Consider the following 143,492-nt stretch of genomic DNA (forward strand, 5'->3'; position numbering starts at 1 on the left):
CTGTGAGTGTGCGTGTCTCTCCCTCGCTGTGTGTTTGCGTGTCCCTCCCTCGCTGTGTGTGTGCGTGTCCCTCCCTCGCTGTGTGTGTGCGTGTCTCTCCCTCGCTGTGTGTGTGCGTGTCCCTCCCTCGCTGTGTGTGTGCGAGTCCCTCCCTCGCTGTGTGTGTGCGTGTCCCTCCCTCGCTGTGTGTGTGCGTGTCCCTCCCTCGCTGTGTGTGTGCGTGTCCCTCCCTCGCTGTGTGTGTGCGTGTCCCTCCCTCGCTGTGTGTGTGCGTGTCCCTCCCACGCAGTGTGTGCGTGTCCCTCCCTCGCTGTGTGTGTGTGTGTCCCTCCCTCGCTGTGTGTGTGTGTGTGTCCCTCCCTCGCTGTGTGTGTGTGTGTCCCTCCCTCGCTGTGTGTGTGTGTGTGTCCCTCCCTCGCTGTGTGTCTGTGTGTGTCCCTCCCTCGCTGTGTGTGTGTGTGTGTGTCCCTCCCTGGCTGTGTGTGTGTGTGTCCCTCCCTCCCTGTGTGTGTGCGTGTCCCTCCCTCGCTGTGTGTGCGTGTCTCTCCATCGCAGTGTGTGCGTGTGTGTGTGTGTGTGCGTGTCCCTCCCTCGCTGTGTGTGTGCGTGTCCCTCCCTCGCTGTGTGTGTGTGTGTCCCTCCCTCGCTGTGTGTGTGTGTGTCCATCCCTCCCTGTGTGTGTGTGCGTCTCTCCCTCGCTGTGTGTGTGTGTGTCCCTCCCTCGCGGCGTGTGTGTGTGTCCCTCCCTCGCTGTGTGTGTGCGTGTCCCTCCCTCGCTGTGTGTGTGCGTGTCCCTCCCTCGCTGTGTGTGTGTGTCCCTCCCACGCTGCGTGTTTTTGTCCCTCCCACGCAGTGTGTGTGTGTCCCTCCCTCGCTGTGTGTGTGTGTCCCTCCCTCGCTGTGTGTGTGTGCGTGTCCCTCCCTCGCTGTGTGTGTGTCCCTCTCTCGCTGTGTGTGTGTGTCCCTCCCTCGCTGTGTGTGTGTGTCCCTCCCTCGCTGTGTGTGTCCCTCCCTCGCTGTGTGTGTGTGTCCCTCCCTCCCTGTGTGTGTGCGTGTCCCTCCCTCGCTGTGTGTGCGTGTCTCTCCATCGCAGTGTGTGCGTGTGTGTGTGTGTGTGTGCGTGTCCCTCCCTCGCTGTGTGTGTGCGTGTCCCTCCCTCGCTGTGTGTGTGCGTGTCCCTCCCTCGCTGTGTGTGTGTGTGTCCCTCCCTCGCTGTGTGTGTGTGTGTGTGTCCCTCCCTCGCTGTGTGTGTGTGTGTCCCTCCCTCACTGTATGTGTGCGTGTCCCTCCCTCGCTGTGTGTGCGTGTCTCTCCATCGCAGTGTGTGCGTGTGTGTGTGTGTGTGCGTGTCCCTCCCTCGCTGTGTGTGTGCGTGTCCCTCCCTCGCTGTGTGTGTGCGTGTCCCTCCCTCGCTTCGTGTGTGTGTCCCCCTCCCTCGCTGTGTGTGTGTGTGTCCATCCCTCCCTGTGTGTGTGTGCGTCTCTCCCTCGCTGTGTGTGTGTGTGTCCCTCCCTCGCGGCGTGTGTGTGTGTCCCTCCCTCGCTGTGTGTGTGCGTGTCCCTCCCTCGCTGTGTGTGTGCGTGTCCCTCCCTCGCTGCGTGTGTGTGTCCCTCCCACGCTGCGTGTTTTTGTCCCTCCCACGCTGTGTGTGTGTGTCCCTCCCTCGCTGTGTGTGTGTGTCCCTCCCTCGCTGTGTGTGTGTGCGTGTCCCTCCCTCGTTGTGTGTGTGTCCCTCTCTCGCTGTGTGTGTGTGTCCCTCCCTCGCTGTGTGTGTGTGTCCCTCCGTCGCTGTGTGTGTCCCTCCCTCGCTGTGTGTGTGTGTCCCTCCCTCGCTGTGTGTGCGTGTCCCTCCCTCACTGTGTGTGTGTGTCCCTCCCTCGCTGTGTGTGTGCGTGTCCCTCCCTCGCTGTGTGTGTGCGTGTCCCTCCCTCGCTGTGTGTGTGCGTGTCCCTCCCTCGCTGTGTGTGTGCGTGTCCCTCACTCACTGTGTGTGCGCGTCTCTCCCTCCCTGTGTGTGTGTGTCCCTCCCTCCCTCTGTGTGTGTGTCCCTCCCTCCCTGTGGGTGTGTGTCCCTCCCTCGCTGTGTGTGTGCGTGTCTCTCCCTCGCTGTGTGTGCGCGTGGCTCTCCCACGCTGTGTGTGTGCGTGTCTCTCCCTCGCTGTGTGCGTGCGTGTCTCTCCCTCGCTGTGTGTGTGTGTGTCCCTCCCTCCCTGTGTGTGTGTCCCTCCCTCGCTGTGTGTGTGCGTGTCTCTCCCTCCCTGTGTGTGCGCGTGTCCCTCCCTCCCTGTGTGTGTGTGTCCCTCCCTCGCTGTGTGTGTGCGTGTCTCTCCCTCGCTGTGTGTGTGTGTGTCCCTCCCTCGCTGTGTGCGTGTGTGCGTGTCCCTCCCTCGCTGTGTGTGTGTGTGCGTGTCCCACCCTCGCTGTGTGTGCGTGTCCCTCCCTCGCTGTGTGTGTGTGTGTCCCTCCCTCGCTGTGTGTGTGTGTGTATACCTCCCTCGCTGTGTGTGTGTGTGCGTGTCCCTCCCTCGCTGTGTGTGTGCGTGTCCCTCCCTCGCTGTGTGTGCGTGTCCCTCCCTCGCTGTGTGTGTGCGTGTCCCTCCCTCGTGGCGTGTGTGCGTGTCCCTCCCTCGCTGCGTGTGTGTGTGTCCCTCCCTCGCTGTGTGTGCGTGTCTCTCCATCGCTGTGTGTGTGTTTTCCTCCCTCGCTGTGTGTGTGTGTGTGTGTGCGTGTCCCTCTCTCGCTGTGTGTGTGCGTGTGTGTGCGTGTCCCTCTCTCGCTGTGTGTGTGCGTGTCCCTCCCTCGCTGTGTGCGCGTGTCTCTCCCACACTGTGTGTGTGTCCCTCCCTCGCTGTGTGTGTGTGTGTGTGTGTCCCTTCACTCGCTGTGTGTGTGTGTGTGTCCCTCCCTCTCGGTGTGTGTGTGTGTCCCTCCCTCGCGGTGTGTGTGTGTGTCCCTCCCTCGCTGTGTGTGTGTGTGTCCCTCCCTCGCTGTGTGTGTGGGTGTCCCTCCCTCGCTGTGTGTGTGTGTCCCTCCCTCGCTGTGTGTGTGTGTGTCCCTCCCTCGCTGTGTGTGTGTGTGTCCCTCCCTCGCTGTGTGTGTGTGTGTCCCTCCCTCGCTGTGTGTGTGTGTCCCTCCCTCGCTGTGTGTGTGTGTGTGTATCCCTCCCTCGCTGTGTGTGTGTGTGTCCTTCCCTCGCTGTGTGTGTGTGCGTGTCCCTCCCTCGCTGTGTGTGTGTGTGTGTGTCCCTCCCTCGCTGTGTGTGTGTGCGTGTCCCTCCCTCGCTGTGTGTGTGCGTGTCCCTCCCTCGCTGTGTGTGTGCGTGTCCCTCCCTCGCTGTGTGTGTGCGTGTCCCTTCCTCGCTGTGTCTGTGTGTCCCTCCCTCGCTGTGTGTGTGTCCCTCCCTCGCTGTATGTGTGCGTGTCTCTCCATCACTGTGTGTGTGTGTCTCTCCCACGCTGTGTGTGTGTGTGTCCCTCCCTCGCTGTGTGTGCGTGTCCCTCCCTCGCTGTGTGCGTGTGTGTGTGTGTGTGCGTGTCCCTCCCTCGCTGTGTGTGTGTGTCCCTCCCTCGCTGTGTGTGTGTGTGTGCGTGTCCCTCCCTCGCTGTGTGTGTGTGTGCGTGTCCCTCCCTCGCTGTGTGTGTGCGTGTCCATCCCTCGCTGTGTGTGTGCGTGTCTCTCCCTCGCTGTGTGTGTGCGTGTCCCTCCCTCGCTGTGTGTGTGCGTGTCCCTCCCTCGCTGTGTGTGTGCGTGTCCCTCCCTCGCTGTGTGTGTGCGTGTCCCTCCCTCGCTGTGTGTGTGCGTGTCCCTCCCTCGCTGTGTGTTTGCGTGTCCATCCCTCGCTGTGTGTGTGCGTGTCTCTCCCTCGCTGTGTGTGTGCGTGTCCCTCCCTCGCTGTGTGTGTGTGTGCGTGTCCCTCCCTCGCTGTGTGTGTGCGTGTCTCTCCCTCGCTGTGTGTGTGCGTGTCCCTCCCTCGCTGTGTGTGTGCGTGTCCCTCCCACGCTGTGTGTGTGCGTGTCCCTCCCTCGCTGTGTGTGTGCGTGTCCCTCCCTCGCTGTGTGTGTGCGTGTCCCTCCCTCGCTGTGTGTGTGCGTGTCCCTCCCTCGCTGTGTGTGTGCATGTCCCTCCCTCGCTGTGTGTGTGCGTGTCCCTCCCTCGCTGTAGTGTGCGTGTCCCTCCCTCGCTGTGTGTGTGCGTGTCCCTCCCTCGCTGTGTGTGTGTGTGTGTCCCTCCCTCGCTGTGTGTGTGTCCCTCCCTCGCTGTGTGTGTGTGTCCCTCACTCGCTGTGTGTGTCCCTCCCTCGCTGTGTGTGTGTGTGTGTCCCTCACTGTGTGTGTGTGTGTCCCTCCCTCGCTGTGTGTGTGTGTGTCCCTCCCTCGCTGTGTGTGTGTGTGTGTCCCTCCCTCGCTGTGTGTGTGTGTGTGTCCCTCCCTCGCTGTGTGTGTGTGTGTCCCTCCCTCGCTGTGTGTGTGTGTGTGTCCCTCCCTCGCTGTGTGTGTGTCCCTCCCTCGCGCTGTGTGTGTCCCTCCCTCGCGCTGTGTGTGTGTGTGTCCCTCCCTCGCTGTGTGTGTGTGTGTGTCCCTCCCTCGCTGTGTGTGTGTGTGTGTGTGTCCCTCCCTCGCTGTGTGTGTGTGTGTCCCTCCATCGCTGTGTGTGTGTGTGTGTGTCCCTCCCTCGCTGTGTGTTCGTGTGTCCCTCCCTCGCTGTGAGTGCGTGTGTCCCTCCCTCCCTGTGTGTGTGTGCGTGTCCCTCCCTCGCGGTGTGTATGCGTGTCCCTCCCTCGCTGTGTGTGTTCGTGTCCCTCCCTCGCTGTGTGTGTGCGTGTCCCTTCCTCCCTCGCTCTATGTGTGTCCCTCCCTCACTGTATGTGTGTGTCCCTCCCTCGATGTGTGTGTGTTTCCCTCCCTCGCTGTGTGTGTGTGTCCCTCCCGCGCTGTGTGTGTGTGTCCCTCCCTCGCTGTGTGTGTGTGCGTGTCCCTCGCTGTGTGTGCGTGTCCCTCACTCGCTGTGTGTGTGTGCGTGTCCCTCGCTGTGTGTGCGTGTCCCTCACTCGCTGTGTGTGCGTGTCCCTCACTCGCTGTGTGTACGTGTTCCTCCCTCCCTGTGTGTGCGTGTCCCTCCCTCGCTGTGTGTGTGCGTGTCCCTCCCTCGCTGTGTGTGTGTGTGTCCCTCCCTCGCTGTGTGTGTGTGTGTCCATCCCTCCCTGTGTGTGTGTGCGTCTCTCCCTCGCTGTGTGTGTGTGTGTCCCTCCCTCGCGGCGTGTGTGTGTGTCCCTCCCTCGCTGTGTGTGTGCGTGTCCCTCCCTCGCTGTGTGTGTGCGTGTCCCTCCCTCGCTGTGTGTGTGTGTCCCTCCCACGCTGCGTGTTTTTGTCCCTCCCACGCAGTGTGTGTGTGTCCCTCCCTCGCTGTGTGTGTGTGTCCCTCCCTCGCTGTGTGTGTGTGCGTGTCCCTCCCTCGCTGTGTGTGTGTCCCTCTCTCGCTGTGTGTGTGTGTCCCTCCCTCGCTGTGTGTGTGTGTCCCTCCCTCGCTGTGTGTGTCCCTCCCTCGCTGTGTGTGTGTGTCCCTCCCTCCCTGTGTGTGTGCGTGTCCCTCCCTCGCTGTGTGTGCGTGTCTCTCCATCGCAGTGTGTGCGTGTGTGTGTGTGTGTGTGCGTGCCCCTCCCTCGCTGTGTGTGTGCGTGTCCCTCCCTCGCTGTGTGTGTGCGTGTCCCTCCCTCGCTGTGTGTGTGTGTGTCCCTCCCTCGCTGTGTGTGTGTGTGTGTGTCCCTCCCTCGCTGTGTGTGTGTGTGTCCCTCCCTCACTGTATGTGTGCGTGTCCCTCCCTCGCTGTGTGTGCGTGTCTCTCCATCGCAGTGTGTGCGTGTGTGTGTGTGTGTGCGTGTCCCTCCCTCGCTGTGTGTGTGCGTGTCCCTCCCTCGCTGTGTGTGTGCGTGTCCCTCCCTCGCTTCGTGTGTGTGTCCCCCTCCCTCGCTGTGTGTGTGTGTGTCCATCCCTCCCTGTGTGTGTGTGCGTCTCTCCCTCGCTGTGTGTGTGTGTGTCCCTCCCTCGCGGCGTGTGTGTGTGTCCCTCCCTCGCTGTGTGTGTGCGTGTCCCTCCCTCGCTGTGTGTGTGCGTGTCCCTCCCTCGCTGCGTGTGTGTGTCCCTCCCACGCTGCGTGTTTTTGTCCCTCCCACGCTGTGTGTGTGTGTCCCTCCCTCGCTGTGTGTGTGTGTCCCTCCCTCGCTGTGTGTGTGTGCGTGTCCCTCCCTCGTTGTGTGTGTGTCCCTCTCTCGCTGTGTGTGTGTGTCCCTCCCTCGCTGTGTGTGTGTGTCCCTCCGTCGCTGTGTGTGTCCCTCCCTCGCTGTGTGTGTGTGTCCCTCCCTCGCTGTGTGTGCGTGTCCCTCCCTCACTGTGTGTGTGTGTCCCTCCCTCGCTGTGTGTGTGCGTGTCCCTCCCTCGCTGTGTGTGTGCGTGTCCCTCCCTCGCTGTGTGTGTGCGTGTCCCTCCCTCGCTGTGTGTGTGCGTGTCCCTCACTCACTGTGTGTGCGCGTCTCTCCCTCCCTGTGTGTGTGTGTCCCTCCCTCCCTCTGTGTGTGTGTCCCTCCCTCCCTGTGGGTGTGTGTCCCTCCCTCGCTGTGTGTGTGCGTGTCTCTCCCTCGCTGTGTGTGCGCGTGGCTCTCCCACGCTGTGTGTGTGCGTGTCTCTCCCTCGCTGTGTGCGTGCGTGTCTCTCCCTCGCTGTGTGTGTGTGTGTCCCTCCCTCCCTGTGTGTGTGTCCCTCCCTCGCTGTGTGTGTGCGTGTCTCTCCCTCCCTGTGTGTGCGCGTGTCCCTCCCTCCCTGTGTGTGTGTGTCCCTCCCTCGCTGTGTGTGTGCGTGTCTCTCCCTCGCTGTGTGTGTGTGTGTCCCTCCCTCGCTGTGTGCGTGTGTGCGTGTCCCTCCCTCGCTGTGTGTGTGTGTGCGTGTCCCTCCCTCGCTGTGTGTGCGTGTCCCTCCCTCGCTGTGTGTGTGTGTGTCCCTCCCTCGCTGTGTGTGTGTGTATACCTCCCTCGCTGTGTGTGTGTGTGCGTGTCCCTCCCTCGCTGTGTGTGTGCGTGTCCCTCCCTCGCTGTGTGTGCGTGTCCCTCCCTCGCTGTGTGTGTGCGTGTCCCTCCCTCGTGGCGTGTGTGCGTGTCCCTCCCTCGCTGCGTGTGTGTGTGTCCCTCCCTCGCTGTGTGTGCGTGTCTCTCCATCGCTGTGTGTGTGTTTTCCTCCCTCGCTGTGTGTGTGTGTGTGTGTGCGTGTCCCTCTCTCGCTGTGTGTGTGCGTGTGTGTGCGTGTCCCTCTCTCGCTGTGTGTGTGCGTGTCCCTCCCTCGCTGTGTGCGCGTGTCTCTCCCACACTGTGTGTGTGTCCCTCCCTCGCTGTGTGTGTGTGTGTGTGTGTCCCTTCACTCGCTGTGTGTGTGTGTGTGTCCCTCCCTCTCGGTGTGTGTGTGTGTCCCTCCCTCGCGGTGTGTGTGTGTGTCCCTCCCTCGCTGTGTGTGTGTGTGTCCCTCCCTCGCTGTGTGTGTGGGTGTCCCTCCCTCGCTGTGTGTGTGTGTCCCTCCCTCGCTGTGTGTGTGTGTGTCCCTCCCTCGCTGTGTGTGTGTGTGTCCCTCCCTCGCTGTGTGTGTGTGTGTCCCTCCCTCGCTGTGTGTGTGTGTCCCTCCCTCGCTGTGTGTGTGTGTGTGTATCCCTCCCTCGCTGTGTGTGTGTGTGTCCTTCCCTCGCTGTGTGTGTGTGCGTGTCCCTCCCTCGCTGTGTGTGTGTGTGTGTGTCCCTCCCTCGCTGTGTGTGTGTGCGTGTCCCTCCCTCGCTGTGTGTGTGCGTGTCCCTCCCTCGCTGTGTGTGTGCGTGTCCCTCCCTCGCTGTGTGTGTGCGTGTCCCTTCCTCGCTGTGTCTGTGTGTCCCTCCCTCGCTGTGTGTGTGTCCCTCCCTCGCTGTATGTGTGCGTGTCTCTCCATCACTGTGTGTGTGTGTCTCTCCCACGCTGTGTGTGTGTGTGTCCCTCCCTCGCTGTGTGTGCGTGTCCCTCCCTCGCTGTGTGCGTGTGTGTGTGTGTGTGCGTGTCCCTCCCTCGCTGTGTGTGTGTGTCCCTCCCTCGCTGTGTGTGTGTGTGTGCGTGTCCCTCCCTCGCTGTGTGTGTGTGTGCGTGTCCCTCCCTCGCTGTGTGTGTGCGTGTCCATCCCTCGCTGTGTGTGTGCGTGTCTCTCCCTCGCTGTGTGTGTGCGTGTCCCTCCCTCGCTGTGTGTGTGCGTGTCCCTCCCTCGCTGTGTGTGTGCGTGTCCCTCCCTCGCTGTGTGTGTGCGTGTCCCTCCCTCGCTGTGTGTGTGCGTGTCCCTCCCTCGCTGTGTGTTTGCGTGTCCATCCCTCGCTGTGTGTGTGCGTGTCTCTCCCTCGCTGTGTGTGTGCGTGTCCCTCCCTCGCTGTGTGTGTGTGTGCGTGTCCCTCCCTCGCTGTGTGTGTGCGTGTCTCTCCCTCGCTGTGTGTGTGCGTGTCCCTCCCTCGCTGTGTGTGTGCGTGTCCCTCCCACGCTGTGTGTGTGCGTGTCCCTCCCTCGCTGTGTGTGTGCGTGTCCCTCCCTCGCTGTGTGTGTGCGTGTCCCTCCCTCGCTGTGTGTGTGCGTGTCCCTCCCTCGCTGTGTGTGTGCATGTCCCTCCCTCGCTGTGTGTGTGCGTGTCCCTCCCTCGCTGTAGTGTGCGTGTCCCTCCCTCGCTGTGTGTGTGCGTGTCCCTCCCTCGCTGTGTGTGTGTGTGTGTCCCTCCCTCGCTGTGTGTGTGTCCCTCCCTCGCTGTGTGTGTGTGTCCCTCACTCGCTGTGTGTGTCCCTCCCTCGCTGTGTGTGTGTGTGTGTCCCTCACTGTGTGTGTGTGTGTCCCTCCCTCGCTGTGTGTGTGTGTGTCCCTCCCTCGCTGTGTGTGTGTGTGTGTCCCTCCCTCGCTGTGTGTGTGTGTGTGTCCCTCCCTCGCTGTGTGTGTGTGTGTCCCTCCCTCGCTGTGTGTGTGTGTGTGTCCCTCCCTCGCTGTGTGTGTGTCCCTCCCTCGCGCTGTGTGTGTCCCTCCCTCGCGCTGTGTGTGTGTGTGTCCCTCCCTCGCTGTGTGTGTGTGTGTGTCCCTCCCTCGCTGTGTGTGTGTGTGTGTGTGTCCCTCCCTCGCTGTGTGTGTGTGTGTCCCTCCATCGCTGTGTGTGTGTGTGTGTGTCCCTCCCTCGCTGTGTGTTCGTGTGTCCCTCCCTCGCTGTGAGTGCGTGTGTCCCTCCCTCCCTGTGTGTGTGTGCGTGTCCCTCCCTCGCGGTGTGTATGCGTGTCCCTCCCTCGCTGTGTGTGTTCGTGTCCCTCCCTCGCTGTGTGTGTGCGTGTCCCTTCCTCCCTCGCTCTATGTGTGTCCCTCCCTCACTGTATGTGTGTGTCCCTCCCTCGATGTGTGTGTGTTTCCCTCCCTCGCTGTGTGTGTGTGTCCCTCCCGCGCTGTGTGTGTGTGTCCCTCCCTCGCTGTGTGTGTGTGCGTGTCCCTCGCTGTGTGTGCGTGTCCCTCACTCGCTGTGTGTGTGTGCGTGTCCCTCGCTGTGTGTGCGTGTCCCTCACTCGCTGTGTGTGCGTGTCCCTCACTCGCTGTGTGTACGTGTTCCTCCCTCCCTGTGTGTGCGTGTCCCTCCCTCGCTGTGTGTGCGTGTCCCTCCCTCGCTGTGTGTGTGTGTCCCTCCCTCGCTGTGTGTGTGTGTGTCCCTCCCTCGCTGTGTGTGTGTGCGTGTCCCTCGCTGTGTGTGCGTGTCCCTCACTCGCTGTGTGTGCGTGTCCCTCACTCGCTGTGTACGTGTTCCTCCCTCCCTGTGTGTGCGTGTCCCTCCCTCGCTGTGTGTGCGTGTCCCTCCCTCGCTGTGTGTGCGTGTCCCTCCCTCGCTGTGTGTGTGCGTGTCCCTCCCTCGCTGTGTGCGTGTCCCTCCCTCGCTGTGTGTGTGCGTGTCCCTCCCGCGCTGTGTGTATGTGTGTCCCTCTCTCCCTCGCTGTATGTGTGTCCCTCCCTCGCTGTATGTGTGTGTCGCTCTCTCGATGTGTGTGTGCGTGTCCCTCGCTGAGTGTGTGCGTGTCCCTCCCTCGCTGTGTGTGTGTGTCCCTCCCTCGCTGTGTGTGTGTGTCCCTCCCTCACTGTGTGTGTGTGTCCCTCCCTCGCTGTGTGTGTGCGTGTCCCTCCCTCGCTGTGTGTGTGCGTGTCCCTCCCTCGCTGTGTGTGTGCGTGTCCCTCCCTCGTTGTGTGTGTGTGTCCCTCCCGCGCTGTGTGTGTGTGTCCCTCACTCGCTGTGTGTGCGTGTCCCTCACTCGCTGTGTGTGCGTGTCCCTCACTCGCTGTGTGTGCGTGTCCCTCACTCGCTGTGTGTGCGTGTCCCTCACTCGCTGTGTGTGCGTGTCCCTCCCTCGCTCTGTGTGTGTGTGTCCCTCCCTCGCTGTGTGCGTGTCCCTCACTCGCTGTGTGTGTGTGTTCCTCCCTCCCTGTGTGTGCGTGTCCCTCCCTCGCTGTGTGTGCGTGTCCCTCCCTCGCTGTGTGTGTGTGTCCCTCCCTCGCTGTGTGTGTGTGTGTCTCTCCCTCGCTGTGTGTGTGTCCCTCCCTCGCTGTGTGTGTGTGTGTGTCCCTCCCTCGCTGTGTGTGTGCTTGTACCTCCCTCGCTGTGTGTGTGCGTGTCCCTCCCTCGCTGTGTGTGTGTGTGTCCCTCCCTCGCTGTGTGTGCGTGTCCCTCCCTCGCTGTGTGTGCGTGTCCCTCCCTCGCTGTGTGTGCGTGTCCCTCCCTCGCTGTGTGTGCGTGTCCCTCCCTCGCTGTGTGTGCGTGTCCCTCCCTCGCTGTGTGTGTGCGTGTCCCTCCCTCGCTGTGTGTGTGCGTGTCCCTCCCTCGCTGTGTGTGTGCGTGTCCCTCCCTCGCTGTGTGTGTGCGTGTCCCTCCCTCGCTGTGTGTGTGCGTGTCCCTCCCTCGCTGTGTGTGCGTGTCCCTCCCTCGCTGTGTGTGTGTGTGTGTCCCTCCCTCGCTGTGTGTGTGTGTGTGTCCCTCCCTCGCTGTGTGTGTGTGTGTCCCTCCCTCGCTGTGTGTGTGTGTGTGTGTGTGTCCCTCCCTCGCTCTGTGTGTGTGTGTGTCCCTCCCTCGCTGTGTGTGTGCGTGTGTGTCCCTCCCTCGCTGTGTGTGCGTGTGTCCCTCCCTCCCTGTGTGTGTGCGTGTCCCTCCCTCGCTGTGTGTGCGTGTCTCTCCATCGCAGTGTGTGCGTGTGTGTGTGTGCGTGTCCCTCCCTCGCTGTGTGTGTGCGTGTCCCTCCCTCGCTGTGTGTGTGCGTGTCCCTCCCACGCTGTGTGTTTGTGTCCCTCCCACGCTGTGTGTGTGTGTGTCCCTCCCTCGCTGTGTGTGTGTGTCCCTCCCTCTCTGTGTGTGTGTGTCCCTCCCTCGCTGTGTGTGTGTACGTGTCCCTCCCTCGCTGTGTGTGTGTCCCTCCCTCGCTGTGTGTGTGTGTCCCTCCCTCGCTGTGTGTGTGTGTCCCTCCCTCGCTGTGTGTGTGCGTGTCCCTCCCTCGCTGTGTGTGTGCGTGTCCCTCCCTCGCTGTGTGTGTGCGTGTCCCTCCCTCGCTGTGTGTGTGCGTGTCCCTCCCTCGCTGTGTGTGTGCGTGTCCCTCCCTCACTGTGTGTGCGTGTCCCTCCCTCACTGTGTGTGCGTGTCTCTCCCTCCCTGTGTGTGCGTGTCCCTCCCTCCCTGTGTGTGTGTCCCTCCCTCCCTGTGTGTGTGTGTGTCCCTCCCTCGCTGTGTGTGCGCGTGTCTCTCCCTCGCTGTGTGTGTGCGTGTCTCTCCCTCGCTGTGTGTGCGCGTGTCTCTCCCTCGCTGTGTGCGTGCGTGTGTGTCCCTCCCTCGCTGTGTGCGTGTGTGCGTGTCCCTCCCTCGCTGTGTGTGTGTGTGCGTGTCCCACCCTCGCTGTGTGTGCGTGTCCATCCCTCGCTGTGTGTGTGTGTGTCCCTCCCTCGCTGTGTGTGTGTGTGTACCTCCCTCGCTGTGTGTGTGTGTGCGTGTCCCTCCCTCACTGTGTGTGTGCGTGTCCCTCCCTCGCTGTGTGTGTGCGTGTCCCTCGCTCGCTGTGTGTGTGCGTGTCCCTCCCTCGCTGTTTGTGTGCGTGTCCCACCCTCGCTGTGTGTGTGCGTGTCCCTCCCTCGCTGTGTGTGTGTGCGTGTCCCTCCCTCACTGTGTGTGTGCGTGTCCCTCCCTCACTGTGTGTGTGCGTGTCCCTCCCTCGCGGCGTGTGTGCGTGTCCCTCCCTCGCTGCGTGTGTGCGTGTCCCTCCCTCGCTGTGTGTGCGTGTCTCTCCATCGCTGTGTGTGTGTGTTCCTCCCTCGGTGTGTGTGTGTGTGTGTGTGTGCGTGTCCCTCCCTCGCTGTGTGTGCGTGTCTCTCCCACACTGTGTGTGTGTGTGTGTCAATTCCCTCGCTGTGTGTGTGTGTGTGTCCCTCCCTCGCAGTGTGTGTGTGTGTCCCTCCCTCGCTGTGTGTGTGTGTGTCCCTCCCTCGCTGTGTGTGTGTGTGTCCCTCCCTCGCTGTGTGTGTGTGTGTGTCCCCCTCCATCGCTGTGTGTGTGTGTGTCCCTCCCTCGCTGTGTGTGTGTGTCCCTCCCTCGCTGTGTGTGTGTGTGTCCCTCCCTCGCTGTGTGTGTGTGTGTCCCTCCCTCGCTGTGTGTGTGTGTGTCCCTCCCTCGCTGTGTGTTTGTGTTTGTCTCTCCCACGCTGTGTGTGTGTGTGTGTGTCCCTCCCTCGCTGTGTGGGCGTGTCCCTCCCTCGCTGTGTGTGTGTGTGTGTGCGTGTCCCTCCCTCGCTGTGTGTGTGTGTGTGTCCCTCCCTCGCTGTGTGTGTGTGTGTGTGTGTGTGCGTGTCCCTCCCTCGCTGTGTGTGTGCGTGTCCATCCCTCGCTGTGAGTGTGCGTGTCTCTCCCTCGCTGTGTGTGTGTGTGTGTCCCTCCCTCGCTGTGTGTGTGTGTGTGTGTGTGTCCCTCCCTCGCTCTGTGTGTGTGTGTGTCCCTCCCTCGCTGTGTGTGTGCGTGTGTGTCCCTCCCTCGCTGTGTGTGCGTGTGTCCCTCCCTCCCTGTGTGTGTGCGTGTCCCTCCCTCGCTGTGTGTGCGTGTCTCTCCATCGCAGTGTGTGCGTGTGTGTGTGTGCGTGTCCCTCCCTCGCTGTGTGTGTGCGTGTCCCTCCCTCGCTGTGTGTGTGCGTGTCCCTCCCACGCTGTGTGTTTGTGTCCCTCCCACGCTGTGTGTGTGTGTGTCCCTCCCTCGCTGTGTGTGTGTGTCCCTCCCTCTCTGTGTGTGTGTGTCCCTCCCTCGCTGTGTGTGTGTACGTGTCCCTCCCTCGCTGTGTGTGTGTCCCTCCCTCGCTGTGTGTGTGTGTCCCTCCCTCGCTGTGTGTGTGTGTCCCTCCCTCGCTGTGTGTGTGCGTGTCCCTCCCTCGCTGTGTGTGTGCGTGTCCCTCCCTCGCTGTGTGTGTGCGTGTCCCTCCCTCGCTGTGTGTGTGCGTGTCCCTCCCTCGCTGTGTGTGTGCGTGTCCCTCCCTCACTGTGTGTGCGTGTCCCTCCCTCACTGTGTGTGCGTGTCTCTCCCTCCCTGTGTGTGCGTGTCCCTCCCTCCCTGTGTGTGTGTCCCTCCCTCCCTGTGTGTGTGTGTGTCCCTCCCTCCCTGTGTGTGTGTGTCCCTCCCTCGCTGTGTGTGTGCGTGTCTCTCCCTCGCTGTGTGTGCGCGTGTCTCTCCCTCGCTGTGTGCGTGCGTGTGTGTCCCTCCCTCGCTGTGTGCGTGTGTGCGTGTCCCTCCCTCGCTGTGTGTGTGTGTGCGTGTCCCACCCTCGCTGTGTGTGCGTGTCCATCCCTCGCTGTGTGTGTGTGTGTCCCTCCCTCGCTGTGTGTGTGTGTGTACCTCCCTCGCTGTGTGTGTGTGTGCGTGTCCCTCCCTCACTGTGTGTGTGCGTGTCCCTCCCTCGCTGTGTGTGTGCGTGTCCCTCGCTCGCTGTGTGTGTGCGTGTCCCTCCCTCGCTGTTTGTGTGCGTGTCCCACCCTCGCTGTGTGTGTGCGTGTCCCTCCCTCGCTGTGTGTGTGTGCGTGTCCCTCCCTCACTGTGTGTGTGCGTGTCCCTCCCTCACTGTGTGTGTGCGTGTCCCTCCCTCGCGGCGTGTGTGCGTGTCCCTCCCTCGCTGCGTGTGTGCGTGTCCCTCCCTCGCTGTGTGTGCGTGTCTCTCCATCGCTGTGTGTGTGTGTTCCTCCCTCGGTGTGTGTGTGTGTGTGTGTGTGCGTGTCCCTCCCTCGCTGTGTGTGCGTGTCTCTCCCACACTGTGTGTGTGTGTGTGTCAATTCCCTCGCTGTGTGTGTGTGTGTGTCCCTCCCTCGCGGTGTGTGTGTGTGTCCCTCCCTCGCTGTGTGTGTGTGTGTCCCTCCCTCGCTGTGTGTGTGTGTGTCCCTCCCTCGCTGTGTGTGTGTGTGTGTCCCCCTCCATCGCTGTGTGTGTGTGTGTCCCTCCCTCGCTGTGTGTGTGTGTCCCTCCCTCGCTGTGTGTGTGTGTGTCCCTCCCTCGCTGTGTGTGTGTGTGTCCCTCCCTCGCTGTGTGTGTGTGTGTCCCTCCCTCGCTGTGTGTTTGTGTTTGTCTCTCCCACGCTGTGTGTGTGTGTGTGTGTCCCTCCCTCGCTGTGTGGGCGTGTCCCTCCCTCGCTGTGTGTGTGTGTGTGTGCGTGTCCCTCCCTCGCTGTGTGTGTGTGTGTGTCCCTCCCTCGCTGTGTGTGTGTGTGTGTGTGTGCGTGTCCCTCCCTCGCTGTGTGTGTGCGTGTCCATCCCTCGCTGTGAGTGTGCGTGTCTCTCCCTCGCTGTGTGTTTGCGTGTCCCTCCCTCGCTGTGTGTGTGCGTGTCCCTCCCTCGCTGTGTGTGTGCGTGTCTCTCCCTCGCTGTGTGTGTGCGTGTCCCTCCCTCGCTGTGTGTGTGCGAGTCCCTCCCTCGCTGTGTGTGTGCGTGTCCCTCCCTCGCTGTGTGTGTGCGTGTCCCTCCCTCGCTGTGTGTGTGCGTGTCCCTCCCTCGCTGTGTGTGTGCGTGTCCCTCCCTCGCTGTGTGTGTGCGTGTCCCTCCCACGCAGTGTGTGCGTGTCCCTCCCTCGCTGTGTGTGTGTGTGTCCCTCCCTCGCTGTGTGTGTGTGTGTGTCCCTCCCTCGCTGTGTGTGTGTGTGTCCCTCCCTCGCTGTGTGTGTGTGTGTGTCCCTCCCTCGCTGTGTGTCTGTGTGTGTCCCTCCCTCGCTGTGTGTGTGTGTGTGTGTCCCTCCCTGGCTGTGTGTGTGTGTGTCCCTCCCTCCCTGTGTGTGTGCGTGTCCCTCCCTCGCTGTGTGTGCGTGTCTCTCCATCGCAGTGTGTGCGTGTGTGTGTGTGTGTGCGTGTCCCTCCCTCGCTGTGTGTGTGCGTGTCCCTCCCTCGCTGTGTGTGTGTGTGTCCCTCCCTCGCTGTGTGTGTGTGTGTCCATCCCTCCCTGTGTGTGTGTGCGTCTCTCCCTCGCTGTGTGTGTGTGTGTCCCTCCCTCGCGGCGTGTGTGTGTGTCCCTCCCTCGCTGTGTGTGTGCGTGTCCCTCCCTCGCTGTGTGTGTGCGTGTCCCTCCCTCGCTGTGTGTGTGTGTCCCTCCCACGCTGCGTGTTTTTGTCCCTCCCACGCAGTGTGTGTGTGTCCCTCCCTCGCTGTGTGTGTGTGTCCCTCCCTCGCTGTGTGTGTGTGCGTGTCCCTCCCTCGCTGTGTGTGTGTCCCTCTCTCGCTGTGTGTGTGTGTCCCTCCCTCGCTGTGTGTGTGTGTCCCTCCCTCGCTGTGTGTGTCCCTCCCTCGCTGTGTGTGTGCGTGTCCCTCCCTCGCTGTGTGTGTGCGTGTCCCTCCCTCGCTGTGTGTGCGTGTCTCTCCATCGCAGTGTGTGCGTGTGTGTGTGTGTGTGCGTGTCCCTCCCTCGCTGTGTGTGTGCGTGTCCCTCCCTCGCTGTGTGTGTGCGTGTCCCTCCCTCGCTGTGTGTGTGTGTCCCCCTCCCTCGCTGTGTGTGTGTGTGTCCCTCCCTCGCTGTGTGTGTGTGTGTCCCTCCCTCACTGTATGTGTGCGTGTCCCTCCCTCGCTGTGTGTGCGTGTCTCTCCATCGCAGTGTGTGCGTGTGTGTGTGTGTGTGCGTGTCCCTCCCTCGCTGTGTGTGTGCGTGTCCCTCCCTCGCTGTGTGTGTGCGTGTCCCTCCCTCGCTGTGTGTGTGTGTCCCCCTCCCTCGCTGTGTGTGTGTGTGTCCATCCCTCCCTGTGTGTGTGTGCGTCTCTCCCTCGCTGTGTGTGTGTGTGTCCCTCCCTCGCGGCGTGTGTGTGTGTCCCTCCCTCGCTGTGTGTGTGCGTGTCCCTCCCTCGCTGTGTGTGTGCGTGTCCCTCCCTCGCTGCGTGTGTGTGTCCCTCCCACGCTGCGTGTTTTTGTCCCTCCCACGCTGTGTGTGTGTGTCCCTCCCTCGCTGTGTGTGTGTGTCCCTCCCTCGCTGTGTGTGTGTGCGTGTCCCTCCCTCGTTGTGTGTGTGTCCCTCTCTCGCTGTGTGTGTGTGTCCCTCCCTCGCTGTGTGTGTGTGTCCCTCCGTCGCTGTGTGTGTCCCTCCCTCGCTGTGTGTGTGTGTCCCTCCCTCGCTGTGTGTGCGTGTCCCTCCCTCACTGTGTGTGTGTGTCCCTCCCTCGCTGTGTGTGTGCGTGTCCCTCCCTCGCTGTGTGTGTGCGTGTCCCTCCCTCGCTGTGTGTGTGCGTGTCCCTCCCTCGCTGTGTGTGTGCGTGTCCCTCCCTCACTGTGTGTGCGCGTCTCTCCCTCCCTGTGTGTGTGTGTCCCTCCCTCCCTCTGTGTGTGTGTCCCTCCCTCCCTGTGGGTGTGTGTCCCTCCCTCGCTGTGTGTGTGCGTGTCTCTCCCTCGCTGTGTGTGCGCGTGGCTCTCCCACGCTGTGTGTGTGCGTGTCTCTCCCTCGCTGTGTGCGTGCGTGTCTCTCCCTCGCTGTGTGTGTGTGTGTCCCTCCCTCCCTGTGTGTGTGTCCCTCCCTCGCTGTGTGTGTGCGTGTCTCTCCCTCCCTGTGTGTGCGCGTGTCCCTCCCTCCCTGTGTGTGTGTGTCCCTCCCTCGCTGTGTGTGTGCGTGTCTCTCCCTCGCTGTGTGTGTGTGTGTCCCTCCCTCGCTGTGTGCGTGTGTGCGTGTCCCTCCCTCGCTGTGTGTGTGTGTGCGTGTCCCACCCTCGCTGTGTGTGCGTGTCCCTCCCTCGCTGTGTGTGTGTGTGTCCCTCCCTCGCTGTGTGTGTGTGTGTATACCTCCCTCGCTGTGTGTGTGTGTGCGTGTCCCTCCCTCGCTGTGTGTGTGCGTGTCCCTCCCTCGCTGTGTGTGCGTGTCCCTCCCTCGCTGTGTGTGTGCGTGTCCCTCCCTCGTGGCGTGTGTGCGTGTCCCTCCCTCGCTGCGTGTGTGTGTGTCCCTCCCTCGCTGTGTGTGCGTGTCTCTCCATCGCTGTGTGTGTGTTTTCCTCCCTCGCTGTGTGTGTGTGTGTGTGTGCGTGTCCCTCTCTCGCTGTGTGTGTGCGTGTGTGTGCGTGTCCCTCTCTCGCTGTGTGTGTGCGTGTCCCTCCCTCGCTGTGTGCGCGTGTCTCTCCCACACTGTGTGTGTGTCCCTCCCTCGCTGTGTGTGTGTGTGTGTGTGTCCCTTCACTCGCTGTGTGTGTGTGTGTGTCCCTCCCTCTCGGTGTGTGTGTGTGTCCCTCCCTCGCGGTGTGTGTGTGTGTCCCTCCCTCGCTGTGTGTGTGTGTGTCCCTCCCTCGCTGTGTGTGTGGGTGTCCCTCCCTCGCTGTGTGTGTGTGTCCCTCCCTCGCTGTGTGTGTGTGTGTCCCTCCCTCGCTGTGTGTGTGTGTGTCCCTCCCTCGCTGTGTGTGTGTGTGTCCCTCCCTCGCTGTGTGTGTGTGTGTCCCTCCCTCGCTGTGTGTGTGTGTCCCTCCCTCGCTGTGTGTGTGTGTGTGTATCCCTCCCTCGCTGTGTGTGTGTGTGTCCTTCCCTCGCTGTGTGTGTGTGCGTGTCCCTCCCTCGCTGTGTGTGTGTGTGTGTCCCTCCCTCGCTGTGTGTGTGTGCGTGTCCCTCCCTCGCTGTGTGTGTGCGTGTCCCTCCCTCGCTGTGTGTGTGCGTGTCCCTCCCTCGCTGTGTGTGTGCGTGTCCCTTCCTCGCTGTGTCTGTGTGTCCCTCCCTCGCTGTGTGTGTGTCCCTCCCTCGCTGTATGTGTGCGTGTCTCTCCATCACTGTGTGTGTGTGTCTCTCCCACGCTGTGTGTGTGTGTGTCCCTCCCTCGCTGTGTGTGCGTGTCCCTCCCTCGCTGTGTGCGTGTGTGTGTGTGTGTGCGTGTCCCTCCCTCGCTGTGTGTGTGTGTCCCTCCCTCGCTGTGTGTGTGTGTGTGCGTGTCCCTCCCTCGCTGTGTGTGTGTGTGCGTGTCCCTCCCTCGCTGTGTGTGTGCGTGTCCATCCCTCGCTGTGTGTGTGCGGGTCTCTCCCTCGCTGTGTGTGTGCGTGTCCCTCCCTCGCTGTGTGTGTGTGTGCGTGTCCCTCCCTCGCTGTGTGTGTGCGTGTCTCTCCCTCGCTGTGTGTGTGCGTGTCCCTCCCTCGCTGTGTGTGTGCGTGTCCCTCCCTCGCTGTGTGTGTGCGTGTCCCTCCCTCGCTGTGTGTGTGCGTGTCCCTCCCTCGCTGTGTGTGTGCGTGTCCCTCCCTCGCTGTGTGTTTGCGTGTCCATCCCTCGCTGTGTGTGTGCGTGTCTCTCCCTCGCTGTGTGTGTGCGTGTCCCTCCCTCGCTGTGTGTGTGTGTGCGTGTCCCTCCCTCGCTGTGTGTGTGCGTGTCTCTCCCTCGCTGTGTGTGTGCGTGTCCCTCCCTCGCTGTGTGTGTGCGTGTCCCTCCCACGCTGTGTGTGTGCGTGTCCCTCCCTCGCTGTGTGTGTGCGTGTCCCTCCCTCGCTGTGTGTGTGCGTGTCCCTCCCTCGCTGTGTGTGTGCGTGTCCCTCCCTCGCTGTGTGTGTGCGTGTCCCTCCCTCGCTGTGTGTGTGCGTGTCCCTCCCTCGCTGTAGTGTGCGTGTCCCTCCCTCGCTGTGTGTGTGCGTGTCCCTCCCTCGCTGTGTGTGTGTGTGTGTCCCTCCCTCGCTGTGTGTGTGTCCCTCCCTCGCTGTGTGTGTGTGTCCCTCCCTCGCTGTGTGTGTCCCTCCCTCGCTGTGTGTGTGTGTGTGTCCCTCACTGTGTGTGTGTGTGTCCCTCCCGCGCTGTGTGTGTGTGTGTCCCTCCCTCGCTGTGTGTGTGTGTGTTTCCCTCCCTCGCTGTGTGTGTGTGTGTGTCCCTCCCTCGCTGTGTGTGTGTGTGTCCCTCCCTCGCTGTGTGTGTGTGTGTGTCCCTCCCTCGCTGTGTGTGTGTCCCTCCCTCGCGCTGTGTGTGTCCCTCCCTCGCGCTGTGTGTGTGTGTGTCCCTCCCTCGCTGTGTGTGTGTGTGTGTCCCTCCCTCGCTGTGTGTGTGTGTGTGTGTGTCCCTCCCTCGCTGTGTGTGTGTGTGTCCCTCCATCGCTGTGTGTGTGTGTGTGTGTCCCTCCCTCGCTGTGTGTTCGTGTGTCCCTCCTTCGCTGTGAGTGCGTGTGTCCCTCCCTCCCTGTGTGTGTGTGCGTGTCCCTCCCTCGCGGTGTGTATGCGTGTCCCTCCCTCGCTGTGTGTGTTCGTGTCCCTCCCTCGCTGTGTGTGTGCGTGTCCCTTCCTCCCTCGCTGTATGTGTGTCCCTCCCTCACTGTATGTGTGTGTCCCTCCCTCGATGTGTGTGTGTTTCCCTCCCTCGCTGTGTGTGTGTGTCCCTCCCGCGCTGTGTGTGTGTGTCCCTCCCTCGCTGTGTGTGTGTGCGTGTCCCTCGCTGTGTGTGCGTGTCCCTCACTCGCTGTGTGTGTGTGCGTGTCCCTCGCTGTGTGTGCGTGTCCCTCACTCGCTGTGTGTGCGTGTCCCTCACTCGCTGTGTGTACGTGTTCCTCCCTCCCTGTGTGTGCGTGTCCCTCCCTCGCTGTGTGTGCGTGTCCCTCCCTCGCTGTGTGTGTGTGTCCCTCCCTCGCTGTGTGTGTGTGTGTCCCTCCCTCGCTGTGTGTGTGTGCGTGTCCCTCGCTGTGTGTGCGTGTCCCTCACTCGCTGTGTGTGCGTGTCCCTCACTCGCTGTGTACGTGTTCCTCCCTCCCTGTGTGTGCGTGTCCCTCCCTCGCTGTGTGTGCGTGTCCCTCCCTCGCTGTGTGTGCGTGTCCCTCCCTCGCTGTGTGTGTGCGTGTCCCTCCCTCGCTGTGTGCGTGTCCCTCCCTCGCTGTGTGTGTGCGTGTCCCTCCCGCGCTGTGTGTATGTGTGTCCCTCTCTCCCTCGCTGTATGTGTGTCCCTCCCTCGCTGTATGTGTGTGTCGCTCTCTCGATGTGTGTGTGCGTGTCCCTCGCTGAGTGTGTGCGTGTCCCTCCCTCGCTGTGTGTGTGTGTCCCTCCCTCGCTGTGTGTGTGTGTCCCTCCCTCACTGTGTGTGTGTGTCCCTCCCTCGCTGTGTGTGTGCGTGTCCCTCCCTCGCTGTGTGTGTGCGTGTCCCTCCCTCGCTGTGTGTGTGCGTGTCCCTCCCTCGTTGTGTGTGTGTGTCCCTCCCGCGCTGTGTGTGTGTGTCCCTCACTCGCTGTGTGTGCGTGTCCCTCACTCGCTGTGTGTGCGTGTCCCTCACTCGCTGTGTGTGCGTGTCCCTCACTCGCTGTGTGTGCGTGTCCCTCACTCGCTGTGTGTGCGTGTCCCTCCCTCGCTCTGTGTGTGTGTGTCCCTCCCTCGCTGTGTGCGTGTCCCTCACTCGCTGTGTGTGTGTGTTCCTCCCTCCCTGTGTGTGCGTGTCCCTCCCTCGCTGTGTGTGCGTGTCCCTCCCTCGCTGTGTGTGTGTGTCCCTCCCTCGCTGTGTGTGTGTGTGTCTCTCCCTCGCTGTGTGTGTGTCCCTCCCTCGCTGTGTGTGTGTGTGTGTCCCTCCCTCGCTGTGTGTGTGCTTGTACCTCCCTCGCTGTGTGTGTGCGTGTCCCTCCCTCGCTGTGTGTGTGTGTGTCCCTCCCTCGCTGTGTGTGCGTGTCCCTCCCTCGCTGTGTGTGCGTGTCCCTCCCTCGCTGTGTGTGCGTGTCCCTCCCTCGCTGTGTGTGCGTGTCCCTCCCTCGCTGTGTGTGCGTGTCCCTCCCTCGCTGTGTGTGCGTGTCCCTCCCTCGCTGTGTGTGCGTGTCCCTCACTCGCTGTGTGTGCGTGTCTCTCACTCGCTGTGTGTGCGTGTCCCTCACTCGCTATGTGTGCGTGTCCCTCACTCGCTGTGTGTGCGTGTCCCTCACTCGCTGTGTGTGCGTGTCCCTCCCTCGCTGTGCGTGTGCGTGTCCCTCCCTCGCTGTGTGTGTGTGTGCGTGTCCCTCCCTCGCTGTGTGTGTGCGTGTCCCTCCCTCGCTGTGTGTGTCCCTCCCTCGCTGTGTGTGTGTCCCTCCCTCGCTGTGTGTGTGTGTCCCTCCCTCGCTGTGTGTGTGTGTGTCCCTCCCTCGCTGTGTGTGTGTGTGTGTCCCTCACTGTGTGTGTGTGTGTCCCTCCCTCGCTGTGTGTGTGTGTGTCCCTCCCTCGCTGTGTGTGTGTGTGTGTCCCTCCCTCGCTGTGTGTGTGTCCCTCCCTCGCGCTGTGTGTGTCCCTCCCTCGCGCTGTGTGTGTCCCTCCCTCGCGCTGTGTGTGTGTGTGTCCCTCCCTCGCTGTGTGTGTGTGTGTGTGTCCCTCCCTCGCTGTGTGTGTGTGTGTGTCCCTCCCTCGCTGTGTGTGTGTGTGTCCCTCCATCGCTGTGTGTGTGTGTGTGTCCCTCCCTCGCTGTGTGTGCGTGTGTCCCTCCCTCGCTGTGAGTGCGTGTGTCCCTCCCTCCCTGTGTGTGTGTGCGTGTCCCTCCCTCGCGGTGTGTATCCGTGTCCCTCCCTCGCTGTGTGTGTGCGTGTCCCTCCCTCGCTGTGTGTGTGCGTGTCCCTTCCTCCCTCGCTGTATGTGTGTCCCTCCCTCACTGTATGTGTGTGTCCCTCCCTCGATGTGTGTGTGTTTCCCTCCCTCGCTGTGTGTGTGTGTCCCTCCCGCGCTGTGTGTGTGTGTGTCCCTCCCTCGCTGTGTGTGTGTGCGTGTCCCTCGCTGTGTGTGCGTGTCCCTCACTCGCTGTGTGTGTGTGCGTGTCCCTCGCTGTGTGTGCGTGTCCCTCACTCGCTGTGTGTGCGTGTCCCTCACTCGCTGTGTGTACGTGTTCCTCCCTCCCTGTGTGTGCGTGTCCCTCCCTCGCTGTGTGTGCGTGTCCCTCCCTCGCTGTGTGTGCGTGTCCCTCCCTCGCTGTGTGTGTGTGTCCCTCCCTCGCTGTGTGTGTGTGTGTCCCTCCCTCGCTGTGTGTGTGCGTGTCCCTCGCTGTGTGTGCGTGTCCCTCACTCGCTGTGTGTGCGTGTCCCTCACTCGCTGTGTGTACGTGTTCCTCCCTCCCTGTGTGTGCGTGTCCCTCCCTCGCTATGTGTGCGTGTCCCTCCCTCGCTGTGTGTGTGTCCCTCCCTCGCTGTGTGTGTGTGTCCCTCCCTCGCTGTGTGTGTGCGTGTCCCTCCCTCGCTGTATGTGTGTGTCCCTCTCTCGATGTGTGTGTGCGTGTCCCTCGCTGAGTGTGTGCGTGTCCCTCCCTCGCTGTGTGTGTGTGTCCCTCCCTCGCTGTGTGTGTGTGTCCCTCCCTCACTGTGTGTGTGTGTCCCTCCCTCGCTGTGTGTGTGCGTGTCCCTCCCTCGCTGTGTGTGTGCGTGTCCCTCCCTCGCTGTGTGTGTGCGTGTCCCTCCCTCGCTGTGTGTGTGTGTCCCTCCCGCGCTGTGTGTGTGTGCCCCTCACTCGCTGTGTGTGCGTGTCCCTCACTCCATGTGTGTGCGTGTCCCTCACTCGCTGTGTGTGCGTGTCCCTCACTCGCTGTGTGTGCGTGTCCCTCACTCGCTGTTTGTGCGTGTCCCTCCCTCGCTCTGTGTGTGTGTGTCCCTCCCTCGCTGTGTGCGTGTCCCTCACTCGCTGTGTGTGTGTGTTCCTCCCTCCCTGTGTGTGCGTGTCCCTTCCTCGCTGTGTGTGCGTGTCCCTCCCTCGCTGTGTGTGTGTGTGTCTCTCCCTCGCTGTGTGTGTGTCCCTCCCTCGCTGTGTGTGTGTGTGTGTCCCTCCCTCGCTGTGTGTGTGCTTGTCCCTCCCTCGCTGTGTGTGTGCGTGTCCCTCCCTCGCTGTGTGTGTGTGTGTCCCTCCCTCGCTGTGTGTGTGTGTGTCCCTCCCTCGCTGTGTGTGTGTGTCCCTCCCTCGCTGTGTGTGCGTGTCCCTCCCTCGCTGTGTGTGCGTGTCCCTCACTCGCTGTGTGTGCGTGTCCCTCACTCGCTGTGTGTGCGTGTCCCTCGCTCGCTGTGTGTGCTTGTCCCTCGCTCGCTGTGTGTGCGTGTCACTCCCTCGCTGTGTGTGCGTGTCCCTCCCTCGCTGTGTGTGCGTGTCCCTCCCTCGCTGTGTGTGTGCGTGTCCCTCACTCGCTGTGTGTGCGTGTCCCTCACTCGCTATGTATGCGTGTCCCTCACTCGCTGTGTGTGCGTGTCCCTCACTTGCTGTGTGTGCGTGTCCCTCACTCGCTGTGTGTGTGTCCCTCACTCGCTGTGTGTGTGTCCCTCCCTCGTTGTGTGTGTGTCCCTCCCTCGCTGTGTGTGTGTGTCCCTCCCTCGCTGTGTGTGCGTGTCCCTCCCTCGCTGTGTGTGCGTGTGTCCCTCCCTCACTGTGTGTGTGTCCTCCCTCACTGTGTGCGTGTCCCTCCCTTGCTGAGTGTGTGTGTCCCTCCCTCGCTGTGTGTGTGTCCCTCCCTCGCTGTGTGTGCGTGTCCCTCCCTCGCTGTGTGTGCGTGTCCCTCCCTCGCTGTGTGTGCGTGTCCCTCCCTCGCTGTGCGTGCGTGTGTCCCTCCCTCACTGTGTGTGTGTCCTCCCTCACTGTGTGCGTGTCCCTCCCTCGCTGTGTGTGCGTGTCCCTCCCTCGCTGTGTGTGCGTGTCCCTCCCTCCCTGTGTGTGCGTGTCCCTCCCTGTGTGTGCGTGTCCCTCCCTCCCTGTGTGTGCGTGTCTCTCCCTCGCTGTGTGTGAGCGTGTCCCTCCCTCGCTGTGTGTGCGTGTATGTGTGTGTGTGTGTGTGTGTGTGTGTCCCTTCTTCGCTTTGTGTGTGTGTGTGTGTGTGTGTGTGTGTGTGCGCGCACGCGCACGCGTGTGGTCCCACCCTCGCTGTCTGTATGTGTGCTTGTCCCTTCCTCACTGTGTATGTGTGAGTATCCCCTCTTGCTCTGTGTGTGCATGTCCCTCCCTCACTGTGTGTTTGTTTGTGCGTATGTCTGCGTGTCTCCCTCACTCACTGTGTGTGTGTGTGTGTCTGTCCCCTCCCCCCTTCTGAGCACATGTCGCACCCTCGCTGTGTCTGCGTGTTTCAACCTCGCTGTGTGTGTGTGTGTGTGTGTGTGCCCCTCTTGCTGTGAGTGTGTGTGCCCCTCTTGCAGTGTGTGAGGGTTTCCTCCCCTCGCTCTGTATGTGTGTGGATGTGTATCACTCACTCACTGTGTGTCTGTGTGTCCCTCCCTAGCTGTGTGTGTGAGTGTCCCTCCCTCACTGTGTGTGTGTGTGTCCCTCCCTCACTGTGTGTGTGTGTGTCCCTCCCTCGCTGTGTGTGTGTGTGTCCCCCTCAGTGTGTGTGTGTGTGTCCCTCCCTCGCTGTGTGTGTGTGTGTCCCTCCCTCGCTGTATGTGTGTGTGTGTCCCTCCCTCACTGTGTGTGTGTGTGTCCCTCCCTCGCTGTGTGTGTGTGTGTCCCCCTCACTGTGTGTGTGTGTGTGTGTCCCCCTCACTGTGTGTGTGTGTCCCTCTCTCGCTGTGTGTGTGTGTGTGTGTCCCTCCCTCGCTGTGTGTGTGTGTGTGTCCCTCCCTCGCTGTGTGTGTGTGTGTCCCTCCCTCGCTGTGTGTGTGTGTCCCTCCCTCGCGCTGTGTGTGTGTGTGTCCCTCCCTCGCTGTGTGTGTGTGTCCCTCCCTCGCGCTGTGTGTGTGTGTGTCCCTCCCTCGCTGTGTGTGTGTGTGTGTGTCCCTCCCTCGCTGTGTGTGTGTGTGTCCCTCCCTCGCTGTGTGTGTGTGTGTGTCCCTCCCTCGCTGTGAGTGCGTGTGTCCCTCCCTCGCTGTGTGTGTGTGTGTCCCTCCCTCGCTGTGTGTCAGTGTGTGTGTCCCTCCCTCGCTGTGTGTGTGTGTGTCCCTCCCTCGCTGTGTATGTGTATCCCTCCCTCGCTGTGTGTGTGTGTGTCCCTCCCTCGCTGTGTTTGTGCGTGTCCCTCCCTCGCTGTGTGTGTGTGTCCCTCCCTCGCTGTGTGTGTGCGTGTCCCTCCCTCACTGTGTGTATGTGTGTCCCTCCCTCGCTGTGTGTGTGCGTGTCGCTCCCTCGCTGTGTGTGTGTGTGTCCCTCCCTCGCTGTGTGTGTGCGTGTCCCTCCCTCGCTGTGTGTGTGCGTGTCCCTCCCGCGCTGTGTGTATGTGTGTCCCTCCCTCCCTCGCTGTATGTGGGTCCCTCCCTCGCTGTATGTGTGTGTCCCTCCCTCGATGTGTGTGTGCGTGTCCCTCGCTGTGTGTGTGTGTGTCCCTCCCCCGCTGTGTGTGTGCGTGTCCCTCCCTCGCTGTGTGTGTGCGTGTCCCTCCCTCGCTGTGTGTGTGCGTGTCCCTCCCTCGCTGTGTGTGTGTGTGTGTGTCCCTCCCTCGCTGTGTGTGTGTGTCCCTCCCTCGCTGTGTGTGTGTGTGTCCCTCCCTCGCTGTGTGTGTGTGTGTCCCTCCCTCGCTGTGAGTGCGTGTGTCCCTCCCTCGCTGTGTGTGTGTGTGTGTCCCTCCCTCGCTGTGTGTCAGTGTGTGTGTCCCTCCCTCGCTGTGTGTGTGTGTGTCCCTCCCTCGCTGTGTATGTGTATCCCTCCCTCGCTGTGTGTGTGTGTGTCCCTCCCTCGCTGTGTGTGTGCGTGTCCCTCCCTCGCTGTGTGTGTGTGTCCCTCCCTCGCTGTGTGTGTGCGTGTCCCTCCCGCGCTGTGTGTATGTGTGTCCCTCCCTCCCTCGCTGTATGTGGGTCCCTCCCTCGCTGTATGTGTGTGTCCCTCCCTCGATGTGTGTGTGCGTGTCCCTCGCTGTGTGTGTGTGTGTCCCTCCCCCGCTGTGTGTGTGCGTGTCCCTCCCTCGCTGTGTGTGTGCGTGTCCCTCCCTCGCTGTGTGTGTGCGTGTCCCTCCCTCGCTGTGTGTGTGCGTGTCCCTCCCTCGCTGTGTGTGTGCGTGTCCCTCCCTCGCTGTGTGTGTGCGTGTCCCTCCCTCGCTGTGTGTGTGCGTGTCCCTCCCGCGCTGTGTATGTGTGTTCCTCCCTCGCTATGTGTGTGTGTGTGTCCCTCCCTCGCTGTGTGCGTGTCCCTCCCTCGCTGTGTGTGCGTGTCTCTCCCTCGCTGTGTGTGTGCGTGTCCCTCCCTCGCTGTGTGTGTGTGTGTCCCTCCCTCGCTGTGTGTGTGTGCGTCCCTCCCTTGCTGTGTGTGCGTGTCCCTCCCTCGCTGTGTGTGTGTGCGTGTCCCTCCCTCGCTGTGTGTGTGTGTGTCCCTCCCTCGTTGTGTGTGCGTGTCCCTCCCTCGCTGTGTGTGTGTGTGTCCCTCCCTCGCTGTGTGTGTGCGTGTCCCTCCCTCGCTGTGTGTGTGCGTGTCCCTCCCGCGCTGTGTGTATGTGTGTCCCTCCCTCCCTCGCTGTATGTGGGTCCCTCCCTCGCTGTATGTGTGTGTCCCTCCCTCGATGTGTGTGTGCGTGTCCCTCGCTGTGTGTGTGTGTGTCCCTCCCCCGCTGTGTGTGTGCGTGTCCCTCCCTCGCTGTGTGTGTGCGTGTCCCTCCCTCGCTGTGTGTGTGTGTGTCCCTCCCTCGCTGTGTGTGTGCGTGTCCCTCCCTCGCTGTGTGTGTGCGTGTCCCTCCCTCGCTGTGTGTGTGCGTGTCCCTCCCTCGCTGTGTGTGTGCGTGTCCCTCCCGCGCTGTGTATGTGTGTTCCTCCCTCGCTGTGTGTGTGTGTGTCCCTCCCTCGCTGTGTGGGTGTGTGTCCCTCCCTTGCTGTGTGTGCGTGTCCCTCCCTCGCTGTGTGTGTGTGTGTGTGTGTCCCTCCCTCGCTGTGTGTGTGTGTGTGTCCCTCCCTCGCTGTGTGTGCGTGTCCCTCCCTCGCTGTGTGTGTGTGTGTCCCTCCCTCCGCTGTGTGTGTGTCTCCCTCCCTCGCTGTGTGTGTGTCTCCCTCCCTCGCTGTGTGTGTGTGTGTCCCTCCCTCGCTGTGTGTGTGTGTCCCTCCCTCGCTGTGTGTGTGCGTGTCCCTCCCTCTCTGTGTGTGTGCGTGTCCCTCCCTCGCTGTGTGTGTGCGTGACCCTCCCGCGCTGTGTATGTGTGTCCCTCCCTCGCTGTGTGTGTGCGTGTCCCTCCCTCGCTGTGTGTGTGCGTGTCCCTCCCTCGCTGTGTGTGTGCGTGTCCCTCCCGCGCTGTGTATGTGTGTTCCTCCCTCGCTGTGTGTGTGTGTGTCCCTCCCTCGCTGTGTGGGTGTCCCTCCCTCGCTGTGTGTGCGTGTCCCTCCCTCGCTGTGTGTGTGCGTGTCCCTCCCTCGCTGTGTGTGTGTGTGTCCCTCCCTCGCTGTGTGTGTGTGTGTCCCTCCCTTGCTGTGTGTGCGTGTCCCTCCCTCGCTGTGTGTGTGTGTGTGCGTGTCCCTCCCTCGCTGTGTGTGTGTGTGTCCCTCCCTCGCTGTGTGTGCGTGTCCCTCCCTCGCTGTGTGTGTGTGTGTCCCTCCCTCGCTGTGTGTGTGTCTCCCTCCCTCGCTGTGTGTGTGTGTGTGTCCCTCCCTCGCTGTGTGTGTGTGTCCCTCCCTCGCTGTGTGTGTGCGTGTCCCTCCCTCTCTGTGTGTGTGCGTGTCCCTCCCTCGCTGTGTGTGTGCGTGTCCCTCCCGCGCTGTGTATGTGTGTCCCTCCCTCGCTGTGTGTGTGTGTGTCCCTCCCTCGCTGTGTGCGTGTCCCTCCCTCGCTGTGTGTGTGCGTGTCCCTCCCTCGCTGTGTGTGTGCGTGTCCCTCCCTCGCTGTGTGTGCGTGTCCCTCCCTCGCTGTGTGTGTGCGTATCCATCCCTCGCTGTGTGTGTGTGTGTCCCTCCCTTGCTGTGTGTGCCTGTCCCTCCCTCGCTGTGTGTGCGTGTCCCTCCCTCGCTGTGTGTGTGCGTGTCCCTCCCTCGCTGTGTGTGTGCGTGTCCCTCCCTTGCTGTGTGTGTGCGTGTCCCTCCCTCGCTGTGTGTGTGCGTGTCCCTCCCGCGCTGTGTATGTGTGTCCCTCCCTCGCTGTGTGTGTGTGTGTCCCTCCCTCGCTGTGTGTGCGTGTCCCTCCCTCGCTGTGTGTGTGCGTGTCCGTCCCTCGCTGTGTGTGTGTGTGTCCCTCCCTCGCTGTGTGTGTGTGTGTCCCTCCCTTGCTGTGTGTGCGTGTCCCTCCGTCGCTGTGTGTGCGTGTCCCTCCCTCGCTGTGTGTGTGCGTGTCCGTCCCTCGCTGTGTGTGTGCGTGTCCCTCCCTCGCTGAGTGTGTGTGTGTGCGTGTCCCTCCCTCGCTGTGTGTGTGCGTGTCCCTCCCTCGCTGTGTGTGTGCGTGTCCCTCCCGCGCTGTGTATGTGTGTTCCTCCCTCGCTATGTGTGTGTGTGTGTCCCTCCCTCGCTGTGTGCGTGTCCCTCCCTCGCTGTGTGTGCGTGTCTCTCCCTCGCTGTGTGTGTGCGTGTCCCTCCCTCGCTGTGTGTGTGTGTGTCCCTCCCTCGCTGTGTGTGTGTGCGTCCCTCCCTTGCTGTGTGTGCGTGTCCCTCCCTCGCTGTGTGTGTGTGCGTGTCCCTCCCTCGCTGTGTGTGTGTGTGTCCCTCCCTCGTTGTGTGTGCGTGTCCCTCCCTCGCTGTGTGTGTGTGTGTCCCTCCCTCGCTGTGTGTGTGCGTGTCCCTCCCTCGCTGTGTGTGTGCGTGTCCCTCCCGCGCTGTGTGTATGTGTGTCCCTCCCTCCCTCGCTGTATGTGGGTCCCTCCCTCGCTGTATGTGTGTGTCCCTCCCTCGATGTGTGTGTGCGTGTCCCTCGCTGTGTGTGTGTGTGTCCCTCCCCCGCTGTGTGTGTGCGTGTCCCTCCCTCGCTGTGTGTGTGCGTGTCCCTCCCTCGCTGTGTGTGTGTGTGTCCCTCCCTCGCTGTGTGTGTGCGTGTCCCTCCCTCGCTGTGTGTGTGCGTGTCCCTCCCTCGCTGTGTGTGTGCGTGTCCCTCCCTCGCTGTGTGTGTGCGTGTCCCTCCCGCGCTGTGTATGTGTGTTCCTCCCTCGCTGTGTGTGTGTGTGTCCGGCCCTCGCTGTGTGGGTGTGTGTCCCTCCCTTGCTGTGTGTGCGTGTCCCTCCCTCGCTGTGTGTGTGTGTGTGTGTGTCCCTCCCTCGCTGTGTGTGTGTGTGTGTCCCTCCCTCGCTGTGTGTGCGTGTCCCTCCCTCGCTGTGTGTGTGTGTGTCCCTCCCTCGCTGTGTGTGTGTCTCCCTCCCTCGCTGTGTGTGTGTCTCCCTCCCTCGCTGTGTGTGTGTGTGTCCCTCCCTCGCTGTGTGTGTGTGTCCCTCCCTCGCTGTGTGTGTGCGTGTCCCTCCCTCTCTGTGTGTGTGCGTGTCCCTCCCTCGCTGTGTGTGTGCGTGACCCTCCCGCGCTGTGTATGTGTGTCCCTCCCTCGCTGTGTGTGTGCGTGTCCCTCCCTCGCTGTGTGTGTGCGTGTCCCTCCCTCGCTGTGTGTGTGCGTGTCCCTCCCGCGCTGTGTATGTGTGTTCCTCCCTCGCTGTGTGTGTGTGTGTCCCTCCCTCGCTGTGTGGGTGTCCCTCCCTCGCTGTGTGTGCGTGTCCCTCCCTCGCTGTGTGTGTGCGTGTCCCTCCCTCGCTGTGTGTGTGTGTGTCCCTCCCTCGCTGTGTGTGTGTGTGTCCCTCCCTTGCTGTGTGTGCGTGTCCCTCCCTCGCTGTGTGTGTGTGTGTGCGTGTCCCTCCCTCGCTGTGTGTGTGTGTGTCCCTCCCTCGCTGTGTGTGCGTGTCCCTCCCTCGCTGTGTGTGTGTGTGTCCCTCCCTCGCTGTGTGTGTGTCTCCCTCCCTCGCTGTGTGTGTGTGTGTGTCCCTCCCTCGCTGTGTGTGTGTGTCCCTCCCTCGCTGTGTGTGTGCGTGTCCCTCCCTCTCTGTGTGTGTGCGTGTCCCTCCCTCGCTGTGTGTGTGCGTGTCCCTCCCGCGCTGTGTATGTGTGTCCCTCCCTCGCTGTGTGTGTGTGTGTCCCTCCCTCGCTGTGTGCGTGTCCCTCCCTCGCTGTGTGTGTGCGTGTCCCTCCCTCGCTGTGTGTGTGCGTGTCCCTCCCTCGCTGTGTGTGCGTGTCCCTCCCTCGCTGTGTGTGTGCGTATCCATCCCTCGCTGTGTGTGTGTGTGTCCCTCCCTTGCTGTGTGTGCCTGTCCCTCCCTCGCTGTGTGTGCGTGTCCCTCCCTCGCTGTGTGTGTGCGTGTCCCTCCCTCGCTGTGTGTGTGCGTGTCCCTCCCTTGCTGTGTGTGTGCGTGTCCCTCCCTCGCTGTGTGTGTGCGTGTCCCTCCCGCGCTGTGTATGTGTGTCCCTCCCTCGCTGTGTGTGTGTGTGTCCCTCCCTCGCTGTGTGTGCGTGTCCCTCCCTCGCTGTGTGTGTGCGTGTCCGTCCCTCGCTGTGTGTGTGTGTGTCCCTCCCTCGCTGTGTGTGTGTGTGTCCCTCCCTTGCTGTGTGTGCGTGTCCCTCCGTCGCTGTGTGTGCGTGTCCCTCCCTCGCTGTGTGTGTGCGTGTCCGTCCCTCGCTGTGTGTGTGCGTGTCCCTCCCTCGCTGTGTGTGTGTGTGTGCGTGTCCCTCCCTCGCTGTGTGTGTGTGTGTCCCTCCCTCGCTGTGTGTGTGTGTCCCTCCCTCGCTGTGTGTGTGTGTGTCCCTCCCTCGCTGTGTGTGTGTGTGTGTGTGTCCCTCCCTCGCTGTGTGTGTGTGTGTGTCCCTCCCTCGCTGTGTGTGTGTGTCCCTCCCTCGCTGTGTGTGTGTGTGTCCCTCACTCGCTGTGTGTGTGTGTCCCTCCCTCGCTGTGTGTGTGCGTATCCCTCCCTCGCTGTGTGTGTGCGTGTCCCTCCCTCGCTGTGTGTGTGTGTCCCTCCCTCGCTGTGTGTGTGTGTGTGTCCCTCCCTCGCTGTGTGTGTGTGTCCCTCCCTCGCTGTGTGTGTGCGTGTCCCTCCCTCGCTGTGTGTGTGCGTGTCCCTCCCTCGCTGTGTGTGTGCGTGTCCCTCCCTCGCTGTGTGTGTGTGTGTCCCTCCCTCGCTCTGTGTGTGTGTCCCTCCCTCGCTGTGTGTGTGTCCCTCCCTCGCTGTGTGTGTGCGTGTCCCTCCCTCGCTGTGTGTGTGCGTGTCCCTCCCTCGCTGTGTGTGTGCGTGTCCCTCCCTCGCTGTGTGTGTGCGTGTCCCTCCGTCGCTGTGTGTGTGCGTGTCCCTCCCTCGCTGTGTGTGTGAGTGTCCCTCCCTTGCTGTGTGTTTGTGTGTGTGTCCCTCCCTCGCTGTGTGTGTGTGTGTGTGTGTCCCTCCCTCGCTGTGTGTGTGCGTGTCCCTCCCTCGCTGTGTGTGTGCATGGCCCTCCCTCGCTGTGTGTGTGTGTCCCTCCCTCGCTGTGTGTGTGTGTGTCCCTCCCTCGCTGTGTGTGTGTGTGTGTCCCTCCCTCGCCCTGTGTGTGTGTGTGTCCCTCCCTCGCTGTGTGTGTGTGTCCCTCCCTCGCGCTGTGTGTGTGTGTGTCCCTCCCTCGCTGTGTGTGTGTGTGTGTGTCCCTCCCTCGCTGTGTGTGTGTGTGTCCCTCCCTCGCTGTGTGTGTGCGTGTCCCTCCCTCGCTGTGTGTGTGTCCCTCCCTCGCTGTGAGTGCGTGTGTCCCTCCCTCGCTGTGTGTGTGTGTGTCCCTCCCTCGCTGTGTGTCAGTGTGTGTGTCCCTCCCTCGCTGTGTGTGTGTGTGTCCCTCCCTCGCTGTGTGTGCGTTTCCCTCCCATGCTGTGTGCGCCTGTCCCTCCCATGCTGTGTGTGCATGTCCTTCTCTCCCTTGCTCTGTGTGTGTGTGTGCGTGCATGTCCCTCCTTCGCTGTGTGCGCGAGTTCCCCTCTTGCTCTGAGTATGTGTCCCTCTTGATGTGTATGTGAGTGTTCCTCCCTCGCTGTGTGCATGTGTCGCCCCCTCGCTATGTGTATGTGTGTGTGTCCCTCCCTCGCTCTCTCTGCCTGTGTGGTCCCACCCTCGCTGTCTGTGTGTGTGCATGTCCCTCCTTTGCCCTGCATTTGTGTGTCCCTCTCTCGCTGTGTGCCTGTGTTTGTGTGCTTGCGCATGCGCGTGTCCCTCCCTCGCTGTGTGTGCATGTCCCCTCTTGCTCTGAGTATGTGTTTCCGTTTTACAGTGTATGTGAGCGTCCTTCCCTCGCTGCGTGTGTGTGTGTGTATGCGTGTCACTCCCACACTGAGTTTGTGTGTCCCTCCCTTGCTGTGTGTAGTGTCTATGTGTGCGTGTCCCTCCCTTGCTTTGTGCATGTTTGTGTGTGTGCCTCTTGCTGTGTGTGCGTATGTCAGTCCCTCGCTCTGTGAGTGTGTGTCCGTTCCTTGTGTGTGTGTCCCTCCCTTGCTCTTTGTGCATATCCCCACCATTGTGTGTCCGCATTGCCCCTCGCTGTGAGTGCCTGTCCTCCCTTGCTGTGTATGCGTGTGTCCCTCCCTCGCCATGTCTGTGCGTGTCCCCTCTCAGTGTGTGCGTGCACCCTCTCAATTTCTGTGCACATGCCCTCCCATTCGCCGTGTGTTTGCTTGTCCATCCTTCCCTGTGTGTGTGTCGCTCCCTTGCTGTTTATATGCATGTCCCTCTCTCGCTCTGTGTGTTTGTGTATATCCCTCCCTCACTGTGTGTGTGCATGTCCTTCCCTCGCTGTGTGTCTGCGGGTATCCCCCTCACTGTGTGTGTGTGTGTGTGTGTGTGTGCGTGTGTGCGTGCCCTTCCCTCGCTGTGTGTCTGCGTGTATCCCCCTCACTGTGTGTGTGTGTGTGTGCATGTCCTTCCCTCGCTGTGTGTCTGCGGGTATCTCCCTCACTGTGTGTGTGTGTGTGTGTGTGCATGTCCTTCCCTTGCTGTGTGTCTGCGTGTATCCCCCTCGCTGTGTGTGTGTGCATGTCCTTCCCTCGCTGTGTGTCTGCGTGTATCCCCCTCACTGTGTGTGTGTCTGTGTGCGTGCGTGTCCTTCCCTCGCTGTGTGTCTGCGTGTATCCCCCTCACTGTGTGTGTGTGCATGTCCTTCCCTCGCTGTGTGTCTGCGGGTATCTCCCTCACTGTGTGTGTGTGTGTGTGCGTGTCCTTCCCTCGCTGTGTGTCTGCGTGTATCCCCCTCACTGTGTGTGTGTGTGTGTGTGTGTGTGTGCGTGTCCTTCCCTCGCTGTGTGTCTGCGTGTATCCCCCTCACTGTGTGTGTGTGCGTGTCCTTCCCTCGCTGTGTGTCTGCGTGTATCTCCCTCACTGTGTGTGTGTGTGTGCATGTCCTTCCCTCGTTGTGTGTCTGCGTGTATCCCCCTCACTGTGTGTGTGTGTGCGCGTGTCCTTCCCTCGCTGTGTGTCTGCGTGTATCTCCCTCACTGTGTGTGTGTGTGTGCGCGTGTCCTTCCCTCGCTGTGTGTCTGCGTGTATCTCCCTCACTGTGTGTGTGTGTGTGTGTGCGCGTGTCCTTCCCTCGCTGTGTCTGCGTGTATCTCCCTCACTGTGTGTGTGTGTGTGTGTGTGTGCATGTCCTTCCCTCGCTGTGTGTCTGCAGGTATCTCCCTCACTGTGTGTGTGTGCGTGCCCTTCCCTCGCTGTGTGTCTGCGGGTATCTCCCTCACTGTGTGTGTTTGCGTGTCGCTCCTTTGCTGTGTGTGTGTGTGTGTGTGTGTGTGTGTGTCCAATATTTGCACCATCAGTGGATTGTCCATCATAAATTGACTGTGGTATTCAGGAACGTGTGGTTTAAGTAAGTTCACCACGAGAAATGCAGGGTTTAATGTATAGGTAGAGGGGTGGGTCTGGGTAGGATGCTCTTCAGAGGTTTGGAATGGACTGGTTGGGCCGAATGGCCTGGTTCCACCCGATGGCGATTCTATTCAGGTTATTGTCCAGCCCTGTCAACCATCCCCGTCTCTTACACCTTGCCTTATCCCCAATATTCTCCTTAATACTGTAATCTCCTCCAGACTCTAAAACACTCCTTGGCGAGGTAAGCTTCTCCAGTCCTTGCAAAGATCGATATGTCCGTCACCTCTCCCTGCGTTTAGAACCCTCCCTATAACTATTACCATTTGGTACAGCACTCCCAATCATTGTTCCCTCTTGAAACTCCCATAAACATTTGTATCTCTGAAAACTCATCTGGACTGTCTCAACTTCCCTTTGACAGCTACGTGCTGAGACCTGCTCTATATCAGTGAAGTAATTAAGTCTTGGCAACACTCACTGTTATAACCTCCCTCCAGCCTGACAGCACTGAGGATCTGTAGAAGCTCTTTTCAACCCGACAGCCCTCTCTGTGTCTGTAATCTCCTCCACTCCCCATAATACATTCTCTCTGAGCTCCTCTGTAGTTCACTAATAACTCCCTAACACTGTCTGTATCAGTGTAACCTTCTCCAAAAGCACAACCTTCCCTATCTGTGTAAATCCCTACACCAGTCCCTATCCCTCTCAGCTCCGTCTAACAATACAACCCTCCATGTCTGTGTATTCACCTTCAGTCCCTACTCACCTCCCTATCAGTGTAACCTTCTCCATGCATTTTTGCTTCAGTCTCTTCAACTGTCCCTGTCAGTGTAACCTCTTCCAGACGTGAAAACTCCCCTCTGTTTAACTTCCTCAGGCCACATACCCCTCACTATCTGTAAGCTACTCCTGTCGGAGAAACCTACCTCTGCAAATTGCTCTAACTCTTCAACTCTCCATAAGCTCCTGCAGCTCTTACATCCCTTCCTATCTACAAAACCTCTTCTCGTCCCTAAATACCAACAGTCTGTGGAGACCCGACCACCATCCCTATCAGTGTAATCCTCTCAGGTCTCTGCAGTACTCCTGATCTGTCAAACTCACTCCATGCCTGTGCCTCTCCCAATCCAGTCCCTACAAAACCCACTATCTATTTAACACCCTCCTGTCACTATCACCCCCATGTCAATGTCAGCTCCTCCTGTGTCTCCACCATCTACCCATCTTCATAACCTTGTCCAGCTCTTACACCACTATCTGTTGAAACGTCACCTTCCTCTACAACTTCCTCCTGTTTGTGCTATGCTCCCTTATCTGTGAAACTGTCTCTGACCAAAATTGTTATCCCAGTCTCTGAAAAGAAATCCAGATTCCACAGCCTCCATAATCCCCAGAACAGCCTTCCTATGTCTATAAACATCTTCAGTCACGATTACCCTGCATATCTCTGTTTGTTCTTCCAGTCAATACAAACATCTTTATCTCTGTAATCTGCTCAGCTTCCTGAAACAGTCCCTGTCTGTGATCCAGCCCTGGCCTACAAACATCCTTATCCCTGTAAACTTCTCTATCCCTCCCAACATTCCCAACTCCATGAACTCTTCAGCCCTACAGCTCTCCACATTCCTGTAACCTCCTGTGGGTCTATGGTCCTCCCTCCCTGTGAAACCACCTCCAGTCCCCACATCCCTCCCAATCTGGGTCCATATCAGACCATTGCTGTCTCTGTGAACACATCCACTCCTGACAACTCTTCCCATTTGTGTAACCTCGTTCAGACCCCATACTCTCCGGCTTCCTGAATCCTCTTCCTGCATTGCAACCAAAACCACATGTTTCTGTAATATCCACCAGTGCTTACACCCTCCCCAACTCAGTAACCACTTGCAGCCCTAACAAAACACCTAAACTGTGAAACCCCTCATTTCCCTACAATCCTCCCTCCCTTCCTCCTCAAATGCCTTCATCACCATGAAACCTCACTGAAGCCTCCTTTTGGCACTGCAACCCTCCTAATGTCTGCAAAATCCTCATGTCCTGATATTCCTCTCTATCTCTGTAACCCCCACCACCCTCCAGTGCCATTCTGGGGAACATGGCAGAGGAGAGAAGATTTGTAGAGTCCGGGCCATATTATGGAGGTAGAATTCTGGGAATTACAGATTTGGTCGAATGTCTGTGGTGTGCAGATTATTGGCGATGATTCTAAAGACAGGATTTATGACTACTTGGTAAACCATTGTTAAATTAGCCACAGTCAGTATGGGTTTGTGAGGGGTCAGGTCATGCCTCACAAACCTTCTTGAATTATTTGAAGATATGGCAGAATATGTTGATGGCTCATTCAGAAAAGAAGGATGATTGGGATACAGGGAAATCTGTCTGTCTGGATACACGATTGGATGGTCCAGAGAAGACAGAGGGTGGCAGCAGATGGAGAGTATTGAGCCTGGAGCTCAGTGACCAGTGGTGTTCTGTAACAATCAGCTCTGGGACTCTGCTCTTTGTGATTTTTATAAATGACTTGGATGTGAATGTTGGAGAGTGGGTTAGTAAGTTTGCCAATAACATGAAGGTTGTTGGAGTGGTGGGGAATGTGGAGGGCTGTTGTAGGTTGCAATGGAACATTGACAGGACGCAGAGCTGGGCTGGAAGAGGCAGATGGAGTCCAATCTGAAAAAGTGTGAAGTGATTCATTCTGGAAGGTCGAATTTGAATACAGAATACAGGGTGAAAGGCAGAATACTTGGCAGTGCGGAGGAACAGAGAGATCATGGGGTCCGTGTCCGTAGATCCCTCAAAATCGCCACGCACGTTGGTAGGGTTGTTAAAAAGGCATATGTTGTGTTGGCTTTCCTTAGCAAGGGGATTGACTTTAACAGCTGTGAGGTTTTACTGCATCTTTATAGCGTCTTGGTGAGACCACACTTGGAATATTGTGTTCAGTTCTGGTCCCCTGTTTACAGGAAGGATGTGCAAGTTTTAGAGAGTGTACACAGGAGATGGACCAGAATGCTTCCTGGAATGGAGGGCAGTTCTTACTAAGAAAGTTTGAGGGAGCTAAGGCTTTTCTCATGGGAGTGAAGAAGGGGGTAAGGTGAACTGGTAGAGGTGAACAAGGTGATGGAGAAAGTGAGGTCTGCAGATGCTGGAGATCAGAGCTGAAATTGTGTTGCTGGAACAGCGCAGCAGGTCAGGCAGCATCCAGGGAACAGGAGAATCGACGTTTCGGGCATAAGCCCTTCTTCAGGAATCCTGAAGAAGGTCTTATGCCCGAAATGTCGATTCTCCTGTTCCGTGAACAAGGTGATGCGAGGCACAGAGTGAGTGAATAGTCAGAGACTTTTCCTCCTATGGAATAAATGGCTATTACAAGGCGGCATAATTTTAAGGTGATTGGAGGATGGATAAGAGCATAGAGAATGGTAGGTGGTTGGAATGCACTGCCAATGGTGGTGGTCGTAAAATTAGATACTTTCGAAACATTTAATAGACTCTTGGATAGAAACATGGATAATAGTAAAGTGAAGGGTATGTCGGTTAGTTTGATCTTACAGTTGGATAAAAGGTTGGCATGAAATCATGGCCGAAGGGTCTTGGGCTGAACTGTTCTGTGTTCTATCTTCTGTCTGGTAAACGGGGTAATAAGCTCAGATCATTGCAAAACGATATGGCATTCAGGAGGAACGAGGGAACTGGATACAAAATTGGCCTGATGGAAGGAGACGGAGGGTGATGGGAGACATGTTGTTTTTCTGACTGGAGACATGTGACCAGCGGTGTAGTGGGTCCCCTGTTGTTTGTCATTTGGATAAATGGTTTGGATGGGAATATTGGTTTCCTGGTAAGTAAGGTTTTTGGGTGACACTGAAATTGGTGGTAAAGTGGGCAGTGAAGAAGGTTATCTGTGATACAACAGGATGAACAGTACAGCTGGGATAGGGGGCTGAAGAATAGCAGATGGAGTTTAATTAGATAAGTGTGAAGTGTGTCATTTTGGTGAAACAAACCAGGGTGGGACTTGTACAGTTAATGTTCGGGCACTGGGTAGTGTTGTCAGTCAGTGACCCAGGGGTGTAGGTGCACAGTTTTTTGAATGTGGTGTCACAGGTAGACAGGCTGGTGAAACAGGTGTTTGGGATGGTTACCTTCATTGGGGAGAGCATTGAGAGTAGGAGTTGGGATGTCATGTTGTGGCTGTAAAAGACATTGGTGGGGCCACCATTATAATATTGTTGATCAGTAGGAAGAACTCATTCTAGTTCACAAACCTCCTTTAGGGAAGGACATCAAATATTCAAACCTGGTCTGGCTAACATGTGACTCCAGACCCACAGCAATATGGCTGACTCTGAGCTGCCCGCTGGGTAATTACCAGTGGGGTCAAAGAACGTTGTTCCAGACAGTGACACCCACATCCCATGAATGAATAAAGAAAAATACCTATGTCCCTCCCTACCTCTGCAAACCCCTCCAGCAGCAGCAATCCGTCCTGTCTTTGTAACACCCTGACCACTCTCTGTAACACTCTGACCACCTCCAGCACCTTCACCTCTCCCTGTTCCTATCGTGTCAATGAACCCTGATCGTGGCTCCCCTTCCCACAGCCCTCCTCCTGCGAGCAGACCCATTGCAATCCATTAACATTTACTCCTAAAACACACTCACTTCAGGATTTTAAGTATTCTTTGGTGATCTTCTCAGCCTCATAATCTAGTATGATCTCTTTTGTCCTGAGTGAGGGATCAGTGTGAATTTCTTGCTGAGGTTTTTACCGTTTCAGTTGAATGTCCTTTTGTTGAGCATTTTGCATTGTTCCTTCAAATGTTTTCCACTTTTCATTTACAGGCACATATTTCAGTCTGTTTAGCCTGTTTACCTTGGTCAGTTCTCTCAAACTCATGTCATTGGCTATTTTTGTTTCTAGTTGTAGCTTGTCCTTTCTATGATTCACTTTAAAACTTTATATTTCTTTAAACTGCACTTTATCACAATTTCCCGAAGGATCTCTGCAGGTGACATTACTCATTCACTAAGTTTCATTACACGGTCCCTCTGCAATAGTTACGTCCCTTAGCAGTTGCACAATGTGTTTTTCAAAGAAACACTGAAAAAAAATTAACCAAACTCCTCTTCCAATATCAATGTTGTCCGTGTGATTGTCCCAGATTATACAAATATTGAAGTTTTCCAAAATTATCACAATGCCTTTGTTAAAAAATTCCAATGAGTTCCTGTTTATTGCAGTGATGAGCAATGGAATGCTGTTCGGTGGCTAAAACTGTTCTGCTCCTTGTGTCCTTGGCAAGTAGTCGCCAGAATTTATATTCAGACTGACTCTACTTCATGATCTGAGACCAAATGCTTTCTCTGTGATGCCTTTCTTAGTGTTACCCATTTTGCCTGAGTTTCCGCAAGGTTGCGATCCATTGAATATTTATGTCCACCTTTTGTTCACCCTGTAACCATATCTCTCCGATGTCTAAACCTCTTTTATCTCAGTGTCACAAATCCATCTGCCTTATTGATAAGACTTCATCCATTCAAAGTAAAACATAATTTACTCTTTCCCACAATTTCCTGTCACAAACCTATTCACTGACGTCCAGTTTTACTTAATCGCTGTCCCATCCTGTTCCTTTCTGATTGCCTTCAGCCACATCCCCATACTGTTCCGATGCTTCACCTTTTCCCTTTGGATTTGGAAAGCTCCTTTCACCTGGACCCTGTCCCTGCATCCTCTCTGTCAATTTAAAGCCCTGTCCATAAACCTACTGACATGATTGGCCAGGACACTGCTCCCAGCACGGTTCCAGTGGGACCATCTTATTGGACTTTCTTATACATCAGGGGATGTGGGTGTCTCTGGCTGACCAGCCTTTATTGCCTATCCCTAGCTGCCCATGAGCTGAGTAGCTTGCTTGGCCATTTCAGAGGGCAATTGAGAGGCAAACACTTTGCTATGGGTATGTCATGCAGATCTCGTTGTTGAAAGGACAAGTGGGCGGCACGGTGGCTCAGTGATTAGTACTCCTGCCTCACAGCACCAGGGTCCCAGGGTCGATTCCAGCCGCGGGCGACTGTGTGGAGTTTGCACATTCTCCCCGTGTCTGCGTGAATTGCCTCTGGATGCTCCGGTTTCCTCCCACAGTCCAAAGACGTGCAGGTCAGGCGAATTGGCCATGCTAAATTGCTCATAATGTATTAGGTCGAGGCAGATGGCTCTTTGGAGGGATGGCGTGGGCTGGTTCGGTCGAAAGACCTGTTTCCACACTGTATGGAATCTAATCTAAGGGATTGTGATTTTTGTACATCAGCAATGGTTTAATATTTGTTTATGGATTGTTAATTGCTATTTTTAAAATTATTGATTTTAAATTACACCATATCTTATGATGGGATTCAAACCTGCCTCCCCTGAACATTAGCTGAGGTTTTGGATAAATGCCCTAATGTTACTAGGCCATCACTTCACCTGCTCACTGGTTGCTCATCCCTGAGCACTGACACATGAAGCTAAACCCATTCTTCCAACATGACTGTGCGATCCTGAATTCTTCCAGCACTCCAGTGATATCAGTCAGTCTCTCTCCATGTGGTATCCCTCACTGTGTGGGTCTAATTGCTGCCTCTGTCAGTGTCTCTCGCTCTTGAAAGCTACTCCAGATCCTGAGCTAACAAAATTCTCCACTCCAGAGAGACGCAACAGCACAGGCCTTGGATGGAGTTTGGGATTTTCCAGATATCTGTGGGGCTCATTTCCATTCTCCTTGTGTAACCCTCACTGCATCAGTCTAATTTCCCATTCTGTCTATCTCTCTGTCTCCTGTAGATACTCAGGAAGTTGCTGATTCAATAGACTCCCCAACTGCTGTGTGTCTCATCCATCACCTCATTGAAGATGGTTAGTCAGCCAGAGAGACAAAGGGAAGAGAGATCTGGAGCCTTCAAAAAATCCTGCAGTGAGGTAAGATCACTCATAGTGCACAGAGCAGAAAGCAATGAGAGGGCTCCAAACATTGGCCATCAAGACATGACATAGATACAGTGCTGGATGGGGAGCACAGTATAGACACACCCCATGCTCAATCACCACGTCTACTTTAACTTATGTTGCACTGAGACAGCATCGGGAGTTCATAGTTATCAATCCAGTCCTGTGCTGTCTTAATGAGCATCAGTACAACAGAGGGGAGAGTAGGCCTCCGACGAGAGGTTGGGAATGCTGCCTGGGATCTTTCTGTTCTGTGTTCTCCCTCCAACACTGTACTAAGATTCATTACTCTGCAACACTGTATCTGTGGCATGGCTTGTGCACCAGTGTCTTCAGTCATTTTTAACTCCTATGACAGTAATTGTCCCTGTAACCTGCTCCATCCCCGATAGTCCCTCCACATATTTGAAATGTACTGCATTCCAGACGACCATCCCTTATCGCTGTAAATTGCTTCAGTGTCTACAACATGCCTTATTTCGGTACTGTAATCCTCTTTAACTGGATACAGAGTGATACAGCACGGAAACAGAACCTGTGGTACAACTCCTCAACGCTGCCCATGTTACGTAAACTGAACGAGTCTCATTTGCCTGCGTTTGGCCCTTATCTCTTCAAACCTTCTCCTCTCAATATACCTCCCCAAATGTCTTTTCCATGCTGTAATTGTTCTTGTTTCTTCCATGTGCCTGAGGCAGTCTGTTCTGTCTGTGCACCATCCTCTGTGGATAATGTTCCCCCTCAGCTCCCTCTTTAAATCCTTGCTCTCTCACCTCCTGTTTATACCCTCTAGTTTTGGACTCACCTACCCTTGGTTATTCACCATTCTTAGGGTCACCCCGTGGCCTCCTCTGCCCAAGGGAAATATTTAGGATAATGTTGCAAATGTCTCCAACGTATGTAACAAAGTGCTGGCCAATGTCGGCAAATGTGCCAAATGTCACTTTCCCCACCCTGTCCACCTGGTACGCCACTTCCAAGGAACAATGTGACTTGCACCTCTCTCTCTCTCTCTCTCTCTCTCTCTCTCTCTCTCTCTTTTTCTCTTTCTCTCTCTCTCTCTCTCTCTCTCTCTCTCTCTCTCTCTCTCTCTCTCTCTCTCTCTCTCTCTCTCTCTCTCTCTCTCTCTCTCTTTCTCTCCCTCCCTCCCTCCCTCCCTCCCTCTATATCACTGTTCGACAACCCTGCCCAGAGCCCTTCCATTAACTGTGTTAGTCCTCCATGGTTTGTCTTAACAAAATCCAACACCTGAATTAAACTCCATCTTTCATTCACTGGCCCAGTTGGTCAAGATCCCCTTTGAGAACCGTATTTACTGCCCACGACACCATTAATTTGATCATCAACAAACCTTCGCTCAATCACTCCTATATTTTCAACCAAATTATTTATTTAGATGATGCACATCAGTGGGCCCAGCCCTGATCCTTTCTTCAATAATGGAATAAAACCATATTCTTGTCATAAAGCCATACAGCATGGAAACTGACCCTTCAGCTGATACCCACCATAATCTAAAACTAAACTCTTCCCAGCTGCCTGTTGCTGGCCCATATCACTCCAATCTTCCCTATTCACCTGTTTATCCAAATATCTTTTAAATGTTGTAATTGTACCCACATCAACCACTTTCTCAGGAAGTTCATTCCACACTCAAACCACCCTCTGTGTAGCAAATTGCCCCGTATCTTTTTTTTGAACATTTCTCTCCTCTCACCTTAAAAGTGTGGCCCCTCCTCTTGAGACTCGCCAATCCTGAGGAAAAGGCAACTACCATTAAATCGATCTATATATCTCATTTTTTTCCCATAAACCTTTATAGCATCATGTCTCAACCTCCAGGCTGCAGTGAAAAAAGACTCAGCCGATCCAGCCATTTTTCAGAACTCAAGCCTTCCATACCCAGCAATATCCTGGTAAATCTCTTCTAAACGCCCTGCAGCTTAATAATATCCTCACTGCTAAGTGGGCGACCAGAACTGGACAGAGTATTGCAGAACAGGCCTCACAAATGTCTGTGCAATCTCAACATGACGTCCCAAATTCTCCACTCAATGGCCTGAGCAATAGTCAGGCATGCAAAGCACTGTCTTATCCATCCTTTGATGCAAGCTTCAAGAATTATGTACCTGAACCCGGAGGTCCCTCTGCTCTAAAACACTAACCGAATCCTTAACATTAATTGTATAAACTCTAACCTTGTTTATTTTACCAAGTGCATTACCTCCTATTTACTCCGATTGAATTCCATCTCTAGTTTTTCAGCCCATTCACTCCCTTCATCAAGATCCCTTTGTAATTTCAGAAAACATCCTTCACTGTCCATGATGCCACCCTCCAGCCTGCCAGCCCATCACACATGGCTGTCAGTAGTACACATACCTTTGCTAGGGGCTCCACAATTTCTTCCCGAGCATCCAACAGTGTCCTGTGATACACTTAATCAGGTTCTGGGACTTGCCATAGCTTTGAGTTTTAAAACCTCCAGCACCACCTCTTTTATAACATGCGCTGTTTTCAAGTCATAGAGATATACAGCATAGAAACAGGTCCTTCAGTCCCAACTCGTCTCGGCTCACCAGATGATCTAATTAAATCCATTCCCTTTTCCAGCATTTGGCCCATATACGTCTACACCCTTTTAGATTAGATTACTTAGAGATTAGATTAGATTACATACAGTGTGGAAACAGTCCCTTCGGCCCAACAAGTCCACACCGACCCGCCGAAGCGTAACCCACCCATTCCCATGCATTTACCCCTTTACCTAACACTACGGGCAATTTAGCTTGGCCAATTCACCTGACTTGCACATCTTTAGACTGTGGGAGGAAACCGGAGCACCCGGAGGAAACCCACGCAGACACGGGGAGAACGTGCAAACTTCACACAGTCAGTCGCCTGAGGTGGGAAATGAACCCGGATTTCTGGCGCTGAGGCAGCAGTGCTAACCACTGTGCCACCGTGCCGCCCACCCTTACTGTTCAGATGCCCATCCAGATACCTTTTAAATGTTGTAATTGTATCAGTCTCCATTACTTTCTCTCTCAGCTCATTCCATACACACATCACCATGTGTGTGAAGAAGCTGTAGCTTCAGTCCCTCTAAACCATTCACCTCTAACCTTAAACCTATGCCTTCTAGTTTTGGGCTCCCCAAATTCTGGGAAAAGGCCTTGAATGCTTACCCTATCCATACCCCTCATGTTTATATAAACCTCAGTAAGGTCATCCCTCAGTCTCCGATTCTCCAGTGACAGTAACCCCAGCTTATTCAGCAACAACCCGGGCAATATCTTGTTAATCTTTTCTGAGCCCTTTCAAGTTTCACAACATCCTTCCTGTAGCAGAGAGACTGGATTTGCAGAGTACTCCAATTGTGGTCTAATGTATAACTCTTGTTCCCTGAGTTCCCCAGTCTTTCTCCACAGTAAGTTCTGGAGTGAAAAAATAGTTTAGGGTCTTAGCAAATATCCTGCAATTCCTCACTTCGATGACCTAATTGATCTTTGATGGATACTATTTTGTCCTGAGTTACTTATGCACTCTTAATATACTGATACAATCACTTTTGGATTCCCCTTTCCTTCTCTGCTGAGGCTGTTACATTTAGCCTTTCTCCATTCCTGTTTTCTACTCAAAGTGTATTCCTACAGCCCCTGTATATCCTCAGGGATTCCCTTGATCCAGCTGGCTATACCTGACATGTGCCCCCTTTTCTTTGACCAGACCCTCAATGGACGGCCAGTGTTTCCGAATGCTGTCAGCATTGACCTGCACAAAAACAGGAACATGCTGGCGCTGATCGATCAGTTTATCTCACTTTTAAAATATTCTCACTTGCCAGACTTCCGTTTCCCTGTAAATAATTCCCTTCCCCAATCACATTTTGAAAGTTCCTGGCTAATACGATCAAGATTGGTCAGGCCCCATTTTATAACTTGCACTTGTGGACCAGGCCTGTCCTTTCCCAAAGCTGTTTTCAAACTACTAGAACTGTGGTCACTTTGGGAAAATGTTTTCCCACTCACACCTCAGTTCTTTTCCCTACCTTGTTTCCCAATGGGAGGTCAGGTTTTGCCCCTTTCTCTTTTCAGGCCATTTACATATTGATTGGGAGTTTCTGGAACACAATTACCAAATTCCTCCCTTGCAAACGCTGAACACTGGCAGTCCCAGTCTAGGTTTGGAAAGTTCAAAAACCCTACCATAACGGGCCTATTATTATGGTTAATATGTAAGATGTCTCGACATATTTGTTCCTCAGTCTGTCACAGATTATTCGGGGTCAGCAGTCCGATTGTATCAAAGTGATGACCCATTCTTATTTCTCAGTTCCACTAACATAGCTTCACTGGGTGATCCCACAGGAATATCCTCTCTAAGTACTGCTGTGATAATTCATGCAATCAAAACCAACCACCACCCCACATCCTCTCTTGCCTCCACTTCGATGCTTCCTGTAGCATCTCCACCTTGAAACAATGAGCTGACAGTCTGCCCCTCCCTCAGCTGTGTTTCTGTAATAACTATAATATCCGAGTCCCATGTTCCAATCCATGCCATGAGTTCAGCTTCCTTAGCTGTCTGGCCCCTTGCATTGAAATAAATGCAGTTTAATCATCAGTTTTCCCCCATTCCCTGCTATGTTCTTGCCTGCCTTGTCTGCTGAAATTGCTGTCTTTAACTCGTGTACCAGCCTCAATCTTCTTTCTGGCCTTGCGTTTATTTAAGGTCCAACACCCTGCCAGACTAGGTTATATTCTCTCAAGCAGCTCTAGCAATTCACCCCACCAGGATATGGGACCCTCTCCCGCTCCCAGTTGAGGTGCCTTTCCCACCCTGTCTCCCTGTGCTGACACCTTCAGGGATCTATTGACTTGTCCACCAAGGTCCCTGTATTCCTCAGTATCCGCAAGAACCTACCGTTTATTATGTCTGTCCTTTGCTTATCGTACCTCCCACAGAGTATTACCTCATTTCAATTAGAACTAAACTCTGCTTAGGTTATCATCCGATCGACATCGGACTGCAGACGGAGACCATCCTCCTCACTGTGAACAACACCCTCACCTTTCATGTCATCTGCAAACCGACTAATGATACCTTCTGCTTTCACATCCAAGTTTTTAATGTTCAATGGTTCCTGCACAGATCTCTGTGGTACACCTGCTGGCGAAAGTATACTATCCACCAATTTTGCATACAATTTGCCAACTTGCCTTGGAACCCAGTCCTTTTGGACTAGCCTTCCATGTTCGATCTTGTTTAAGGACTTAGTCAAGTCCGTGTAAACCACATCATCTTCACATCCTTCATCAATATACTTAAGCACCATTTAAAAAAAACTGAACTGAATTCCTCAGACAGTATCTTCCTCTGCCAAATCCGTGATGACTAAACCGAGTTGATCCTTACCTTAGCAAGTGTCGATTCATCCTCACAGTTGTGTCCAATAATTTCCCTCCCCCCTGCTGTCGGACTATCTGCTCTGTAATTACCGGGCCTATCCCTGCTGCCCTTCTTGAACAAAGGAACCACATTCGCGATCCTCCACTCATTCAGCACTTCACCTGTGTTCAGCAACGTATTATATTTATCCACCAGGGCCCCAACAATCTCTGGGTAATTAGCAAGGGGTCAAAGAATGCTGGTCCAGGCAATGACACCCACATCCCATGAATGAATAAATAAAAATACATATGTCCCTCCCGACCTCTGCAAACCCCTCCAGCTGCAGCAATTTGTACTGGCTTGGTAACACCGTTCAGGCCCTGACCACTCTCTGTAACTCTCTCACTACCTCCAGCACCTTCACCTCGCCCTGTTAGTATCGTGTCTATACACCTTGATAACGATTCCACTTCCCATTGCCCTCCTCCTGCTAGCAGACCCATTACAATCCCTTTAAAACTTACTCTAAAACTCTCCCTCACTTCAGGATTTTAAGTACTTTGTGGTGATCTTCTCAGCCTCATAATCTAATATGATCCATTTTGTCCTGAATGAGGGACCGGTGGGGATTTCTTGCTGAGGTTTGGTCTGTTTCAGTGGAATGTTCTTTTGTTGAGTATTTTACACTGTTCCTTCAAATGTTTTCCACTGTTGATTGTCAGACACATATTTCAGTCTGTTTAGCCTGTTTATCTTGGTCAGTTCTCCTCTCAAGCTCATGTAATTGGCTATTTTTGTTTCTTGTTGTAGCTTGTTCTTTCTGTGTTTCACTTTAAAACTTTATATTTCTTTAAACTGCACTTTATCACAATTTCCCAGAGGATCTCTCCAGGTGACATTACTCATTCACTAAGTTTTATCACACAACAGTCTCTCTGAGACAGTTACGTCCCTCGCCAGTTGCACAATGTGTTATTCTAAGAATACTGAAAACATTCTCTGAACTCCTCTTCCAATATCACTGTTGTCAGTGTGACTGTCCCAGACTTTGCGAATATTGACATTTCACTAAATGTTCACCATGCCTGCATTAAAAATTCCAATGAATTCCTATTTATTGCAGTGACGAGCCATGAAATGCTGTTTGGTGGTCTAAAACTGTTCTGCTGCTTGTGTCCTTGGCAAGTAGTAGCCAGAATTTACATTCAGACTGACTCGACTTCATGATCTGAGACCAAATACTTTCTCTATAATGTCTTTCTTACCCATTATTGTTAGCGTTGCCCATTTTGCCTGGGTTTGCACAAGGCTGTGAAACATTGAATATTTATGTTCCACCTTTTGTTCGCCCAGTAACCACATCTCTCGGGTGTCTAAATCTTTTTTATCTCTGTGTCACAAATCCATCTACCCCATTGCAGAGACTTTGTCCATTAATAAAAAACATAATTTACTCGTTCCCCCAATTTCCTGTCACAAATGGATTTGCTGATCTACAGTTTTAGTTAAACTTTGTCCCATCCTGTTTCTTTCTGTTGTCTTCGGTCACATCCCTGCGCTGCTCTGATGCTTCACGTTTTCTCTTTGGATTTGGAAAGCTCCTTCCACCTGAAGCCTGTCCCTGCATCCTCTCTGTCAGTTTAAAACCCTGTCCATAAATCTACCAACGTGATTGGCCAGAACATTGTTCCACTGGAACTGTGCTGGGACCAATCTGAATGGATTTTTTAAAAAATCAGGTATGGGATGTGGGTGTCTCTGGCTGACCAACCTTTATTGCCCATCCCTTGCTGCCCTTGAGCTAAGCAGCTGGCTCGCCCATTTCACAGGGTAATTGAGAGACAAACACTTTGCTGTGGGTATGTCGTGCAGACCACATGAGAGTGAACTGCTGTCTTTCTCTGAAGGTCAAGTGTTTGGATTTTTATCAATACTTATTTATGGATTGTTAATACCAATTTTTAAAACATATATTCATTTAAAATTCCACATTGTTAGAAGTTAGAAAAAAGAGAAGGGTGGTCACTTTGTTGGGACTGTATTGTAGACTGTTGTAGACCCAACAGATACCAGAGGAGCAGATGTGTAGAGAGATTGCACATAACTATAGGAATAATAGAGGAGTGCAGGCTGGAGATTTTAATATTCCCTGTATTGGCTGGGCCATCTCGAGTATAAAAAGACCTGGACGGAGGGCAATTTTTCAAATGTGTCCAAGGAAGGTTCCTAAATCAAAATGCAGAGGGCCCTACTCTACTCAGGCAGGTGAAACACTGGACCTCCCCTCAGAAAACGAGGTCGGGCAAGTGACTAAGTGTCATTCGGAGAGCACTTTGGGTCCAGTGCCCACAACTGTCTTCATTTTAACATAGTTATGGAAAAAGATCAGCAGGTCCACAGATTGAAGAGGAAAACTGGAACAGGACCAGGTTTGGGGCCATTCTGCAGGATCTGGCCAGCGTCAATGCCGTGAATTTAAAATTGCACAATGTCCAGCTATAATCCAACTCGCTTTGGAAGCGCTGGTCATCACTGTAACAGATGAAAGGCTTAAACTAAATTTGTTTGATATTCTATTCCATGACACTGCCATCCTGTTGCTATAAATTCTGTACCTTAGGATTGTGCTCCACAACCACCTGATGAAGAAGCAGTGCTCTGACAGCTCGGACTTTCAAATAAACCGGTTGGACTGGAACCGAGTGTTGGGTGATTTTTAACTTTGTCCACCCCCAGTCCAACACCGGCACCTCCACATTATGATTTCAATCGATTGGGTGAGTCTGTTTGAAGGAAAAGGAACAACTGGCAAATGGGAGGCTTTTCAAAGTGTGGTATCAAGAATCCAGGACCAGTATGCCCCATTGGGATAAAGGGGAAAGCTGGCAGGTTCAGGGATCCTTGGCTGATGAGGGATAATAAGCTCTGGTCTTGAAATGAAGACTGCATGCATTGGGTTTAAGATTTCCGTATCTACATATTCTTAAAGACATGATCAATCTGTGGAGACCCTACGATCCTCTCAGTCCCTGTAACACTCCCAATCTGCAGATGTCATTCCAATGCCTGTGACTCTTTCAATACATTTCCTACAAGACCCACTATCTATGTGATATCTTTTCATTGCCAGCACCCACCCTGTCAATGTAAGCTCCTCCAGTGTCTCCATCCATCTACTCATTTCCATAATATTCTCCAGTTCTTACATGTGTAAACATCACCCTCCCCTACAACCCTTCCCACTCTGACCAAACTGGAGGAGGTTACTAATGCTCCCTAATCTGTGAAACTGTCTCCAACCAAAGTTGCTGTCTTTATCACTTGGAGAATTTGTCTGATTCCACACCCCCTTTATCTAAATAACCTGCAGAACCTAAGCCTTCCTGTGTCTATAAACATCTTCAGTCATGACTACCCTCCATACGTCTATTTGTTTTTCCAATCTGTACAACCCACTTTATCTCTGTACTCAGCTCCATTCACCTGAAACATTCCTGTCTGTGTAAAACACCCCATCCTACCAACATCCTTATCCCTGTAAACTGCTCCATTACTCCCAACCTCCCCATCTCCATGAACTCCTGTAGGCTCGATAGCTCTCCACATTTCTTTAACCTCCTGTGGCTCTATGCTCCTCCCTCCCTGTGAAAGCACCTCCAGTCCCCACAATTCTTGCAGTCTGGTCATCTGCCTCCTGTTTGTGTCACTTCATTCAGATCGCATCCTCTCCTGCTTCCCGAAACCTCTTGCTGCCACCATAACCCTTGCTATTAGAACATGGAATAGCACATTCCAGTACAAGCCCTTCAGCCCTCAATATTGTGCTGACCTATTATCCTACTCTGAAGATGAAACGAACCTACATACCTTACATATTACTATCATTGATGTGCCTATCCAAGAGTTGCTTAGATGTCTGTAACGTGTCTGAATCTACTACCATGGCTGGCAGTCCATTCCAAGCACGCACCACACTCTGTGTAAATAACGTACCAGTCCCTTCCATGCCGACAGGATATCACAACCCAATCTAGTCCTACCTGCCAGCACCTGGCCCATATCCCTCTGATATCTAAGCTAAACCTTCCGCCAATTACCTTAAACTTATGTCCCCTTGTGATAGCCATTTTGCCATGGGAAGTAGTCTCTGGTTATCCACTCTATCTATGCCTCTCATTCCCTTGTACACCTCTATCATGTCACCATTCTTCCTCCTTCGCTGTGATCAGAAAAGCCCTAGCTCCCACAAACTACCTTCTATGGGCATGCCATCCAGTCCAGGCAGCATCCTGCTCAATCTCCTCTGCACTGTCTTTATAGCTTCCACGTCCTCCCTATAATGAAGCGAACAGAACTGTTCACAGTATTCGAAGTGTGGTCTAACTGGGGTTCTGTACAGCTGCAGCAAAATCTCACATCTCTTAAACTCAATCCCCCTGTTAATGAAAGCCAACACAGCATCCGCCTTCTTAACAGCCTGTCACCTTTGGTGGTAACCTGAGGGATACAGGATCCCTTTGTTCCTGCACGCTGCTAGGAACTCTGCCTTTAACCACGTAACTGTTTTCTGCAGAATCCTCCAAACTAAAACTCTCCCTATCTTTGTAAGTTCCTCCAGTCCCGACAACACTCATAAATTGTGAAACCTCCTCAAGTCCATATATTCCTAATGTCTGCAAAATCCTCCCATCCTGATGTCGCTCCATATCTCTGTAACCCCCACCATCCTCCAGTGCCCTTCTGGGGAACATTGCAAAGGAAGGAGGAGTTGGAGAGTCTGGGCCATGTTACAAGGTATGAAGGGCTGCAGAACCTGGAGGATGGTACAAATTTCGGAAGGGACGTGGGACTTGCAGAAGGTTAGAGGTTCCGGGATTCATTGAACCTGCAGGATGGGACAGGGGATGGCTTGTGGAACCTGGAGGATATTATGATTTGAACCACAGGTAGTTTTTGATTGGACAATTCAGCCAATCTTACAGTCATAGAGATGTACAGCATGGAAACAGACCCTTCATTCCAACTGAGCCATGCCGACAGGATATTCCAACCCAATCTAGTCCAACCTGCCAGTACCTGGTCTATATCCCTCCAAATCCTTTCTATTCATATATCCATCCAAATGCTTCTTAAGTGTTGCAATTGGACCATCTGTAAGATTGGCTGAAAGATCCAATCAAACATTACCTGTGGTTCAAATCATAACATCCTCCAGGTTCCATAACCCATTCATGGTCACATTCTGCAGATCAGTGCCACCTGCTAGCACCCGGCCCATCTCCCTCGAAACCCTTCCTATTCATATACCTATCCAGATGCCTTTTAACGGTTGCAGTTGTACTAGCCTCCACCACTTACTCTGGCAGCTCATTCCATACACGTACTATCCTCTGTGTGAAAACGTTGCCCCTTTTTATCTTTTATATTTTCTACTCTCACCCTAAAGCTCACCCTATAATTCTGGACTTGCACACCCCAGGAGAAAGACTTTGTCTATTTACCCTTTCCATGCCCCTCTTGATTTTATAAACCTCTATGAGGTCACCCTCAGCCTCCAACTCTCCAGGAAAAACAAACATCACCTGTTCAAACTCTCCCTATAGCTCATCCCTGGCAACATTGATGTAAATCTTTTCTGATCCCTTTCAAGTTTCACAAAATCCATCCGATCGGAAGTAGAACAGAGTTGCATGCAGCATTCCAAAAGTAGCCTAACCACTGTCTTGTACAGCCGCAACATGACCTCCCAACTTCTGAACTCAATACTCTGACCAATAAAGGAATGCACACCAAGCGCCTTCTTCGCTATCCTAACTACCTGTGACTCTACTGTCAAGGAACTCTGTATTTCATTTGAAAAATTGCATAGACAGGCAGAGTGGCCCGAGGTCTTCTGGGTAATGCTAGTTCAGTCTAAGCTGGTAGGCAGAGCCAGTGAAATATTTGCAGCGCTGTCTGATAAATGGTCGAGAGATAATGCATGTCAAATAGGCTATTGTAAGTGCTTATGGATTGCTTATGAAACAGAAGCCACTACAATTCTTTTTACTGTACCATCGCTATCTGTCAAAGCTCCTTCAGGTCCATATCCTCCGAATTGTTGAAACCTGCTATCACCATTGGAACTCCCATTATTTCCTAACATTGTTGAGTGTCTAAAACTTTCCTTTCAGGTTAATCTCCTCCACTGCATACAACACTCCTAGCCTGTGTAATCTCTTCATTTCCTTCAGTTCCTATTTACCTATCTATAGGTATGACTGCTTTGTGGCCATTGCATCCTCATTTATATCTGCAAAAGGCTCTGCTCACTGTAGCACATCCTATGCTCATAAGTGAATCTGGTCTCTCACAAGACTCTCTATCACTCTCTCCTCCAGTCTCTACAAGCTTCCCTACCCCTGTCGTATCTTGCAGCATGCACACCACTCACTCTCTCTGACATACCTTCCAGTGCATAAATTTATCTCTCCTTCTAACTGTAGCCAGTCTACAACTTCATCCCTGTCCGTGCAACAACCTCCAGTCCATATACTACTCTCTATTGCTGCAGCATTCTCCAGCTTATATCATCTTCCATGTGCTTGCAACATTCTCCAGTCCATACCCTCCCTTTCCCTGTAATATTCTCCAGTCCATACCATCCTCCCTATCACTGTGATATTCTCCAGATCCCATAACTGTTGTTAGATGTACGACATCCTGGAATGCTGTGAATGTTTCTACGCCCTGCTCAACATAGTCCATGCAACGAGCCACAACCCTACATACATCCCTATCTCTGGAATCTAATCAAAGACGCTTTATCTCTCTAACTTCCTCCAAACAATAAAATGTTTTCTCCTGTGGACACTCTGTAGCAACTGTAACTATGTTTAACCCTGCAACATTGTCGCACCCCCAAACATCTCTCCCACTCTGTGACCTCTATCCATCCCTCAAAGGCCCTCTCTCGGTGACATGCGCCATGCAGTTGCTACAAGGCAGAAGAAATGACAGCATTAACTGAAGGGAACTGATATGATCGAACTGTTATTGTGGAGGGGTGGCTGCAGAATGATCATGACAGCAATGTGATTATTGAGGGATTGTAGGGATTTAGGCAGGGTCAGCAAACAACCAAACAAGGTCCTGTCTTATTGTGAAGAAAGGATGCAGTCAGTGCATTAGTGAGACAGCCAGTTTAATCTGGGAATCAAAATATAGAGTCATTTTGAATGGACAGCTTCCAAATAGAAAGGGGGATCTGGACGATCAAATCACAATCCATGCCCGTTGGTAAGTTGGATACAAAATTTTCTTGGTGATAGTAGACAGAGGCATGTGGAGTGGTCACTTTCTGATTGGACGTCTGTGGCCAATGGTGTTTCACAAGGATCAGTGCTGCGAAGTCTGTGTGTAATTTATATCTGTGATTCAGATGGAAAGGTCAGCAGTTTGATTAGTATTTTGCAGACAGCATTTGTAAAGGCATGTAATGATGAGGGATAGTTAGGGGAATTGTGGATAGTGAGGAAGAGTGTTAAAGGTTGCAGCAGTATGTAGATCAGCTGGAACATTGGGCAGAAATGTGGCAAATTGAATTTCATTGGGACAGGTGTGAACTGATGCATCTATGAAGTCCAATGGAAGAGAGAAGTACACTAATTGACGAGTTGGAAACATTGATAAACAGAGAGACATTGGAAGCAAATTGATAGCTCCCGAAAAATAGCAACACATCAGGATGTGGTGGTAGAGGGGGAGTATGCTTTGCTTACCTTCAATGGGCACAGTATTGAGTATAGACGTTTGCATGTCATGTTGTGACTGAATGAAACTTCAGTCGGTCATGTTTGGAAGGTTGCGTGTCGTTCTCATCGACACACCACAGGAAGGATGTGGGGAGGTTGCAACAGAGGGTTGGCAGAATATTGCCTGGCTGAGAATGTGTTTACTGTAAGAAGGTTGGACGCAGTTGGGTTGTTTTGCGTGAGTATCGGAGACTGAGGGGTGACCTGGTAAAGGTATATAGCATTAGGAGAGGCATGGATAATGTGGATAGTTGGAATCCTCCTTCCAATGTAGACATATCAAATAGTAGGGCGCATTGGTTTAAGGTGAGAGTGAGAAGTTTTAATTAGAATTAGAATTAGAATTAGAATTAGAAGAATACAGCGCAGTACAGGCCCTTTGGCCCTCGATGTTGCGCCGATCCAAGCCCACCTAACCTATACTAACCCACTATCCTCCATATACCTATCCAATGCCCGCTTAAATGCCCATAAAGAGGGAGAGTCCACCACTGCTGCTGGCAGGGCATTCCATGAACTTACGACTCGCTGAGTGAAGAACCTACCCCTAACTTCAGTCCTATATCTACCCCCCCTTAATTTAAAGCTATGCCCCCTTGTAATACCCGACTCCATACGCGGGAAAAGGTTCACACTGTCAACCCTATCTAACCCCCTAATCATCTTGTACACCTCAATCAAGTCACCCCTAAACCTTCTTTTCTCTAATGAAAACAGCCCTAAGTGTCTCAGTCTTTCCTCATACGATCTTCCTTCCATACCAGGCAACATCCTGGTAAACCTCTGCACCCGTTCCAGTGCCTCCACATCCTTCCTATAGTATGGCGACCAAAACTGCACACAATATTCCAGATGCGGCCGCACCAGAGTCTTATACAACTGCATCATGACCTCAGGACTCCGGAACTCAATTCCTCTACCAATAAAAGCCAGTACGCCATATGCCTTCCTCACCGCACTATTTACCTGGGTGGCAACTTTCAGAGATCTGTGTACATGGAAACCAAGATCCCTCTGCTCATCCACACTACCAAGTATCCGACCATTAGCCCAGTACCCCATCTTTTTGTTATTCTTCCCAAAGTGAATCACCTCACACTTAGCTACATTGAATTCCATTTGCCACCTTTCTGCCCAGCTCTGCAGCTTCTCTAAATCCTGCTGTAACCTGCCACATCCTTCCTCACTGTCAACAACTCCTCCGACTTTCGTATCATCCGCAAACTTGCTCACCCAACCTTCTAACCCCTCTTCCAGGTCATTTATAAAAATGACAAACAGAATGGTCCCAAAACAGATCCTTGCGGAACACCGCTAGTGACGGCACTCCATGAAGAAACTTTGCCATCAACTACTACCCTCTGTCTTCTTCCATCCAGCCAATTCCTAATCCAAACCTCCAACTCACCCTCAATGCCATATCTCCGTATTTTCTGCAGTAGCCTACCATGGGGAACCTTATCAAACGCCTTACTCATCAACCTCCTTCGTCACCTTTTCAAAGAATTCAATAAGGTTTGTGAGGCACGAACTGCCCTTCACAAAACCATGCTGACTATCCTTGATCACATTATTCCTATCCAGATGTGCATAAATCCTATCCCTTACAATTCTCTCTGAGACTTTGCCCACAACAGAAGTGAGACTCACCGGCCTATAGTTACTAGGGTTATCCCTACTCCCCTTTTTGAACAAGGGAACCACATTTGCTATCCTCCAGTCTTCTGGCACTACTCCTGTAGACAAAGAGGACATAAAAATCAAGGCCAATGGCTCTGCAATCTCCTCCCTTGCTTTCCAGAGAATCCTAGGATAAATGCCATCAGGCCCAGGGGACTTATCTATTTTCACCTTTTCCAGGATTTCCAACACCTCTTCTCTACATACCTCAAAGCCATCCATTCTACTTATTTGTGACTCAGTATTCACATCGACGACAATGCCCTGTTCCTGAGTAAATACTGAAGAAAAGTATTCATTCAGTGTCTCCCCAATCTCTTCCGCCTCCACACGCAACTTCCCACTACTATCCTTGACTGGACCTATTCCTACCCTAGTCATTCTTTTATTCCTAACATACCTATAGAAAGCCTTAGGGTTTTCCCTAATCCTACCGACTAAGGACATTTCATGTCCCCTCCTTGCTGCTCTTAGCTCTCTCTTCAGGTCCTGCCTGGCTACCCAATAACTCTCAATCGCCCCAATTGAACCTTCACGTCTCATCTTGAGATAGGCCGCCCTCTTCCTTTTAACAAGGGATTCCAATTCCTTATTAAACCACGGCTCCCTCGCACGACCCTTTCCTCCCTGCCTGACAGGTACATAATTATCAAGGACACTCAATAGTTGCTCCTTGAACAAGCTCCACATATCATTTACACTCTGGCCTTGGAGTCTACTTTTCCAAGCCACACATCCTAAGTCATGCCTCACCGCATCATAATTTCCCTGACCCCAGCTATAACTCTTGCCCTGTAGTACACACTTATCCCTCTCCATCACGAGAGTAAAAATCACCGAATTATGGTCACTATCCCCAAAGTGCTCACCTACCTCTATTTCTAACACCTGGCCTGGTTCGTTACCCAGAACCAAATCCAGTATGGCCTCACCTCTTGTTGGCCTGTCTACATATTGTGTCAGGAAACTCTCCTGCACACATTGAACAAACACTGACCCATCTAACGAACTTGAGCTATAGCTTTCCCAATCAATATCAGGAAAGTTAAAGTCCCCCATCACAACCACCCTATTACTGTCACTCATCTCCTGAATCACCTTCCCTATCCTTTCTTCTACGTTTCTAGGACTATTGGGAGGCCTGTAAAAGACTCCTAACAGGGTGACCTCACCTTTCCTATTCCGAACCTCAGCCCAAACTACCTCAGATGGCAAGTCCTCATCCATCGTCCTTTCCACCACTGTAATACTATCTTTGACAAGCAATGCCACACCTCCCCCTCTTTTACCCCCACCTCTGACCCTACTAAAACATTTAAATCCTGGAACCTGCAACAGCCAATCCTGTCCCTGTTCTACCCATGTCTCCGTAATAGCCACAACATCGAAGTCCCAGGTACCAACCCACGCTGCAAGTTCACCTACCTTATTTCGTATACTTCTTGCATTGACGTATACACACTTCAAGCCACTTTCCTGTTTACAGACACCCTCCTTGGAAATTGATGCCATGTTCCTAACCTCCCTACACTCCAGGCCCTGCACCCTGAAGCTACAATCTGGGTTCCCATGCCCCTGCAGAGTTAGTTTAAACCCCCCCCCAAGAGCACTAGCAAACCTCCCCCCAAGGATACTGGTGCCCCTCAGGTTCAGGTGTAGACCATCCTGTTTATAGAGGTCCCATCATCCCCAGAAAGAACCCCAGTTATCCAAAAACCGGAATCCCTCCCTCCTGCACCATCCCTGTAGCCACGCATTTAAGTGTTCTCTTTCCCTATTCCTCGAATCTCTATCACGTGGCACGGGTAACAAACCAGAGACAACAACTCTGTTCGTTCTAACTCTGAGCTTCCAACCTAGCTCCCTGAAAGCCTGTCTAACATCCTCGGCACTCCTCCTACCTATGTCGTTGGTGCCAATATGGACCACGACTTCGGGCTGCTCCCCCTCCCCCTCCAGGACCCGGAAAACACGATCAGAGACATCACGTACCCTTGCACCTGGGAGGCAACATACCAAACGTGAGTCTCTCTCGTTCCCACAAAACCGCCTATCTGTGCCCCTAACTATCGAGTCCCCAATTACTACTGCTCTGCTCTTCTTCACCCTTCCCTTCTGAGTAACGGGGACAGGCTCCGTGCCAGAGACCTGAGCCCCGTTACTTACCCCTGGTAAGTCATCCCCCCCACAAGTATCCAAAACGGTATACTTGTTCTTGAGGGGAATGGCCGCAGGGGGTCCCTGCACTGGCTGCTTCCTCCCAGTCCCCCTCACTGTCACCCATCTATCTGCCATCTTTGGAGTTACTACTTTTAAGTGAGATGAATGAGGCCAGTTGTCTTTACCAAGAGGGTAGAAGCTGCTCAGGAGGTGGGAGAGGTGGCAACGAGAGCAAACATTTGAAGGGCATTTCAACAGAAACATGAACAGGCAGAGAATAGAGGGATATCGCCCACGTGCGGGCAGATGGGATTAGTTTAGAATAGCATCAGGGTCAGCACAGCGATGGTGGGCCGAAGGGCCTATTACTCTGCTGTACTGTTCAATTTTCTAACTTAACGACATTTAACCTGTCAAAGCCCCTCTGAATCCTGGATGTTTCATTCAATTTCTCTCCCATTCTTCAAAACCCCAATGGGTTCAAGGTCAATCTACTCCACCTCTTCTCATTGGAAAATCCCGCCATCTCCAGGATCAGCCGAGTGAACCTTCCCTGGCCTGCCTCCAACACAAGAATGTCTTTCCTTCGGGCACGCATACTATTCATTATAATCTAGGTGTGGTCTGACTTGTACCTTGCATCGTTTTAACTAGACCTCCTTATATTTAGACTCCATTCCCTCTGTAATAAATGGCAACATTTGATCTGCCTTCTCTATTGCCTGCTGACCCTGTAACCTACCTTTTACAGATTGATTCACAAGGATTCCCAAAACCCTTTGTGCAGTCAGTCTGAAACCAAGCGGTGTTAGCCTGACAGTAATCGGGAACGTGCTGGAATGTGCTGTAAAGAATATGACAATTAATGATAACTAGATATTTAGAAACAATGGGAGCTGTATGATTTTATAAAAGGGGAATTTTTTAAATCTGTTGGATTCTATATTTTGGTGTGACCTTAAATGGAAGAATAGATAAGGGTGGGGGAGGCTAGTTGTAGTAGAGGGATATTTGATATTTCTGAAGCCTTTTGACAAGTTTCAACCAAAGCTAAAAATTAGCTCGGGAGGGAATAGGGCCCCTGAAAGGTCAATGAGGCTGTCTGTGTGGAATTACTACTGATGGGAGAGATACTGAACAAATACTTTGTGTTCGGATTTACTGTGGAGAAAGACATGGAAGCTCGGGAATTGGGAAAATACATAGTGATGTCTTGAAACGAGTGCACATTGGAGAACAGGAGGAGCTGGATGTCTTAAAATGATAAAGGTTAGATAAAACCTTGGGACATGATCAGATGTATCCCAGAGCCTTGTGAGAAGCAAGGGAGAAAATTGCAGGGCCCCTCCCAGAGATATTTGCATCATCGACAGCCACTACAGACCAGTGAGACTGATGCAGGGGTGGTAAGTTGTTGGAGGAGATTCTGAGGGAAACGATCATCATGCCTTTGGATTGGGAAGGACAGATTAACGATCGTCAGCATGCCTTTGTGCATGGGAAATCATGCCTCAAATGTGCGTGTGGAGGTAGACAAGTGATACATGAAAGCAGAGCAGTACACGATGTCCACATGAATTTTATCAAGGCCTTTGACAAGGTTCTGCATGGCAGACTGGTTAGTAAGTTGAGATCACACATAACCAGGGAGCGCTCACCGACTAGATACAAAACAGATTGACGGTAGGAGACAGAGCGTGTTCATAGAGGGCTACTGCTCAGACTGCAGGCCTGTGACCAACGGTGTGCCATGGGGTTCAGTGCTGGGTCACTGTTGTGCACCATTTATATAAACAGTTTGGATGATAATACGGGAGCCATGGTTCGCAAGTTTGTGAATGAGACTGAAATTGGTGATAATGTGGACAGTAAGAGGGTTATCCAAGAGTACAATGGAATCAACAGTACTGCTGGGCCAGTAGGTTATGAATAACGGGTGGAGAAATGCAAGATGTTGAATTGTGGTAAAGCAGAACAGGCTGGACTTGTACAGTTAATGTTCGGGCCCTGGGTCGTGTTGTCAATTAGTGACCCAGGGACGCAGGTACACAGTTCTTTGAAAGTAGTGTCACAGGTAGACAGGCTGGTGAAGCAGGCGTTTGAGATGGTTACCCTTCAATAGGCAGAGCATTGAGAGTAGGAGTTGGGATGTCATGGTGTATCTGTACAGGATATTAGTGAGGCCTCTGTATAAGCATTGTTGATTATCTGGAAAAAAATCAACTTGTTCACGTATGTCCTTTAGAGAGGGACATCTGACAATCTTACATGGTCTGGCTCACATGTGACTCCAGTCCCACAGCAATATGGCTGACGCTGAACTTCCTCTGGGCAATTAGCAGTGGGATAATGTATGCTGGTCCATCCGGTGACATCCTCAGGCCATGAATGAATCAATGAAAATACAGATGTCCATCCCTCCCTCTGCAAACAGCTCTAGCTGCAGCAAATCGTACTGGCTTTGTAACATTGTTCAGGCCTTTGTCCCTCTCTGTAACACTCTCACCACCTCTAGCTCCTTCACCTCTCCCTGTTCTGATCATCTGATTAAACGCTGACGTTTCCTCTTCCGACTGCACTCCTCCTGCTCGGAGACTCCCTCGCGATCTCTTTAACAAATGTTTCCACATTTCTAAATGTTGGCTCCTTCAGAATTGATAGTTTTTTTCATCTCTTAATCAAATCTGATAAGTCCTAGACCAAGATCGTCCAAAGTGGGGAGGAGTATTGGGAAGGTGTCGAGCACCTCGAGACTTTCTGTGGGGAAAATGGGAATCCAGGAGAAAACAGCACAAGGAGCGCGTGACCACACCAATGCCCCACCCACCCCCTTCCCATGGCCACCTTCTGCAACAGAGTGTACCAGAGTCTGTGGAAGGCCACATCGGTCTGTACAGCTAGCTCCAGACCTCCCCCTGCCCACCCCACACCGAGAGTGGGAGAGAGTCAGCCTCCTCTGTGACACACCGCCAAAGAGATGATGAGATAGGAAGGTTAAATCCCCTCACAATTATCCCAGTGCGTTTGTTATAAATTCAAACAATTCCCTGTTAATACAGAGTCTAATAATGTGATATCACTCAGTATCTCTCCATGTGGTATCGCTCGCTGTGTCAGTCTATATGCTGCCTCTGTCAGCATTTCTCCCTCTTAGATCCTGAGTCAACAGAGAGCTCTGAGAGACACAACAGCACAGGCCAGTGATGGAGACTGAGATTTCTGAAATCTCTGCTGGACTCAGTGCCACTCTGCATGAGTTATCCTCATTGCATCAGTCTAATTTCCCATTCGGTCTATTTCTGTCTCATGCAGGTAATCAGGCTGTTCCTCACTCCTGTCTCATCCATCACCTCATTGAAGCTGGTTAGTCAGCCAGAGAGAGATGGAGAGGGAGATCTGGAGCCTTCAGTAAATCCTGCAGCCGGTAAGATCACTCACAGTAAACAGCACAGGGTGGAGGTAGTAGACTTCTATATTCAGACCTGGAAGACCGGACATAGATACAGAGCTGGGCAAGGAACAGCAACATTCGAGGCTTCATTGTGATCTCTGTAATATCCTCCAGTCCCGATAATCCTTCCTCTCGAATCTCCTCTCGTCCACACCACACCTCTGTCTTTGTCTCTGTCATGTTCTCCAGTCCCTAACACACTAATTCCTAAACCTCTCCAGTAGATACTAAATTCCGTCATCCCTGTAAACCCTGACAGTCCTGTCTATCCCTGTAAGCTCCTCCCACCAATACCACCCTCCATGTCAATGTATTTGTCTTTAACCTCTCCATTGGTCCCTACCTATGTAATCTTCTCCAGCTCCTACAACCCTTCCTTAACTGTAATCTCCTTATCCTTCTCCAATTCTTTGATCTTTATCTTGTTAAATTTCGCCCTCAGTCCCGACACTATACCCCTCCCGACCACAGGAACCTCTTTCGTTTTGTGTAACCCTCCCTATCTGTGTAACTGTCTCCAGCCCGCCAACCTGGCATTCTCCATTGCCTTCCTATCTCTGTAGCCTCCAGAGCCTAGAAGCCTTCTTATATCTGTAAACATCTTCAGTCACGACAACCTTCCATATCTCTGTTAGTATGGACAATAATCTCCGAGATAAAACAGCCCCATCTGTGCCTCTCAGTCTGCCTACCTCTTCCTTTCTCCATCCCTATCCCTATTTCCAGAATCTAATCCAGTTCCCTCTATCTCTGTAAATTCCTCCAATCCCCAAACTCCTTTGTCCCACTGACATTCTTGACCCAGATGTAACTTTGTTTAACTCTAAACATCCTCGAGTCCCTGTAAGCCTCCCTATCTCTGTAATCTCTACGCATCTGTTCACCCCCCCCCCCCCCCCCCACTACTGAGGAATGACTTCCTGTATTCGCCATGAGGCAGATGGAATGACAGTGAACGGATATGATGGAACTGTCATTTCGGAGATTTAGCTGCAGAATGACCATCGCTGGGAGGTGAATACTGAAGGTTTGTTGGGATAGAGTCATAGAGTCAGAGAAATGTACAGCATGGAAACCGACCCTTCGGTCCAACCCATCCATGCTGAGCAGAAATCCCAACCCAATCTAGTCCAAGTAGGCAGAATAGGCAAAAAAGCCAACAAGTTGTGAAGGAAGGATGAGGTTAATGCATTAATGAGACAGTCATGTTGATCTGAATATGAAAAGTGGAGTTGTGAATAAGCAAGCAGCAGCAACCGTTAGCAGGAATTCTGTTGTAGGCACCAACCAGTGATGGGAATGTCAATATGGTTACAGTCAGGGCACTGAATGTACTTACGGCAAGGGCAGTACAGTAATTGTATGTGACAGTGGTCTCCATGCCAACTGATACAGCACTGACTCTCAGTGCTGTAACGGATAGAATCCTGGATTGTATGTGAGATAGTTTTCTATAACATCATATCATATTTGTAGATCAAATGCTGTGTCCTAATAAATATCCAATAATCCCATTATAAAGGAGTTTTGTGTGCAGTGACCCATAATATTATGCAGGCTATATTGAGTTTGTGCTCAGACCATGAGATGTAGGAGGCGAATGTGGCCATTTGGCCCATTGAGGATGCTCTGTCCTTCAGTCAGATCATGGCTGACCTGATACTCTCCAACTCTACTTTCCTGCCTTTTCCACAAAACCCTTGTTTCCCTGATTCATTAACATCTGCAGGAGGTTACAAAACAGTAGAAGAGATAGACATAAATGGCAAATTGAGTTTAATCTGGACAATTGTGAGGTGATGTCAGATTCAAGTGGAAATTTAGGATACTGAGGGAAGTTGATATACAGAAAGATCTTGGTGCAAGTCAGTGACTCCCTGAAAATGGCAACAGAAGTGTTTCAGATGGGAAAGAAAGCAAATGGAACACTGGCCTTCATCGGTCTCAATGTTGGGTAAAGTGGTTTGCATCTGATGTCGTAATTGTATAAAACGTTTGTTTGGCCACATTTGGAGTACTGGGTGCAGTTCTCACCTCCACACAATAGGGAGGATGGGGAGGCTTTGGAGAGAGTACAAAATGTGTTAATCAGCACGTTACCTGTGTTAGGGTTTTTAAGCGTGTGTTAGGTGTAAGAGGAAATTAAACAAAGTTGGAATGTGTTGTGAGAGTATCAGAGGCTGACAGGTGACCAGGCACAGGAATATAACATTTGGAACAGGGATAAATAATGTAGATAGTCAGAATCTCTTTTCCAAGGTGTAAGTTTCAAATACTGGAGCGCATAGGTTTAAGGTGAGAAACAGGAAGTTTAAATGAGATGTGTGAGACAAGTTTTTTTTAACGTAGAGTGGATGTTACCGAGGGAGGTAGTAGAAGCAGAAATGTGAGTAAAGTTTTGAAGTGGGATTTAGACAGAAACATGAACAGGCAGAGAATAGAGGGATATGGACCTTGTGCGAGCAGATGGTATGAGTTAGAATAGTATCTTGGACAGCATAGACGTGGTGGGCCGAAGGGCCTGTTGCTGTGCTCTACTGTTCTATTTTCTAACTTCCCAGCATCTGCCCGATCAGACCCCTTCAGAATCTTGCATATTTCATTCCATTTCAATCTCATTTTCTAAACTTCAATGGGTTCGACTTCAACCTACTCCACCTCTTCTCATTAGAAAATCCCTCCATTCCCAGAATGAGCCGAGTGACCCTTCTCTGATCTGCCTCCAATGCGACAATATCTTTCCTTCGGGCACTCACATTGTTCATAATATTCTAGGTGTGGTCTGACTTGTACCTTGCACAGTTTTAGCTAGACCTGCCTATTTTTAGACTCCATTCCCTCTGTAATAAATGTCAGTATTTGATTTGCCTTCTCTATTACCTGCTTGCCCTGTGAGCTACCTTTTTCAGATTGATAAACAAGAACTCCCACAACCCTTTCTGCTGTCAGTCTGAAACCAAACAGTGTTAGCCTGACAGTACCTTGGGAGCATACTGCAATTGTTAGAAAGGATATGTCAATATACAACAACTGGCCACTTAGAAACACATGTGATAAAAGAGAATTTGTTTTTGAGCCTGTTGGATTTAATTTGTTGGTGTGAATATAAATGGCCGAATTGTAAGGGTGGAGGAGGGGTGTAGTAGTATAGGGGATATGGTGTATTTGAATTATCAGAAGCCTTTACGCAAGTTTCAATAAAGGCTAAAGAGTAACTTGGTAGCGAATAGGGCCTCTTAAAGATCAATAAGATCACCCATGTGTGGCACCATAGGAGATGGGTGAGATATTAAACAAAATAATCTTGTCAGTATTTACTGTGGCGAAAGACATGGAAGCTCGGGAACTTGGAGAAATAAATAGTGATGTCTTGGAAAGAATCCTCAACAGAGAAGAGAAAGTCTGAAACCTTAAAACAAATAAAGGTAGATCAATCCTCAGTAGCTCATTGGGTCAATCCCAGAATATTGTGGGAAGCTAGGGAAGAGATTGCAGTATCCCTTACAGAGATATGTATATTATCAACACACACAGTGAGGCACTAGAAGACTGGAGGGCAGCTAATGCTGTTCCATCGCTTAAGGACTGCAGGGAAAAGCCAGGCAATTACAGCCCCATGAGCCCAGTGATGGGGAAGTTGTTGGAGGAGATTTTGAGAGAAAAGAGATCCTTACATTTACAAAGGCAAGGGCTGATTCGAGATGGTCAGCATGGCTTTGTGAGTGGAAAACCATGTTGCACAAACCGGATTGACTCTTCGAGGAGGTGGCCAAAGATAGATGAAGGCAGAGCAGTCAACGTTGTCCACATGGACTTTGGCATCTAGTCAAGAGGAAGAAGGAAGCTTACTTAAGGTTGAGGAAGCAAGGGCTCCAGAGAGTTACATTGGATGGCACGGTGTCTCAGTGGTTAGCACTGCTACCGCAGCACCACGGACTCCATTTCGATAACAGCCTCAGGCGACTGTCTGTGGGGTGTTTGCGCATTCTCCCTGTGGGTTTCCCCCCCACAGCCCAAAGATGTGCCAGTTTGGTGGCTTAGCCATGCTAAATTTCCCATAGTGTTCAGGGATGGGTAGGTTTGGTGCATTAATCAGGACAAACGGAGAGTAATGGGGGGGGGGGGGGGGGAATGGGGCTGTGTTGGATACTGTTTGGAGGGTTGATATGGAGATGTTGGGCCAAATGGTCCCTTTCCACACTGTCAGGATTCTCTGAAGGTACCAGGAAGGAACCAAGAGATGGACTTAGGGCAACTAGAAGGGGGCATGAAAAGCATTGTTGGGAAGAATTAAGGAAAACCGTGAGGCATTTTCCACTTATGCGACGAACAAGAGGATGGTCAGAGTGAGGATAAGGCCAATCTGGGATAGTGGAAGGAACTTGTACCTGGAGTCACAGGAGGTAGGGGAGGTCCTTAATGAATACTATGTCTCAGTATTCACTGGTGAGAAGGGTCTTGTCTTTTGTGAGGACAGCGTGAAACAGGCTGATGTACGTGAACAGGTGGATGTTAAGAAGGAGGATGTGCTGAGAATTTTGTGAAAGATAAGGATAAATAATTCGCTGAACCAGACTGGATGCGTCCAATGTTACTACAGATTACATTACAGTGTGGAAACAGGCCCTTCGGCCCAACAAGTCCACACCGACCCACCGAAGCGAACCCACCCATACCCCTACATTTACCCCTTACCTAACACTACGGGTAATTTAGCATGGCCAATTCACCTGACCCTGCACATCTTTGGACTGTGGGAGGAAACCGGAGCACCAGGAGGAAACCCACGCAGACACGGGGAGAACGTGCAAACTCCACACAGTCAGTCGCCTGAGGCGGGAATTGAACCTGGATCTCTGGCGCTGTGAGGCAACAGTGCTAACCATTGTGCCACCGTGCCGCCCACAGGTACCGAGAGAGTGGATTGCTGTGCACCTGGTGATGACCTTTGCACCCTCACTGTCCACTAGAGTCGGGCCAAATGATTGGAGGCAGGAAAATATTATTCCCTTGTTCAGGAAATGGAGTAGGGATAATCCTGGGAATTGCACACGTGTCAGTCTTATGTCTGTGGTGTGCAGAGTATTGGAGAGGACTCTGAGAGACAGGATTTATTATTCATTGGGAAATCATAGTTTGATCAGAGATAGTCAGCATGGTTTTTTTCAGGGGCAGGTCATGCCTTACAAGTCTTATTGAATCTTTTGAGAATGCGACGAAACACCAATATGGCGCATTCAGAAAGTATGGAGGCATGGGATACAGGGAAAGCTGTCTGTCTGGATACGGGATTACTGGCCCACAGAAGACAGAGGGCGATGATAGATCGAAACCATTCATCCTGGAGCTCAGTGACCAGTGGTTTTCTGCAGGGAATGGTTACAGGACCTCTGCTCTTTGTGATTTTATGAATAAGTTGGATGTGCGAGTGGAAGAGTTGGTTAGTAAGTTTCCCAATGACACAAAGGTTGGTGGAGTGGTTGATAGTGTGGGGGGCTGTTGTAGGTTGCAACGGAACATTGACAGGATGCAGACGTGGGCTGAGAAGTGGCAGATGGAGTTCAATCTGGGAAAAGTGTGAAGTCATTCATTTTGGAAGACTGAATTTGAATGCAGAATTCAGGGTTAAAGGTAGGATCCTTGGCAGTGTGGAGGAACAGAAGGATCTTGGTTACCAAGTCCCTAGGTCCCTCAAAGTAGCCACCCAAGCTGATAGGCTTGTTAAGAAGGAATATATTGTGTTGGATTTCATTAGTTTGGGGATTGAGTTTTAAAGCTGTGAGGTTATGGTGCAGCTCTCTAGAGCCCTGGTTAGACCCCATTTGGAATATTGTGGTCAGTTATGGTCCCTTCATTACAGGAAGGATGTGGAAGCTTTAGAGAGGGTAAAGAGGAGATTTACCAGGATGCTGCCTGGACTGGAGAGCATGTCTTATGAAGAAAGGTTGAGGGAGCTAAGGCTTTTCTCATTGGCTTGAAGAATGGGGGGTGGGGGCGACTTGGCAGAGATGAACAAGGTGATGACAGTCATAGTGAATAGAGAGAGATTTTTATACGCTGACATAACTAGCTATTACAAGAGGGTATAATTTTCTTGTGATTAGCAGATGGTTAAGAGGAGATTTCAGAGGTAGGTTCGTTACATACAGAGTGGTGGCTGAGTGGAATGCACTGCCAGCAGTGGCAGTAAAATTAGATGCATTCGGGACATTTAATATACTTCTGGATAGGCACATGGATGATAATAAAATGAAAGGTGTGGAAGTTAGTCATAGAGATGTACAACGTGGAAACAGACCCTTCGGTCCAACCCGTCCATGCTGACCCGATATCCCAACCCAATCTAGTCCCACCTGCCAGCACCCGGTCCATATCCCTCCAAAGCCCTCCTATTCATATATCCATCCAAATGCCTCTTAAATGTTGCAACTGTACCAGTCTCCACCACCTCCTCTGGCAGCTCATTCCATACACGTACCATCCTCTGCGTGAAAAGGTTGCCCCTTAGGTCTCTTTCATATCTTTCCCCTCTCATCCTAAACCTATGACCTCTAGTTCTGGACTTCCTAACCCCATGAAAAAGACTTTGTCTCTTTACCCTATTCATGCCCCTCATAATTTTGTAAACCTCTATAAGGTCACCCCTCAGTCTCCAATATTCCAAGGAAAACAGCCCCAGCCTGTTCAGCCTCTCCCTATAGCTCAAATCCTCCAACCCTGGCAACATCCTTGTAAATTTTTTCTGAACCCTTTCAAGTTTCCCAACATCTTTCCGATAGTAAGGAGACCAAAATTGCACGCAGTATTACAACAGTGGCCTAACCAATGTGATGTACAGTCGCAACATGACCTTCCAACTCCTGTACTCAATACTCTGACCAATAAAGGAAAACATACCAAACGCCTTCTTCACTATCCTATCTACCTGCGACTCCACTTTCAAGGTGCTATGAACCTGCACTCCAAGGTATCTATGTTCAGCAACACTCCCTAGGACCTTACCATTAAGTGTATAAGTCCTGCTAAGATTTGCTTTCCCAAAATGTAGCATCACGCATTTATCTGAATTAAACTCTATCTGCCACTTTTTTTTAATCTTACGGTCGGATAAAACATTGGCATATCATCATGGCCGAAGGGTCTTGTTCTGTACTCTTCTGTGTTCTATGTGTTGTATGGTAAACTGGGTAATAAGCTCAGATCTGTGTAAAAGGTTATGGCATTCAGGAGGAGCTAGTCAACTGGACAGAAAATTGGGATTGATGGTAGGAGACAGAGGATGATTGGAGACATGTTGTTTTTCTGACTGGAGGCATGTGTCCAGCGGTGTTGTGGGTCCCCTGTTGTTTGTCATTTGGATAAATGGTTTGGATGGGAATATTGGTTTCCTGGTAAGTAAGTTTTTTGGGTGACACTGAAATTGCTGGTGATGTGGACAGTGAAGAAGGTTACCTGTGATTCAACAGGATGAACAGTACTGCTGGGATAGTGGGCTGAAGAATAGCAGATGGAGTTTAATTAGGTAAATGTGAAGTGTGCCATTTTGGTGAAACAAACCAGGATGGGACTTGTACAGTTAATTTTCGGGCCCTGGGTAGTGTTGTCAGTCAGAGACCCAGGGATGTAGGTGCACAGTTCTTTGAAAGTGGTGTCACAGGTAGAAAGGCTGGTGAAGCAGGCATTTGGGATGGTTTCCTTCACTGGGCAGAGCATTAAGAGTAGGAGTTGGGACGTCATGTTGTATCTGTACAAGACATTGGTCAGGCCACCATAAAAGCATTGTTGATCAGTGGGAAGAACTCATCTGGTTCACTTACATCCTCTTGTGTAGAACATCTGACGTTCTAACCTGGTCTGGCGAACATGTGATTCCACACCCACAGCAATATGGCTGACTCTGAGCTGTCCTCTGTGTAATTAGCAGTGACACTCACATCCTATGAATGAATAAATAAAAATACATATGTCCCTCCCTACCTCTGCAAACCCCTCCAGCTGCAGCAATTCATACTGGCTTTGTAATATCGTTCAGGCCCTGACCACTCTCTGTAACACTCTAACCACCTCCGGCACCTTCACCTCTCCCTGTTCCTATTGTGATGTTAAACCCTGACAATAATTCCCCTTCCCACTGCCCAACTCATGCTATCAGACTCTTTGCAATCCCTTTAACACTTACTCCTAAAACACACTCTCACTTCAGGATTTTAAGTACTTTGTTGTGATCTTCTAAGCCTCATAATCTAATATGATACATTTTGTCCTGAGTGAGGGGCCGGTAGGAATTTCTTGCTGAGGTTTTGTCTGTTTCAATGGAATTTTCTTTTGTTGAGTGATTTACACTGTTCCTTCAAACTGTTCATTTACTGGCACATATTTCAGTCTGTTTCGCCTCATTATCTTGGTCAGTTCTCATCTCAAAGCATGTAATTGGCTGTTTTTGTTTCTAGTTGTAGCTTGTCCTTTCTGTGCACTTTATCACAATTTCCCAGAGGATCTCTCCAGGTGACATTACTCATTCACTAAGTTTCATCACACAACGGTCGCTCTGAGATTGTTATGTCCCAAGCCAGTTGCACAATTTGTTATTCAAAATTAAAACCCGAAAAAAATTCTCTGAACTTCTCTTCCAATATCACTCTTGCCATTATGATTGTCCCACATTTTGTGAATATTGATGTTTCCCAAAATTATCACAGTATTTGTTAAAAAAATTCCAATGAGTTCCTGTTTATTGCAGTGATGAGCAATGAAATGTTGTTCGGTGGCTAAAACTGTTCTGCTGCTTGTGTCCTTGGCAAGTAGTAGCCAGAATTTACATTCAGACTGACTCTACTTCATGATCTGAGGCCAAATGCTTTCTCTGTAATGCCTTTGTTATCCATTATTGATAGCGTTGTCCATTTTGCCTGAGTTTCTGCAAAGTTGTGACCCATTGAATATTTATGTCCACCTTTTGTTCACCCTGTAACCACGTCACCCTTGTGTCTAACTCTCTTTTATCTCTGTGTCACAAATCCATCTACCTTATGGCAGAGACTTTGTCCATTCCACAAAAAAAAACATAATTTACTGTTTCCTACAATTTCCTATCACAAATTGATTCGTTGACGTATAGTTTTGGTTAAACTCTGTCCCAAACTGTTCCTTCCTGCTTGTCTTAAGTCACATTCCCATGCTGTTTCAATGCTTCGCCTTTTCTATTTGGATTTGGAAAGCTCCTTTCACCTGAACCCTGTCCCTGCATCGTCTCTGTCAGTTGAAAGCCCTGTCCCTAAACCTACTGACGTGCTTGGCCAGGACACTGGTCCCAGCACAGTTCTTGTGGGACCATCCGAATGGTTTTATTTTAAAATCAGGTATGGAATGTGGATGTCTCTGGCTGACCAGCTTTTCCTGCCCAGCTCTAGCTGCCCTTGAGCTAAGTAACTTGCTCGGCCATTCAGAGGGTAATTGAGAGGCAAACACTTTGTTGTGGGGATGTCATGCAGATCATGTGAGGATGGCAGATGTTCCCAAGTGTATTTTTGATGAACAAACATTGTTGTGGACATCAGCAATGATTTTGTATTTATTCATGGATTGTTAATTGCAATTAAAATAAAATTATTGCAAACTCCACCATTTCTGATGGAGGGATTGAAACCTGCCTCCACTGAACATTGGGTGAGGTTTTGGATACATGCTCCAGCAACAGTACCATTAGGCCATCACTTCATCTGCTCAAAGGTTGGTCATTCCTGAGCACTGCATTAGGATTCTATATCTGTTCTTCCTACATGATTGTTTCATTCTGAAATCTTCCTGCACTCTGGTGATATCACTCAGTCCCTCTCCATGTGATGTCCCTCACTGTGAGGATCTAATTACTGACTCTGTCAGCGTCTCTAGCTCTTGCATCTACTCCAGATCCTGAGCCAATTGGAGTTCCCACTCCAGAGAGACACAACAGCACAGGCCAGCGATGGAGACTGGGACTTTCCAGATCTCTGTGGGACTCAGTGCCATTCTCCATGTGTATCCCTCACTGGATCAGTCTAATTTCCCATTCTGTCTGTTTCTCTGCCTCCTGTAGTTACGCAGGAATTTCCTGACTCAATAGACTTCCCAGCTGCTGGGTGTCTCATCCATCACCACATTAAAGATGGTTGGTCAGCCAGAGACACAAAGGGAAGGGAGATCTGGAGTCTTCAATAAACCCTGCACTGAGGTAAGATCACTACCAGTGAACAGAGCAGAGAGCAATGAGAGAGCTCCAAACATCGGTTAACAAAACATGACTTAGATACAGTGCTGGAGGGGGAGTACAGTACAGACACACTCCAGGCTCAATCACCACCCCTACTGTAAGTTCTGTTGTACTAAGACTCACTACTCTGCAACACTCTATCTATCGCATGTCTTGTGGACCAGCGTCTTCAATAATTTTTAACTCCAATAACAGTTCCTGTCCTTGTAACCTCCCCCCTTTCCGATAGTCCCTCCACATATTTGAAATGTACTGTATTCCAGACTAAAATCCCTATATATGTAACTTTCTTCAGTGTATACAACATGCCTTATCTTGGTAGTCTCGTGCTCCAATGGCTGGAGACAGGGTCATGCAAAACGGAAACAGTTCCTTCACTCCAACTAGCCCATACTGAACAGAGTCCCTGAACGAGTCGTTTTTCCCTGTATTTGACCCATATCCCTTCAAACCTTCTCCCCATGTACCTGCCCAACTGTCTTTCGCATGTTGTCATTGTACTTTTCTCGACCACTTCCTCTGGAAACCCATTCCATACATGCACCATCCTCTGTGTGGAAAATGTTCTCCTCCAATCACCTTTAAGTTGTTTTCTCTCCCATCTCATACTTAGGCCCTCGAGAACACAGAACATCGAACATGGCCCTTCGACCCTCAATATTGCGTGGACCTGTGGAACCAATCTGAAGCCCATCTAACCTTCCCTATTCCATTCTCATCCATATGCCTGTCCAATGACCGTTTAAATGCCCTTAAAGTTGGCGAGTCCTCTACTGTTGCAGGCCATGAATTCCATGCCCTGACTATTCTGAGTAAGGAGCCTATCTCTGGCTTCTGTCCCATATCTATTAATTAATATTAATATTAAGTACTACCTCAATTTAAAGCTATTTGTCCACGTGCTAGACATCACCACCTGAGGGAAAAGGCGCTCACTGTCCAACCCATCTCACACTCTGATTATCTTATCTGACTCAATTAATTGACCTCAAAAATCTTCTCTCAAACAAAACCAAATTAAAGTCCCTCAGCCTTCCGCATAACACCTTCCCTCCGTACCAGGTAACATCCTAGTAAATCTCCTTGGAACCCTTTCCAAATCTTTCACATCTTTCATCTAATGCGGTGATCTGAACTATAGGCAACACTACAAATGTGGCCGCACCAGAGTTGTGTACAACTGCAGAATTATCTCATGGTTCTGAAACTCAAACCCAGTACCAATAAAAACTCACATGCTGAATGCCTTCTTAACAAGGAGAAAATGAGGACTGCAGATGCTGGAGACCAGAGTTGAAAAATGTGGTGCTGGAAAAACACATTAGGCCAGGCAGCATCCAAGGAGCAGGAGAATCGACGTTTCAGGATTCCTGAAGAAGGGCTTATGCCCGAAACGTCGGCAGCATCTGAGGAGCAGGAGAGTCGACGTTTCGGGCATAAGCCCTTCTTCAGGAATCCTGAAACGTCGATTCTCCTGCTCCTTGGATGCTGCCTGGCCTACTGTGTTTTTTCAGCACCACATTTTTCAAAATTTCCTTCTTAACAACCCTATCAAACTGGCAACTTTCAAGGATCTATGTACATGGACAAAGTGATCTCTCTGCTCATCTGCACTACCAAGCTCTGCTTTACCCTTATCCACCTGTTTGGTCACCTCAACGAAGTCAATAAGGTTTGTGAGACATGACCTACCCTTCACAAAACCGTGCTGACTATCCCTCATCAACGTACTCATCTCCAGATGATTATAAATGCTGGCTTTTACATACCTTTCCAACACTTTACCCAGAATCAAAGTAAAGCTCACAGCTCTATAATTACCAGGGCTGTCTCTATTCCCCTTCTTCGTGAAGGGGACCACATTTGCTGTCCTCCAGCCTTCTGACACTATTCCTGCAGACAATGACGACATAAAGATCAAAGTCAAATGCTCGGCAGTCTCCTTCCTAGCCTCCCAGACAAACCAAGGATAAATCCCATCTTGCCCATGGGACTTATATTTTTTGACACTTTCCAGAATTGCTAACACCTTCTCCTTCTGCAGTTCAATCCCGTCTAGTTATGGACACCACTACCCTTGGGTAAAGACTTTGGCTAATCACCTTACCTGTACCCCTCATGGTTTTCTAAACCTTTATAAGGTCACCCCTCAGCCACCTCCACCCAATGAAAATGCGAAGGACAATGATATAAATATCTCTGCTCGTATCCCTGCCACAACTTTGTCACAATGTTCTGGTATACACTTGTTCAGGACCTAGGGCTTTCTGTGTTCTAAGACCTCCAGCACCACCTCTTCAGTAATAGGGACTCTTTACAAGACATCGCCGTTTCTTTCTCTTTGTTTCCTGGTCTTTGTCCACAGTATGTTGTGACATGAAACGTTCATTTAGGCCCTCGCCCATCTCCTGTGGATCCACACTTGGATGGCCTCACTGATCTTTGAGGGGCCATAGCATCTCTCCAGTTGTTCTTTTCTAATTGTGTGCTGTAGAAAAATGTTTGCATTCTTCTTAACCTTATCTGCCAAAGCTATCTCATCCACCCATGTTGCTTTCCAGCTTATCCATCCTCTCCGATTCTGTCAAACCCTCCAGTATCAGTAACATCTTTGTCAATCTTTGTTCCATTTACAGTTTCCTAAATGCTTCCTAAATCAGGATGATCAGAATTCTATGCAGTACTCCAAAGTTGTGCTCTCTGTCCCTAATCAATTATGCTATTGCAAATGCATGTAACTCCTGTCCTGCGGAAACGCTTCCAACAGCATTTGCACCACTGACATCAAGCTACTTGGTGTTTATGTCCATGGATTTCCCTCGCAGACTTTCCTAAACACTGGCACAAGATTACCCACCCTCCAGGCTTCCAGCCCATCACCCGTGGCTGCCAGTGATAGAAATATCTCTTTATGGGACCCCACAATTTCTTCCTGAGCTTCCCACAATATCCTGGGATATAACTGATAAGTTCCCATGGGTTTGTCCATCTTCTCTGCATTTTAGAACCTTCAGTACCTCCTCTTCTGTTATGTGGAGTCTTTTGATGATATCCCTGTTTATTTCCCAGATTTCCCCAGTCTTTCTCCTCAGTAAGTTCAAATATGAAATTTTCATTCAGGATCTCACCCATCTCCTGTGGTTCCACAATTGGATAGCCCCATTCATCTTCAAGGAGCCATATTCTGCCTCTAGTTAATCTTCTGTTGTTAATATTCATGTAGAACCTCTTTGGATTTTCCTCAGTCTGATCTGCCAAAGATTTCTGTGGTCCCCTTTCGGCCCTCCTGATTTCCCTCTTAAATGTATTACTCCACCCGCAATGTTCTTCAATGGATTCCCTTAATCCAGCTGGCTATATGTGACATGTGCCCCCTTTTTATTGACCAGAGCCTCAATATCCCCCGTTATCCAATGTCTCCTACTTGTGTCAGCATTGTCATTCACACTAACAGGAATATGCTGGCCCTGAAGTCCCATTTTATTGCTCTTTTGAAATTTTCCCATCTGCCTGACGTCCCTTTACCTGCAACTAGCCTCCACAATCAATTGTTAAAAGCTCTTGACTAATACCTTCTGAATTGAAGCAAGGCCAGTTTTGATCTTTAACTTTTGCACCAGGCTTGTCCTTTCGCATCGCTATTTTCAAACTAATAGAATTGTGATGGCTTTGCGAAAGTGTTGCCCCACTAATAACTCAGTCCCTTTCCATTTCCTGTTTCCCAAGGAGAGGTCAGGTTTTACCCCTTTCTGCAGTCCGACCATTGACATTCTGATTGAGACAGTTTTCTTAAACATGACTAACAAATTCCTCACATCCAAGCTCTGAACACTCTCGCAGTCCGAGTCTCGGTTTGGAAAGTTAAAATCCCCGACCATTACAACCCTATCATTCTTACAGATCTCGGAGATCTCCCGACATATTTGCTGCTCAAATTCTCGCTGACTGTTGGGGGGCCTGTAGTACAGTCATATCAAACTGATGATCCATTCTCATTTCTCAGTTGCACTATTATAGCTTCACTGGGCGATACCCAGGAATATCCTCTCTAAGTCCTGCTGTAATGTTTTCAGTGATCAAAACCGCCACTCCCCTTCCTCTTTCACCTCCTGTTCTATCCTTCCTGTATGATCTGTACCCTGGAACATTGACCTCCCAGTCCTGTCCCTCCATCAGTTGTGTTTTTGTAAAACTATGGTACCCCAGTCCCATGTTCCCATCCACGCACTGAGTTCATCTGCCTTAACTGGTAGGTCTTTTACTTTGAAATAAATGCACTTTAATTGATCAGTTTTCCCTCATTGTCTGCTGTGCTTTTGCCTGCCTTGTCCATTTAAATTCCTGTCTTGATATTCTGTCCCAGCCTCAACCTTCAGACTGTAGCCTGAGACCATCCACCTCACTGTGAATGACATCCTCACCTTTCATGTCATCTGCAAACTTGATAATGATAGCTTCTGCTTTCACATTGAACTCATTAATGCACATAATATTGTACAAAATAATGAGTGGAATACATAGAGTCAATAGCCAGAGAATTTTCCCCAGGGCAGGATGGACTGGTATGAGAAGTCATAGTTTGAAGATATTAGGAGGAAGGTACGAAGGAGACATCAGAGGTAATTTGTTTAGGTAGAGAGTTGTAAATGCATGGAATGCGTTGCCAGTCATTGGGGACATTTAAGTGACTGCTGGACATGCACATGGATAGCAGTGAGTTGAGGGTTGCATAGGTTAAGTTACTATATTTTACATAAAGATTAAGTCTCGGCACAACATCGTGGGCCTAAGGGCCTGTTCTGTGCTGTACGTTTCTATGTTCTATAATAAACAGCAATGTTTGCTGTGCAGACCCCTGTGGTACACTCACTGGTGAAAGAATTTCAAACACAAAACCAACCCTCCACGATTGTGGATCCAGGTTGCCAAATTGCCTATGATCCCATTGGTCTGTTGGACCAACGTTCCATGAGGGACCTTGTCAAACGCCTTACTGAATTTCATGCAATCCACATCTTCTGCACTGCCCTCATCAAAATCCTCAATCGTTATTTCAAACAAAAATCTCATCAGAATTTGGGAGATGATCTTACTCTATCAAATCCGTGATGAGTATCCCCAATTGATCTCTGCATTTTCAAATGTTGATTCATTCTGTCCCTCAGAATTGTGTCCAATAATTCCCCTGCCCCTGCTGTCAGATTATCTGCTCTGTAATTACCTGGCCTATCCCTGCTGCCCTGCCTGAACAAAGAAACCACATTAGCGATCCTTCAGTCATTCAGCACTTCACCTGCGGCCAGCAAAGTTTTAAATATATCCACAAGGGCCCCAGCAATCTCCTCGCTTACCTCCCATAGCAGCCTGGGATACATTTCATTGGGCACTGGGGATTTCTCCACCTTTATGCATGTGAAAAAAATACTTCCACCTTATTGATCTTAACATGTTCGAGAACCTCACAATCCCAACTGAAATACCTGGCTACAATGTCTTTCTCCTGTGTGAATACAGATGGGAAGTATTCATTGAAGACCTCACCTACTTCCTCTGGCTCCATGCACAGATTGTCCCTTTAGTTTCAAACAGGTCCCACTCTTTCCCCAGTAATTCTATTATTCTAACTATACTGCTAAAATACCTGTGGTTTTCCTTAACACTATCTACCAAGGATATTTAATGACCATTGTTTGTCATTCATTTTCAAGGAGCCCCCTTGCACTCCCTAAACTTTTGAATAGCTTCACCTGTATTTTCTTTATCAAACTCACGATATCGCTTGATCAGTATTCACTAGAATTGCTGCCTTTACTATTCCCTCGGCATGAACACACTGACCCTGAATTCTCACTGTATCACTTTAGCATACTCTTTCTTTCCAAATATAAACCCAACTGCAGATAGTCCTCCCAGTCTCTCTTTGCCAGATCCTCTCTAACGATCGCAATACTGATAGGAGACTCAGTTGTGAGGGGGACAGACAGGAGACTGTGTGGCTGCAGAAGAGACCCCAGGATGATGTGCTGCCTCCCGGGTACCAGGGTCAAGGATGTCTCTGATTCGTTACTGAACATTCTGAAGGAGAGGGTGAACAGCCAGAGGTCATTGTGCACATCGGCCCACATGTCATAATGAGTCAAGGGGATGGGATCCTGTGAAATACGTACAGGGAGTGAGGAAAGAAGTTAAAAAGCAGGACCTCAAGGGTAGTGATCTCCGGATTACTCCCAGTGCCACGTGCCAGTGAGGATAGAAACAGAAAGATAGGCCGGACGGATGTGTGGCTGAGGAGATGATGGAGGGGTAGAGTTTGTAGTTCTTGGATCATTGGGAAATCTTCTGGGGGACTGGTAACCTCAACAAGGGGGAGGGCGCGTTTGATTTGAACCACAGGGGCACCAGTATCCCTGGGTGGAGATTTGCTTGTCTTACCCTGGAGGGCTTAAACTAGTTTGGCAGGGGTTTGGACTCTGAGTAAGTGAGGTACCATCTACCAGTCAAGGGAAAAATGCATCAGCCATCGAGAGCAAGTTTCCTATCCAGGATATCCCGGGGCACAGTCAAGGGAGGGACAAGACTTCTGATTTAAAGGACATTTATTTCAACACACGAGGCCTGACAGGTAAGGCAGACGAGGTCAGAGGATTGATTGGCTCTGCGGATTGGGATATTATAGCCATAACAGAAACATGGCTGAGAGAAGGGCAGGACTGGAAGCTCAGTGTTCCAGGACATAGAAACTACAGGCGTGACAGAAGGGCAAGTAAGTGAGGAGGGGCAGCTACTCTTTTGATAAGGGAGGACGTAACAAGAGTGCTTAGAGAGGATAGTCTTTCGGGGTGATCAAATGAGGTCATATGGTTAGAAGTTAGAATCAAAAAAGGGATGGTCAGTCTGCTGGGATTGTGTACGACAGGAGCAGATGTGAAGAGAGATTGTAGGTACCTATAGAAATAATAGAGTAGTATTGGTTGGAGATTTTAACTTCCCCTGTATTGACTGGACCACCCAGAGTGTAAAAGTCCTGTATGGGGTGGAATTTGTCAAATGTGTCCAAGAAACTTTCCTAGATCAATATGGAGAGGGCCCCACTCTATTCAGGCAGCTGAAAACGAGACCTCCCCTCAGAAAATGAGGTCAGGCAAGTGACTGAAGTGTCAGTCAGAGAGCACTTTGGGTCCAATGACCACAACTGTCCTCGTTTTAACATCGCTATGGAAAAAGATGAGACAGGTCCACAGATTAAGTTGCGAAACTGGAGCAGGGCCATGTTTGGGGCTATTTGGCAGGATCGAGCAGAGGTCCATTGGGTGAATTAAAAATCTCACAACACCAGGTTATAGTCCAACAGATTTAATTCAAAGCACCAGCTTTCGAAGTCCAGGTGATCATTCTGAAAGATGAAAACTTAAACTAAATTTGTTTGGGATTACATTCCATGACACTGCAATCCTGTTGCTATAAATTCTGTGCCTGTTTATTGTGCTCCACAACCACCTGATGAAGGAGCAGCGCTCTGAAACCTAGTGCCTCCAAATAAACCTGCTGGACTGTAAGCTGGTGTTGTGTGATTTTTAACGTTGTCAACCCCAATCCAACACCGGCTCCTCCACATGATACACCCATCCACTGGGTGAGTCTTTGAAGGAAAAGGAATGACTGCAAATGGGAGGCTTTTAAAAGTGTGATCTCAAGAATCCAATATGTCCCTGTTAGAGTGAAGGGAAAAGCTGGCAGGTTTAGGGATCCCTGGCTCAAGGGGGATATTGAGGCTCTGTTCAAGAAAAAGAAGGCGGCACACATCGTCTTCAATGTTTCTGTATCTACGTAACCTCTTCCAGTCCGAAAGACACTATCACTCTGTGGAGACACAACAGCCCTCTCAGGTCCCTGCAGCACTCCCGATCTGTAGAACCCACTGAAAGCCTGTGATTCTCCCGATCCAGTTCTGACAAGACTCATTTTCTATGTAACATCATCCCATCGCTAACACCCATCCTTTCAATGTAAGCCCCTCCTGTATCCCCATCCATTTACTCATCTCCATAACCTTCTCCAGATCTTACGCCCCGACCTGTGTAAATGTCACCCTCTCCTACAACCCTTTTCACTTTGACCAAACTGGAGGAGGTTACTAATGCTTCCTTATCTGTGAAACTGTCTCCAACCAAAATTACTGCTCTTCTGGAAAATCTGTCAGACTCCACACCCTCCATATCTAAATAATCTGCAGAAGTAAAACTTCCTATATCTATAAGCATCTTCAGTCACGACTACCCTCCATATCTCTGTTTGGTCCTCCAGTTTATACAAACCACTTTATCTCTGTAATCTGCTCCATTCACCGAAAATCTTCTTTGTCTGTGTAAACCGCTCCATCCTACTAACACCGTTGTCCCAGTAAACTGCTCCAGCCCTCCCAACCTCTCCATCTTAATGGACACATGTAGACCGTACAGCTCTCCACATTTCTGTGACATCCTGTGGCTCTTTGTGCTCCTTGTGAAACCACCTACAGTCCCCACAACTCTCCCAGTCTGGGTCGTCTTCTCCAGATCAGACCATTGCTGTCTTTGTTACCTCCGACAATCCTAGTAAGCCCTTCCTAATGTATCTATTCATTCAGATCCCATCCTCTCCAGCCTCCTGAAACCTCTTCCTGCCATTGTAACTCTCCCTATTTAAAACACGGAACAGTACAGCACAGTACATGCCCTTCAGCCCTCAATGTTGTGTCAAGCTTTTATCTAACTCTAAGATCAATCTAACTGCAGACCATTGAAAGAACAAAGAAAATCACAGCACAGGAACAAGCTCTTCAGCCCGCTGATCCAGATTCTCTGTCGAAACCCGTCGCCTATTTTGTGACGATCTGCTCCCTGCCCATTCATGCATCTGTGTGGATACATCTTAACTGACGTTATCATTCCTGCCTGTACCTCCTCCGCTGGCAAAGTGTTCCAGGTCCCCATCACTCTCTGCGTATGGGGGCCTGCCACGCATATCTACCCTAAACCTTTCCACTCTCACTGTCAACTCGTGACCCCTAGTAATTGAGTTTCGCACTCTGGGGAAAAAGCTTCTTGCGATCCACCTTGTCTATACATCCCATGATTTTGCAAACCTCAATCAGGTCCCCAATCTACCTTCATCTTTCTAATGAAAATAATCCAAAGCTATTACATCTCTCGTTATTGCTAGCGCCCTCTATACCAGGCAACATCCTGGTGAACGTCCTCTGCACCCTCTCCAAAGCATGCACATCCTTTTGGTAATGTGGAGACCAGAACTGTACGTAATATTCTAAACCAAAGTCCGATGCAACTGTAACATGACCTGCCAACTCTTGTACTCAATATCCCGTTCAATTAAGGAAAGCATGCCATATGCCGCCTTGACCACTTTACTGACCTGGGGTGCCACCTTCAAGGAACAATGGACCTGATTACCCATATCTCAATATTCCCCAGGACCTTTCCATTTACTGTATATTTCACTTTTGAATTGGATCTTCCGAAATGTATCACCTTGCATTTGCCCGGATTGAACTTCATCTGCCATTTCTCTGCCCACCTCTCCAATCTATCTATATTCTGCTGTATTATCTGACATTCCCCTTCACTGTCTGATACTCTACCAATCTTAGTGTCATCTGCAAACCTGCTAATCAAGGAACTGTTTCTTTCCTCCAAATCATTGATATGTGTCACAAGCAACAGTAGGCCCTGCACGGATCTCTTTGGAACACCATTGGTCACAGGTCTTCATTTTGTGAAATTAATTTTGCTATCATTTATGTGCCTATCCAAAACTTACTTAAATGTATCTGATTCTGTCAACCACACTAGCAGTACACTCCACTCATCCAGCACACTCTGTGTAAAGAAGCTACCTCTGACATCTACCCTCAACCTTCCTCCAATTACCTTACAATTTTGCCTCCTAGTTATCGCCATTTTGGCAATGGGAAAAATCTCGGGCCACCCAGCCTCTCATCTTCTCGTACACCTCTACCAAGTCACTTCTCATCCTTTTTCATTCCAAACAGAAAAGCCCTGGCTCCCTCAACCTTTCTTCGTTAGACCTGCCCTCCAATCCAGGCAGAATCCTGATAAATCTCATCTGCACCTCTCCAACACTTCCACATTTTTCCTAGTAATGAAGCAACCAGAACAGAACACAATATTCCAATTGTGGTCTAACCACAGACTGTATTGAGCTGAAGCATAACCTCGCGGCTCTTAAACTCAAGCCCCATGCAAACGAAAGCCGACACATGATTGGTTTTCTTAACAACCCTAACAACTTGGGTGACAAATTTGAAGTATCTCTGGACGTTGACCCCAAGTTTTTCTGTAACTCCGCACTGTCAAGAATCCTGTATTAACCCTGTAAAATTTTTCTGCAGAATCCTTCAATCTTAAACTCTCCCTAATTTGGTATTTTCCTCCAGTCCCCACTACACTCATAAACTGTGAAACCTCTTACTGTCCCTACAGTCCTCCTTAGCTCTGTAACCTCTGTAGGCATGTAGTTTTCGTCGAGTGGTTTAGGCAATGGGTTAGAAATCCATTGGGGCTTGCCCACACAGGTTCAAATCCTGCGCAACAGGGTGGTGTGGTTGATTGGTGCAGGTGTCCGGAGATGTTCTCTAAAGCGCTCTACAAGAAGGTGTCCCGTGTCCCCAGTGTAGAGGCGATGAGGAGACAGATCGCCTTCTCACTGCGTACTTTACAAAACATCTCCAGGACACCTGAAAATCAACCCACCGCCCTGTTGCCAAACACTTCAACTCCCCCTCCCACTCAGCCGAGAGCATGTAGGTCCACGGCCTCCTCCGTCGCCACTCCCTCACGACCCGACACTTGGAGGAAGAACGCTTTGTCTTCTGACTTGGGACCCCTCAACCCCATGGCGTCAATGTGGACTTCACCAGTTTCCTCATTTCCCCTTCCCCCTTCCCCCAGCACCGCCCTATGACCTGACCCACCTGTCAATATTCCTTCCCACATATCCGTTCCACCCTCCTCTCGAGCTAACCCTCTTACGCCCATCCCCAACCACCTATTGCACTCTCAGCCACCTTCACCCCAACCCCACCCCCTCCCACTTATCTCCCCACCTCCGAGGCTCCCAGCTTCATTCCTGGTGAAGGGCTCCAGCCCGAAACTTCGATTTTCCTGCTCCTTGGATGCTGCCTGACCTGCTGTGCTTTTCCAGCAAACACACTCTCTACTCTGATCTCCAGCATCTGCAGACCTCACTGTCTCCTCTTTATCAGATGAGTCAATGGAGTGAGGAATGGCAGATGGAGGTTAATTTAGATATATGTGAGGTGCTTCATTTTGGAAAAGCAAATCCTCACAGGACTTATACACTTAATGATAAGGTCTCAGAGAGTGTTGCTGAACAAAGAGACCTTGGACTGCAGGCTCATAGGTCCTTGATAGTGGAATTGCAGGTAGATAGGATAGTGAAGAAGGCGTTTGGTATGCTTTCCTTTATTGGTCAGAGTATCGAGTATAAAAGTTGGGGGGTCATCTTGCGGCTATACAGCACATTGGTGAGGCCACTGTTGGAATATTGCGTGCAACTCTGGTCTCATTCCTATCGGAAGGATGGTGTGAAACTTCAAAGGATTCAGAAAAGATTTACAAGGATGTTGCCAGGATTGGAGGATTTGAGCTACAAGGAGAGGCTGTATAGGCTGGGGTTGTTTTCCCTGGAGTGTCAGAGGCTGAAGGGTGACCTTATAGAGATTTATAAAGTCAGGTCGTTTCCCTGGGATGGGGAGTCCAGAACGAGAGGGCATAAGTTCAGGGCGGAGAGGTGAAAGATTTGAAAGAGTCCTAAGGGGCAACATTTTCACGCCAAGGGTGCTGTGTGTATGGAATCAACTGCCAGAGGAATGGTGGAGGCTCGTAAAATTACTGCATTTAAAAGGCATCTGGATGGGTATATGAATAGGAAGGGTTTAGTGGGATAAGTGCCGGTAAATGGAACTAGAATGTGGGCGGCACAGTGGTTAGCACTGCTGCCTCACAGCGCCAGAGAACCGGGTTCAATTCCCGACTCAGGCGACGGACTGTGTGGAGTTTGCACATTCTCCCCGTGTCTGCGTGGGTTTCCTCCGGGTCCTCCGGTTTCCTCCTACAGTCCAAAGGATGTGCAGGTCAGGTGAATTGGCCATGCTAAATTGCCTGTAGTGTTAGGTAAGAAGGGGTAAATGTAGGGGTATGGGTGGGTTGCGCTTCGGCGGGTCGGTGTGGACATGTTGGGCCGAAGGGCCTGTTTCCACACTGTAAGTAATCTAATCTAATGGTTATGATATCTGGTTGGCGTGGATGAATTGGACCGAGGGGTCTGTTTCTCTGCTGTGCATCTCAATCACTCTAATTGTTTTCCACTGTCTATTTACAGCCTGACATTTCAGTCTATTTCCCCTGTTTACCTTGGTCAGTTCGCCTCTCAAACTCATGTAATTGGCTTTGTTTCTGATGCTCAGGTGTGCTTTATGGTCACTTGAAAACTTAATAATCTCTTTGAATTCCACTATATTGCAATCTCCTGGAGGATCTCTGTGTGACATCACACCTTCACTCAGTTTCATCACTCAACGGTCAATCTGAGATCATGATATCCCGAGCCATCTGCACAATATGTTATTCAAAAGAACACCAACAAAACACATTCAAAGAGGAGCTCTGATAATATCACTCTTGGCAGTGTGACTGGCCCAGATTGAAGTCTCCCAAAACTATCATAATGCCTTTGTTACAAGTTCCAATGAATTCCTGCTTAATACAGGGAGGAACAATGAAATGCTGCGAGGCAGCCTTAAAAACAGTTCTTCTACTTGTGTTTGTGACGCATGGGACCCAGAATTCACATTCAGGCTGATTCAGCCACATCATTTGAGGCCATATGCTTTCTCTGTCATGCCCTTGTTATTGATTACTGTCAGGGTTACCCATCCTGCACTCCTATTCTGCCCAAGATCCCACAAGGTTGTGTACCATTGTATATTTACGTTCCACCTTTTGTTCACCATGTAGCCACATCTCTCTGCTGACTAAATCCCATTCATCTCTGTGTCACAAGTCTATTACCTTATTGCAGATTCTTTGGCAATTCCAAAAAAATATATAATTTATTCTTTCCCACAATGCCCTGTCACAAATCGATTCACTAATGTACAGTTTTAGTTAAACTCTGTCCCATCCTGTTCCTTTCTGCTTGTCTTCAGTCACATCCCCATGCTGTTCCGATGCTTCACCTTTTCTCTTTGGATTTGGAAAGCTCCTTTCACTTGAACCCTGTCACTGCATCCTCCATGTTAGCTTAAAGCTCTGTCCATAAACCTACAGGACATTGGCCAGGACACTGCTCCCAGCAGTGTTGCTTTTAATTCACTCGTAGGATTTTGCTGTCTCTGGCTGGCCAGCATTTCATGCCCATCCCCGAGCTGCCCTTGAGCTGAGTGTCTTGCTAGACTATTATAGAGGGCAGTTTAAAGTCAACTCCATTGCTCTGGGTCTGGAGTCATGTGTAGGTCAGACCAGCTGCCTACCACTGATTTCCTTCCTGAACGGATATTGAGCATTCAGATGCTTGTCCCTGCCACCGGCATTAAATTCTGGATGAACAGGCTAGTGAGTTAATGTTAGGACATCGCCTGGCCCACTGATAGCTCCCTCATTCCTGAGCACTGATCTCAGTGCACCGTGAATCAAACCCCTTCTTCTTGACCGTGGTTTGATCCTGATACCTTCCAGCAATCTGGTGCTATCATTCAGTATCTCTCCATGTGATATCTATCACTGTGAGGGTCTAATTGCTGCCGGTGGCTGCAACTTTTGTAGTTACTCCAGATCCTGAGCCAACAGAATTCTGAACTCCAGGGATACGAGGCAACGCAGGCCAGAGATGGAGACTGGGATTTTCCAGATCACTGTGGTACTCCGTGCCATTCTCCATGCGTAACCCCCACTGTATCAGTCAAATTTCCCATTCTGTCTGTTTCTCTGTCTCCTGCATATATTCAGGACAGTCCTGACTCAATAAACTTCCCAACTGCTGGGTGTTTCATCCATCATCTCATTGAAGACAGTTGGTCAGCTGGAGGGCAGGGAGATCTGGAGTCTTCAATAAATCCTGCAGTGAGGTAAGATCACTCACAGTGAACAGAGCAGAGCGAATTTAAGGGATCGAAATTTGGTCCGGAAGACCTGACACAGATACAGTGCTGAAGGGTGATCACAGAGCATGAGCATGAAAGTCCCAGACTCAATCTCTACTCTCTTGCTAACTTGCATCACTGCAGTTCTGAGCCTTCCTATGAAAATATAGGAAGTTCACAGTTATCCATCCAGGCCTGTTCTGTCTTAGTGAGCATCAGGTCAACATCTGGGAAAGGAGGCCTCCCTTAAGAAGTTCGTGTTGAAACCTGGGATCTCTCTGTTCCCTATTCACCCTCTCACACGGTCTCTTGTCATGTGATAGAGTCATACAACAAGGAAACACACCATTTGGTCCATCTCATCTGCACCAGTGTCTTGAATGGTTGTAATTGCCAGAAAAGTTCCGATTTCTGTAACCTCCACCCCTCCCATTATCCTGCTGTATATTTGAAACCTACTCCAATGCTGGCGACTCTCCTATTTGTAAATTTCTCCGTCTTGATAACATGCCCATCTCAATAATCCCATCCTGCAGTCAGTACAATAATCTCTATTTCTGTAGTTTTCCACAATAACTGCAGTCCATCCTGTCTCTGTAAAATCCTCCAGCCCGGACCAAAATACCCCCCTATGTACATTCCTCAAGCCACAAGAGAACATGATCTCACTGTAACCTTCTGCGGGCCCGATCCCATTCCTGTCTCCTGGCCTACAGCACTACACGAACTCTGTAACCATCTCCCACGCCTACCGACCTTCTTATCTGGGTAAACACCTCCAGACCGTTTTCCAGCGGAAACAACAGTCCCCATCTCTGTCCGCTCATCCCTGCACCTCAAGCGCCCTCTCTTTGTGTAGCTCTGCAGGTTAGGACGTATGGAAGTTCAGTGGTGAGCACTGCTGCCTCACAGCGCCAGGGACCCAGGTTCGATTCCAGTCTTGGGGGACCGTCTCTATGGATTTAGCACATTCTCCCTGTGTCTGCATGGGGTGCCCCATTTTCCTCCCACAGTCAAAAGATGTGCAGGTCAGGTGAATTGGCCATTCGAAACTGCCCATATCGTTAGATGCATTAGTCAGAGGAAAATGGGTCTGTATGGATTACTCTTTGGAGAGTTGGTGTGGACTTGTTGGGCCGAAGTGCCGTTTCCATACTGTAGGGAATGTAATAAAATCTAAACTCTCCCTTTGCGTTCCATATTACTGACCCTAAAAATATCCCTCTAACAATTAAACAGCTCCAAACCTCCCAATCTCTGTAAACTACGACAGCTCCAACATCCCTCCTTATTGGTGTAACCTCTTCCGGAAACCCTCTCAACATGTGGAAACCCCACAATCCTCCATATCTATATAATCCTCTCAAGTCTCTGCAATACTCCCAACCTGTAGAACGCTGTCCAATGCCTGTGACTCTCCCAATCCAGTTCCTATAAGAGTCACTATCAGTTTAACATTCTCCCGTCACTATCACACACCCTGTCAATGTAAGTTCCTCTAGTATATCCATCCATCTAGTCATCTGCGTAACCTTTTCCAGCGCTTGTAGCCCTATCTGAGTAAATGTCACCCTCCTCTATAACCCTCCCTACAGCAGGAACCGTTCTACAGATTCAATACCCTCTGGCTGAATACATTCTTCCAGATCTCCATTATAAATGGTCGTTCCTTCATTCTGAAGCTGTGCCCTTGGCTCCTAGTCTCTCCGACTAGAGGAAACATCTTCCCCACCCCCCACGTCCAATCCATCCAGGCTCCTCAAAGTTCTGTAAGTTTGACTGAGATCCTGCCATCGCCGCCTCTGAAAATTCATCAAGTACAGATCAGAGACTTCACCTGCTCTTCATATGGCAAGCATTTCATTCTTATAAAACTCGTTCTTGTACCCACTCACATCCTTTTTCCAGACTGTTAATGCATAGCATGTACAGCGTGGCCCCAACACTGACCCCTGCGGAGTTCCCCTCGTCACCAGTTCCTATCGTGAAAACGACCCCTTTATACCTACTCTCTTCTGCTTATCAGCCAATCCTCTATTCATATCAAATATGTTGTTCTGAAACTGAAATTTTACAAACCCTGCTGGATTTGTTTTCCTGTCTGGCTGTGAACAAGCAGAGTAGATAAAAGGGAGGAATGGTTTGTCGGGGCTTTCAGAAACCTTTCAACAAGGTCCCATGGAAGAGGTGGATAAACAAAATTGGCAAATGTAGGATTGGTGGGAATGTACTGGCATGGATTGGGAATTCTTTAACAGAAAACTAATTGGGAATAAATGGATTAGTGCTTGACCTCTAACTATTCACAAAGGGATTTGATACATTTGATGGATGGACAAAATCTACTGCTTCCATGTTTGTTGCTGACACAGAACGAGATGGGAATGTGGGTTGTGTGGAGGAAGCAAAGGAGATATGAACAGTCCGTGAGTTTCCCTTGTACAAATGCATTGATGGGATGTGGCCATCACTTGCTTGGCCATCATTACCTTCCCATTTGTAATTCCCTGGAGAAGGTGGTGGTGAGCTGCCTTCCTCACCCATTGCGGTCCTTTGCGTGTAGGGACAGACACAGTGCTAGGAGGATGGAGCGTGGTTTTGAGGGCACCTTGGAAATGCTGGTGTTCCCGTGCAGCTGGAATTCCTGCTGCTCCGGGTATAGTTGGGTATAGTTGCTCTGGGTATAGTTGCTCCGGGTTTGTGAAGTGGTTCTGAAAGGGCCTTCCTAAGTGACCTCAGTGCTGCTTGTAGATTTATTATTTATTTATTCACTCGTGGTCATGAGCATTGCTGCATGTATTGTTGATTTGGAGTTGTCCCTGAGAAGGTGGTGCTGAGCTGCCTTCCTGAACCAATGCACCAGCTGTTGGAACTGTTGTTATCTGTGTCCCCTCCAGCAGGTGCGACAACACTCATGTCTGTAAATGCAAACAGACAATACAGCTCTTCCTGTATATGTGGCATCCTTCTCTGCCAACAACACTTATCATTCATCGGAATGTCTCACCACCTCTATTCCCATTTGTGCTAGTAATCTCTCAAATTTCTTTATTCTTGTTTATACTTCTGATCACCTAAACCTTTTCCGTTCTAAATTTGTAACCCCTCAGTATCTGTAACTCGCCATATAACTGTATTCAATGACAGCACAGGTCGCCTTCCTTAAATCTTTGTGAATTACAGCGGCTGGTTGTGCTGTTTTGGTACTTTTCATCCTCCTTATCCATCGTAGATCTTCCAGCCCCGGCAATCCGATTAATTGCAAGGCTCCCATTCTCTGTACCTCCTTATGCCCTGAGGCTCCTTGAACACCACGAATGCTTCAAACGTCTGTAACCCCCCAGTTACTGCGAGTCTTCTAACTCTGTAACATCCAACCATCTCCAGTACCTTACAACATTTACTGGCTGTCACTTTGCATTTGTTGAAGTCTTCACATCTCAGGAAGCAGCTCACAAAAAGCCCTTTAGACTTTACAAGGCTCCGTCACCAACAAGTCACTATGTATCTATTTTCTTTGCCACCCTCAGTGCCTGCAACTTTCCCTGTATCTTCCAATAACCTGCTATAGACACTTCAGGTCTGCCTATCTCCGCAGATAACCTGTTCCATCCCCGACAGATCGCTCAATCACTGTAACACCCTCTGCACACTGTCATCCTCCTCTTTTCCACTGTCTTCCACGCACAGCGGCGATCCTATGGGGAGCAGCGTGGAATGGGATGTTACACATCTCAGCTGAGGCTTGAGGCCCACTATTACCTGGGCGTCACAAAGGGAGAGAACCTGACAGTGAGCAGCACAAAGCGGGAGAATATAAATCAGCAGCGAGGATCAAGGCCTAGCAGGACTTGGCGTTGGAGAAACAGCAGAGCAGGAGGCTCTGAATCAGCACCGAGTCACAGAGGGAGTGACTATGTGATGGAGCAACTTGAAGCAGGAACATTAGGTCACAGAAGCACCAAAGTGGGAGGATATAAATCAGCACTGAGGATCGAGGCCTGGAAATACCTGGGATTCACAGAGACGGTGACCCTGTGAGGGAGCAGAGTGGAGTGGGAGCTGGAGGATTACACGTCCCTGGGAGTCACAGAGATGGTGACCATGTGAGGGAGCAGAGTGGAGTGGGAGCTGGAGGATTATACGTCCCTGGGAGTCACAGAGATGGTGACTCTGTGAGGGAGCAGAGTGGAGTGGGAGCTGGAGGATTACACGTATCTGCGATTCACAGAGATAACTTTCTGCTGCTGGGACCTGCCTGCACCGAGTTTGAAAGAAGTGCAAGAGCCATCACAGAAAAGGCTGTAAGTTCGTTGGCTGATAATACTCCGTTATTAGTGACTGTCTCTAAATTTCTATTAGTTAGCAAATTTAGTTTTTCAACTTCTGAAATAAGAGTTGAACTGAGAAATAAGAGGGAGAAGTGAAATTCTGAACCACTATAATAAATTATCCTCAATAAACCACAGTTAAATAAGGGACTTAACCACTTTGTTATTTCCCTGATGTTAACTTCATTCGAGGTAATTAATTAAATTACTCCAGACATGTTGTATTTTAAGACATGTTTGTCAGATGGAAAATGTGTTCTGTTACATTGGGAAGCCATAGCCCCCTGCTCGTGTCCTAGATGAACACTGGTCATGGAGCGCAGACAGTGACTAGAGATTCTATGAGACATCTGTGATGCTGAGAGTTGGGGGACGGCACACACACAGAGCCGATAACCCTGCAGACATGACTGCCTGGATGAATGAAGGGAATGGGGTACTGCACAATCGAAGATACAGATTCAGGGAATCCAGCAATAGCCGGATGTCTCCCTCTCAATTCGGTTCCCAGTTTGGAAGCTGATGAATGTATTGGCTGCTCAGGGGAGGGCAGTCAGAGCCATGTCTGTGGCTCCACAAGCAGCCTGACTGAACTGGAGGGGAGGGAGAAGGAAGGAGGAGCAATAGTCACAGGGGAGTCAGGAAATTGAGGAAATCATTAGCATTCCGTTGACTGTCAATGTAATTCCAGGATTGTGGGCTCGAGAATGTCACTGTGTCTGCAGAATATTGGTCTGGGAGATGGTTAGCAGCCAGAGGTCATGGTCTGTGTTGGTCTCAGTGACTCGGGTGTGAAATGTGACGTGGTCTGGGAATCAGAATTTAGCGAGGTAGATGGAAGGTTAGCAAACAGGGCCTCAAATATGTCAATCCCTGGAATACTCGCAGTGCTGTGTGCAAGGCAGTGCAGCACTAGGAATATTAAGTAGGTGAGAGTGTGACTGGAACGATAGTGTAGCAGGAAGCGCTTCAGATTCCTGGTACATTGGAACTGGTTCTGGGGAATGCAGCAACTGTACAAGCTGCATTGGGTAACATATGACAAAGCTGGGACTGATTTCCTTATGCAGTGTTTGGCTAATGCTGTTGGGATGGATTTACATTGATTTGGCAGGGCTTTGGTAACCAAACAGAATAGTGGAGGAAACTACTATTCCTCAGCCACACTTCCATCTGGTCTCTCTTTCTATTTCTATCCTCACTGGCATGTGACATTGAGAATAATCTGGAGATCACTGCACTTGAGGTCCTGCTTTTTCACTTCTTACCAAACTCCCTCTACTCAGGTCCCTGACAATATTTACTGTCCGATCAAATCTCCTCTCAGTATCCTCCGTTCCAGCCTTTTCTCATAACTGCACTTCCGCTGTCACAGGGTAACGAATCTCCTCTACACACTCTCCAGTCCAATTCCATCCTTCCATGTCTTGGGGTGACCAGAACTGCACACATTCCCCAAGCTACGACTGCGCTCCTTATGTATACAGTTCCAGCATAAACTTTCTGCTCTAAATTCTGCCCTTTGGCTGATAGAGGAAATGATTCCATTTGCTACATTAACGAGGTTCTTGGATGTTTCCAGCTACCTTCATTTATCTGCCCACACTGACCATACTCTCATTTATTGTACATTCCTCTCTATTGCTGATGTCCCCAAATGCCTTGCCTTGCACTTCTCTGGGTTGTTTGCTCCATTCACCTGGCCCCATAGTTTCTGTTTTTAAACAGCCTGCCATGGAATCTCTTGTTAAATCCAATTAAGTCACATGCAGTTACAAGTTACTGCCTCAAACCGACACAGTCAGATTAATTACACACGCTCTTCCTTGAACAAATCCAGACCGATTGTCCTGGAGTCCCTGGGACTTCCTCAGTGACCGTTTATCCACTGTCTCAGAATTCCAGCCGCGACCTATTCAGTCAGTCCCTTTCTCCACATTAAACAAAGCTGCCATGTCAGCCGTTCTCCAGTCCTCCGGCACCATCCCTGCATCCAGTGAGGATTGGATAATGTTGGTAACTATAAGGCCGGGAATTTTCCCCAGCTCCTTTTAACAGTTTGGAACATTGTGTTACCCCTTTTTAAGGATTTGAATCTCCAGTATAATTCTCTGCTCCAAGTTTGTTGCTCCCAATATTTCACACTGAATTCCCATTTTGATTCAGACAGACAGAGGCCTCAGCCATCTTTTGATTTGGTTAAGTCTCATTTTAGACGAGTTTCATGGAGGGTTTCTCTCCACCAGGTTAAGTGTTTTTTCTCATGACACCATCCCCAATCTGCTTCATTAACTACCCTCCCTGCCCATGTGGACTTTCTCTCATCTGATACTAACACGAGGATTTTCCCCTTCGTCATAACAACTGCCCGCTGCCTGGATATCCCAGAATGCACCGGCCTCCGTGTTACAGGGGCCATCTTTAAAAAGTCATTACACTCTAGGATTGTCACTCCGAAACACCCTGGACATGGCAGAGGGGGTAAATCTGGGGCTTCACTTTGAGACCAAGCCCCTGAGGTTCTGGTGGATGGCATGGTGCACGAGAGGGACATTATCTTCCTCCAGGACTGGCAGGGGAGGCCTGAAACCAGATCCTGCCAGTTTGGTCCGAGGGTGACCCCTGGGTCAGTGAGGTGCCAGCCTTCTGGGTGAATGCCCAGCAGTGACCTTCGCCACTCCACCAGGGTAAGTGCCACCATCTGCACTTTGTGACCTCACACTCACTCTCTCTGTTACTATACCCACCTCTCACCAAGGCTCATGTTCTCCCACCCTCACCCTCACCCCTGTAACTGTATGTGAACTTACCCACCCTCACTGAATCCAGCACCTTCTCTCAGTCTCTCCAACCTCATCACTGCCCCTCTACCTAACCCTGCCTGTTGTCTGTGCTGCCCACTCACTCACTCAAGACACATTGCCACCTTTCCCCCAGATTTGCCAGCTCTTACAGCTGCACCAAACGTTTCCATGTCCCTTAATACCTCTTGCTAATTTTCATATCCCATAAGGACCAATCCCACAATAGGAGAGAAAGTGCCAAGAGAGGCGTGGATCTCCCCAACATTCAGCTCCTCACCCCCTCACAGGAGAAGGATCCTAACCCTAACAACCACAAGAGACTTCCTGACCGTGTCCAAGTCCCAGACTGGGATTTGAGAGTCCCCTTCTCTCACTACTGGGTACGGTGACTGATTGTGGACAATGATATTGAGCTTCCTGGGTTTGTGTCTGTGCTAAACAACAAGACAATGTAGCAGGCGGCTGAGACTGGTAGCTCTGGCTGAGGATAAACACTGCTGAGAGCAGGATAGGGTAAAGCAAATATTCTGTGAACGCTCAAGGCATATCAAAGTGAATGTGTACAAACACGGAGTGAGCAGCCCAGAGGCACAGTCCATGAGCTGGGTGTGTGTCCCTGAGCACAGTGTCCTTGCAGCAGTATTGAGTGTGTACAAACATGGAGCGAGCAGCTCAGAGGGACAGGCCATGATCTGGGTGTGTGTCCCTGAGCACAGTGACCTTGCAGCAACATTGAGTGTATACAAACACGGAGTGAGCAGCCCAGAGGGATAGTCCATGAGCTGGGTGTGTGTATTCCTGAGCACAATGTCCTTGCAGCAGCATTGCAACGAGAGTTGTCAGTGCACCCTGAGCTGCAGCATTGAAGTACAGAAGGTTATTGTAGTGGGTTGGAGATGTGCTGGGATGGCATGTTGAGGCTGGTATATGACAGATGCCAGCAGTGGTGGGTGTGGAGTACATGCAGCTTCTATCAGTGCAGTGTTCCCCAAGACGTTGCTGTCCAAGATAGAAGGCCGCAGGATCGAGGGGCGAGATGGAGTCACCAGCTACCAGCTCTGACTTTCATGTCAAATTCTCCATATTGAGTTTCCCTACTATGAGAGGGAGCGAATGAAGTTGGAAATTGATGAGGAGCGACCTCCATGAATGTGGTTGTTGATCATCAGGAATCATTCAGTGAGCATCTCGCCACTGCTGCACTCAAATCCTGTCTTAAAGAAAGTCCGGCACAGGGACAGGTCCTTCAGCCCAGCAAGTCCACACTGACACATGATGCCCTTTGAAAGTTAAAACGAAAATTTATGCTTCTACACATTCTATGTCATTCTGTTCGCTGCTGTCTCGTCTCTGTGCCAAGATCCCTCTTTAACCTTGCTATATTAGCTTTTCCCCTCTATCAGTGTATTCCAGGCACTTTCACATTCTGTCTGGAAAAGCAAAAAAAAACTTACCTATCATACTTTCTCCCTTTTACCGAAAACCTATGGTCCCTAGTAATTGATATTTCTACTCTGGGTAAAATTTCTCCTTCTGGCTAATACCCTCCAAACCAGACAACACTCTGGTAAATCTTTTCCATACCATCTCCAACACTTCTACATCGTGTGGCAATCAGTACTGTATACAATATTCCAAATATGCCTGAACTGAGTTTCTCTAAAGCTGCAATATGGTCTGCTAATTTTCATACTCCATGCTCGGATGCCTGTCTGCAAGTTTGCCATCAGTCTTCTTGATCACCCTAGGGAACTGTGGAGCTGTACACCTCGATCCCTTCGGATGTTGATGCGGCGAGTAGTTTTTCCTTCCACATTACACCTCTCTCCTGCATTAGACCGTCTAAAACACATCACGTTGCAACTGTCTAGATAAAGTTACATCTGTGTTTTCTCTGTCCTGCTGTATTTTCTGGCAATCATCCTCACAATCTGCAACTCCGCCAATCTATTTACAGATCTCCAGTCACAAAAACACTGTTCCACCACCACTCTGTCTTCTATGACCAAGCAGTTCTCTATCCATCTTACTAAAAGACGGCGGATCCCATTTCACTTCACCTTCCGTATGAGCCTGCCATAAGGAACCATATCAACGGCCTTGCTAAGGTCCAGACGGCCAGCATCAATCAATTTTGTCACTTCCTGAAAATAATCAATCAAGTTTGTGAACATGATCTTCCCCAAACAACTGTGTTGCCTGTCGCTCATACGTCCATACTAGAGTGCTGTTGGAGCTGCACTATGGCTTGAACCTTGGAGGTTAGATTAGATTCCCGACAGTGTGGAAACATGCCGTTTGCCTCAACCAGTCCACACCAACCCTCCGAAGAGTAACCTACCCAGACCCATTTTCCTCTGACTAAAGAACCTAACACTATGGGCAATTTAGTATGGCCAATCCACTGTTGGACTGTGGGGGGAAATCGGAGCACCGGGAGGAAACGCACACAGACACGGGGGGAATGTGCAAACTCCACACAGACTGTCACATGAGGCTGGCGCTGTGAGGCAGCAGTGCTAACCACTGAGCCACAGTGCCGCTGTTGACGGTTACTGTACAGTGGGAGGTATGTTGGACCGTGATGGTTACTGTACAGTGGGGGATGTGTCGGGCCGTGATGGTTACTGTACAGTGGGAGGTATGTCGGGTCGTGGTGGTTCCTGTACAGTGGGGGATGTGTCGGGCCGTGATGGTTTCTGTACAGTGGGAGGTATGTCGGACCGTGATGGTTCCTGTACAGTGGGGATTATGTTGGGCTGTGAGGTTGCAGACTGTATGAGTTGTACAGAGTATGATTCTGCTCCTGACTGTGGCCCACTGCACCTCATGGATGCATCATCATTAGTTTCTTAATCTGTTTAAAGCCCAGGGGGCTGCATATCATGGTGAGGGGAGTCTGTAAAATGTGAAGGTAGCCCCTGTTCCCCATAAGGACTGTGCAGTGACCATTCTTACCAATATATGAAATGGAGAGGCGTATCTGCAGCAGACAGATCGGTGATGATGTGGTCAATTATGTTTCCCTTTTATTGATTCCACCATAACCTGCCGCAGAGCAGTCCAGCAGCCACAGGATCCAGCATCAATGACTATATACCATGGATCTGTCCCCCTATGCCTGGTTTGTCCTGTCAGTGTGACATACCCTAACAGAGAGGATGGCGATGTTGCCTGGTATTAGTCCTGTTCACAGACTCCTGCTTTACAGATAATATCTGACTGTTGCTTGATATACAACAGGTCACTTTTACATGTTGTATAATAAAGAGTTAATATCACTTTGGTTTATTTTAAAATATGTAAGAAACAAACATCATTTTTTTAGTTGAAAACCATTGAAGTGAACAATAATTGAATTACCAGAGCACACAGCTAACTATTACACAATTCAGTGACTGTATTAAATAGCTGATTGATGTTCAGATGAATGAACACACCATCTTGCAGGCAGCAAAGCTGTTGAAAATGACTTTGAATTCAGACACTGTGTTACTGGACCTCACCATGACCTCCACAACACTGGCCATCTCCAGAATGTGTCCACTGAATTTCCAAACTGGAGCTGAGCAGTTACTGACATAATCCCTCACAATAGACTAGTTAGCGACATACCTGAACAACGGAGAGATGTGAGTGGGGAAAACTGGTCAATGGAGTTGCACATGGCGCTGATCCAGACGCAGTTCAACATTTGTAACAATGACCTGTAAACAGCCATGTCCTGCAAGTATATCTCTTCTGGTATGGCACCTAAACTCTGTAATTCTGCACCTTGGACCTGATCCTGAATGAAGGTGTTATAAAGGTGATGGGCTCCTGCAGAACATGGCATCTTATATTGAATCCCTCATAAACCATATCCAGTGTATGTTAGCCCCAAAAATGTCAGTATCCAAACAGAATTGTACAGCTCCATGATGGCCAGCATCATCCCAGCCCAATGATCTTGTGTGTGACTTGAGTTGGAAATCTCTGTGTAAATGTTTGCAGCATTGTTCTAACCGTTAACAGCAAAGTGTCTTTACTGAAGTTTCGATAGTCTTTCATAATACCAACTTTTAGATTGTTCAATAAGCACAAAAGTCCTTGTATTAAATAATAATTTGGTCTTGGGTGTGGGAATGAGATTTATCATTTCAATGCTCCTTACTGTGAGTTGTGCACTGTTTTCATCATAATGCTGTTATAAAAATGAATGGAATAAATGGGTGGATTTTAGATTAGATTACGTTTCCACTCTAACTGTAAATTCCGTTTTTAAACTATCTACGTGTATCTCTGTATCTTTCCCTGTCATCTCCTCCAGCCGCTACATCCATTTGTATCTCAGTAACCTTCCGTATCTCCACAATCTTTATCTCATACTCCAGCCCCACCTCTCACTGTAAATTCCGCCAGCCCCTGCATCCCTCCCTATCTCTCTAATATCTAGCTGCTACACCTCTCCCCATATCCTGTGAATGAATTATAAAATATCTCAATAACATGTTCTAGCATGTACAGGCCACGCTATCTCTGGACCACCTCCAGACTTGCTTTCGCATCTCTGTAACATCTCCAGCCTTGCTTCCCTCTCTCTGTAACATCTCCAGCCTTTCTTTCCCATCTCTGTGACATCTCTAGCCTTGCTTTTCTATCTCTGTAACATCGCCAGCATTGCTTTCCTATCGCTGTAACATCTCCAGTCTTGCTTTCCTCTCTATCTGTAACACCTCCAGCCTTGCTTTCCTATCGCTGTAACATCTCCAGCCTTGCTTTCCTCTCTCTGTAACATCTCCAGCCTTTCTTTCCCATCTCTGTGACATCTCTAGCCTTGCTTTTCTATCTCTGTAACATCGCCAGCATTGCTTTCCTATCGCTGTAACATCTCCAGTCTTGCTTTCCTCTCTATCTGTAACACCTCCAGCCTTGCTTTCCTAACGCTGTAACATCTCCAGCCTTGCTTTCCTCTCCCTGTAACATCTCCAACATTGTTTTCCTCTCTCTCTGCAACATCTCCAGCCTTGCTATCCTCTCTCTCTGTAACATTTTCAGCCTTGCTTTCCTATCACTAACATCGCCAGCCTTGTTTTCTTCTCTCGGTAACATCTCCTGCCTTGTTTTCCTCTCTCATTAACATCTCCTGCCTTGCTTTTCTCTCTCTGTAACATCGCCAGCCTTGCTTTCCTCGCTCCCTGTAACATCTCTAACCCTGCTTTCCTATCTCTCTGTAACATCTCCAGCCTTGCTTTCCTCGCTCCCTGTAACATCTCTAGCCTTGCTTTCCTATCTCTCTAACATCTCCAGCCTTGCTTTCCTCTCTCTGTGACACCTCCTGCCTTGTTTTCCTCTCTCTGTAACATCTCCAGCCTTGCTTTCCTCTCTCTGTAACATCTCCAACATTGTTTTCCTATCTCTCTGTAACATCTCTGGCCTTGCTATTCTCTGGCTCTGTAACATCTCCGGCCTTGCTTTCCTCTCTCTGTAACATCTCCAGCCTTGCTTTCCTATCTCTCTGTAATATATCGAGCCTGACTTTCCTCTCTCCCTGTAACATCTCCAGCTTTGCTTCCCTATCTCTCTGTACCACCTCCTGCCTTGTTTTCCTCTCTCTGTAGCATCTCCAGCCTTGCGTTCCTCTCTCCCTGTAACATCTCCAGCTTTGCTTTCCTATCTCTATAACATCTCCAGTCTGGTTTACTTCACACCTCAGTGAATTGGTTTTTACACACCTCAGTGAATTGGTTATATATTTACTCCTGCATTTTCATCTTTCTGGGGTTCTAAAAATATCCCCAGCAGTGTGCCTGTCGTCGTTTGGAACCTCACCTCGACCCATAATGCCTCATTTGAAGACACGTCCAAGATATTGTCCCTCCTTACTGCAGTAACTGTTCTTTAATAATGCAACACCACCTCCTCTTTAACACCCTCTCCTGTCCTGACTATAATTCCAGTACAACAGAACACTGAGTTGTTAGCCCTGACCTCCCTCAAACACGTCTCTGTGATGGCAAAAATATTCCACCTCCACATGTCGACTCATGCCGTTGTCACAACACTGTCTGATAATACTCCCAGCATTAATGTAAGCTGGAATATAACACCTGTAGTACTCTGTGTATCGGAGTTCCTCAATCATTCACTATTTGTTATCAGGCTGCCCAAATCATGAACCAAAATTGTAACTCTGGGACTGAATGAATATTTGTTGAATTGTAATTTTAAAAAAAAATGTATTCATCAAGTACAACTTTCCAGAACTGAGCAGTCAGCTCCACATACAATGAGTTTCTGACGGTTAATTCCCACCCCCCGACCCCCCCCCCCCCACCCCCCTCAGTGTGCAGAGGGGATAGCCCTCAGTAATGGAGAAAGTGAGGACTGCAGTTGATGGAGATCAGAGTCGAAAAGTGTGGTGCTGGAAAAGCACAGCATGTCAGGCAGCATCTGAGGAGCAGGAGAGTCGATAGTTCTTTATCAGGAAGGCATTGGTGCATTCCTTTTTTTAAATTCTGTGATTTGCAGGACGTTGGGAACCATACTTGCTCAGCAAGGCAGCACTGTATATAGCACTGAAAACGAAAGCAGTAAATCAATTGGTTGGACAGGGTGTAGACAGGTTGAGGGGAAATACAGACTGATTGAATTACAAGCATAAGGATGGATAAATCCCCTGGACCAGATGGGGTATACACAAGGTTACTTCAGGAGGTGATGGAAGAGATTGGTGTGACTTTGGTAATAATATATGCATCTTCACTGTTCACTGGAGTAGTGCCAGATGTTTGGGGGGTGGAAAATGTTATCGCCTTGTTCAGGGAAGGGAATAGGAATAATCCTGGGAATGATAGAACAGTCAGTCTTACACCAGTGGAGGGCAAAGTATTGGAGACGATTCTGAGAGACAGAATTTACAATTACTTTAAAAAACCATAGTATGAACAGAGGTAGTCAGCATGGCTTTTTGAAGAGCAGGTCATGTCTCACAAACCTTATTGAATTCTTTGAGGATGTGAAAAAACATGTTGATGAAGATAGACCAGTCGATGTGGTGAGCACGGATTTTGGAAGGCGTTTGATAAGGTTCCCTGTTGTGGGCTTATTCAGAAGGTTTAGGCGGCATGCGATGCAGGGAAATGTGGCTCTCTGGATACGGGCGTGGCTGGCCCATAGAAAACAGAGGGTGGTAGCAGATGGAAAGTATTCAGCCTGGAGCTCAGTGAGCAGTGGCGTTCCACAGGGATCGGTTCTGTGTCCTGTGCTCTTTGTGATTTTTATAAATGACTTTGATGAGGAAGTCGAATGGTGGGTTAGAAAGTTTGCAAATGACATGAAAGTTGATGGAGTTGTGGATAGTGTGGTGGGTAGTTGTAGTTTGCAACAGGACATTGACAGGATACAGAGCTGGGCTGATAAGTGGCAGATAGAATTTAACCATTAAAAATGTGAATTGATTTAATTTGGAAAGGTTGCATTTGCATACAGGATACAGGGTTAAATGCAGAATTCTTGGCAGTGTGGAGCAACAGAGGGATCTTGAGGTCCATGTCCATAGTTTCCTCACCGACGTTGATAAGGTTGTTAAGGAGATGTATGGTGTGTTGGCTTTCATTATGGGGGATTGCGTTTAAGAGTGGCGAGGTTAATGCTTAGGTCAATAAAGCTGAGGCTCAACCACACTAAGAGTATTGTGTTCAGATCTGGTTGCCTCAGTATAGGAAACATGTGGAAGCCTCAGACAGTGTGTAGAGGAGATTTACCAGGATGCTGCCAGGACTGGAGGACACGTCTTAGGGTGAAAGTTTGAGGGAGCTGGTGCTTTTCTCCCTGGAGCGAAGAAGGATGAGAGGTGACTTGATAGGAGAGTTCAAGATGTTGAGAGACATATATAGATTGGATAGCCAAAGTCTTTTACCATGGCAGAAGTGGCTATCAACAAGGGGCGTAATTTTAAGGTGATTGGAGAAAGGTTTCGGGGGCTGTCAGAGATAGGTTCTTTACACAGAGAGTGGTGGGGGCGGAATGTACCGCCAGTGGTGGTAGTAGAGTCAGATACATTAGAGATATTTAAGAAGACTCTTGGATAGGCACATGGAAGTTAGTACATTGAAGGTTATGTAGGTTAGTCTGATCTTAGAGTAGGATAAAAGGCTGCCAAAACATTGAGAGCTGAAGCGCCTGCACTGTGCTGTACTGTTCTCTGTTCCAAGTTTCACTCAGTTTGTGGATTCTCGTCGGTTGGTGAATGTGGGAGGAAGTGAGGCGGGTGAGGGAGTGAGGTGTGTGAGGTCAGGAATCTGGGGTGGGGCGTTAGACCAAGACTTCCAGTTTTGATGTGCTTTGTTACATTCACCTGAGTGTCAGCACAATATGTGAGGTTTCCAAGACCAGACAAAATCCACAAGGTTCAGTTATTAAAACAATTCTTGGCTTGCCATTTGCTCCTGGTTCCTTCAGCTACATTCTGTTGGATGACCTACAATTAGTATCTGAGCATCCACAGGCATGTACAATCTTATTTTGATCCTGGTTAATGTGAAGGTACATTTAATGGATATAGTTTCAGAGGGTTCACTGTGAGACATAAGATGTTGCAATAGACTGTCAATTGTGAACGTTTTCACCCAGTGTCTGCTCCGGGGGGCAGGTGTATGGAATCTGGAGGTCATGCCAGATGTCATCACCATAAGTAACGTGTGCGATGTGATTATGACACTCCATGTCCACACATCTGCTCCCTGGGCCAGGCTCTGACTGATGATGAATTTGTAAGGCATGGTTCCTGGTCAGTCATTGGTATCTAATTTAGACAGCATTTGTACCTACACTGAGAGCAGTGATAGCCTGTTGGCTAGTTTCCTCCTGCACAAGGCGGATCCCAAATGAATCTCTGTCAGAGAATGTTTGAATACCTGCCCTGACCCAGGTTGGAAACTGTCTGGTCAGATTCAGGAGCAGGCCAGTGTCTCACACGGTGCCACAGGCAGCTGTGATGTCCAGTAGCACTTTACCCGAATTCAGGCCTTTTGGAATCCACTTTTAATGTTGGTCATGATGCAAAGTCATGGGTTTACTGATCTGAACAATGAGCAGGAGTTTGCCATGTTTGTGAATTGGGCAATAATAAGATATGAGCTACAATTATTCAACTGAACAATAACTGCATCATCTCTGAAAACAATTAAGTTGATTCTATATTGATGGAATTAAAATATAAACACGAAAAACCTTTTATTATACAAAAGTAAGGAATCACATTTTGTTTTGTATCGAAAACGAACATGTCTGGCTATTTTAGTGATCACAATTACACATTGAATCTCAGTATTCAAATACATACATTGTCGCTCTATCATTTACAAAGTGGCTGACCTCTAACTGATTACGTATTCAGATTGAGCAAATGATTGAAAAATCAAATAGACTTACAACTCTAACATATTTAAATATAATCAATCGATTTAATTTCTCACCTGAAATATGTGAACTTCAGCTATTTGCCAACAATTCTATTAGTTTTAAAATAATGATGGAAAAGGATAGACTAGATGTAAATATTAATGTTCTAAATTGGAGAAATGCCAATTTTGCCGGTATTAGGCAATAACGTTCAAAAGCTGATGGCAGCAGATGTTCGCAGGGAAAGGGATGGCTGGAAAATGGAAAGCCATCAGAAATGAGATAACGAGAGTCCAGAGACAATATATTCCTGTTAGGATGAAAGCAAAGGCTGGTAGGTATAGAGAATGCTGAATGACTAATGAAATTGAGTGTCTGGTTAAGAAAAAAGAGGAAGCATATGACAGGTACAGGCAGGATAGGTCGAATGAATCCTTAGAAGAGTATAAAGGCAGGAGGAGTATACTAGAGAGGGAAGTCAGGAAATCAAAAAGGGGACATGAGATAGTTTTGGCAAATAGATTTAGGGAGAATCCAAAAGGACTTTACAAATACATTGAGCACAAAAGGTTAAATAGTGAGAGAATAGAGCTCTCAAAGTTCAGCAAGACAGCCTTTGTGTGGAGCTGCAGGAGTTAGGGAAGATACTAAATGAGTATTTTGTATCACTGTTTACTCAGGAGAAGGACATGGGCGATGTAGATATACAGAGAAATAGATGACATCTTAAAAAATGTTCATATTACAGAGGATGAAGTGCTGATGTCTTGAAATGCATAAAAGTGGATAAATCCCCAGGACCCGATCGATCAGGTGCAGCCTAGAACTCTGTGGGAAGCTAGAGAACTGATTGCTGGGCCTCTTGCTGAGATACTTGCACCATTGATAGCCACAAGTGAAGTGCCAGAAGACTGGAGGTTGGCGAACGTGGTGCCACTGTTTAAGAAAAGTGGTAAGGACAAACCAGGGAACTATAGACCAGTGAGACTGACGTCAGTGGAGGGCAAGTTGTTGCAGGGATTCCTGAGGGACAGGATGAACATGTATTTGGAAAGGCAAAGACTGATTAGGGATAGTCAACATGCCTCTGTGTGTGGAAAATTATGTCTCACTAACTTGATTGAATTTTTCGCAGAGGATTGATGAGAGCAGAGCGGTGCCCGTGGTCTATATGGACTTCAGTAAGGCATTCGATAAGGTTCCCCATGGGGAGACTGTTTAGAAAGGTTAGATTTCATTGGAGTACAGGGAGAACTAGCCAGTTGGATACAGAACTAGCTAAAGGTAGAAGACAGACGCTGGTGGTGGATTGTTGTTTTTCAGATTGGAGGTATGTGACCAGTGGAGTGTCACAAGGATCGGTGCTGGGTCAACTACTTTTTGTCATTTATGTAAATGTTTTGCATGTGAGTATACGAGGTATAGTGAGCAAATTTGCTGATGACACCAAAATTGGAGGTGTACTGGACAGCAAAGAAGGTTACCTCAGATTACAAGAAGATCTTGATCATATGGGCCAATGGGCTGAGGAGTGGCAGATGGAGTTTAATTTAGATAAATGTGAGATGCTGCATTTTGGGACAGCAAATCTTAGCAGGACTAAGATTTTTAATAGTGAGGTCCAATGGAGTGTTGCTGAACAAAGAGACCTTGGAGTGCAGGTTCGTTGTTCCTTGAAAGTAGAGGAACAGGTAGGTAGGCTAGTGAAGAAGGCATTTGGTATGCTTTCCTTAATTGGTCAGAGCATTGAGTACAGGAGTTGCGAGGTCATTGCAGCTGTACAGGACATTGGTTAGGCGACTTTTGGAATATTGCGTGCAATTCTGTTACCCTTCATATCGGTAGGATGTTGTGAATCTTGAAAGTGTTCTAAAAAGATTTATAAGGATATTGCCAAGGTCGGAGGTTTTGAGCTATAGCTGGCGGTTGAATGGGCTATGGCTATTTTCCTTGGAACGTTGGAGACTGAGGGGTGACCTTAAAGAGGTTTATAAAATCATAAGGGCCAAGAATGGGGAGATAGACAAGGTCATTTCCCTGGTGTGGGAGAGTCCAGAACTAGAGGGCATAGGTTTAGGTTAGGAAGGAAAAATATAAAAGAGATGCAAGGTGCAACCTTTTCACACAGTGGGTGGTTTGTGTATGGGCTGAGTGCTGGCAGGTGGGACTACATTGGTTTGTGTTATCTGGTCGGCATGGACGGCAACGACCGAAGGGACTGTACCATGCTGTACATCTCTTTGACTCTGTGACTGTAATTTAGAAATGACAATAATTTGATATGTGCTGTCAAATAAATGGTTTATATCATTAAATTGTAGCATACAATAGTTGAAATCTTGCTATTTTTAGAATGAATGATAAAGAACAAAGAACATTCCAGCACAGGAACAGACCATTTGGCCCTCCCAGCCTGTGCTGATCCAGATCCTCCTATTTTCTAAACGTGCCACCTATGTTCTAAGAGAATGTATCTCTCTGCTGCATGCCCAATCATGTATCTGTCAGATACATCTTAGATAACGCTATTGTACCTGTCCCGATCTCCTCTGCTGGTAACACGTTCCAGACTGCCACCACCATATGTGTAAAGAGCTTCCCACATATATCTTTCCTAAACCCTTCCCCTCTCACTTTGAACTCATGACGCCTAGTAATTGAGTTCCACAATCTGGGGAAAAAGCTTCTTGCTATCCACCCTGTCTATATCTCTCTTGATTTTGTAGACCTCAATCAGGTCCCCCTCAACCTTTGTCTTTATAATTAAAATAATCCTAATCTACTCAATCTTTCTTCATAACCAGCACCCTCCATACCAGGCAACATCCTGGTGAACCTACTCTGCACTCTATTCAAAGCATCCACATCCTTTTGGTAACGTGGTGACCAGAAATATATGCAGTATTTCAAATGCGGTGAAACCAAAATCCTATGCAACTGTAACATGGCCTGCCAACGTTTGGACTCAACAGCTGATCCAATGAAGGAAATCATGCCTTATGTTGCCTTGACCAGTTTACTGACCTGCGTTGCCACCTTCAGGAAACAATGGACCCAGGTCTCTCTGTATGTCAATTTTCCCCAAGACTTTTCTGTTTACTATATTGTTGCTCTTGAACTGGATCTTCCAAAATGCATCACCTCGCATTTGCACGTCTGAACTCCATCTGCCATTTCTGTGCCCATCTCTCCAATCTATCTACATTCCCCTTCACTATCTGCTACTCCACCAATCTTGGTGTCATCTGCAAACTTGCCAATCAGTCAACCGATGCCTTCCTCCAAATCATTGACATGTATCTCAAATAGCAGTGGTCCCAGCACAGATCGCTGTTGCATACCACTGGTCATAGGTCTCCATTTTGAGAAATCCCCTTCCACTACTACTCTCCGTCTCCTGTTGGCCAGCCAGTTCTCTATCCATCTAGATAAAACATCCTGGACCCCATGCGGCATCACCTTCTCCATCAGCCTACCCTGATAACTCAAGTCCCTCAGTATCTTTTCCAGAAGCTTCTCTACCACTGATCTGAGGCTCGCCGGTCTATAAATATCTGGATAATTCCCGCTATCCTTCTTAAACAAGGAAACAGCATTAGCAATACTCCTGTCCTCCGGGACCTCACCCATGTATAAGGGTCCTTCAAAGATATTTGTTAAAGCCCCAGTTATTTCCTCACTCACATCCTCCAGTATCCTGTGGTAGATCTCATCCAGACCTGGGAGCTTGTCTACATTTCTACCTTTTAGAATATCCAAAACTTCCTCCCTCTTTATGTCGACTTGACCCAGAGTACGCAAAGATATATCCCTAACCTCAACATCCATCATGTCCCTCTCCTTGGTGAATACAGATGCAAAGTACTCGCTAAGAATCTCACCCATTTTCTCTGACTCCATGCATAACTTTCTTCCTTTGTCCTGTGTGGGCCAAACAGTTCTCGAGTTACCCTCTTTTTGCTTATATATGAAACGTAGTCTTTGGGATTTTCCTCAACCCTGTTTGCTAAAGATATCTCATGACCACTTTTAGCCCTCTTAATTCCTCAATAATTACTGTGAAATATGGTTCGTGTAAAGAAAATAAACATTTGTTCGTGTGAGTGGGAACTCAGACCTTTTCAAACTGTTTTGTGCCAAAAACTATTTGAAATCCGTCTCAGTGCAAATAAAACGCAAGAGAAGAAACATCTTGGGAAGTGTAATTTTCAGCCACTGTCTCCCCAAAGTACTTCTGAGGTAGAATATAGTGAGGGCTTGTCACAGGGGCACAATTTTAACTGTAGGTGTTTTGAACATTCAAATTGACTTAATTAATCAACCTGACAGTGATATCCTCGAATAAAAAATCATGGAGTGTATGAGAGATTATTTCTGAGAGCAGGATGGCATGGAACCAACCAGAGAATGGGCTAATTTAGATTTGATATTATGTAACAAGGAAGGATTGGTGGATGAGCTTTGACTTGGAAGGAGTAAACACAACATGCTGGAGTTTCACATTCAGATTGAAAGAGTGAAGACTGAGTCATGTATGAGAGTTTTAGTGTTAGGCAATGGTAATTATACTGGCCCAAGGAAGAATTTGGCCTTGGCGGACTGGGGGGTGGGTGGGGGTGGGAGAGAAGAATAGTCAAAGACAGGCAGATGAAGAAATTTGGCAAATAATTAGGAAGATACTGAAGAACGAACAGGAGTTGCATAACGGAAAAAAAAACATCCATATCTTGATAAGGAAGTCAAGGATAACATGAAGGCCAATCCTAGTACATATCATACTGCACACGTTAGTCACACTGTGGAGGATTGGGCACGTCAGTGGCCTCGTGGTGTTATCACTGAATTCATATGTGATAAGCCAGATAATGTTCTGGTGACCTGGGTCCAAATCCTGCCACAGCAAGTAGGGGAGCTTGAATTCAAGTCTGGAATTAAGAGACTGATAGTGGTTATGAATCGATTGCCAAGAAAAACCCACCTGGTTCACTAATGTCCTTTAGGTAAGGAAACTGCCATCCTTACTACAAATTCATCACTCTCAGGCTGAAGGCCTTTCTGACCGGACGGGCCACCTGAAAGAATAATCTTACGTGGGCAATAATAAATTTACCATGGATTAACAAATGAACAAATATTAAAGCATGCTGTGAAATGGACCCCAGCTTTGACTAAAGGCTCTGTGCTAATCCACATGCTGCAGAATCCAGACAGGCTGCAGATACCCACAGACGGTTTGCTAACAAACCTGAAACTACAGATCCTGTAATACCCACCTGAAGTTGGACCTGAATGGGACAATGGAATGTTGCCCTTGAGCCAACCCATGGTTGAGTCTGATTGATCAGGGTAAATGAACCTGATCATTCCATTGACAGATCCTCCTTACCTTCCCAAAAGGGCGTGAAGACTTGGAAGGATAAGAATCACCACAAAACCCCACACAGTAATGTAACTGGAGAATAACCAGGGAATGAGAAGACACCTCCAAGATCATCAGAAGAACAAGAAGACATCACCAAGTCGAGCCCGGTCAACTTCTAGTGGAGTGGTTTGTGATCTTCCAAAGTTAAGTTAAAGCATAAGATAATGTGTAGCGTTTATCATTGCGTTATAATACGTTTTATTGTTCTAATATTAATTGTGTTGAAAAAACAAATATTGTTTGTAAGAGTTAACTTGGTTCTTTTGCTGAATATAAGATTTCAATCAGACTGTGCACCAGAAACAACACCTTCCTAATTGCTGACTCAACCTCCAATTTATCTGGAGACAATCCTGAACTGGAACGAGCAACTCTCTTTGCACTTCAGACTTCTGATTTTTCCCTCCACTTACAAAGTAGTCTATGCCTGTATTCATCCTACTAATGTGCATCACCTCGCACTTTCCCAAGTTGTACTCCATCTGCCACTTCTTTGCCCACTCTCGTAATAGTTATTCAGTTTCTCATCTATTATTTGTTCCACACGTCATTTTCACGTCTCTCCAGCGTCATTTTCCAGTGACCCAATATCCACGTCTGCTTCTCTTTTGCCCTTTATATGTCTAAAGAAACTCCTACAGTTGTCCTTTATATCACTGGATAGCTTAACCTTATGTTTAATCTTTTCCGTCCGTATTTCTTATTTTGTTGCTATCTGTTCATCTTTGAAGCTTCCAAATCTTCTGGTTTCGCGCTGCTATTTGCTACATTATCTGCTTTCTATTTTTCTTTTACCCTAGCCATGATTGTCCCAGTCATCCATGGTTGCCTCATCCTCGCTGTACAATGCATCTTTTACCTCGGGATAAATCTCTACTGTGACTCCTAAATTGCTCGGAGAAACTCCCGCCATTATTGTTCCACTGTCTTTCCTGCTCGGCTCCTCTCCCAGTCAATTCTATCCAGCTCCTCCCTTGTGTCTTTGAAGGTGTCTTTAGTTAGCTGTAATATTAACTCCGATTCTACTTTCTCCCTCTCAAATTGAAGAGTAGGTTCAATCGTAGTATGATCACTGCCTCCGAAGTTTCCTTCACCTTAAGCTTCCTTATCAAGTCTGCCTCACTGCACAGCACGAAATCCAGTATTGCCCGTTCCCTCTTTGCCTGCATCATAAGCTGCTCCAAAAAGCCATCTTGTCGACATTCCACAAATTCCTTTCCTTGCAAACCACTACCACTGATTTTCCCAGTCCACCTGCATATTGAAATCCCCCCAGTCAGTGTAACTTTGCCTTTCCTACATATCGTTTCTATCCCCTCGTCTATCATGCGCCCCAGCTTCTGACTACGATTTTTAGACCTGTACATAACTCCAACTACGGGTTTTCATCTTTACAGTTCTTCAATTCTACCCACATACATTCTACACCATCTGACTCTATTTTGAGTAATGGATCTGAGTGATGTGACTGCAAAACACTTTCGCATTGTCTCAAATTTATAGTTTCGACATGAAGTAACAATATCTCATTGTCAATTGCTTTGCAATATGGCCACAGTGTATTTCTTTGGCCAAACTTTTGTCTTTATTACGGAAGAATACAAACTTCAGCGTGGGTTTCCTCCGGGTTCTCCGGTTTCCTCCCACAGTTCAAAAATGTGCAGGTTAGATGAATTGGCCAAACTAAGTTGCCCGTAGTGTTAGGTGAAGGGGTAAATGTAGAAGAATGGGTCTGGGTGAGTTACGCTTCGGCGTGTCGGTGTGAACTTGTTGGGCCGAAGGGCCTCTCTTCACACTGTAACTAATCTAAAATAAAAACTTGAAACTGTTCGAGAAGGAAGATATGAAGAGGGCATGAGTCTGTAAGGAGATTAAGGTGGGTCAAGTGAACAGGCAAACATTGGTGTATGGAACATAGTAGGAAAAATGTGTCTGTGCTAAAAGATATTGGCGGGTTGAATGGAAATGTAGTGTATTATTTCAGTGGAGAGATTGGCTTTAGGCACAGAGGAACCGGGCACTTCGATTACAAAATAAAAATTTTACGTGTACATCAAATTTTTAGGGAGTTAAGACAAATGTTGAAACTTTCTGAAACAGAATACATTTAAAAGTTGGGACGATTTTGTACAGATTTACAATGTAGTGGTTTAACCACATCGAGAAAGCGATTGCCACAATGATATGAAATACAATCCAGGGAAGATTCACTCAGTTGACTCTTGTGAGGAGCGTTTATTTCAGGAGGAAATCTTGAAATGACTGGCTCTGGATCTGCTGGGGTTTAGGCGAACAACATGTGGTCTTGCTTAACCTCAAAATATTCCAAGTAGTCTTTCAAGTTGAATTCTAAAACAATATTTCAGCTTGTGTGAGAGATTACCATGAGTGGATGGAGAGTAAAACAGAAAAATGTCTCTGTTAAGAAGATGCTGATTTGGTGTCATCCTCTCAGAGTGTTGTGTCTTTGTACAATTCTCTTCCCAGATAGCGATAGAGGATAAGGCATTGAAAATTCCTAAGGTAGAGGCAGGCAGATTTTTGACTAAGAATGATGCACGGTCATTGTAAGGACAAATGAGGAATGTGCGATTGAGGTCACAATCAGATCATCCACGACCTTATCACATGATGGAGTTGTTTTGATTCCTTACTCCTGATGGTCGGTTTTACATTTCTGTTGTCTTTAGATACTGAAAATAAAATAACACAGTTCTCACAATTTCAAAACAGCGACAAACTCTTCAGATCAACAAAATGCCCTTGTTGTTTAAAAATTATTAGAAAATCGGATTGTCTTTTTAGTTCATTTGGAATTGTAATGGAGCCAGACCAGCATTAATTGCCCTTGAGATGTTCCACTCCAGTTGATGTTGGTCCATCCAAGTGGCTGTTGGGAGGGAATGCCAGCTGTGCATCACATGTGCCGGTTTAACTGGGAGTAAATATTACTGGTGAGGAACAGCTCGCAGGATAACAGACTCTTTGTCAATATGAATATATGGGAAGGAATTTATTAGTCTTCAGAGAAATAACATCCTTACACGAGAAGTCTATATAATAATGAAGCGAAGTCTGTTTTTATGTTATTGGTGAACGTATAATAATGGTGTCAAACAGCTGGAATAATGCTGATGCTGTCGTTGGACGATTCTTACACTGAGCATGTGAATTATCCTGGATGATTTCAGAGATGGCTGGGCTGTCCTAAGTTGAGTAAATGCTGATTCTCCATGGGATGATGCTTGTTTGTAATCTCACCACCTACTAAGCACAGTTCGTTGGAACAAATCAAGTCCAATTCGTTGCTGCTTCAGAATATATCAGACATTTCATGGCTGCCACCACATGGAATCAAGTAATAAAGACAAGGCCTGTCGAGTCTACACCACCCAGTGCTGATACAAGTGTTTTATAATGTTTGTGAGGTTACCTTCCTGAACTATCCTCCCAGGCAATGCATTTTTAACACATATCATGCTCTGGGTTCGAAACAGATTTCACAAATCCTCTGGTAGTATATTCTCTTTAACTTCAAACGTATTTCCCATTGTTTTTGCCCCTTTGACTAAGGGGAATACTTGTTGTCTGTTCACTCGTCCCATACCTCTTCTGCTATAATACACCTCTGTCAGGTTCACCCCTCACCTTTCTCTGCTCCAAAAGCAAATGTAACCTATCTTCATGGTTTGTGTTCTCCCTTGTCTTGTTACATCTTCGAAAGTGCAACATCTCACATATTTCACAGTTACCTTTTATCAGTCATTGATCTGGCCATCTGAAAATCTGTTTGTACCCTCCTGTAACCAACATGTTCCTGCTCACTGTGACCCACCTGGATAATCATTGTGTCATCGACAACATTGTTTATCGTCGTCCAACATTGTTTATCATCCTCTAACATCCCCCCCCCCCCCCCCCACATATACCACATTCTTATCATCACAATTTATGAAATTCAGAAACAAATCTTGATTTTCTTCCTGTAGTTGCAGAATTGGGAATTCCAGTCTCTTGTTTTTCCTATTTTGGTGAATTTACACCGTGAATCACAAACAGTATTTTGGACGTGGAGCTGAAATCTGATTTTATACTCCGCCCCTCTGCATGTATTATTCGTAATTCTTGGACATAATTAATCTTGGACTAGCGTTTGGCACCTTGCCCTGCAGCATTTCCATTTCACGTGGGCCTGCAGCTTATTCTTTACAACATTCGCTGCAATAGTCAGAGCTGAAAGAACTTTTTCATCTGCAGGATGGACACAAGCTCATTCATTATTTTTCTTTCAAAGAGCTAGAGCAATGATGATAAAGATTGAATTAAATTCTGGATTATAAACACACTGTAGAAGATCAATTCACGTTCTCATTTCTACATTGAATTGGAAGCAAATTAAAAGAACAAACACCCACGGTTCAGAATATTGTTTGAAAAGTGATGTCATGTTGAAATAATGCATTAAGGAAGACTATGCATCAATTTTCTTTTGAATATTGCGAGGTCATTGTTCAAGCAAACAGTGTTCTTGTCTTTTGCTCCTTATTCTTCCAACTGATCTGCCCGTGTAATTTGAGGTGAGATCAGAGTGACTTCCCTTTCAAGCGAAGCAGGACTTGACTGAGGGTGGAATCACGGACCCTGAGCAAACGGTGATTAATGGAAATTAGAGAACATTCTGCACTGGGAATGGGAACAAGAGAAAAATCAGTCTCTGAAAGGTATCTTCCAAGTTGCATGTCATCCTGACTAGGGACTAATTTGCTGATCCTTCACAAGTATTTGTTAAAAATCTTGGAATGCCCCTACAAACAGCTCTGTCTGGATCTGCATCACTTTGATTGAAGAGGTAAAACAGGGCAACTCTGTGTCACTTATTCCAGAGCCATTGAGGATGACAAATAAACTCTGCCCTTGCTAGTGCCTTCCAAAACCCTGGATGAATATGTCTTGTTAAAATACACAGATATTTTATGTTTTCATAGATATATGGAAACTCTCGGAAAGGTAATATCTTGCTGGATGAGTACGATGCCAGTGACATCAGGAGCATGATAGACATTGTTAACAAAAGGGATCAGTACTTCAATCAGTTACTTTCAGAGGATTGATCATGTGATGTCATGACCACCAAGTTCAACATTTTCATAATGCATTATGACAATGGCAATAAACTATCGGTACTTGGGGAGCGGTCAGGCACATAGTTTTTCATTTTCCATTCAAAAACCATAACCAGGTTCTTGAGCGTCAACAGAAATGGCAGCTTCGCTGTTCCCTTTCAGATCAGACAAATATCCACTGTCCAGAAGAGTAATTAAGTTGAAAGCACAGGAAAACATTTGCAGGTTCTGAGCAGAGAGAAACACAATTAACTTTTTGATTCCAATATGAGTTTTTCATAAGAGGATCATATCAGACTCAATATGCTGCCTCTGTTTCTACCTCCAGATCCTGACTCATCTGTGGTGTTTTGTCACTGTTTACTGTTTAGAACATAGAACATAGAACAGTACAGCACAGAACAGACCCTTCAGCCCACGATGTTGTACCGACCATTGATCCTCATGTGAGGTAAACCTAATGTACGAACTCTCAAATTTCTGTGACCATATGCATGTCCAGCAGTCTGTTAAATATCCCCAATGACCTTGCTTCCACAACTGCTGCTGGCAACGCATTCCATGCTCTCACAACTCCCTGCGTAAAGACCCCGCCTCTGACATCTGCTCTATACTTTCCGCCAAACAGCTTAAAACTATGACCCCTCGTGTTAACAATTGCTGCCCTGGGAAACGGTTTCTGACTATCGACTCTATCTATGTCTCTCATTATCTTGTATACTTCAATTAGGTCCCCTCTCTTCCTTCTTATTTCCAACGAAAAATGTCCGAGCTCAGTCAACCTCTCTTTGTAAGATAAGCCCTCCAGTCCAGGCAGCATCCTGGTAAACTTCCTCTAAACCCTCTCCAAAGCATCCACATCTTTCCTATAGTAGGGCGACCAGAACTTGACACAGTATTCCAAGTGCGGTCTAATCAAAGTTTTATAGAGCTGCAACAAGATCTCACGGCTCTTAAACTCAATCCCCCTGTTAATGAAAGCCAAAACACCATATGATTTCTTAACAACCCTGTCTACCTGGATGGAAATTTTAAGGGATCTATGTACCTGCACACCAAGATCCCGCTGTTCCTCCACACTGCCAAGAATCCTGCCTTTAATCCTGTACTCAACTTTCAAGTTTGATCTTGCAAAATGCATCACTTCGCATTTATCCAGTTTGAATTCCATCTACCACCTCTCAGCCCATCTCTGCATCCTGGCAATGTCATGCTGCAGCCTACAACAGTCCTGTATACTGTCAATGATACCTCCAACCTTTGTGTCCCCTGCAAACTTGCTGACCCATCCTTCAATCTCCTCATCCAAGCCATTAATAAAAATTACAAAGAGTAGAGGCCCAAGAACAGAGCCCTGTGGAACACCACTCACCACTGAGTTCCAGGCAGAATATTTTCCTTTCACTACCACTCGCTGTCGTCTCTCGACCAACCTATCCAGACAGCCAAATTTCCCTGTATCCCATTCCTCCTGACATTCTGAACGAGCCTACCGTGGGGAACCTTATCAAATGCCTAACTGAAGTCCAGATACACAACATGAGCTCGACCCTCATCAACTTGTCTAGTAACATCCTCAAAGAACTCAATAAGATTTGTGAGGCATGACCTGCCCCTCACAAAGCCGTGCTGAACTGCATTTAATCAAGCCATGCTCTTCCAGATGGTCATAAATCCTATCCCTCAGAATCCTTTTTAACACCTTGCAGATGACAGACGTGAGACTGACTGGTCTGTAATTTCCGGGGATTACCCTATTTCCTTTTTTGAAGAGAGGAATTACATTTGTCTCCCTCCAGTCCTCTGGTACGAATCCAGTGGAGAGCGAGGATGCAAAGATCTTCGCAAGTGGAGAAGCAATCACATTTCTCGCTTCCCATAGCAGCCGAGGACAAATCTGGTCTGGCCCTGGCGACTTGTTAATATTAATGTTTGTCAAAATTTTCAACACACCCGCGTTCTCAATCTATCTGTTGCTGCATGATTACCTACTCGTCAATGGTTTCATTCACTACAAGGCCCTTTTCTTTCGTAAAGACAAAAGCAAAAAACTCATTTAGGGCTTCCCCTACCTCCTTAGAATCTATACACAATTTCCCTATGCTATCCCTGATCGGCCCTTCTCTTTCTTTGATCATTCTCTTATTCCTCAGATATGTGCAAAATGGCTTTACATTCTCCCTAATCCTTCCTGCCAAGCCTTTTTCCTGCCCCCTCCTGGCTCTCCTCGGACCATTTTTGAGCTCCTTCCTCGCCTGCCTGTAATCCTCTAGAGCTGAGCATGACTCTTGCTTCCTCCACCTTACGTAAGCTTCCTTCTTTCTTTTGACAAGAAACTCCTCCGTTCTCGTCATCCAAGGTTCCTTTATTTTACCCCTTCTTGCCTGTCTCAGAGGAACACATTTATGCATCACTCGCAACAACTGTTCCTTAAACTGTCTCCACATGTCTATAGTGGCCTTTCCATGGAACAATTGCTCCCAGTCCATGCTTCACAACGCAGTCTGATAGTATCATAGTTTCCTTTTCCCCATCTAAATATCCTCCCATTGTGCCTGCTTCTCTCCTTCTCTCCTTCTCCATAGCTATGTAGAATATGAGGCAGTTGTGCTCACTATCACCAAAATGCTCTCCCACCGCAAGATGTGACACCTGTCCCAGCTCATTGCCGAGCACCAAATCCAAAATGCCCTTTCCCTTCGTCGGCCTGTCAACGTACTGAGTTAGGAAACCCTCCTGAACACACCTTACAAAAACAACTCCTTCCAAACCATCTGCTGGAAGAAGGTTCCAATCAATATTGGGAAAGTTAGTCACCCATTACAACTATTCTATTCCATTAACACTTATCCAAAATCTGCCGACCTCTGCTTTCTTTAATCTCCCGGCTTCTATTGGGGGGCCTGTAGTAAACCCCTAATGAGGTCATTGCTGCCTTACTGTTCCTAATTTCCATCCATACTGACTCAGTAGGCAGACCTTCCTCGATAATGGTAACTTCTGTCGCTGTGATACCCTCTCTGATTAGCAGCGCTACACCTCCTCCCTATTTTTTTTAAATGTTCTAAACCCTGGAACAGTCACCAACCATTCCTGCCCCTGAGAAGCCCACGTCCCTGTTATGGCCACAACATCATAGCTCTAAGCTCATCACTTTTATTTTCATTTTCCCCAGTATTACAGCGCACAGTGACTCCGTTTTGGCGGAGGGGGTGGGGACGGGGGAATGGTGTCTCAATGGTAAGCATGGTTGTCCAACAGTACCACGGACCCGGTTTGGGGGAAGGGAGAGGGGCCATGGTGTCTCAGTGGTTAGCACGGTTGTCTCACAGGACCAGGGACCCGGTTGGAGGGATAGGGTGGGGAATTGGGACATGGTGTCTCAGTGGTTAACACAGCTGTCTCAAAGTACCAGGGAGCCGGTTGGGGGGGGGGGGGGGACTTGGTGTCTCAGTGGTGAGCATGGCTGTCTCACAGTACCAGGGACATGGTTTGGGGGGGGAGTGGGAGGGGGTGCATGGTGTCTCAGTGGTAAGCACGGCTGTCTCACAGTACCAGGGACCCGGGTTGTGGGGAGGGGTAGGAGGGCTGGTGTCTCAGTGGTGGGCACGGCTGTCTCACAGTACCAGGGACACTGTTTGAGGGGATGAGGAAGGGGTGCATGGTGTCTCAGTGGTTAGCATGGCTGTCTCACAGTACCAGACCCGGTTTGGGGGGAGGAGGAGGGGACATGGAGTCTCAGTGGTTAGCACGGCTGTCTCACAGCACCATGGGCACGGTTTTGGGGGGAGGGGGAGGGGGGCATGGTGTCTCAGGGGTTAGCACAGCTGTGTCATAGTACCGGGGACCCGGTTTGAGTGTTGGGTGTGGGGAATTGGGACATGGTGTCTCAGTGGTTAGCACGGCTGTCTCACAGTACCAGGGACCCGGTTTGGGGGGGAGGGGGAAGGTGGCATGGTGTCTCAGTGGTTAACATGGCTGTGTCACAGTACCAGGGACCTGGTTTGGGGGGGTGGGGGAGGGGGAAGGGGACCATGTTGTCACATTGGTTAGTACGGCTGTCCCACAGTGCCAGGGACCCGATTTGGGGGGGAGGGGGGAGGGGGAAGGGGGCATGGTGTCTCAGTGGTTAGCATGGCTGTGTCACAGTACCAGGGACGTGGTTAGGTGATGGGGAGGATGGGCATGGTGTCTCAGTGGTTAGTACGGCTGTCTCACAGTACCAGGGTTCCGGTTTGGGGGTGGGGGAGTGGGGGCATGATGTCTCAATGGTGAGCACGGCTGTCTCACAGTACCAGGGTCCCGGTTTTGGGGGAGGGAGAGAGGGGCATGATGTCTCAGTGGTTAGCACGGCTGTCTCTCAGTCCCAGGGACCCAGTTTTGGGCGAGAGGGAGGGGGCATGGTGTCTCAGTGGTGAGCACGGCTGTGTCACAGTACCAGGGACCCGGTTTGGGCGTGAGGGGGAAGGTGGCATGGTGTCCCTGTGGTCAGCACGGCTGTGTCACAGTACCAGGGACCCGGTTTGGCGGGAGGGGTAGGGTGGCATGGTGTCTCAGTGGTTAACATGACTGTGTCACAGTACCAGGGACCTGGTTTGGGGGGGAGGGGGAGGGGGAAGGGGACCATGTTGTGTCAGTGGTTAGTACGGCTGTCCCACAGTGCCAGGGACCCGATTTGGGGGGGAGGGGGGAGGGGGAAGGGGGCATGGTGTCTCAGTGGTTAGCATGGCTGTGTCACAGTACCAGGGACCCGGTTTTGGGGGAGGGGAGGGGGCTGGTGCCTCAGTGGTTAGCACGGCTCTGTCACAGTACCAGGGATCCAGTTTTGGGGGAGGGAGAGGGGTATGATGTCTCAGTGGTTAGTACGGCTGTCTCACAGGACCAGGGACCTGGTTGGAGGGATAGGGTGGGGAATTGGGACATGGTGTCTCAGTGGTTAACACAGCTTTCTCAAAGTACCAGGGAGCCGGTTTGAGGGGAGGGGAGGGGGCATGGTGTCTCAGTGGTGAGCACGGTTGTCTCACAGTACCAGGGACACGGTTTGGGGAGGAGTGGGAGGGGTTGCATCGTGTCTCAGTGGTAAGCACGGCTGTCTCACAGTACCAGGGACCCGGTTTGTGGGGAGGGGTAGGAGGGCTGGTGTCTCAGTGGTGAGCACGGCTGTCTCACAGTACCAGGGACACTGTTTGGGGTGAGAAGGAGGGGGTGCATGGTGTCTCAGTGGTTAGCATGGCTGCCTCACAGTACCAGGGACCCGGTTTGGGGGGAGGAGGAGGGGACATGGAGTCTCAGTGGTTATCACGGCTGTCTCACAGTACCATGGGCACGGTTTTGGGGGGAGGGGGAGGGGCGCATGCTGTATCAGGGTTTAGCACAGCTGTGTCATAGTACCGGGGACCCGGTTTGAGTGTTGGGTGTGGGGAATTGGGACATGGTGCCTCAGTGGTTAGCACGGCTGTCTCACAGTACCAGGGACCCGGTTAGGGGGGGAGGGGGAAGGGGGCATGGTGTCTCAGTGGTTAGCATGGCTGTGTCACAGTACCAGGGACCTGGTTTGGGGATGGGGAGGGGGGCATGGTGTCTCAGTGGTTAGTATGGCTGTCTCACAGTACCAGGGTTCCGGTTTGGGGGAGGGGGAGAGGGCATGGTGTATCAGTGGTGAGCACGGCTATCTCACAGTACCAGGGTTCCGGTTTTGTGGGAGCGAGAGCGGGGCACGATGTCTCAGTGGTTAGCACAGCTGTCTCACTGTACCACGGACCCGGTTTGTGGGGAGGGGGAGGGGGGATGGTGTCTCACTGCCTTTGACATATTCCAAAACCTTTCTCCAAACACTTTAAAATTATTCTCACCTTGTGACAACCATTTCCACCCTGGGAAGAAATCTCTGGCTATTTACTCTGTCTGTAACTCTCACCATCTTGTTCAGCTCTATCAAGTTACTTCTCATCCTTCTTTACTCCAATGAGAAAAGCCATAGCTCCCTCAACTTTCTTCATAAGACAAGCCCTCTAGTCCAGGCAGCATCCTGGTAAATCTCCTCGACACCTGCTCTACAGCTTCCACATCCTTTCTATAATGAGGCGATCAGAACGTTTGAAATGTGGTCTCACCAGGGTTTTATAGACCTGCAGCATAATCTCCCGGCTCTTAAATTCAGTCCCGCTGCTAATGAAAGCCAGCACAACATACGCCTTCTTCACAACTCTATCAACTTAGGTGGCAACTGAGACACCGACAGACATGGGCCCCAAGATTCGTTTGTTCCTCCACACTGCTACGAATCCTGCACTTGACCCAGTAATCTGCATTCAAGTTCGACTTCCAAAATGAATCCCTTCACAAAATAGGAAATTGGAACAGCATTAGGCCATTTAACCCCTTGGATCTGCTGAGCCGTTTGATCACGGTTAAAATGTTTCTCAGCCACATTCACCTGCCTTCATCAACTAACCATTGATTCCCTTATTCATTGAAAAACGTACTTATCTCTATCTTAAAAAAAAAACACTGTGTCTGTGTGCGGGCGTGTGCATGTGTTTGTTTTTAAGTGTCCATATCTGTATGTATATGTGTTGTGTGTTGAATATGTCTATGTATGTTTGTGAGCATCTCTGTGAAATGATGGCTCTGTGGGTTTGGGGGTAATACCATTGAAATTGAGATAAACCCCTACTTCCCTTCTCCACCTCTACGTCTGTCCCTATTAAGTTTATATTCATACAATGCCACGCTCTGCTGGTCTCCCCATGCCACTGCACAAGTGTCAGTTTTTTCCTCTCTATCAGAGGACATCAAATACTGCTAATCTCTCACATTACAGGGCTGTTTGGTTTTACAAATATCGCTGGAGGTAGAGAACAGTTTTGTCTGATACCTAGATATATTACCACCACCACTGGGTCGGTTTCAGGACTTTTCCATCCTTTCTCACTTACACCTTATAGGGGTGAATTATAAAATATTTCAATTTAAAGAACATGTAATACATTCATCGCATCACCTTAAAAATGGTTTGGTCAGAATTGCTTGGTTGCAGTTGCAGCGTAAATACTCTTTAAGGTGTACACTTTGTGTAACGAATAATCTTCAATGACAAATCGCTTCCACATTGCAGAGCCAGCACAGATATTACTCCTCAGAAGCATTCGCCACACTGAGTGTCCTCAGTACAATTATGATCCTCCCTATACCCAAGTGTGTGTGTGTTTGTGTGTTTGTGTGTGTGTGTGTGTGTGTGTGTGTGTGTGTGTGTGTGTGTGTGTGTGTGTGTGTACATGTGCAGATAGTGCTGTCAGTTTGCTTGGTGCTATGATCTACCTCCCTGTCCCCACCTCCTAGACTGAATCCCTTCTGGTTTTCTTCCTCCACTGCCATCAATGCTGTAGAGTGTGAAGGCGATCAGAAGGTGACATTGCATCACTTTAAACACCACAGAGGCTGGCAGATCCGCTGTGCACACGGATACGCACAGAGGCACGCAGATACACACAGATATGAATATAGATACACATGTACACATAGTGACTGGTGCAGAAACACAGATACTAAAACAGACACACAGAGACAAATCCCGATACACTAATGCACGTGCACACATAGATATACAGGCATCAGCACAGACACACCACAAACACTGACACACTGAATTTTATACAGACATGAAGAATCTGCCAGTATTTATTTTTAGCGTGGTGACTTCAATATTTCATTCACTCGTGTGATATGTGTCAATATTTCTGTTGATCCGTAAGGATATCTCTGCACCCTCACTATAGCGTGTACATCTTTCCTATAACAAGGTGACCAGAACTGAACACAATGTTCCAAGTGTGCTGTTACGACACAGCAATGAACCCTTTTGTTAATTAATCCAAACACCCAGAAAAGTTCACCTTGCCTTATAACCTGTTAAAGCACGAGTGACAGACAGTCACTCCACTATTTAAAGAAAAATAATGTCAATTTATTTCTTAACTCTAAAAGTGAACATTGAACAACAACTATTCACAGCTCTAAGCTCCCTTTCTCTGAACTATTTGTTATCTGCCTCCACCTCTATAACAATGTCCTGTTCCTTTTAAAAAATAACTAAATTAAAATTACATCATTTAATTTCGAAACCAGACAGCGGCTGTCATCTCCAGTGTCCTCCTCCTTTCAACTATGGATCTCACTGGATAGTCTTCTGTCTATTACTGTCATAATTTTAATAGAGAATGTTTTGCATGGCAGTCTCTGTTGATAGCAGTTTACTCTCTGTCTAAGTTTTATTATGCCTACCTCTTTATCCCTTCAACATCAAATCATCTCTGGTTAAACGTTGGAACAACAGTAAATTCAAAATCTGTTGGATTTATTATCCTGAGGCATAATTTTAAAAGATTCGTTAAATATGAAAAGTTGTCCAGAGAACAACCGAAACTCAAGGTATCTGTTTAACAGCCAAATGTTATATATTTTCAATTTTCCAAGTACATTCTGAGACTGCTACCTAGTCATATGACAGTTGCTTACAAGCTCTCAATGCAGAACAGTACTCAACTTCATAGAGTTGCAGCATAACATCACAGCTACGAAACTCAGTTCCCCGGCTTGTGAAAGCCAACACACCGTGGCCTGCTCAACAACCACATCAATTTGCGTGGCAACTTTGTGGATCAATGGACATGGAACCCAAGATCCATCTATTCCTCTACACTGCCAAGTATCCTGCCTTTAACCCTGTCTTCTGTATGCAAACTTTTCCTTCACAAAGTGAATGACTTTACACTTTTTCAGGTTTAACTCGATCTGCCACTCATCAGCTCAGTTCTCTCAATGTCTTGTTGCAACGGGCAACAACTTTCCACACTATCCACAGCTCCACCACCTCCGTTCGCAAGCTTACTAACCCACCCTCCCAATTCCCCATTCAACTCTCTTATAAAAGTCACAAAGAGTAGAGTTCCCAGAACCAATCCCTGCATAACACACTGGTCACCGAGCTCCAGGCTGAGTACTTTCTATCTACCACTACACTCTGTCTTTTATGGGCCAGCCAATTCTGTATCCCATGCCTCCTTACTTTCTGAATGAACCTACAATTGGTAACTTTATCAAATGACTTGCTAAAATCCAAATACACCACATCCACTGTTCTACCTTCATCAATGTGTTTTCTTTCACATCCTCGAAAGGTTCAATAAGACTTATGAAGCATGACCTGCTCCTTACAAAGGCATGCTGACTGCCTCTAATCAAATTATGGTTTTCCAAGTAATCATAACTCGTGTCTCTCAAATCCTCTCCAATACTTTGCCCATCACTGGCGTAAGAATCATTAGTCTCTAATTCACAGGATTATCTCTATTCCCTTTCATGAACAAGGGAATAACATTTGCCAACCTTCTATCATCTGGCACGAATCCAGTGGACAGTGATGACACAAAGATCATCGCAAAACACGCAGCAATCTCTTCTCTCACTTCCTATAGTATCCTAGGTTTATTTCCCAGCTGGCCAAGAAGATTTGTCTATCCTTGTGATTCTCAAAATTTTCAGCACATCCTCCTGTTCTAGCATATCAGCCTGTTTCACACTGTACACAAAAACATGAAGGTCCCTCTCAGTACTGAATACTGAAGCAAGGCATTCAGTAGGGAGCTCCCAGAGGTCCTTAATGAATTTTGCCAGAGCGGTGAGAAGAGAAGGAGAGGTAAGCGAGGGCTGCCGGGAAGGGTGAGTTTCCCGGCATTAAAGGGACTTACCTCGGGAGTTGGGCTCCATTTGCCGAGAGTTACGAGGGAAGAGCGAAGGACTTCTGGGAAGTCATATATTTGTGTGGTTGTGTTGCCCGATTGTGTGCCAGATTGGGGGTTAAGGTAAGGTAACGAGTTTTTTTTATTCCTTTTTTTTTCAACAGTCTCTTTGGGAATTTAGAATAGTGGGAATGTAAGTTAGGGCGGTTGAATGTTTCTCCTGCAGAATGTGGGAGGTAAGCGTCACCACCATTGTCCCTGCTGACTACATCTGCAGGAAGTTCGCCTAACTCCAGCTGCTCGAAAACTGCGTTAGGGAACTGGAGCTTGAGTTGGATGAACTTGGAATCATTAGAGAGGCAAAGGGGGTTATTAAGAGGAGTTACAGGGAAGTAGTCACTCCTAAGGTATAAGAAAAATGCAAATGGTTTATAGTCGGGGACGGAAAGGGAACCGGCAGGCAGTGCAGGGATCCCTTGTGGCCATTCCCCTCAACAATAAGTGTACCATTTTAGATACTGGTGGGGCAGGACTTACCATGGGAATGCAGTGGGGTAGAGGGCTCTAGCACAGAGTCTGTCCCTGCTGCTCAGAAGGGAAAGGGGAAGAGGAGCAGAGCAGTGGTCACTGGGGACTCCATAGTTAGGGGGACAGATAGGAGGTTCTGTGGGGAGGAGAGATACTCATGGTTGGTGTGTTGCCTCCCAGGTTCCAGAGTACGTGATGTCTCGGATCGTGTTTTTGGGATCCTTCAGTGGGAGGGGGAGCAGCCCCAAGTCGTGGTCCACATCGGCACCAACGACATAGGTAGGAAGAGAGATGGGGATTTTAGGCAGAAATTCAGGGAGCTAGGATGGAACATTAGAGCTAGGACAAACAGAGTTATTGGCTGTGGTTTGTTGCCCGTGCCACGTGCTAGTGAGGCAAGGGATAGGGAGAGAGAGAAGGTGAACACGTGGCTACAAGATGGTGCACGAGGGAGGGTTTTGGATTCTTGGATAATTGGGGCTCTTTCTGGGTTAGGTGGGACCTCTACAAGCAGGGTGGGCTTCATCTGAACTGGAGGGGTACCAATGTCCTGGGGTGGGAATTCGCTAAGGCTATTAGGGTGGGCTTAAACTAATCCAGTAGGGGAATGGGAACCAAAATTGTAGTTCGAGTATAGAAAAGGTTGAGAGTGGGGAGGTCCAAAATCAAGTTTCAGAGACGCAAGATGGTACCAGCAAGCAAGAGGTTGGTTTGAAGTGTGTCCACTTAAACGCCAGGAGCACCCGGAATAAGGTGGGTGAACTTGCAGCATGGATTTGTACCTGCGACTTCAATGTTGTGGCCATTTCGGAGACATGGTTAGAGCATGGACAGGTATAGTTGTTGCAGGTTCCAGGATTTAGATGTTTCAGGAAGAACAGAGAATATGGTAAAAGAGGGGGAAGTGTGGCATTGTTGGTCAAGGACAGTATTACAGTTGCAGAAAGGATGTTTGGGGACTCGTCAACTGAGGTTGTGTGGGCTGAAGTTAGAAACAGGAAAGGAGAGGTCACCCCGTTGGGAGTTTTCTATAGGCCTCCGAATAGTTCCAGAGATGTAGAGGAAAGGATAGCAAAGATGATTCTCGATAGGAGTGACAGAGACAGGTTAGTTGTCATGGGGGACTTCAACTTTCGAAATATTGAACGGGAACACTATAGTACGAGTACTATAGATGGGTCAGTTTTTGTCCAGTGTGTGCAGGAGGGCTTCCTGACACATTATGTAGACAGGCCAACAAGGGGCGAAGCCACATTAGATTTGATACAAGGTAATGAGCCCGGTCAGGTGTTAGACTTGGAAATAGGTGAGCACTTTTTTGATAGCGATCGCAATTCTGTTATGTTTACTTTAGTGATAGAAAGGGGTAGGTGTATGCCACTGGGCAAGAGTTACAGCTGGGGGAAACGCAATAACGATGCCATTAGGCAAGATTTAGGAAGCATATGATGGGCAAGGAAACTGCAGGGGATGGGCACTTTAGAAACGTGGAGCCTATTCCAGAAAAAAAGCTACTGTGTTTCCTAGATAAGTATGTACCTGTCAGGCAGGGAGGAAGCTGTAGAGCGCGGGAGCCGTAGTTTACGAAAGAAGTGGAATCTCTGGTCAAGAGGAAGAAGGCGGCTTAAGTTAGGATGAGATGTGAAGGCTCAGTTGGGGCCCTTGAGGGTTACAAGGTAGCCAGGAAAGACATAAAAAAGAGAGCTCAGAAGAGCCAGGAGGAGACATGAGAAGTTGTTGGCGGACAGGATCAGGGTAAACCCTAAGGCTTTCTATAGGAATTTAAGGAATAAAGGAATAACGACAGTAAGATTAGGGCCAATCAAGGATAGTCGTGGGAAGTTGTGTGTGGAGTCAGAGGAGATAGGGGAAGCATTAAATGAATATTTTCAACAGTATTCACTCTTGAAAACGACAATGCTTTCGAGGAGATTACTGACATACAGGCTACTAGACGAGGTGGGATTGAGGTTTCGCAAGGAAGAGACATTAGAAACCCTGCAGCATGTGAAAATAGATATGTCCCTTGGGCCAGAATGGATTTATCCTAGGATCCTCTGGGAAGCCAGGGAGGAGTTTTCCAAGCCTTTGGCATTGATCTTGAAATCGTTATTGTCTACAGGAATAGTGCCAGAAGACTGGAGGATAGCAAATGTGGTTCCCCTTTTCAAGAAGGGGAGTAGAGACAACCCTGGTAATTATAGGCCAGTGAGCCTTACTCCAATTGTTGGTAAAGTGTTGGAAAACATTATAAGAGAGAGGATTTATAATCATCTAGAAAATAATAATTATTTTAGGGATAGTCAGCACGGATTTATGAAGGGTAGTCGTGCCTCGCAAAGCTTATTAAGTTCTTTGAGAAGCTGAGCAAACAGGTAGATGAGAGTAAACCATTTCAGCAAGGCGTTCGATAAGTTTCCCCACAGTAGGCTATTGTACAAAATGCGGAGGAATGGGGTTGTGGAAGATATAGCAGTTTGGATCAGTAATTGACCTGCTGAATGAAGACAGAGTGTGGTGGCTGATGGGAAATGTTAATCCCTCACTCTGACCATCATCTTGTTCCTCACACAAATGTAGAACGTCTTAAGTTTTACCTTAATCCTACTCACCAAGTCTTTTTCATGCCCGCTTCTTGCTCTCCTGACATTATTCTTCACTTCCTTCCTGACTACCTTTTAACCCTCTAGAGCCCTGTCTGATCCTTGCCTAGTCCAGTTACCAGTGGTGTACCGCAATGGTGGGTGTTGTGTCCACTGCTGTTCGTGATTTTTGTAAACGACCTGGATGAGGGCATGGAAGGTTTTTCAGATGACACTAAGGTCGGTGGAGTTGTGGATATTGATGAATGATGCTGTAGATTACAGAGAGACATAGATAATCCGCAGAGCTGGGCTGAGAGGTCTCAAATGCAGTTTCATGCGGACTAGAGTGAGGTGATTCACTTTGGTTGGAGTAACCGGAAGACAAAGTACTGAGCTAATGGTAAGATTCTAGGTAGTGTAGGTGAGCAGAGAGATCTCGGTGTCCAGGTGCACAGATCCTTGAACGTTTCCACCCAGGTTGACAGGGTTTGTTAAGAAGGCTTACAGTTTTCTAGCATTTATTAAGAGAGGGATCGAGTTCCGGAACCATGAGGTTATGCTGCTGCTGTACATAACTCCGGTGGGGTCGCACTTGGAGTATTGTGTACAGTTCTGGTCACCGCACTATAAGAAGTTTGTGGAAGCTTTGGAAAGGGTATAGAGAAGATTTACTAGGATGTTGCCTGGTATGGAGGGAAGGTCTTGCGAGGAAAGGCTGAGGGACCTGAGGCTGTTTTCGTTAGAGAGAAGAAGGTTGAGAGGTGACTTAATAGAGACATATAAGATAATCAGAGGCTTAGATAGGGTGGACAGGGAGAACCTTGTTTCAATTATGGTGACGGCGAGCATGAGGGGGCATAGCTTTAAATTGAGGGGTGGTGGATAAAGGACAGATGTCAGAGATAGTTTCTTTACTCAGAGAGTCGTCAGGGTATGGAATGCTTTGCCTGCAACAGTAGTAGATTCGCCAACTTTAAGTACATTTAAGTCGTCATTGGGCAAGCATATGGACATACATGGAATAGTGTAGGTTAGATGGGCTTCAGATTGGTATGACAGGTCAACGCAGCATCGAAGGCCGAAGGGCCTGTACTGTGCTGTAATGTTCTATGTTGTATGTTCCCCTATCTTCTCTGACTCCTGGCGCAAGTTCCATCCACTATCCTGATGAGCCCTGCCCTCACTCAGACCATCATCTTGTTCCTCACACAAGTGTAGAACGTCTTAAGTTTTACCTTAATCCTACTCACCAAGTCTTTTTCATGCACGCTTCTTGCTCTCCTGAGATTATTCTTCACTTCCTTCCTGACTACCTTTTAACCCTCTAGAGCCCTGTCTGATCCTTGCCTACTTAACCTTAAGTCATCTTCCTTCTTCCTCATGAGATATCCTACATCTATTGACAAAATGGAGATATGGAGCTGTAGATGATAAGAGCTGCACATCCTGTCACTTCCAGCATGGGCTGCAAGTTTCCCCACGCTGGGCAGTGATCTAACACAGTGTTACAGAACAAGGCACAGGGCCGTTGTACACAGCTCTACATGCTGGGATGGTAACTGCTCGTGGTTTACAGTGTAATGCACTGGGCTAGCGTACACTGATCGACATGCTGGGTGGGTAACTGCTTCTGGTTTACAGATCCATGCTCTGGGGTGGCGTACACTGCTCTACATGCTGGGAGGATTAAAGCTACTGGGTTACACTTCAATGCCCTGGGTGGTGTACACTGCTCTACATGCTGGGAGGTTACCTGCTCCTGGTTTACTAAGCAATTTACTGCTGTTCACTGCATAGCTCCCAGTGCTGAGAGGTAGTTTATGGACTGATGTGGTCTGCACAGATTGCTGGGTTGTACTGAGCAGTACACTAGCCTGGTCTGAACACCGCTACATGCTGCACAGATATATCATCTGGATTATGGTGTCTGATTCTGTGACGTGGATTTCAGCTGATTTGTCAGCACATTTACTTTATATTCTTACTTTTGTTATTAGGCCTACGAAAGTACTACTCATCGAGTTAATCCCATTTGTCTGAGAAGAGCCACGTTTATTGAACTTGTCGATCAAGTAATCATCCAATTATAACATGAATATCCGTCCTTCTGTACCTTAACCTGGCCGTTGGTGCTCATATCTTGGGGAAATCATTATGAAGCTCAGAAACAATGTGCAAAATGTATGCCTCGTACTTTCATGTACATACCGTCTGTGGGTCCCATTTGGCTCCCTAGTGTATTGAGAGCTGGCATTGTGAAGCTCAGAAACAATGAAATGGTAGGTGTCAGGCTTCAGTCCACTTCCTGGTGTGTCCCATGTGGTACTCCATGGACACGGGTGTGTGTGTTTGGCTGCTGTCCACTTCCTGGTGTGTCTCATGTGGTACTCCATGTTGGACAGGGGTTCCAGCAGCTTTAGATATGTCTTTGAAACTGGGTCTGTGCGTGTCCACTGAATACATGTGCTTGTCCCTCTCAGATGATTGTGTAGTTAGTAACACGAGGAAACCTCTCGAATATAATTGTAAAAGAGCAGGCATCTAGATTAGATTAGATTACAGTGTGGAAGCAGGCCCTTCGGCCCAACAAGTCCACACCGACCAGCCGAAGTGCAACCCATCCAGACCCATTCCTCTACATTTACCTCTTCACCTAACACTACGGGCAATTTAGCATGGCCAATTCACCTGATCTGCACATCTTTGGACTGTGGGAGGAAACCGGAGTACCCGGAGGAAACCCACGCAGACACGGGGAGAATGTGCAAACTCCACACAGTCAGTCGCCTGAGGCGGGAATTGAAATCGGGTCTCTAGTGCTGTGAGGCAGCAGTGCTTACCAATGTGCCACCGTGCCGCCCATCTAACTTGTCGCTGAGGGGCTTCTGACTGACTTCTGTTATTGAAAAGTTAGTGGAGTGCTCTGGATGGTTTGGTGGAGGTTGTGCTGTGAGCTTCCTCAGACATTCAGGGAGACCTGAGGATTTGGTGACCCAACTCGGGATGGAGCATAGGGACTGTAGTTACTGCATCTGTGTCTGTGAGATGAACACCAAATGGAGCAGAGGCTGCACAGAGTGGAAGATCTGAAACTACGGAGTGATTGTGTGGGGGGAAAGGGATCTGCTATATCCACTCTGGGTTTTCCAGGAACAGCTTCCCTAGTTACATTTAACTCAGGAGCAGAGTGTGAGGGGACCCTGATTGAACAAGGAGCTGGTCACAGAGCGATATCATTTCCTTAAACACCAGGGGGAGGACGGTGCTGCTAGTGGTTGTTAGGGTCATTGTTTCATTCAGCTTCTATGATCTTGAACTTTCCAGGCAGGTGTGGGTGACAGCTCCATCATCTCCCTGTATGTTGACGTCAACGTCACCATTTGGAGTCGGAGGATATATATGGTGGTTGAGAGCAATGGGGTCCCTGCGAACATCAGGGAGATGGAACAACTCTTCCCGTGTCTGATCGGGTCAGAATGAACCCTCCAGTACATACTGCATCACGAAGTCCTGTAATCTTTCTCCATTTCAGTAACATACTACCTACCATTCTTCCTAAAAAAAGATAGCCTATATATTACCTTAAATCCCATTTGCTAAACTTTTATCCATTGACTTCACCTGTCCATAGCTGAAAAATGTGTTGCTGGAAAAGCGCAGCAGGTCAGGCAGCATTTAAAGATCAGGAGAATCGACGTTTCGGGCATCAGCCCTTCTTCATGGCCGAAACGTAGATTCTCCTGATCTTTGGATGCTGCCTGACCTGCTGCGCTTTTCCAGCAACATATTTTTCAGCTCTGATCTTCAGCATCTGCAGTCCTCACTTTCACCTATCCATATCAAATTACAGATTCTCCACCTTCCCTTGATAATTTATTTCCCTGTTTATCTTAGTTTAATCGGCAAACATTTGTTCCATACCTCCTGATCATTGATACAGATTGTAAAGAGCTGTGGACCCAGCACTGGTCACTCTGTGACTCCACTGGTGACGTTTTGTCAAACTGACTAAGGCTGATTCTTCCCGAATGCCTGTTTCCTGTCTAATAACCAGTCCTTCCCCATTTATGTGTAACACATTCAAAGGGCTGAATAGGAACCAGGAACAATTCAGCCCCTCAGGCCTGTTCTGCCATTGAATACAATCATGGCTGATGTCATTGCGTCCTCAGTTCCACGTTCCTGTCCGCTCTCCATATTCCTTCAGTTACTCAATCTCCCAGCACCTACTGCACTCTGCGGCAGTGAATTACACATATTCCCAACCCTGTGACAGAAGTACGTTCTCCTCACCCCTGTTTAAATTCTCCCCCATCTCATCGTAAAACTATGGTTTTAGGATCGTTCGAGATTGTCCCACATGAGTAAATATCCATCTCATATCTACATTGTCAATCACCTTTAACATCGTCCAGACCTCTGACATCTCCTCTCATTTTTTCTATACTCCAGGCAGAGTTGGCCTGAACTGCTCAATCTCTCTTCAGAGGACAAACTCCTCAAGTCTGGAGTCAATCGAGTAAACCACTTCTGAACTGCCTCCATGGCAAATACATCCCTCCTACAGTGAGGACATCAAGACTGTGCACAGTACTCAGTTGCGATCCCACACCTCCCTCCCTTTATAATCCATTGTTTAAGAAATAAATGCCAAAGTTGCACTTGCCTTTCTCATTATCTGCTGTACGTACATCGGGGTATTCTATAGTATGGACGCGGGCAACCAGATCCCTCTGCATCTAATCATTCTGAAGTCTCTCTCCATTTGTATAATAATTTGCCTTTCTGCTACACTGATCCAAACGGATACACTCATTCTTTTCGTTGTTCAGTTTCTTCTGTCAAATGTTGCCCCAACCTATCCAGATACATTTTCTAACTTCTTGCATCTTCATTGCAATTTCTTACCTGAGTTAGAGTCATCTATTAATTTGGTTATAACATGTTCTATCCTCTCAAGTATGTAAGACTATAGATTGTAAATAGTTGGGGCCTGGAGACATATGGTTTCCTGAAAGTTGAATTTTGCCAAACAGAAAATGACTGATATTTTTTCCATCTCACTGCATTTCGTTGCCTCACCAAGCCTGTGCCAAGTTGATAAATTACATTTAATCGTAGACGATCTTATTCTGCAGATTAATCATTTGTGCAGAGCTATTCAATGCCTTCTGGAAGTCCAAATATTTCATCTCTTGGATCCCCATGATCGAAATCATGTTGATTCTGATGGATTGTGATTTGACTTTTCAAATTTCTTGTCATTAATTCCTGAATAATCGACTTTTACAATATTTCTTAAATTTGAACAGTTTTCTCACTACTATATATTCCATCGTGAAGGTGATAATTCTAATCTCTTTGTTCACTCCAATCCTGTATAATTGGCACATGGCGTGAAATGACCTGCTCTGATTGCTCTGTAAGAGGTCTGAGTTGCTGAATGGCATCATTCTCTTCCTTGTGCACAAAATCGATGGGCTGATGTCTTTCTGGTGTTCCACATCACCATCCCGATGGTCTGCCTGTCCTCCTGTTGATGCGTATGAGTCGTGAGGGCTTATGCAATCTTCCTGTTGCTGTGTAACAGTTTGAGGGGCTGAAAAAACCTTCTCATATTCCTCCATCACAGGCTGGAGATACTGAACGGTCTCTCCTGAATCCCTGATACAGGACTGAAGGAATGATTGGCCTTCTTCTGTTCCCACATAAGAGACATGTGAGGTAAGCTTCTTCCTCCTTTCCCATAAGAAATCTTATCGTTTGCATCCTTCTCTAATTCCCGTGCAACAGGCTCGAAGGGACTGAATATCCTCCTGGTATCCCAGTGCACCAATCTCCAGTCTCTATGTGACGTCTTCCAGTTCCTATGTTACAGACTTGAGGAGGCTGAATAGACTGATCCTATTGCTGCATAACAGGATACTGTGCTGCATGGCCTACTCTGGGCCCAGTGTTATCGACTTGAGGAGCTGACTGGCCTCCTCCCGTAACTGTATATCAGGCTCCAGGGTCTGAATAGTCTCTTCCTGTTCTTGTGTAACAGGGTCAATGTCCTTCGAGACTCTACCTCAGAATAAATGACAGAAGTTGCTGAACGAGAGAGTGCCCATACTCTGAAGCACTCTCATCTCCATATCTGACTTACAGAGATGAACCATTAATATAGTCTTTTTTTCTGGATGAAGTCCTGAAGCTGAAAGTAACAAAAGAGGTCCCTCCGAAATACCTCATATTCCTGGCTCAGTTCCTCAAAATTCATCATGACCTCCTCGTCAAAAAATTCTCCCAAACAGGAAACTCATCCGGACTCCCAGAGCCTAAAGCCAGAATCCATCAATCCCGGCTGGAATCCTACCAATCCTACAATGAGAGTGAAAGCCGAAGTTATTGTTTTGTCAAGTGCCCTCAACTTGTCCCATCATTCTCCATGCTTTCACTGTGTTAAGGACAATCGGTTTCTGCAATTCACTATAACAATCCTCATCTTGTCCATGAACAACAGATTAATGAGGGGACAATTTTGCTGGAAGGCCTCGATTTCCAGCCAAATTGACCATGGGTCCTGGCAAGCCCAATCAGCCACATCGGATAGCAAGGAACTTAGCGGTATTTATTAAAGTATGGAAAACCAGCACGCCCCCATTCACTGTAAAAGCTGCAATTTGTCCAGCTTAATAGGAGGCCATCTGTGACGCAAGATGAAAAATCAAAGCCAACTGTTAAGCCTCCGTACTGCCTGCCTGGGCAGCGTCAAAGGGAGCATTGTCATGGGGTATCATAAACAAGGAAGGACATTAATTTTAACCAGAGCTAACCCAAACTGGATATTGAAAGATTCTGTCTTATCTTCTCTAGCAACTGCACGAAGTTAGCTTTATATAATTAATCGAAGGCTTGGATGTTAAAAATACCTAAACCTCATTGTGTCCATCTGGAAGTGAATCAGATTCCACCCCAAGGTCGGGTACCCTAATAAGACCCCCAATAGGGATGGCCTCTGATTTCATAAAATTGATTTTATACCCTGAGAAAGATCCAAATGAATTAATCATTCGTATTAAACAGGACGCAGATATCATTGGGTTACTTAGAAAGAGAGGAACGCCATCTGCTTGAAGGGTGATTTTATGCCTTCCTGGTCCAACCTCCTTGCCAGTGATATCGGCGTCCCTCCAGATGCCAACGGCTCAATCATTAATGTAAATGGTAACAATGAAAGAGGGCAACTTTGTTGGCTGCCACTGTCAATACTAAAATTGTCAGATCTTATACCATTGGTGAAATTCGCTGCTTTTGGGTCACTATATAACACTGCCACCCACCTGGCGAAGACCCCTCCAAGACCAAACCATTCAAGGACATAAAAGGCGCACTCCATCCGGTCAAGTGCTTTCTCTGCATCCAGGAAGACCCCCAAGCCTGGAATCGAATCTTGCTGGCACACTGGAACCATACTTAGCACTCTTCCAATATTATCAGAGGACCTACGGCCCCTAATAAAAATGGTCCTCTTTCACAATGGACCTTCAAAGCCAGCGTTTTCGACAAAATTTTAAAGTCCACGTTTAATAATGAAATAGGCACATACATAGTGCAATCCTCTGGGACGTTTCCTCTCTTGAGAATAAGATGAATATTTCCTTCTCTCAGAGAGGATGGGAGGCAGTCCTGACTGTACGAATAATTGTACATATCCAACCAGCCAGCATGTCTATGAACTCCTTGTAAACCTCACTCTGAAAGTCCATCTGGGCCGGGGGCTTTACCACTCTGGAGCAGCCTCAGTGTCTCCTGTATCTCTCTGATTATCAGAACGGCAGTCAAAAGAGACGCCTGCTCTGAACTTACACCTGGGAGGTCCAATTTCTTAATAAAGGACTCCATCGTCGCCAATCAGTCCTCCCAGCCCGCTGACTGGAACAACCCAGAGTAGAACTTCCTGAACGCTGCATAAATCTTTTTTGGGATCGCGGGTGATAATAGCAGCAATCTTCCTTCTGGCCAAGTACGCCTAATATCTACCTGTTTATCACCATGCTGGAATACCTTCTGTTTCGCAAAGGAAACTCTGTCTTTGCTCTCTGGGTGAGTGCAGCATTCAGAGCAGTCCGGCGGGCTGTAATCTGCTGCAATTAAGTTATAGATGGTCTGACAAAATATGGTGTCTCAGATCTCTACGGCCGAGACTCAAGCATACGCTGCTGTTCTCCCTTCTGCCGCTTCTGAGTCACCGAGTAGGAAATAATCAAATCCCTTGTATAGGCTTTGTCAGTCTCCCAGAGCACCGTCGGATTACTGGTCGTGCACAAGTTCTTGTTCCAAAAAAATTAAATTCCCCCGAAAAATACTCAATGAATTTGCTGTCCTTCAGGAGGAAAGGATCCACGTGACAGTGCCGTGAGTCTGGCCCATCGCCACCATCCTTGTCCTCCATGTACCCTGCCACATGATCAGAAATGGTTCCCAATTATAAAGGTCAGCACCGAATTTAAAAAAAGACCAATGGGGCAAACAACATGTCAATCCTAGTACAGCATTTATGTGGGTTAGATAAAAAGGTGAAGTCCCTTCCTTCAGGTGAAGACATCTCACATATCCACCAACCCAGCTACCTGTTCAGGTACACCAGCTGCCTGGGTGGCGGGGAAATGCCTCCGATACCCCTCGACATCCTATCCACCTCGGGACCACATGTCAGTTAAAGTCTCCCCTTAATTGTACGATGTGCCCCAAGGCTCAAGAAGCTTCCAGCACCTGTTTTTCTCTGTCGTACTGGAATTGCACAAGGACCGGGCAGGGATGCTGGTCCGATCCGTGCCTGCACACTGCGACCCAGTGGGCCCACTCGACCCGCACCCAGTCTGCCCTGACTTACAGTTTCAAAAATTGTGTGAGCCATTGTTCCGAAGCTGACGAGCTGGCTTTCTTGTTCCCGTTCCGGCAGCCCGACCAAGCTGATGTTCTTCGGATGGCTCCAATTTTCGAGGTCCTCGACCTGCTCTACTAAGGTCTGTACCTACCATTCTAGGGCTTGGACCCGACCCGCTGAGGATTCTGCCATGGTTTCCAAAGCCGCAGTCCACTCTTCCACCTCCACGACATGTGGCCCGAGACACTGGATCTCCTGGTCATGCTTCTGCAGCTTGGCTGAGATCAGTTCCAGCATGGTTCAGGACTCCTCCATTGTGAATAACCAGGGTAAAATTAGGATCCATTTCGAAACCAAGGGGGTAATCAGAATGTGAAACTGGGGAACATTGATAGACTGTAACACGAGAGCTTCACATCTGTTTTAGTTGGGATAAGGAAGATGCAGGTACAGAATTCAAGAAGATGGACTGGGAAGCTCTCGAACAAATTGATATAAGATGCAAGTTGGGATTGATGGTTTTGGATAATTTAAAGTCCAGATGAGTTGTATCGCACGATACTGTTGGAGCCAAGAGAGGAAATGTCCTAACCTAAATGTTTTAGTCGAATCTGACCACACAAGGGAGGTGCTAGAGGACTGGAGAACAGCTATATGGCCCCAAGTTACTGGAAAGTTGGTAGAGATAGACCAGTGTCTTGTGGTGTACCACAGCGAGCAGTGCAGTGTATCTAATTATTTGTGGTATTCATAAATGATGTAAATGTGAATGTGGAGGCGGTAGTGGGGGTGGGGTGTGTGGGGGCTGAGCATAATAAGTAATTTTGTGTTTGACACAAAGATTGGCCAGGTGGTTGACAGTGAGGAGGAAGGCCTTATGTTACGGGAAGATACAGGTGGAATGGTCAGATGGTCAGATCAATGGCAGATGGAATAGAACCCTGATAAATATGAGGTGATGCACTTTGTAAGAAGGAACCAGACAGGGGAGAATTCAATGAATAGCAGAACACAAGGGAGGTCAGAGGGTGTTTCTCCACACATCCCTGAATGTGACTGGACAGTGTTATAGCCAGTTAATAAATCACACGGGAAATTCATCGAGGCGACATAATATGAGTTAAACATGCCATTGGTTATGCCATAGATAGAATAATGTGTGAAGTTCTGGCAGCCACATTACAGCAAGTGTTTTGGTTTCTCAGTAACATCAGAAACTATTGGGGTCTCCACAGAGTTGGAAGCTTCAGTGGAAGTCTCCTGACTGCAACTCTCTCTAAATTTTCACTTGATTTGTTTTCCCTCCTCGATTGGAGAACTGCATCTGAGAATCTGTCTGATCTTTCATTTTTGCCAAGTACATGTATCACAACACTTAATTATTAATAGAGTCTAGGCCAACGCCTTCAAATATTGTTGAGGAGCACCTAATGTGCCTGTGTGTCCGTGCAGGTCTGTGTGCATGTGTTGTCTCTGTGTGTGTCCCAGTGTCCTGCCCTGTGCTCCATGTTGGAGAGTGGGGTTTTAGCAGTTTTGAGGCACATCTTTGTAACTTGCTCTGTGCCGATCCATTGAACGCCTGTGTTAATCATTCTCTGCTGCTCATGTGCTCAGTAACATGAGCAATCCCCACAACTGTTAATGATTCAGACCAGGCTTCTCACTTGCATTTCACTGACATTTGACTTAACTCTAGTTTTTGTACGTTCGTGGAAGTGCTGGGGATGGTTTCCTGAAGGCTATGTTTTAAACTGCTGTGGAAATTCAGGAAGACCAGAGGCTTTGGTGACCCAACGCTGGATGAAACATGGTGACTGTAGTTACAATATCTGGATCTGCAACATGACCAACAAATTGAGCAGAGGCTGCGGAGAGGCGAATCTCTGTAAAATGGAATGACGCCATTGCAATCAGATCAGTTGTGGTTTTGAAGAATGTTGGAGCAGGATTGAAAGGCACGCTCATGCAACTTATTCAGATATTTCTGTTAGTAACAAGCCGATTTCCCTTTTCTCCCAGTGTCCCAGACTGGTGGGTAGTGAGTCACCTCCTCCTGTTCCTGGGGAACAGAAATCTGGGGCCTCACTTGCCTCCAGATTTCCCTGTATCCCAGTCTCAAGCAGTTGAGTGACTGCCTCCTGTTCCTGTGTCCCAGTATCGAGCAGTTGAGTGACTACCTCCTGTTCCTGTGTCCAATCTCGAACAGTTGAAAGACTGTTTCCTTTCCCTGTGTCCAAGAATCGAGCAGTTGAGTGACTACCTCCTCTTTCTCCCTGTTTCTGAACAGCAGTTTGAATGCTCTGAATGATGTCACAAGGTTAAGAAAGGACATGATAACAGGGAATTTCAAACTTGGAGCAGCATTACACAAAGGTATCTAGAAACGTCTCCACTACACATTTTATGCAGCCCATCTGTTAATTTATTCCTGCCTCCTTTTATAAACAGGGTGAAACAAATACAACAGTGCATTGTTCCGACAATACTCCCACACACAGAGAAGACAGATTAAAAAGATTAAAAGATTTATAGTCTATCCCTCAGCAACCCTCATCCATTCCATCCAAACCGAGGCTGCATAAATCTTTAGACCGTAAATCGTAATGAATTAGTACAGTAAATGTCACACTTTAACATTACAGTCACTGACTACAACGCTGCACCTTTCACCAAGATCTTCACCAGAAAGCGTGCGACTAATTGACGACACGATGCGGAATTCCAGTTCTCTCCAGGATCTTCCCCTTCCGGTTTGAAATAAAGTTCCTTCTAAATTAGACTTCAAATCCCACATTCAGGCTCAGTTTCAAGGCTTGCAGAGCGGATTACATTCCTGCTTTAGCTGAATACACTGAGGGTGTATTTGGCAGACAGAGGGATCCTGAGGCTGGGATTTGCTGTTCAGCTGGTGCCAGAGACGGTCTCCCATAACAGTGAACGGGAGCTCGCTTTATAAAAAAAGGGGTAGAATTCACTAATTGTGTTGCAGCGAAATTGCGTTTAATAAACACACCTTTACTGGATAACTGCCTGTATATTAAATAGAGGATCAAAATTGATGGACCAAAGCGAATACAGTAGTTCCTATTTTACATGTTCCGATGTTTTAACACTGTGTGGGGAAAACTGAATTGAGGAGATTTTCACCATGAACTAGAGGATGCTCAGTGTGTTGAATGACCTACTCCTTTCCTGAAGTTTCTGTGCAGTCTGTGAGAAAGCTCTGTAAATCCTGTCACCTGCTCTCAGATGTAAGGAAGGAAATCTCAGCAGGGTCAACACGGTAGTATTTCCCGTTCCAATACTGAGGTTGGTGCCGGGTGATCAGTATGATTTTATCATTTAAGACCCCGGAACAGTTTGATACAATAGAGTGTCTTGCCTGTCCGTTTCCGAGACCATTGAAGAGTTTATCACATGTCTGTGTGTCTGAAATCACGTTTAGGCCAGACCAGGAAAGTACGGGAGATTCACTTCCTGAAAGTACATTGAGGAAGGAAATTGGTGTTTACAATCGACATTGGCTTCAAGGTCACTGTTAATGACTCCAGGTTTTACATCTAGATATTTTACTAATTATAACGTCCACCAGCTGCCACAGCATTAGCCTGGACTGGATTAGTAATCCAGTGACTTTTCCACAACAACACCATCTCCACATGGGGACCTATTGGAAACCACACTAAGCTGGTTATTTCTGTGTTGGTTGACAGCTCTGTCAAAAAGAACTCCCACCAAAGTGACTATCGCGACCGGACTCAGGGCGTCATAAATGGTTAGACTGTAGTTATTCCCTTGTTATGGGATTGGACACAGCCGAGTAAATCTCCACATTGCCTGGGAGATTTCAGAGTTGGAGCTGGAGTAAAGCAGCTTCCCCAGGGAAACACCTTGATGTGCAGCACAAGTGTTCAGTCCCATTGCAGGAATGGTGTCAGGGCCCATTGCCTTTGTCGTATTTACTGTGTTCAGGTGTTTCTTCATGTCACATACAGCAAATCAGATCGCTTAAAGACTGAGATCTGTGATTCTGCGGGCAGCATGGCGAGGGTGAGGTGGATCATCAATTCAACACTTCTGGCTGAGGACGGTGCAGATAATACAACCATGTCTTTTACACTGCTGTACAGGGCTGTCCCGTTATTTAGGATGGCGATATTTATGGAGTCTTCTCCTCCAGTGAGTTGTTTAATAGTCCATCGACATTTATGTCTGGATGTGGCAACACTGCAGAACTTCGATCTGATCTGTTAATCTTGGGATCAGTTTGCCCTCTGTATCAGATGTTAGTCCTGCTGTTTCGAATGTAACCAGTCAAGTGCGGTAGCTTTAATGGATTGTCATCAGGTTTCGGTACACATGGTTCCGACCCTATCATGTTCACCCGCACTCGTCGCTGACCCATAGATCAGCTTGATGGTAATGGTAGTTTGAGGGATTATCCTGGGGAAAATGTTATAGATTGTAGTTGAATACAATTCTGCTGTTGCTGTGATTCTACCGCACCACATGAATGCCCACTTTGAGCTCCAATATGTTCAATTCAATTCTATTGACTATCCCCCAGTTCACACCAAGACCCATTCATCCATCAGCCATGTACTCAGTGTCTTAAACTGGTTTCTGATGTGGTAACACTTCCATTTTCCTATTCTCATTCTGCTCTCACTGGTGTCACGCCTCCAATTTGTTACTTTACTCAAACCACTTCACATACGCATCTGAACCTTTTCCATTCACCCAATGCCATCTTCTGTGTTTGATGTGAATGTGTTCCCCTCTGTTTCTCTCCCTGACCATGATTAAGAGCTCTGCAGTGTCAGTGATGCCAGCCTTATGCAGTTTCAGATCAAGAAATTTGTGCTCCTTACATTATCGGTCACTTCCAGTGCACGGCGTTCCGTGTTCGATAGGGCGTTTGAGCAGCTTTAACACACGTCTGTGGAACTTGTTCAAAAACAGAAATTGCTGACGAAACTCAGCAGGTCTGGCAGCATCTCGTGCAGTGAAAGCAGAGTTAATCTTACAAGGCCAGTGGCCCTTCTACAAAGCTCCCATTTTTTTCCAGCAATTTTTGCATTTTCATTTCCAGTATCCATAGTTGTTGTTTAATTGAACATTTGTTCTGAGCCTATTCATTTCTAGAGAAACTCAACAGGTCTGGTAACATCTGCAGAGACAGAGAAACAAAGTTAGCATTTCAAGTCCAGAATGACACTTCTGCAGAACTGAAAAGAATTGGAAAATGAGCTTTATAATCCCTTGACAGATGTGCGGAGTGGGTTGACGGGTAAAAGAGGGTGTGGCAAAACATAAACATGCTTTTAGTATGGTGAACGAGAAGAACACGTGAAGTAGCCTAATAATTAAAATGTGAATGGGGAAAAGGGATTCTCTCTATTGAGTGAACGATAAAGAAGATACAACTACACAAGGTCATAGGAAGGCCAGGAGGGAGAATGTACGGAAACTGCAGAACACTAATAATGGGGTCAGACTGTGAAGTTGTGAAATTGTACATTAACTCCTACAGGATGAAACGTACGAAAGTGTAAAGTGAGTTGTTACTCGAGCTTGGGTTGTGCTTCCTTGGAACATTGCAGCAGCCCAGGGCCGAAATGTTAGCATGAGAGCAAGGTAGGTTATTGAAATGGGAATCAATGAGAAGGTCAGGATTATTTCCACAGACAGAGTGGGAGTGTTCCTCAAAGCAATCTCTGTTTGGTCTCGCCAATATAGAGAGACTGCATTGTGAGCAGCAATGATAGGAGACCAGATTGAACGTTTACAAGTGAAATGCTGCTTCACCTGGAAGTATGTTTGGTTCCTTGGACAGTGAGGAGGGAAGAGGTGAATGAGCAAGTGTTGCAGCTTCTGCAATTGTATGGGAAGGTGCCATGGGGGAGTGGGAAGTGTTCTGGGTGACGGAGGGGACAGAGAGGAAACGGTTCCTGCGAAATACAGACAGTGGGCGGGAGGGGACGATGTGTTTGATAGTGCTGTCCTGTTGGAAATGGTGGAAATGGCGTAAGATCATTATGGGAATGTGGATTCTCGTGCAGGGAGAAGTGTGGACAAGGAGGAATCAATCATTGTTCTGGGATAGAGGGGATGGATTGAGGGCAACACCCTGGGGGGATGGGACAGTGACAGCTGAAGGCCCTGTCCACCAGAGTTAGGGGATTTCTGGTTTGAAGGAAAATGAGGTCACGTTAGACGCAGCTCACAGGAATGTGGCATCATCAAACAGAAATAACAGAGATGGAGAAACTTGGAGAATGGAGTCAGCCTCCGCTGATCATGTGTTCAGCCACAGGCAGAAGTTCCCCCTGAATGATTGAAAAGAACCAGGCATCTAAATTGAGGATTTCTGTCTCACATCTGGTCTGAAGCGGAATGTGAAAATAGACCCAGAGGAAGGTCAGTGAGTATACGTAAGCAGATATCCCAAACCGCCCAGTAATTATTGTTTCTGTTCAAAAAGAAGAACTCGCTAAGCAGGTGAACCACACATGGTTGACAAAAGCTCTCAAGAATACGATTGATGAGCATTAGTGGAGGGCCAGATTTATAATGTTTATTTCAGGGACCATAAGCTAATGTTATGCATGAATTTCAGCTGTGCTTCCTGATTTACCCCGCAGAAAACACTGCCATTGCTGCTCCATCCTCTTCCCTGCTCGTCTGCCATTCCTGATTCCAGGTTTTTTTCCCTCAAATTACAGAGTACATTCTCTCACATTATGGTCCCTACCCACTTCATCTGAAACTCTTTAATCAAGTCCACCTACACTGCTGTAGCATCAAGCTGCGTTTTGTGCTGCTACTTTGCTCTGGTCTCAGTTTGGTTCGGCCTCTCCATTCATGCTGTTTTACACCTCCCACTCACATCTCATTCTGGAAAATTTCCTTCTTGGAGTAAACCTTATTGAAAACACCTCTCCCCCTTTGCACTGAATTCACACTGTGATCCAAATGTCAAAACGTATACTCAGCCTTCACCTCACTCTGCTAAAGGCCAACGCTGACTGTGTGGTCCAAGAATTCCCCATCTTGAATGGTTCAGGCCAGAGATGCGCTTTCACTGTAGAGATCATCACACGATTTGGACAAAGCAATTCAGGTGTTTGACCTCTTATTGGTACTCGTAAGAGTTTCCTGATGCCTTAGTATTGCAACATGAAGAAAAACAAATCACAGTAGGAAGCTTGGGCTGAGTGTTATTTACCTGTCATTTGAACACTGTTTTAAATTTGCAGTGCTTATCTTTAAATGATTGTTCGTGAAGTTAGTGTCAGATAGCGTGTAGGAGGTTGAGGGATGACATTGCAGAAGTTTATAAAATCATGAGAGGTTTGAATTGAGTGACCAGCCAAGGTCTTTTTCACGGGATGGGGGAGTTCAACCATAGAAGGCATAGGTTTAAGGTGAAAGAGGAAAGATTTGAAATGGACAAAGGGTCAATGTTTTCACACAGATGGTGATATGTGTATATGGAATGAGCTGTCAGAGGAAGACTGGGAGGTGTAAGTACAGCTACAACATTTAAAACTTATTAGGACAAACATATGAATAGGAAAAGCTTAGAGGCATATGGACAAAATGCAATCAGATGGGACTAGTTTAGTTTGGAAAACCCGGTCAGCATGGACAAGCTGGACCAATGGGCCTGTTGTGCACGATATGACTGTATGAATCTAGAAAAGACATGATGCAGTAAATTGGCAAGAAATACAAAAACAAGCAGCATGAGCTTTTCAGCGCATATAAAACAAGTTCAAGAAGAGTGTGCAACCTTAGGTGAAATTAAGTAGGAAAGTATACTGAGGATAATTGGAGGGTGTGACTGAAGAATTGGCTACAGGGAGCAGACAGATAATTTACACCCATGTTTTACATCTTTCCTCACAGGGTAAGGCACAGTAAGTATTTCAATGATGTAAACAAAATGGTAATAGGAGGGAAGTTCTTGAAATGTCTCGAACAATAGGAACAAGGACTAATCTAACAGATAAGGCTAAGAGTAGACAGGCCAACAGTAATTCATAGCTGGTTTTAAAAGAAATGGTCACAGTCTTGGGATCATGGCGCCCTCTCTATCAGATGTTAGTTCTGCTGTTTGTTAATGTAAGCAGTAAGTGCGGTAGCTTGAATGGGTTGTCATCACGTTTAGATACACATGGTTCTGACTGTGGCAGGTTCACCCACACTCATCACTGAACCGGAGATCGGCTTTATGGTAATGGCAGACTGAGAGATTATATTGTGGTTGAATATAATTCTGCTGCTGCTGCTACTACTACAGCTGCTATGATTTGCAGCATCACATGAATGCCCAGTTTGAGCTGCAATATCTGCAATACAATTCTGCTGCCTGTCCTCAATTCGCACGGGGACCCGGTCAGCCTTCTCCCCTGTACGCAGAGCCCTATCCCAGTTTCTGATGTAGGGATGCTTCCTTTTTATAAAAATTCTCATCCTATTTGGGTATCTTTATGATGCCATGCCTCCAATTTGTCGCATTCCTCAAAAGCATTTAACGTTTTAACCTGAATCTCTTCCCCTCAGGTAATGCCATCTTCTGTTTAAAGCGAATGTGTTTCCCTGTTTCTCTCCATGACCATGATTAAGAGCTCTGCAGTGTCGGTGATGACAGCCTTATGTAGTTTCAGAACAAATTAATTTGTATACCTTGCGTTACCATTCACTTCCC

This window comes from Chiloscyllium plagiosum, unplaced genomic scaffold, assembly GCF_037043375.1.
Source record: "Chiloscyllium plagiosum isolate Xiang-an unplaced genomic scaffold, Cpla_swu_hap1 HiC_scaffold_13, whole genome shotgun sequence".
NCBI lineage: Eukaryota > Metazoa > Chordata > Chondrichthyes > Orectolobiformes > Hemiscylliidae > Chiloscyllium > Chiloscyllium plagiosum.